The sequence below is a fragment of the Solea solea genome, chromosome 1 (genome assembly GCF_958295425.1).
Source record: "Solea solea chromosome 1, fSolSol10.1, whole genome shotgun sequence".
Lineage (NCBI taxonomy): Eukaryota > Metazoa > Chordata > Actinopteri > Pleuronectiformes > Soleidae > Solea > Solea solea.
In genome coordinates this window covers 5,338,426-5,482,604 of record NC_081134.1, presented here as the reverse complement: position 1 = coordinate 5,482,604, position 144,179 = coordinate 5,338,426, and the positions used below count along the sequence as shown (strand labels likewise).

Below are 144,179 nucleotides of genomic sequence, written 5' to 3'. Positions count from 1 at the left end.
TGACTGTGATTTAAAACTTGACAAAACAGATCAGCTCTCTTTTTTTTTCAATTGAGGGAAACGACTGAGAATAGGTCTGTTTTGAGAAACTTGTTCATGCTGTCATTACAACTTGTCTGGACTATTGTAATGCCCTTTATGTGGGGGTTAGCCATGCCTCCCTTTCTTGCCTTCAGCTTGTCCAGAATGTGCCGCTCGCCCTTTAACAAATACGCACAGACATGAGCACATCGGCCTCCTTCCATTGGCTCCCAGTGTGCTACAGAATAGAAAATAAAAATCCTTTTATTTAAGTATAAATGTCTAAATGGTCTCACTCCGCCCTACCTCTTTGACTTCATGCAGCCATCAGCTGATCATCTGCTCTCTGCGTTGTTCCTAAATTGCAGCTGAAGCTCAGGGGGATCAGGTTTTCTGCCTAATCTCTTTTTAAGACTCACCTGTTTTCTTTTCCATTTGAGACCGTGTGATTGTGCTGTTCTGCACTTTCTGTGTTAGATGACGTTGTCTACATGCACGCTTCATGTCTTTAATGTTTCTATATATTTGTTTGTTTATGTAATTACTACCATATGAATGACACATGTCCATCTTATTAAGTGATATAGAGGAAATGTGATACACTGTTGAGCATTGAAGTTCAATACCCAGCCCAAATTACAAGTTTGAAAAAAAACAACAAGAAACTGCATCACAAAAGCCCTAAAAAAATAACATAATGAAAGCCAGCCTTGTGGGGCCCAATATAAGCACAGTTGCTATTGCTTTTTTGTTGTTGTTGTTTTGCGATTACACTGTGCAATCACTTGTAACACCAGAATGACAATTTTAAGAGTAACAGTTTACTATTTCATCTTTAGCTATGAAAAGAAAGTAATTTAATTGTCAGTGCTGAATTTGAGTCATTTGTGCTGTTAATGGGCAAAAATCTCAGCCATGTTCCCAGCAGACACCAAATGAAAGCGCTAACAAGCAAATAATCAATTTGATTTTTGTAGGATTTTACAGGAGATAATCCCCCCGAAAAAGCAGCAATTAACAGAAGCCAAATCAGGTAAATGCTGAGATTGTAGATGCAAAACAGTTTTGTTTTTTAAAAAAAAAAAAAAAACAGCTTGTTGAGGGAAAGAGTCACTGGTGTTTCATGTTGATCAAGAAGGAATTTGTTCTAATCTCTTCAAATCCATCTCAGCCGTTCTGTTTTTGGAGTCGTCCTTGCAATTATAACCATAGCAATAACATGCCTCTCTCATTAGTCGATAACTTGAAAAACGACTGTTATTTCTGCCAATGGCGGGGCATTACAGTTCCTTTTTCTGTTCGGCTTTGAACACCATCAAATAGCTTATCTCCCAAATGGAGGTCTTCATTATGATGCCTTCAGCAGTGATGCTCTGCCCCTGCAGAAAGGTGTTAATGGTCTGATGTCAATAACTGGACTCAATAAGTGAGGATTGTTGAGTTTTTGGAAAACATGACCTGTGCTACATTAACCACTCACATTAGCCATTCATCCACTTTCACTGAATAAGCCGGGATGAATAGTTCAGTGTTGATATAGACAATGTTGCATACAACATGCATGGTTTCTTTCATCCATGGCAGTAATCAGTCACTGACCACACATTAGTAGCATAATGGTGGCAACTACTCTACGTCTGAGAAAACTGGTGTCAGAGGTGTTTGCATCCTTGCTTCATCCTTCTTCCTCGTGTTTGTAGACTATAAAAGAAGGATTATAAGCTCTAGGATATTGCTCATAGAACACCTCCTTTAGTACAGTTCATGTGGAAAATGTTAATTCAGAGGTGATCATCAGTGTCATGACTGTGTATGGGGAAAGGGCCGTATTTGGAACTGCTATCAAGGACATTGTTGCTTTTGTTGTTGCTTTTGCTTCGGGACACTTTAGAAATCCGTAGTCAATAAACATGGTCTGTAACTGCACCTACAAAGGCAAGTTAAGTTGCTGCTTTGCAAAGCCCAAAACCGTATCAACAACGTCCAGGAACGCCGCCAACTCCTCTGGGCCTGAGCTCATCCGAGATCAACTGACTCAAAGTGGAAAAGTGCTGTGACCTGACAAGTCCACATTTCAAGTTGTTTTTGTTCAAACGTCTCTTTATTGAGTGTCAACGGTGAATAAATCAGTAATTCTACAGGGAAAACACACTCTTCCCCCTCCCACCACCGCACTCTTACCCTGACATGTCAGGGACAAACACACACACACACACACACACATGTCTCTGGACAATATGGGTTAAAGAGGTTCAAAAGTTGAGCATTTTGTGGTGTATATTTGTTTCAATTTAAACATACTGCATTGCGTTAGGATATTAATTGTCCTAATAGCAACTAAACATTAATAGATTTGGAACCTTTAGGACAAAAATCCTAACTGAAGAACTAGTGGAAATGACTGATTGACACCTGGTTGAGGTGAGCAGACCTATTTGAGAAGAAAACCACTGTGCGATTGTAAAACTGGCCTTCAAGTCAGGTTTGACATCAGACATAAAAAGACAGCAATCGCACATCTTGAATGACAACTTTAGTTTCTGAAATTGCTATTGATGTGTGAACTGTAATAACTGATCCACAGAGTGAAATAACCTCACATCGCGTCTCGCTGTGATGTTGTCAGAATTACAGAATTCATCTGACTGCTTGTTGGCCCAGATAAGGTCTGGTTGAAGTGCTGGCTATCTTTTATTCTGTCAGCCCAGTGTGTTTGCACGATGTTGTTCTCGCTCACATGTACAGGTCTATCTGATTCCCGTAGCTTTAGTGGAGCAGATAACAGCGCTGTTTGAATGAGCCTGTCTGTTTGTGTGCGCAAGCCAAATAGTGATATCTTACCTTTTCCCTCACTCAATTTCTATCTTTCCTCCCTACTTAGTGTTGTCAGCCGAGCCGACTGGCTGCTGTGTGTGTTTGAGTGTGCTGGGAGGTAATAAAGTAGTCGGTGGATATTTGTGTGTGCTTGTGTTTTTATGCAGTTTCATCAGACGGTTTATGTTATGTCCAGATATTGAGGGAAACCTGGGCACGTCATGAAGAAGGGGACTCCCCATCACCAGCAACCTCAAAACAAACCATTTTGAAGGTTTACTTGAAACAAGCAAGATGTCTGCTGGCAGATAGAGCTCTGGACATCACGTGACTTAATTGTACATTGTCATAATGGCAGGGAAAGTTTTCTCCTCTGGGCTTGGCACCAGCCTCACGTGGAGGATAAAGCAGTGACTGTGAATTATTTGCTTCTTTAATAAATGCTATTTCCTTGTCTCACACAGGTATGTGGTCCTTCTCGGTTTCCGAGCTGGCCATCCCGGGTGCCGAGATAGGGCGTATTTCAGCTACTGACGCCGACCTCGGCGAGAACGCCAAGCTGGAATATACCATCCTAGAAGGGGAGACAGGGGACACGTTTAACATCACAGGAGTGAACCAAGAGGCTGTCATCATTCTTAATAAGGTAAGGGAAAGATGACAGTGGTGGAGGAATGGGTGGGTATTGATGGCGAGGGCTGGATGGGGAGGAGGAAGATGAGAAAGGGGTCATTTCGATGTCACATGCGGAAATGGCAGGAGAAGAGAAGGGGGTAGATGGAGGGGGGGGGAGTGGGAGAACATAAACAGAAATGTGTTGGTTTGGAAGGGTAAAAGGGAAAAGGGCAGGACAGCAAATGATGGAGAGAGAGAACAGATGATGAGTGGGAGGAGAGATGACACAAGTAACGTGGGCTGTTTTTTAAGAGGACTTTTATTTTGTCTGTGAGTCAGCGCGTAGCTAACAAAATGTTGTCTAAGCCCCATTAACCTGGAATTACCCGGAAATACACACCAATGCAAGCCCATGAGGAGCCGGTAAGGTTTGACGCGTCTCATCACTCAGCAGCCTTTTCAGCGAGGATCCGTATTCATCTCAGCTCGTCTCCTTATCTGACTCCCAATCAGATGAGTGCTTTTATCGGTTTCTGACAACTGAATTTCCTGCTTGATTCACCAGCCTCTTTATTTCTATCAACATTTCCATCTGTTTACAGCCAACAGAATGAAACGTTCACAAGTCAGTCAAAGCGCGACACATCCAAATGCAAATGTTTGCAGTGGCTGATGAGTCTAATTTGCAGCAAAAAGAAAAAGGGAAAAAAACAAAGTGGCCACTGATGAGCTGTTTTGACTGCTGCCTCTCAGTAAAGATTTTCTGTGCAGAGCTGTTGCATGTAAAGATCAATGAGGCTCTGCCTTTCCCTTCTGAGTTCAGCTGGTTAATAGCCCTCTTTTGTGTAATACTAGATGATTTCAATTTCAAACAGTGATCTCCTAAGTGGCCTGTCACCCTGAATAACTGCTCTCTTTGAAGATGTGTGTTGCAGTGTGGGGTTAATGAGGACTGACACCCGCTCATTACCAGGTGACTTGTTAATGTTCGTACACCTCTGTCTCAGGAATCACAAATAATGTGGGCATAATGAGAAAGCGGGCCTTGTGCGCGGGCCATGGAAATGGGCTGAAAATGCTAAATGGATAATGTGGGGTGACGTGTTTATTTAGTTTGAGCCAAATGTCAACATCACCCATAAGAATCTGAACTTGCGTTTTTGATGTTTGACCACGTTGAGGTTCTGCAACCAGAATTCACCTGCAGCCAGGCTCCCATTGGACGACACCAGCTGTCAATCACACTCGCGTTCACTCATAAACAAAGTCCAAATCTGCGTATGGTAAATGTAAAAATGATCTCGATGACCTTTTAAAGCTGCCTTTACACTACAGTTTTTCTGTTCACCCATCATGTACCCAGCGGATCTCTGTCGCACCTTTTCTGAAACACATCTATCTTACTCATTCATATGCTGCCAGCACAGCTGTCAGGAATAACATGGGGTTAAGTGTCTTACCCAGGGACACCTCCGACACGTCGAGTAGCTTGTCTTTTGTTCCGTCTCTGACAGCAACACAGACCACATGTGAAGGCACTCTCTGTGTCTTGGAGCCACACCAAAGGTTATGCACGAGTTCTGTCCCTGTGAGTCCAGGAGATGAAGGATAAAAAAAAAAAAACACGATAACAATAACAACGTTTTAAGAATTGAGTTACATTATCCAAATCAACTAAATAAACTATAAACATTACACAAGTGGTCACCGTGCTGTCAGTTCAATCACTCGCTTGACCCACGGGCAACTGTTTTCAGAGCTCTTCCTGCTGAAGAAGCTCTTGGTTGATTATCTCTGCTGCCATGCACCTGAGCTCGTGCTGCACCTCGAGGGCTGGAGAGGGGAGGGGGGGTGAAAGAGGGGGAGAGGAGGGGAGAGTACACATATATACTCACATTCTTGTTCAACATGCTTACTGGGGACACTCATAGACATACTGCATTCCCTAGTCCCCTACCCTAACCCTGACCTTTATCCAAACCCCAACCTAAACCTAAAATTGTTATGCCCAGGTATAGGGGGGGAATCTGGGCACGATATGAAGAAGGGGACTCCCTTTTCACGAGTCCCAAGAAACCACAAGAAAGGCAAATTATATTCTATTAATGAGAAGATGGACTCAGTCAACCTGGTTGGTTTCTTAACATGGTGGACATCTACTACATCTACTATGTAGTATAATTGAAAAATATTCCCAAACTCCCCCGTCTCTTCCTGATTTAAATGTCTACTTCTCCGCCTCTGCCGTTACTGCCAAATAAAAACCTAGAAAACTCCTCAAAGGTGTGCCGGAAGTTTCTGACATGTTGCCATTTTGGAGACGTTTTCAGAGCATCCTAAAATGTTTACAAAAACAAAATCATATTAGTTTTTCCAAGAGTATTAAGTCTGTTTATCCTGGAGTGGCTGTGTGTTCTCGCAGTCATGACATGCTGGTGTATGTGCATGCAGGGAGGCAGCGTGTGTAAATTTATGACTATGTCAGTTCTCATCCTTGGGTTTGTCAGATTCGTTAAAAGCAATCTGCACCCGGAGGTGATGTTTGCAGCAGGTTTTCCAAGCCTGGTGGTGTGAGCTTCTTTGAAGAGAACCAGAGAAGCAGGAGGAGGAGGAATGGGTACAGTAAGAGATGCAAGGCGAAAGAAATCGAAGGTGAGAATAACAGGAAAGAGTGGGGAGGAATAAAGAGAGAGAAGATGGGAAAGGTGGAGGGTGGAGTGTTAAAATAAGGTCCTGGGAGGCAGTGACAGCAGAGAGTGCAGCATAACGACGGCGTGACAGTGTGGAGGAACCAGAGAGAGACATGAAAACTGTGGAAAGGGGATGCAGAACCAGCAAATACTGCAAAATCAGTGACAGCCAAAGAGAAAAATTAGCACAGCTCGAGACTGAGAGGCACAGGGAGGTAGCAATAGTCACCCAGAAAGACATCCAGGTAAAACAGAATAAATAAATAATAATAGAAAACAAAAAAAAGAGATAGGGAGTGAAAACAACTGGAGTGAAAAAGAGAGAACGGGTAGATATTGGAAAAAAGAGCCACCTGCTGCGTGAAAATGGATAATCGATCAGTTCAACATGTGCTGCACTAATTGCACTGGAAAACTACATGTTAGCACATCTCGCCTGCAGCATCCCTCTGGACCAAGTCACACAAAACGCACAATTAGCACTAAAGCACGTGTCCCCCCCCTGTACTGTATGTTGTTCCAGGTTCCTTTAATCCCTCTACACAGGCACCAAGAGAGACAGAGAAACAGATTATAAACCCCAACTGCTGCTGTGGGTGAAATGTTGAATAAAAGTCTGGAGTCACAGGTTACATGTGAAGACATTCTGAATGCTATCAAGCAAAGTGGAGCTGATACTGAATGTCGCAACGATGCTCCGGTTAAACTACAGCCCATAGATGTCGTGTCCTTTAAGGTCATGAAATGGTTTATGAAGCGGATTCTGTAACTTCCTCATTGCGCCATTTCAAGCTCTTGTAAAAGACTCTCTTGCTAAGATTGACGATGCTCACAAAACTCGCGATGCCGACGAGTCGTTTTACTGTCTTAATCTTTTACTCCTGAATTACTTAAAGTACTTAAAGAGAAATTAGAAGATGCATGTTCTATATTTAGATATAATGGGCATACGTGTGGCAGACATTTAGGTACAGAAGATTCTTCTAAAATCATTTGTGTTCTTGACTGCGATTCTTTTTGTCATACAACTTTTAAATATCTATTTGAATATTTGGTGCCTGTTTTATTTTACTATTTAATTTCAGTTTGCACTTAAAAAAGAGGCACTTTTTATTTATTTTATGAATTGAGAATTTGGTTTGAGAGTTTTCTTTTACTTGCAATGGAGGCCTGAATTAGATTTTGCCAGGACTAATTTAATGTAAAGTACAGACAACGATTTCTTTCCCATATTAAACGTATCCTACTCTGATAATTGAAAATACATTGAAAGGATAAGGAAAAGTGTGCTGTTGATTAATGTAGACATTATGAGGTTCAGACCTTTACTGCGAGGAAATGTAAGTTACTGGACCTCTATGGATTTAAATTGAATACCCCTGTTCCACATTAAACTAAGAACTTTATTGTATTGTACGGCAAACTCTTCATGTTGTATCGTATCATTCCATAAATTCGACTTTAGCCCATGTTCAAACATATCTACACATCCAATCGTCCTCTCAGGGAGACGTGTTTGCATCTGCCCATGTCACGGCCATATTGACTCACATGCCCCAGCATCCACTTTCCATCGTCTGACTAACTGTGAAGAATTTAAAAAGGGGGAACAGGCTGATGTGTGCGCCCCCAGAGAAGGAAGGATTTCCGAGCGGAACAATTTGTGTTGCCCCAGATTTGGCCTTGACCTTGCTGGTCATCGTGTTACTGTGGGCTGAATCTCTTTAACCGTTGATCTCTCTCTCTTTCTCTCTCTCGCGCTCCCACACACAGATGATGCACACCTACACAAGCAGGGCAACAATAAACCACAGAGAGATATATGGACAGTACAGAGGGACACATCAATATAACACACTTGACCTTGCAGCTCCCTGTGTTTAAACTGTGTCGGAATGAAGTAAAACAGCTGCAGCTGCTCTTGTCTCCACCACAGAACGATGTGTCAGATGAAAGGTGGGTGGGAAATTGAGCTGGGGGTTGTGTCTGTGTGTGTGTGTGTGTGTGTGTGTGTGTGGGTTAATAGCAGATTAGGGATACATAGAGTAGAGAGAAGGAGTTAGAGGAAGGAGTTGGAAGATGACTTGAAGAGCGAGAGAGAGAGAGAGAGCGAGAATATGTGATGATAAAACAGAGCTTGGAGGCGAACGAGAGGAAGGCAGACAGAGAGAATTAGACAGATGAAGATGAGGAGGACTGTGATGATGATGTGCTGATGAGCAGAGGAAGGGAGAGGGAACCTGGTGAAGCCATATTGAGGCGAGGGTTAGGCAGGGACATGCGGGAGAAGGGAGAAGCTGGGTCATTAAAAGCCTGCAAGACTGTGTGCCTGACTGAAGCTGCCTGCTGCTTATCATTGCTTATTTACTGTCAGTCCCACAGAGACCCCCAGCAATAAAATGATTTCCCTCCTTCTCCCATTCTCCCATCATCCACTATCAACCCCCATTACCTCACCCCCACCCCCAACTGCCTCTTTTCGTCGTCGCCTGCTGCCGTCTCCCCGCATTCCATTGCTCTGGTTTATTTTTTTCCCTCTCTGATGTCAAAATGTGCAGGGTGAGATGCACAAGTAAACACACACACACACACACACACACACACACACACACGCCCTCTACACCCTATCTCTCATTTGCTCCCTTGCCTCGTCCTCGCTCTGTTCTGCGTCTGGAGGCCATGTCAGACAGTGTGTGTGTGTGTGTGTGTGTCTATGGCTCTGACTCAGTCTAAGTCTGCCTCAAACACACACACACAGACACACACACACACACACACACACGCACACACACACACACACACACACACACACACCATGACATATGGACAGAGACAGGGCCATATCCAGGCAGACATATGCAGACAATGTCAGCACCACACAAATGGATTATTTCATCCAATTCAACTGAAGATGCGTTGTTTCTTCGCTTCTTTGTGGTTTCTCTCCTCATCTTTTTCTTCTTCGTTCCCTGATCCCTACTACTTGCTGTTAATAGTTATAAAATCAACACCTTCAGCTCAGCGGTTTCTTGACATATTACTCTGCAGCAGTGCCCTCTCATGGCCAGAGGGTAACCCTGTGGGAGCTTTCACTGGTGGCTGCTGGTTAAGGTTTCATTGAAATCGATCAACTCATCAAAATCTAATCAACTGCTGCAAAGAGGAGCGTTTAGAAGAGGGATGTCCAGATACTTAGCATGCATATCAGACAGTCGGTGATTCAATAACATGGCTGAGTGTGTTTTGATTGTTCAAGCTTGTGTAGTTAGTTCATTTCTATTTCCCTCGCTCGCCATCTGGCCCATCCCACATAGGATTATAAGACGCCACCTTCTCCAGAAAGGTAATGTATGAGCAGGAAATCAAACAAACACTTATAAAACCACAAATCAAAATGAATAACGGTAACTGCAACAGGTTTTTAGTAGAGGGAATTTTCATAAGCTGAACAAAATGTTTTGTAACGTGTTTACAAAACCATGCATTTTTGATGTTATACACAGCATATTTACATTCACATTTACATATACGCATTTAGCAGACACTTTTATCCAAAGCGACTTACAAAAGAGCAATAAGCTTAGCATAGAAGTAGTCTTGGAAAGAACTCTAGACACTGAACGAGTGGCGTTCTGCTCCACTAGTGCTATTTTTTAGCGTATACCAAAAAAAACAAAAAAACCTGCCTAAACAAAGTAGAAAAATACCCATATGTCACATCACCTCATTGCACACGTATACTGTATTTAATATCATGTATATAGCAAAGTGAGATCACTAGGCATGTCAAAACATCATTAATGTGAATCCAGTAGTATCACATTTCAGAAGGCCCGCCTTTTGAGGGATGTGTTTTGGGGGTACGGTGAGCTGCGTAAGCCTGTGTGCCTTTCATTTCTCTTACCTGCGGGACAGGCCGGGTCGTGCATGTGTCAGTTTGCTGTTAGTATTTCCATATGCTCTCACTTAAAACGGCTGGCTAATCCTCGGTCACACGCCAGCAGCGAGCCCAGGATTATCTGTGTTTGTTTTCTCATGCGAAGGAGAGATTGTGTTAATCTCCTCTGAGGGGGGAAAAAAAGAGAAAGAGGGGGAGATGGAAAGAGGGGGGAAAGAGAGAGAGAGAGAGAGAGAGAGAGACCGTGAGACATGGGACATCTAAGAGTGAAGTAAGAGAGAAGACAAGAGACAAGTGACTGAGGGAAGAGAGGGGAAGAACAAAGTCAAAAGGGAGATTTAGATGAGTCTTTGTTCTGCCGTCTCTGTTGTGCTTGTTGGCAGAAACGTCCAAAGCCGCGTTTGTCACCAGACAAATGTGATGTATGATCTTGATTTAGAATGCACACAATCAAGATAGGACTCAAGCTGCAAGGACAACAGGGTACCAAACGCTCACAAGCACACACACACACACACACACACTATGAACACACATGCACACACACACACACAAACTCCTAGGTAAGCAAGTATGTTAACTTGATTTTACTGAGTATATTCATTTTCGAACTATTGCAGAAAAGTGCTCTGAGGAGCTGCATCTGTGTGATGTCAAGCCTCGCCCTGCAGTGATGTACAGTATATGGACCATAAGGCATGTGGTTGAGCATGGGTTGACCTCTTTAAACAGACCCAGTATTATATATCGCCAGTCTAGCATGCAGGTTAGCCAATTCATTTCTGCTCACCGTGAAGCAAAATTTGAAAGGGAAATTGCGTCGAGTGATTTGAATTTTCCAAAAGGCCTGTGGGTAAAACAGTGTGTGATAAGAGGAGAGCTACATGAATAAGAGATCGGCCACTATGTATGTACAGTATGTACGTACATATGCACATTCAGGGGCTGTATATAATTATAATTTTCAATTATTTTCAATCACAATTAATTAAATGTGCCGTGCCCATATGCATCCACTGGAGAATCGGGATTTGATGCATACAGAACATTTCAGCGTTTGACTGAGAAAGTCAGAGTTGGAAGACATCACAAGAGGAGAGTGTCATTAAAGGTTCAGCTTAACTAAACTAAATCCCTTTTACAAAGAAAGATGGAGGTGCTTCACAATTGCCAGTTGAAGTGACTTTAGTGGTCTTTAGTAAGACCAAATTATAAGTCCATAATAAATATAATACATAACGTGTAGGCCAGGGATGGGCAATTATTTTATACATTATTTATAATAAACCAAATTAAGTAAAATGCAGATTTTCTAACTCTATTGAAAATATCAAATGACTATACTATAAAATGAATACTATTATACTATACTATAGTGTGGTGTAGTGTAGTGAGTCTAATTGTCTGACACCACCATTGTTTATTTTCTAATTTCTAATTGACCTCACGTGGGCCAATCAGGGAGGGTGCATGCGACCCGTATCATGCCTGCTTTAGTGACTTGAATTAAAAGTCTCACTTTGCCCTCATGTGTCATGTGACATAGTCTCAATAATGCTGCCATTTTCACAAATTTGAAAGTACACTGTATTGTATACCTTCCCTGTCAGCTACAGATGCCAACCGCTGAGGCTGACAAGCGTTCATATTCTTACTTTCTGACCATTTTGAGTGCTGCACGGTTGCATGTTGGAGTGTATATTAATGTGAATGCACGGATGATAATAGCAAGTGTGTAAATGGAAGGACACAACTTGTCTGCAGTTAAAATAATACGTTATATTCTTCAGATTACAAGGAGTGTGACAGCTGCTTCCAAACATGCACTGAACTCCGGAGATTGTGTGGAGGAGTTGCGTGTGCGTGTGTAAACGCAAATGTTTGCAGAAGTTGCTCTGACTATTCTCTGAGGATTCTCCTGCCAGCTGTCTAGTGTAATCTCTCTGGTTCTCTGCAGGAGAATGGAAAATGGAAAAGTGCTCAAGCCAGGCTCCGCCCTCTCACCTGGACCCCCCCCCCCCCCAGAGATTCTCCTGTTTCGTCTAATGTTCAAAAACATTTAAAGCCCTAATATTAAGAAGAGTTTGAAGTCTAAAAACGCACAGATAGACCAACAAGTGTCAGTGCGTGTTAGTACTTCCACTAAATTCATGCTTTTTTGCGTTTATAAATTACACATACAGTGACTTAATTTCCCTAACCATTGATCCTGATCCAATTTTGCAGTGTTCATTGCAACGGACTATTATATTTGTTTCCCAGTATTTTTGGTTCTCTACCACATACTTGTGAAACATTAATGACGGACCCTTGGCAAATTCACAGCTTTGCTACCTCTCATATCACTCTTCACTAAGCTAACATGGTGGTGGGTGGGGCTTGGGGGTGGATGGGGTGAATGGGTACTGCTGTCAGTTCGGTCGATAAGAAAGACGCCTGTGAGGACGTTACATATTTTACTACTCTGACAAATTTAGTGTCAGGCATTTTCTTTTTCTTTTGTTTTTTTTTTAAAAATGTGGTGCTCACGCAGCTCTGTGTGGTGTGCGTGCATGTGTGCAACAACACAACAACAAAAGAAGCCCCATCGGGTCGCCTCGTGATGACTGACTTCTGTTAGGGCGCGTGAGGGAGAGGGATGAGTGTATGTGTTGTGGTTTGTCAGCTCGTGCACAACAAAAAGACGGGTGGAAAGCTGGGAAGGGGGAACGGGTGATGGAGTGTGCGAGGTGGAGAAGAAAAGGGAGCGACGTGATGCAGTGGTGGATGGAGGGAGGGGGTGATGAGTGTGTGCTCATAGTGTAAGTGACACCGCTCCTCCTCAGACAGATTGCCTCATTCTCTCTCTCCTTGTAATGGGGACCTCGTCGAGGAAGAGTTGTCCCTGTCTACCTGGATAAACCCCTCCCCCTCCACACACACACACACAGACTCTCTGTCTCTCCATCCACCTCGACAGCTTCCCTTGTTTATTTACTCTCCCCACAGAGATGTTCCCCAAATTGGTTGCACTTTGATGTCTTTCATTCGCCCTTCTCCCTGCATAATTTTCAATCAGCCTTCACCTCCCTCTAAAACTGCTGATTTTCTGTAAAATTGTTCACTCTGGTTAGGGCGGAGAAAAGAGAAGGAGAAGGAGAGAAGCAGAGAAGGACGGAAGAAACAAAGAGAGGCAGCCTGAGAGAGAGGATATCAATATTCCCACTGCTGCTGGGATCCACAGGAAGATATTTTTTATTGTCCGAATCTGACAGTGAATATTCAGCATAGCCACGGAACCTATTTATCCTCCGTCCGACATGGTTTTCGGTGCCGATCACACCGAGACATATCATGCGCTCGCTTAATTTAAGGACTCGTACACATTGACAAAGGATCTGAGGACCCACAGGCTCAACAGCGCCACCACACCAGCCCACACACAAACACACAAACACCACATAAACCTCAAACGAGGGGTTTTGAACCAGACCTGTAAATGTTGTATATCAGGGTGTGTGTGAACTAGTGAATGTGCTGAATTTGATTACCTGTGTGTATGTCTTTGCCCTTGCTAACAATAATTTCGACAAACAGGATGAGAGGCTCTCATCTCATCGCTTCAGAAGTGGCGCCGCTGGTGAGAGTGCGGCATGCAATCATGCGGACACCTCAGACAAATAGGCTTCATAACTTCTCTGTTGCAAACAATCTCTCCGGGCCTGAGCCTCTATCCCAAATGAAATCTCTTCTACCTGTGTAGATGTGTGGATACAAAAGAATTGTTAACGCTCCTTATGGCTAGGTTAGAATCTCTATGGTGACAGTAGAGTTGCCATGGTGATGGAGAGGGTGTAAGACCAGGAGCTTAGTTTTGTTCTCACTTTCGTGGCATTAAAATGTATTGTTTGTGGTTATCATTTGTCAGCTCAGTACACCAGCTGTGCTGCACCTGAAAGCAAACCCGGGACCCATACTGTAAAAAAACTCCCACAACATTCTGTCTGAAATTCAAGATTCAAGTTTTTTGTTGAGCGGCTTGTTCTGGTCCGCTCCAGTGAAACAGAAAGCTACAGAAATAGAGACATAACAAAACACAAATAGCCAATGTTAAGAATAAAAATAAAAATCTATGCACATACACAAATAGGACAGGATTTGAGACCTTGCACATGTTGGTGGGCTGTTTTGAGTGGGTTATGTATTTAACAGTCCCTCAGCACGTTTGTAAACACGCTGCCTTTCCAGAAACTCTTCCAGACCCGGTGCCAACACTGCCGCACCAACGCTGCAGCTCCATAAAGTGGTCAGTGTTCATCTACCTGAAGTACCACCTGCTTACACCCATCTGTGCTGCTTGTACAAAGCAGCCCGAATCTTATACAACTCCCATGAATGTGTCAGCATCCATCACCCTGGCAGCACAGTGCAGCCAAATATCCAACAATCTCAGAACAGCAAGAAAATCACTTGTTTCCTGGGTGTCGGAGCTCTTTCAACTCTTTGAGCATCTGGAATCTCATTGGCAATGCTCCAACATCAACGCCTTCTCCAATCCAGGCGCCTGTGCACAACAACGTTCAAAGTATCACCTCAAAACAACAACAAAAAAAAACATGTGAGGTAACCATGGTAGGATTCACTCGGACTCTCGATGCTGATTGTAGATGTGACTTCACCTGATTCATTATTTGCATTCTCTCTGCATTTGATGTGTAAATTAGCAGTCCATCCATCGTCTGCCACTTTATCCTCCACATGAGGGTCACGGGTCACTGGAGCCGATCCCAGCTGACACACGGGGCGAAAGGCAGAGCACACCCTGGACATTTGGCCAACAATCATGGTCAATTTACAGTGTACAATTTACTCGTGCACACACGCGACAGCATGCACATTCCAGGTCTTTTTGCTGCAAGGCACCAGCACTAACCACTACTCCGCCGTGCGGCTTAATTTAGCAGTCCTCTGTGGAATATTTACTACGAGAATCAGACCCTACACAGGCATAAAACATCGTTAGTATTCATAACGTGACATTTACATAATTTCTTGCTAATAAAATGCATCATCATTACTCATTTCACAGACGGTGTGTAATTCAAACCTTTTTCAACATTGAATGATTATATACTTAATCATTCGTTTGATGAACAATTATCACCCTCTGCAGGCCGTGGACTATGAGAGTCGGAGCTCGTACTCGTTCTCCGTGGAAGTCCTCAACCCCATAGTGGACCCTCGCTTCCTGCGCCGAGGCCCATTCAAGGATCGAGCCTCCATCAGAGTCGCGGTGCTGGACGCGGACGAGCCACCGAGGTTCTCCCGGGCGCGATATCACATGGACGTGTCCGAGAACTGCCCGCCAGCGTGCACTGTGGGCCGGGTCAGTGCTGTTGACCCCGATACTGGTCTGACCAATAATATCAGGTGAAGTGATATGTCTCTGTACTGTATATGACAGTTGCTGCTATGACTATAAGACGATTGGATAATTTTTTGATGAATTTATCGCCGTTGACACATATTTCATCAGAAAACATTTAAAAAATGTGAGGTCAAATATTAAAAGCAAGTATTTTTGTGTCCATCCATCCACACTTCCGTTGGAAGGAAGCCAAACAAACCTCGCACAAGCACATTGAGAACACTGTTATAATCATTTTTGCGTTTTTAAGAATGAATTAGTAACATACAAATGATCCGTTACCTAATGTGAACACTTGAAAAGAACTGAAATCGGATGTATTGTACTAACACGAAATTATTATTTTTCCATCTTGTTTTCTTGGACTCGACAGAATGTTGAATAGCTTTTTTTATCGCTCCGTTTATAGGAGAACTATCAAGAGCCATTACAATCCATTTATTTTTTGACATGTTTTTTCGGTATGAAACGTTTAATAAATCAGGCTGTGAATATGAAAAAGGTTGACTGATAATTTATGTTATTGTTGTATAAGAACAAACCTGTAAGTGCTACTGAAGTGGAGATTTCTGCTCGTATGAGGAAAAACCTATTATGAGGAATATGTCTTTAAAGATGTGTTGTGACTGAAAGATGCAGATGCAAAGTAATATAATGGTTTTAAAATGGCAATTCCAATGTTTATTTTTGACATTTTCTTTTAGCTACTTTGACAGAAGACATACTTTTGATGCAAAATAGCCCGCAATGCTTTTATTTTGGATAAAAGGATCGACAATGTGTTAGTCACAGTAGACGTTCTGGTTATTTAATTCAATTATTAACCATAAGAATGAATGGTCATCAATGTAAATGTAAGGATGTTCTTTCTTGAGCATGATTGTTGACGTTTTTGAGTTGATACTAAAAACCGGCTTTTCAACTTAAGACACAACACACCGGAGATAAATATAAGCTCACAAAATGCCCACACACACACACACACAAGTTTGGAATGTTGTGTCTCACACAGTTCAACAAGAGAGGCTGATAAGTTTACATAATAATCACAGAGAAGGATGCTTCTCTTAGCACCACCACTGGAAAAGTGCTAAAACTGAGCGTGTGGTGAGAATGATAGTTGCTGTTTTCTTTGCGATAATTAGATAATCAGTGTCACTTCAAAAGAGCTCCTATCAGCAATGATAATCTCCCTATATTAATTTTTTTGGGCCGTTCGAATGCTAAACTTCTTATCACTTGCTCGCACATTTGCATTGTGTGCTTCCTTCACGCTGCACCCCACTGCACCCCCCACCTCCCCCCCACCTCACTCTGTACTTCTCAACATCCTTCTCGCACCACATTTATTGCTCTTCTTCCAAATTGTGTCTCTCCTCTAGGTTTTCTATTGATCCTCAGTCGGACCCAGAGGCTCTGTTCCGTATCACGCCGGACACGGGCCTCATCACCACCGCCATGGAGCTGGACCGAGAACGCGAGCACTGGCACAACATTACTGTCATCGCAACACAGAGAGGTCAGAAGTCTCTCTTTGTGCTCACTTTTAATAGCCCGACATTATTACAGCCTGGTCCTTGGAAATGCTCTCTTATTTACAACAGAAAATCTTTAATACACTTACCATCGTTGACACCTATACACCAGCTGATTAGGGAGTTGAAACTATATTTTTACACTGTCTGAGAAGCACACCATCCAGTGTGTGATGACGTTCCACTAAGCAGCTTAGCTCTCGAGTCATCAAGCCATGAGAGGAATGTTCCCTGGCACCACGAATAGTTTGTTCCTGAGAATCCGTTCGATCTATATTGTGTGAGTTATCTGATGCGGCGACGGGTTCCCTCTCGCGAGGATTTGACTGGAAATGAGGAATTAAAGCAACAAATCAAAGGACAAGCACGGCTTTACGGCACAGTAAAACTGCAGAGAGAGAGTGGTAAACACCAGGTGATGATGGCCAGTCTGAGCAAACACTGAAGCACTTTACGGGCTGTGTTGCAGTCAGAAGTGACACCGCGAGTGAACAAAAGTGCAGCCGACAGAACAATCTCAGCTCCATTTAGTGGCTGCTCTGCAGCTTTTAGTCATGATCCATTGAGACTGTTGTTAACTTCTATTTCCAACTTTGGCCTCATCAAATCCCTGCGTGTTTACACTCTCTTTTCCATTACACTGTCTGTAAAGCAGAATCTCAAGCACGACATGGTGGAGAGCGCAGTCTACAATCACAAAATGATGACGCTCCCCACTTCTTAAACATCCTGCCTATATAGTGACACCTTATTTATTGCATTAAATGTCCGACTCTCGTGTAGATTATTTCCTTTATAGGTTTCTTTGTACAAGAGATCTTTCCAACAAAAGGAGTGTCCTGTCGTCTCTCTCTCAACTGCCTCGTGATTTTTCAGTCTCACTTGATGGGCCAGATTTTTAAAGAGCTATAAATGGAGCCTAGAACAGGTTCAGATGTGTTGTTCTTTCTTTTGATTTACATTATGCTGAAAGACTATTATGGAATTATTGTTAAATAATGCAAAAATAACTCCATTAATGTCTCAAAAAACCACCAAAAAAAAACAAAACTGGCTCCTTATAGAATAAAATTGTTATTAATAATAAAGTTATATGGCATACAATTATGTCTTGAATCTATTTTCTTAGCAAACCAGGCGTATTTATCAGAGAAAGGGCTTAATATTCATGTGGTGCTGATGTGAGGGCTCGCGGCGTGCTCTCCTGCGGCCGTGTGACAGGTACACACAGACAGAAGTGCATTCCTCCCTCGTAACAACGTTCACAGCTGCAGCTGAAATTATGATGAGGTCTGGCTGCCTGAGAGGACAGTAAAAAACTTTATGGATGTTTTGACGGCCCACCAACATGGTGAGAGATGGGGGGGGGGGAAGCAGTGGTGCAAAACAGAGACCTTACATGTTATTGCGTGTGGAAAAAGAAAAACACAGTCTAGACAGTGAATGGGAGTTGCATTGCATAAAAAATGACTCAACAACAAAAATACAGATCGCTTCACACGCACTTCACATTCATTTATAGGTCCAGTGTTTAAGAATTAGTGACATCTAACGGTGAGACTGCAAGATGCTCCCTTTCCCAAGCACATCAAGGAAATAATTAAAGTGGCCTGTTGTTCGTCTTTTCTTTATTTGCATATAAGCTTCTAAACGTGGCGTGAACGCTCCGGCTGGTCGGGAGAAACATGGTGGCACAAGATGGCAGGTTTCGTGACTCGAGGGTTTACAAAAGGCTTATTCTAACGCAACTAAAGCGATCGTTCACTGACAGAAACGCAGTATTGGCTATAATATAATCCTAGACAGGCCAGCTGACAGTCTTGCCTGTGCCCGGGACGAGATAATCTTAACCTGTGCCATTCTGAGACTAGTGGGAAATAAATTAATATTTACCACTTAAAAACAGGGCTGATACTGTACTCTCATCTTTTTAGATTTTTATATATATATATATAGATATATACATATATCTATATATATAGATATATACATATATCTATATATATACATATAGGATATTTTCATTCATCCCATCTGTGGAATTTATTGCACTCGTAAAGAAAAGCATGGTGGGCATTTTAGATTCTATATTATGTCCATTAAAAATGCTTGTTTTCGCCAATAAATCAAATTAAATCAAATCAAATGCTGAAATGTTAGTACTATTCACCTACCATAGGTTGAAACACCCCAGATTCCCCTTTAAGCTGCTGGCAGGTGATGTCTCCTGCTTTTGGCAGGTGACAAACTATTTGGGTGTTCTTTTTAACCCCTAAAAATCAATCAAACTGACTGAAGCAGCACTTAAAGTAGAGTTGGAGAATGCTGTCCAGTGGCTGTGTGCAAGGAGGAGAAGCTGTCTTCCCTGCCAAGACTTACTCTGGACAAAGTTAATCTTTACTCAAAGTCTACTCGGGGCTTCGCGTGGCACCAGTGTTTGTAGGACTGTGGAGGCAGCGCAGTGAGTGCCTGTCTTCAATAATGAGCTCCATCTAATAAACAGACTGTTGCAGGCAGTGTTGACATAAAGCTCAGTAGGAGCTCTGCCATGGCCACGGGCAGGCCACATCAACCGGTGGCATTACGGCGAGAGCTCATTTTCAGCTTTTCAGCCATGGGAACCAGCCACTGTCATCCATGACACAGTGTTACTGCTCGAGGTTTGTGAACATGGTGTGGGAGTGTGTGCGCGTCCGTGCGTGTGTGTGTGTGTGTGAGAGATACTGAAGCTGTGCTGAGTACACCTGCTCAGATAAATGAGTAAAGATGAGTTCTGGTAAGCCCGGATTGTGTCTCACACAAGAGCAGCCTAAAATGTGATTGTGAAAGTTCAGCTCAGACTAAGACTCTCATGTGTTTTCGTGCATGTCTGTGAGAACTTCGTTTGAGTGTGTGTGTGTGTGTGTGTGTGTGAGTGTGTGTGTGCCAGTGAATGGGGAGTGGGAGACCATGTGCCAATCCATTTAAACTGCACCCTTGTGTAACTGCATGCAGATTGACTGCTTTCTATATCCCTCCTCGGCTCACTCTCTTAGAAATCGACACACATACACACTTGACTCTTGGGCTAAGAATGGCACAGTTTGATATGGAAAACTCTGATTGCAATAGAAGCCTCAGTTGTGCTCCTGCTGGGAGTCTGTGAGATGCAACGCAGGCCAAATGAAAACCAATGTACGACTGTATTCTCAGCCAAGTATGTGCTCAGTAATATCTGAGAGCTGTTGAAGCTTTTGAACAAAAACTCAAATGCTATAGCTCACCTAAGAGGACTATTTAATGGAAGTAATGGAGTGTAAAGTTGCACCTGTGTGTGTGTAAACACTGATTTTTTTTTCTAGTGATGGAGATTGTAATAATAATTCCCGTGCAGCTTTGTGTGGTGATGTGGAGTCTGCTAATGTCACCTAACGATCGGCTCCCTGCACGGCACAGACTCCCGACAGAGACCCCACGAAACCGCAACAAGCGAACCCCTTCGCGTCGCGCAGGAAAGTGACCGACACCGAGCAAAGACGAGCGCTGCATCTTGTTCCTGAGTAAAAAGCTGCCGCTTCGTCACAGCACAGTCGCGATAGAGAATAGTTTCGGAAGTTTACGTTAAGCCCCTTAAATAAAAGTAAAAGAAGGCGAGGAAGACAGTGCAGATGAGGCAAGGGAGTTTAAAAGGCACAGAGAGTTGGAAGACAGCAAAATTGGATTGTGGACATTGTTCCAACACAGTAGTTTATTTGCTTTTTCTTGGAAGCAAAACGATCCCTTCTCCAGTAAGTCATCCAAAGGATTTTCGAGCTGCCTCGTGTCTGGGTCCTGCATCTCCCTGTCTGGGTTTGTTTTTCACAATGATGACAACGTTCCCTGCACATTATTCGTGACATCTTTTTTATATACAGTGTTGTGCACAGTGTCACGTTCACACAGGGACATGATGGACCAGTGGCTCTCAGGTGTACAAATGAAAGTGATGCTTGTGATTCAATGTTTTGGCCTGACGTGTTTCTCTCTCATTACAGACAATCCCAGCCAAGTGTCCAGAGTTCTGGTTGCAGTAGAGACGTTAGACCTGAATGACAACGCACCTGAGCTGGACAGGCAGTACACAACAGCCATGTGCGACTCGTCTTCCGTGGGTCAGGTCAGTTTGCGTTAAAATAACAATTCATGTCAGTGATTTTTGTGCAAGATGACGTCTGTGGTCCCGTCTTTGCACTGCTCAGAGGTCTCCGGTCTTTGTGTGTGCCGTCACATCTCAACAAACAGTGACAACCATTTTTCCTGTCAGCCAGGATAACCAAGACTTTCCAAAAGAATGGTGGAGAACGCTGAAGGTGACAAACAAACAAGTTCAGGGTGTAATTAATGTGAGGGCAAAGGAGGACGAGCGCGTAAAACGATAAGAGTCACTGATAACAAACAAAAATGGTGCATCAAATCATTTGTCCAGCCTCTGAAAAGAGGAAGGAATCAACACCCAGCGAAACTGGAGAAAAAATAGCAAGAAGCTCAAGCAAAAAAGAGGGAGAAAAATAATAGAATATACAGCTCAGCACACTGAGAAATGATCATGTAGCTTGATGCTTTAGACACCGTTCTGCACGAGTGACCGTCCGACTGAGATGGCCCAACAATAGCGCTTGTTCAGTGTTGTGAAAACAAAATCAATAATATCCACACCACATCTGCGCTCGTTGTCAATCCAGCAGATCTTTACTTCACTCACCAACCAAACAGCACCTTCGATGCTCTTTGACAGAGAATTGTCTTCTTTTTTTTTCTTTTTTTTTCCCGGTTCATCGTGGAAATGCAACAAAAACCACAAAACCAGGGCTTTGGAAAAAGTCTAGATAACTGGAAATATCAGATAAAGTAAAAGCTATAGTGTAACGTTTCAATGTGAACACATCCTTAACATCTAAACCATTTACACAAGTCTTGCTGTTAAATATAAAAGCGTTTATTTTGTACCTTTTACATTACCGTATACCTCCTACTTTACACCAGTCATGACCAGAGATTCTTTTTCTTACGATTCCAAATAATAATAATGAGGTGTTAGAGAAATGGCAGTCAAAAGAGTCAGAAACATTTGTTCTTGTTACAATTTACGCTGTGGGCAGCGATAGTTTGTCATCTTTTGGGACGCCATGTTAAAGCACTGCTTCAAATTCTATGGGTTTATGGACATAAACAAAGCAGAATTAGTAAGAAGTAGTAAACAAATGCCATACGTGTCTTTGTGTCCGCGATCCGTCACATTCTCCTCCTCTTCTGCGTCTGAATGATGATCCACGTATACCAGCCCTCTTGTGTTTACGTGGCATATTTTCTATTCCGATGACTTGTGTCCATGTAAACATAGTTACTGATGACATTAACAATGTGTCCAAGTCAGGGAAGCATGCTGACTGAAACAGGGGAAGCTAAATGGAACTCAGCCATCGGTAATTAGATCATTTACACCTGTGATTTTCCTTCTGTGACCTGTCAAAAATGTTCATTTTAAAAATCTACTTTGAGTGCCCGTTACGAATCAGGCGACTGCAGCAATCTATAAACACGTCATTATTTTTGTCTGACAAGGAATTAGATAAGAGGCTTATGCTCTCCAATAGTCATGTCTCTCATAAAGAAGCTTCAAATCTGTTTCCATTCAACGTACGAAGCCCACTGTTCAAGTATGGGGAGCATACGGAGTACAGAAGGACAATGCTCCGTCTATTCACACATGGCAGCGTGTAGCCACAGCTCCAACATTCAAAACGGAGGCAGGTGAATCCTCAATGGCCTGTTATCACACCGCGGCAGCCATTCACGTTGTAATTAAACTCCAGCCCTCGTCTCAGACGTTCCCCCTCCTCCTCCTCCTCCTCCTCCCGACTGTCCGTTGTGCTTTATGTGTGTTCATCATGGTGTTCTTACTCGATCATATCTCAGTTATAGGAATCATTCTCCTCAATCTCTCCCTGGAAACCGTTCACTGCCTTGGTTTTGTTTTTTCTTCCTCTCTTCTCTCTGTCTCTCCTTTTTCCATCTTCAGCGTCCCATGCTGGCTCCGTCACCATAATTTGGTGTTTTTGTGGGTTGTCTTTGTTATTTTGCCACTGAATCTGTGATTCTGTGGCAATGATGTTGATTTGTTGTTTTTTTTTTCCTTGTGATGTTTTCTGTTTGCGTTTGTGAGCGGGAGAGAGAGAGAGAGAGAGATTATGATGCCTTTCCGTGTGTTAGGGTTGGGAATGCAATGTCTCCCTATGACAAGTCATTAGGCGAAAGGCGTCTGAACGCTCACGTGCGGCGACTGATAACATAATGTGACTGTACATAAATCATCGGAACGACTAACTGAGAGGGAATGCGGCACCCTTCGTCTCCGCACGCTCACAGCTAGCACTCGAAAGCATCTCTGAGAGGAAGGGAACGCTTGCATGATGACAACTAAAGTTTTTCATTAAAAGGAAATTACCCATCAGCTCATGCAGTGGGACATTTTCTTTAGATTCATTTACTTACAATTTCTACCCAAGCCAAGACTTGTGCAGGTGCTATTACTAAATTGAAAGCCACACTGTATTTGTTAAAAGGCAACTCCCTTCAAACTGTTATTCATGTGACGTGTGTGCGTGTGTGTGTGTGTGTGTGTGTGTGTGTGTATCAGACACAGCTCACTTGTGTCTCTATACTAATTGTTTGGCTCACTTTTGTTCCTGCTTGCGTTAGCTAATGGTTTGTTTTAAAAAGCACTCTCAGTGTAAGTGTTTCTCTCATTACCTTCTTTTTCTCTTGTCTGTGTGCTGTTCTCCTTCACACACACACACACACACACACACACACGTCCTCACCCAATCTCGTCTGCTCTCTCTATCTCTGCGTTTCAGGTGGTGCAGGTGTTGCGGGCGATTGATAGAGATGAGGGAGGGAATGACAGCACGGTGTATTTCAGCATCCCTCCAGAGTCCAGCGCTGCTCTCAACTTCAGCGTCAGGGACAGTGGTGGTAAGCACTCAATCTTTCAGTCTCTGTGTATTTCTCTTAATTCCTTCTTTCTTTTTTTTTTGTTCCCTTGGCAGGCAGACACTGCTTTTTTTCCCCTCCTACTTTTTTAAGGCTCTTAATCCCACAATTTCTTTCCGCCTTTCTCTTTCCATTTTCATCTTTTCTACCACGCTGTCTTTCTTACACGCTCTACTCCCTACCTACCACCTCTCTTTTTCTGTCTCGGCCTCTCTCCTCCACCATCCATCTCCCAACTCTGGTGGCCCCATTGTTTTGCTTTGCTATTCTGCTCTTCTATTGTTTGTCCCTCTTGTTTGCCTTCCCATATCCTCGACATCCATCTTCTCCATCCAGCACTCCACCACTTTGCCGTGGAAAAGCTTTTGAGGGAATCAGAGCTGCTCTTTTTAATCCACTTCAACTGAATTGAATTTACCTACTTAGAATTAGTTTCCAGTACATTCTTTCTCTACTTCCTGAAGTAACACACAGGCTGCATACAGAGTGACTACACAACTGTAGTGTTTAATTTAGCAAAAAAAAAAAAATTTTTTTTTCTGAATTATAGTCACTCTCTTTGCACATGAAAACAAAAAATAATTGGTCCAGAAACATATTTACCAATAAATCACCTGTGAAGTTTTCTTGCAAACAAGCAAAGTAATATTTTGCAGTTATTAAAATTCTCTGTGTGTGTGTGTGTGTGTGCTTAAAACCTAACACACACACAAAGTAAAACAAAAACAATTTGCAAACCTCAAACATTGATGTGGAGTTCATTCATTCATTCATTCATTCATTCATTCATTCATTCATTCATTCATTTATTTTATGGCACATTACAACCAACAACTGTGATACTCAAAGAGGTATAAGATCTAACATGTTCTATTTATTTTACATTGATACACAACATATCATTGTCTTTGACTTTTCTCTGCTATAGTTTAATTCTCATTACCTGAAGATGTTTGGAGCATGTCAAAGTGTTTAATTACAGCAATATTCATTGGTTTTATTTGTTTACCTTTTTGGTTTTGTTTTGTTCTACCATTTTGGACATAAACATTTATAGAATGTGAAACAATACATCATTATTACCACTGAAGTTAGCAACTAAACATAAAATGTTATTAGTAATGTGTTTGAGTAATATTATCACACTACCCAGGAATGAATAATGTCAAATATTACCAATACATGTGTTTATATAATCACAGTTTTACCTTTAAAATGACTTTTTTACAGTTATTTGTCATTTTTCTATGATGCTGCAGCAAGTTTTTCATGTGGCCTCTTAACATTTATGGATTCACAGGCTGCAAAAAAAGCCCCTTAAGTTTAAAGCCTTAGCTGCACTGACAGGTGTTGTGCCAAAAACAAATAACCTGTGTGCAGCCTCTTAAAGCTGTACTTTATATACACCAGCACCTGCTTCTTCTAAATCAAACAATCACGTTTAATTTTATGTCCTGGCAATAGGAAAAGTATTTTTATTTTCTTATTTGAATGTTCCTCGTGTGTGTTGAAGTTCACGGCGTCACACCAACATTCCATGATAATTGTTTCTTTACGCCGTTAAACAATATTCATCATTTTTATTTTCGTAAGCTGTAATTTGCATGATTTCAAATAAATGTTAAATTGTTTCTGGCAGATGATCATTTTCAGCTCTGCACACACAAGAGCAGCCACTGACTACCACGTACAGTGCAGTTGATATGATTGACACGTTAGGAACCAGTTTTCTCCATTTTGCTCGTCTTGTAGACACGTAACAACATTAGCATGCCATTAAAAAGTCATCATTCTCACATCAAACATTCTATTTAACTTTATTTCTGTCTCTTTTGACTCCTTGGGGAAATCTCTGGCTATGTAGCTGATGAATTCTCCCTCTTTGTTTTCTGCTGCTTGTTGCCAACTTCTTTGTCTTTGGCATCACGCTGGTGACCTAAACCTGGCAAAATAATGAGTGGTGAACCTGCTCTAGTTGGATCCAGGCTCAAGAGGATAAACACTCCGACAGGAGTGAATCAAAGGCTTCTTTTGTGTGTCATCCAAAACCACAACACAGAATAACAACATGTTCTCATGTGATTTAAATTACAGAGGATTACAATGGGAATCAAGTCACCTGCTTTTTTGTGTTTTAACTACAGAGTTGCCCACTGTCCTATATTGTTTGTTTTAAAAAAGCGAATCATTTCCAAATGAGTGCAGACGGTTGGAGTGCAAACCAATCACGCATAATTTCCAGTTTGTACTTCCCCACTGCCAAAGAAACACCATGCAATTAACAACAGATCAATTATCTTCCCTCCTCTCCATCTTCCTTCAGGCCCTACAGCCAGCCTGGTGCTCCTGTCCCAAATACAGCCACTGTCCCGCTCCCCATCCTCCACCCTGACGCTCTTCGTGCCCCTTGTCCTGAGGGACGGGACATCAGGCCTCACTAGCACCGGGACGGTCACGGTGTCCGTCTGTCCCTGCCTGAGAGGAGGGGCACAGACCGGGGAGAAAGAGAAGAACAAACAGATGGAGGGAGAGTGGGACTCGGACACAGAGGCAGTGTGTCTCCCTCAGCACTCCACACTGCCGTCCCCTGGTCTCAGTACTGCCGCCCTGTTGGCTATCCTGGCCTGTGTTGCTACACTCCTAGGTAAATATTGAAATACAAAGATTTCCTTTTATATACTGTATATAAAAACAGTCCTAGCTGTCAATAAAATACAGTATGTGCCAAGTTTTATTGTCTATTTTGCTCTTGATGGGATGTCAAGCAGCAGAGTAACTGCTTTTTCCATACAATCTATGATTTTTATGAACACAGAGGTGATGATTATAAAGCGTTAACAACAACAGCGTAACAAAAAAAAAATAGAGTTGCCCCTTGAAAGAGTCTTACTTGTAAAAACTTGCGTCGGGTTTTTACGACAGCATTTTGTGTTGTATGTAGTAAACAGTAAAGTAATGCCATTAAGATTTACCACCTATAAAGGAGTTTAATGCTTATCTATAAATAAAAAGATGAGTAAATAGTGTTTAGGGCATTTTATCCTCCGCTACATCCCTGCAGGCGTAATCTGCATATGAAAATAATATTTCTCTTAGTCACAGCTGCTCAGTGGCTGCGTTTTTTTTACTTTTCCTCACCATTTTGGTCCAGTTATCTCTTCTGGCAAGGTCAGCAATAATCACTACTAAAAGAATGATTGTGAGTGATTATCTGGGACCCCTGGTTTTTGATTGCAGCATAATAAAATGTGACTGCCACCTTTGCAGAAACTCTCAAATGCTCAACTGGATAACGTCTAGGTGCTGAGGCGGCTTTGGCTCGTGGCCAGCATCGTTGTCATTTCTATTCAGTCTGTTGGATCACTACTCATGCCTGGTGCTATGGAGGCATTATCATTCTGGAAGAGACCAGATCAATCAAGACAGAGACGCAACATGGCGTGAAGGTGATCACGCCTGGAATTTAGTTCTCTAAGTGAAAAGGGCATAAACTATTTGAGGAAAAGCATAAAACTTCACAGCGCTCGCTTCAAAACGGGGCTGGAGTTTTGCTCCTCGCGTTCTGATCTTTTGAAAGCACATCCTAATCCCACGCAGAATAACTGGGCCCGCTGCAGTATGGTAAATGTTCTTCAGAAGTGCTGGTAATAGCTCCACCACATCCCATCAGCGTATTAGAAAAGAGTTTTGCATACAGAAGTTTGGATATGGAGCCATTTGGTTCCCACATGTGCCATAAAGAGAGAATACATGGGCATGGCATGTAGGTGAGCCCTTGAATTATTATGAAAGATGAATTTAAGATTAGCTGAACCACCTAAAGTAAATCCATATAGAAAAAACAAGTGCATACATGTGTACCGTATATGCACCTACTGTAAATAGATACAGTATGAATCCCAAACACTTTCTATCAGAGTTTGCTTTTCTCTGCATGCACTAATGTGCGCTCATGTGAGTGACACTTGACTGAATCTTTGTGGTTTGAAAGCCTTTTTGTAACTCATTCTGGCTTCATTCACACTAATCCTTTTTCATTTAAAAACTGTAAAATGCCTGTCATCCACATTACACCAAAGTTTTAGACTCTCTTAAACTGAGAAGTTAAGAGACACTGCTGGCTTTGTTTTCCCTTTGAAAGCTCTGTAGTCAAACATGTACAATCATATTTAAGACGGATAAGGGTCGAGATTAACTAATTCAAGGAAAACCACCTTGAATAGAGCATCGTTTTTGCATCTAATCATAGAGTTTAGGAACAACAGGCATCTTGTGTGGAACTGGGTGTGAAATGTGACCCTTTAACATAAAGTTAGCTACAGTACAGTATTTGAATATGTCACTATTTAAGCAGAGAGAGGTGATCTAAGAGTACAGATTTCCCTCACAATTGTGTGGATGTAGATAGATCGACGTATGGATGTAGCCTATGGTTACAGTGTGTCTCATTGAAAAGAAATAGTGAATTAAGTCTGTACACCTATAGCTTCCTATCTTCATTTGTAAACCAGCATTAATTCATAGGTAACAAAAAACTTAAAAGAAACGTGTTTAATTGGTCAATCATCCTTGAAACTTTTTGGTCAATTTTGCTTGACCTCAGGATCAGTCGAATGTGAATCATAAAAGTAATTTATGGACATAATATTTGTTACTCACTGGCCAATTTTTGGATTTTGGACTTCTAAAGATTTTACACAAGTGTAATATTTGCCGTTTCGTTGAGTTGAATGAGATTTCTGCAACCTCTTTTCAGGTGGGTTTTTAACCAAAGAAAGACTTGCCGGTTAAAGCTCGACTCTTTGTCCTAAGCCCTGGGTCAAGTTGTGCTCTCTGCTCTGGGACTATAAGGTCATGAGAATATAAAGTCTATTTGCTTGGCTGGAGCTCAAAGTCAATTACAGACTGGAGGCATGCAGCCTACTGATATGATATATGAGCCCTCTGACCTAAGCCCTCTTCTGTATTTGTGTTGACTCTGTGTCTCACCTCTTTGTCTGCCCAATTCTTTTTTTTTTCTCTCATTCTCCTCCCTTCCCTTTATTTCCCCTGTGACTTGTGCCCTCCCCCATGTTCATCATTCTTTTTCCAATTTCTCTCCCATGCCTCAATATCCTTTATTCCCCGTCACCCCCACCTCTTCTTTCTTTTTTTTTTTCCTGCAGCGGTGAGTGCCCTGTCATTGTCACTGCGCCGTCAGAAGCGCGACTCCCTGTCACCGCTGGAGGAGGACGACGTACGCGAGAACATCATAACGTACGACGACGAGGGCGGGGGAGAGGCTGACACGGCTGCCTTTGACATTGCAGCGCTGCAGAGTGCGCCGCACAGCTCACACTCACGTGGCTACCGCACGCTGGACAGCAGGAATGTGTGAGTGTGTGTGGTGATAGATGCATAGTTTAATTACAACATGGCTGACAGAAGGGAAACAAAGTTAACCCCTCAGAATGTAAAACCTTTCATCTCCATCCAGCTCTTAATTGATCCACTCAAGTGTCCGATCAAGCCGTAACTCCGAGGTCATGATCAGTCACCGCTGAGGACGCTGAGGCAGAAGGCTGTGAAGCTTCGCGGTCCTCGGAGACCACTTTATTGTGCTCTTTTGTATTAGAGCTTGTTTATGCGCAGCCACATTAGAGAGTCATTTGCAGCCACTTTGATGTTTCTCTGAGACGCTGTTATTGCTTTCGGACTAATAAGTTCAGATGAATTCACGCAAGCCGTACGGAGCTGCCGTGCACGAGTACAAAGGCCGTCTTCTTCTTGTTAAAACTTGCTTCTGGCAGTGAACGGAAGTGGACACAGCGACATGATAAACCTTTCCGAATCTAATGCAATCCAATGAAACATTCTGGCAATAATAATAACAAGAGTGTTACCTCTGTGAACCTTTTAATATTTAATTTCTGTTGTTGATGTGTCACAGAGAAGACTCCAGTGTCTACAAAGAGAAGCTGGAGTTGTCGTATCGTATTGTTTTTTATATATAGCTCTGTTTGCCTGTCGGGTGGTGGTGGGTTTGATCTGTGGCTGTGTAGGCAGTCTAAGAAAGTAACCATGATGTTGCTGTCAGGCTTATCTTCCTTGTGCACAACACATTGTTAATGCAACACCAGCATCACAACAGTTTGTAATTTCATCCCCAGAATACAGGCGGAAAGTGTGATAGTCTGGCCTCAGTGTGATATCAGAGAAGTTCACCAGTCACTTGGACTTCAGGATGAACTGATTACATTTTGGTGACCAAATGTCCCTTTAATTTGTCATGGAAACATAAATATACCTATCATAGTTATTGCTTTGCATAAAAACCTATACTGCGTCTCTTCTACGAGGGTCTGCACACGGACACTGATCTAAACTGTGACTTGATTTAAAGAGTCATTTCTACAAGTGTCCCAAAAGGATAATAAAACTCCCAAAGTTCCCCTTTAAATAATGATCATCATAATATATTTTATTTATTTATATATATATATATAATATATTATTAGATATATATTATAATATATATATATTTTTTTTTTCGTAATTATTCAGTAAAACATGTATTAATAAGCGCCTGTCAAGGCACTTACCTAACGTAATGTAATTTATTATTGTACGTTGTATTGTGGATGTAATCATTGCCAAAAACCATTGTGTCATTGGCACACATTGAGATAGTTCATTAATTCATTCATGCTCTACAGCTTTATCCTCCACATGAAGGTCGAGGGGGGGGGCGCCGGTGCCAATCCCAGTAGACAGAGGCGGGGTCACACCCTAGACAGATCACCAGTCCATCACAGGGACACATTTAGGGCCAAAAAACCATTCACTCTCACACCTATGGTCAATTTAGAGTGTCCAATTTGCCTGATCCCCAAATCTACATGTTTTTGGACTGTGGGAAGAAACCAGAAAACCCGGAGAAAACACGGAGAAAACCCAAATCCACTTGGGGAGAACATGCAAACTCCATGCAGGAAGGCCCTTGGTCGGGAACCCGTGCCAGAAATGCATTTATTCACAATGTTGCTCTACACATTGGAGTCTTTTGTGACATAAAGTAAACATGCTAAAGAAATTTACTAATAATTGACTTACATTTTTTGTGTCTTACAGTCGTTACACACAACGTACCCATGAAAAAGCTCGCACCTACAGCTGGGCTCAGAATCCGGGTGTGGATCACAACTACTCAGGACCAGGAGGCGGAGCCCTCTATGGCCGACTCTGTTACAGCAGCCACACTTTACCTGTTCTCCGGCGCACTCCAGGGGGAACATTTGAACCCGGCCTAGCAGAGCTCGGGTACCGCTATCCTGGAGGCCAACCTGACCACTCACTGGTCATCCAGAACCAGGGGGCCATGGTACGGCCCATGGAGTCAGGGGCAGTTTACATAGCCCCCAACGACCTCAGCACGGGAAGCCGAATGGGGAGTTGCGCGGGAAGTCGAGACGGGACTGCAGTGAGCACGTCAGATGGAGGAACGCCGAGGACCAGTGACAGCCAGGAGAGAGGAGGGGGCACAAGAACTGCAAGTAACTGCACAGAGGGGAGCAATGAGGACAACGTGAACCACAGTCAAGATGTTGATTGGGTAAGAACTGCATTGACCCTGCTTTCATAGAAAAGCCTTCAGGCTGCTTTTCACTGTCTGCAGCAATTATGGAAGTCATGTACTGCACCATCCTAACTAAGTTAAACTGAAGTAGGCTGCATCTGTTGTGTTACATTTTCAGATAGAAAAAATCTATCTGCATATCAGAGGTCATCTGTGTCCATATTAACATAATGTAAAAACAGATTGTATATCACTTGACCATTAAGGTATACAGGGAATGCACGTGTCAGTGGTAACAGGAAGCTTATTGCCTCTTCTGCAGTTATTTGCGTAGTTTCAGAAAGTACTAAGTGAAGAGTAAAACGAGGTCACGAGACTGGCTAACTCAAATTAAGTGATCAAATGTGTCCGTTGAATTAATACCTTTATAATTCACAGCTGACGGTAGAGTTGTGGCTGATAATAACGAAGCAGGAAGCACATTCAATTTGAGTTTTCAGTCATTTTTTAAATCGGTTTTCAAAATAAAAAGAAGATAGCATAATATAGATTTTTTTTTTTGGTTTTAGTGCAGAATTTATGTATATTTAATTGAAAAATGAGAATTTTCAATGAGGAATTTTGTCTTAAAGTGCACACGCATCAAATGTAAAACCAACATTTTTTTATGTTGCGTTGCACGCATCATCTGCAGTGGGATTTAATCTGTCAATGACTTACCTGGGGCTAATTCTAGAGCTAACTACTGTACACTCATAGTAATGTGCAACTAGAATGAAGTGCCATTCACAAACATTGTGTCGTGAGAAATTTTCATTTCACTTAAAATATTTCACCCTGAGCAAATTATGGGTTGCAGGACCTGCAGGTTTCACACCGTGCGGATCAACTGCAAGCACTCTCGTGTTAAGTTTGGTGGGAAAGTACCATTCGAGTATGTGGCAGTAACGATGTGATAAATTTCACTGCAGAGAAAAACTTATTTTATGCATTACTTAATTAAAAGACTTTAGTAATTTTATGTTGTAATCAGGTTTTTTAGACGAGCGAGGTTAGAAAATTGGTAAAGTAATTATGTGCATTGCCATGAAGTCGTTAACATTGTATTTAGCTGTTGTGCTGGAGGGTAAAAACTGCTTGGTAATGAGCTTCATCCTTCACTCTCCCCTGTGCAAATAATGCATACTCACTGTGACACTTGCATATGAATGGATCATGTTCTGCAACACAGGTTAATACATGAATGTATGGATGGCAAAATGATTCCAGAAGGAGAAAAAGTGATCGATGTTGCATTGAATGAGGAATTAAAATTGAATAATTGACGTGATTAAAAAGAAATGGCTGCACGGGAAAATCATTAAGACGGATTTCATAAATTAAATAAGGAAATGAGAACGCAAGGCAGTAATTAAGCAAATACAAAAAAATTAAAGCAGTCTGAATTCAACTTGCTCCTGCAGTGAAGCTACACAATCATATCTTACATTTTTGCACCACGGGGGCAGAAGTGTCAGGTTAATGATCGAGGAAGATGATGATTCTGATATACCGTATCAGCACATTTGTGTCCTGCTTTTCATTATCTTTTCTGTGTTTCCTTTTTATCTATTAGGCCATAGCGAGGCTATCTGGCCCTCACCTTATTTAATTTTCAAATATTTTATCTCTCAATCACTTTCCTCTCCATCTCCCTCTCACAGTGCAGTGTTAGCTCGTTCTAGTGTTGAATTAATATCTATGACTCGGCTTTTCTTACACTCCATTCTGTTCATTGTCTGCCTCTCATTTTTATCACTGCCATCTCTCGCTTTGCCTCGATTTGGGCAATATGTCATTACACTCCCCCCATCTTTCTGCCTTTAATATACCTCTCATTAAACGATCCCTCCTGCTTGGGCAAAACATTCTCATTTCATTTTGTGTCGCTGTAACCAATCCCAACTGCACCACACCTCACCCCAGCGCCGAACTGAACCCACTCATGCCCACCTACGTTCCCACCAGGTGCAGTCGGAGACTTTACCCAGGGAGCACACCCATCTCGTCATGACCCGTTCCGGCTCCATGATTGGCCAGGGTCACAGCGCAGGATGCTGGGGGAACGACTCAGCCACGCTCCCCCTGGCAGGACGCAGGGCGTCTTGTACTGGTTCAGCCCCAAAAGGCACAAGCTCTGGCCAGGCTGAGTCTGACTCCAGTGCAGGAGGTGGAGGTGAACGAGGAGGAGGAGGGTGTGGAGGTGGAAATGGAAGTGGGGGTACATCCACAGATGGACAACACCAACCTGGCAATGGACGCAACTACACCACAGGCCTGCAGGGGGACATGTCTGGACAGAGGGACTTTGCTAGCAGCTTGGGGAGACGAGGACTGGAGATAGGGAGCAACTTTGTGGTGGCACGGCCAGACAGGGAGGGTGGAGGGATATCACTGACCGGGACTCCACCTGTCTACACAGATGCACCTGGCTTTATTGGGAACTGGCGTGATGGGATGGGTCTGGGAGGGTATGTCTTGGGTAGGAGAGATATGACCCCGCAGCTTTTGCCCTTTCCTGGGCAACCTAGAGGAGTGTATGGTGGAGTGATGGGTTTTGGTGGTGGTTGGGTTCCAGGGATGGAGGCAGCCAGAGGTTCACCTGGGCCTGGGGGTCCCTCCTTGGCACTGAGGGTGGGTGAGTTCCTACGTCTGCGTCTCGCCCAGGTCACTTTCGATCCCTCACAGCCACCATATGACTCTGTGCAAGTGTACGGCCTTGAGGGAACAGGTTCCAGAGCCGGATCCCTCAGCTCACTGGAGAGCGAAGGCGAGAAAGAGGCAGAGAAAGAGGATTGGGGCGCGGGGATGGACGAGTGGGGTCCACAATTCCAGAAATTAGCCCAACTCTTCATAGAAAGAGAGAAAGAGAAGGAAGACAAGGATCAAGCTGAAGACGGGGCCAAAAAAGAGAATGGAATGAAGGGGGATTCAGAAAGGAGAGAGAGAGGGGAGCAGACTGGAGATGAGGGGAAAGACTGAGGAAAGATGAAAATGAAACAAATAGGGCAAAGGGAGTACGGGAGGAAGGGAGGGAAAAGGAGGATGATGAAAAGGCAACCAGAGCTAGAATAATGTGAAGAGAAGTTAAAGGGGAGAAAGATGAAGAGGCAAAGTAATAAAAAGAGACGGAGAAAAATGAGCTGAGGGAGGATGGAGAATGCAAGGGCAGGGTAGGGAGTGATTGATGTAATTTAAAGCAATAAGTGTTGAAACGCTGATATGGTTGAGCACAGATACTGAGACAATGCAGAGGCTGCTTTTGCTGGAGGGCAGCAACAATTTGTTAAATGCTTTGGACAAAGAAAAACAGCCCAAACATCCAAGACTCGATTTAATTCAACTCTAACGTATTGGAATGAGAAACAGCAGGAAACAAGGAAGGAGGCGTTCCTCGTCTCATGTCAGTGTGTGTGTGTGTGTGTGTGTGTGTGTGTGTGTGTGTGTGATTGAACTCTGTGAAGACAAATACGGTGGCGCAAGCAAAGAGTGCGTTGAGTTGTGTGTTGATTAGTGTTTGAGTGTGAACTTGTGCATATTTTAACAAAGACGTGGGAACAGTGGCAGGAACAGACTCTGGATATAAATCCAGAGACACTTTAATGAACGATGACACCAGAGCCCCAGCATTAGTTTTCAGAGACAATGTGAAAGAGTAAACATTTAACAAGGAACGTTAGGAAACTGAGAAAACAATGAAATCTATATTTGAGTATAAAATTAATGGAATGGGAAATGGGATAAATATACATAGAGAGAGAGAGAGAGAGAGGGCTGCGGAAAGTGAGACAATGTACAGAAACAGTTACTTTTTAAATTCCATCTACAGTGGCGGAAAATTGAATTATTCAGTTCAGTATTTCATTCCAAATGAAAATGATGAATCATTTAAATCCTGCAAAAGATTCTCCCTCCTCTCAGCCCACGAGGAAAACAGACATTGTGCGAAATTTTAATGATTTAAAGTGTGCTCACACACACACACACACACACACACACAACTCCTCTCATACCCTCTGGCATTTTGTAGTTGACTCTTCATCTATTTACCAAGATTTACATACAAACACAGACACAATATAAATGATAAACACAACAACACCATGTGCAAGTATTCAGTTGACCATATGGAGTAATGATGAGTCTATTATTTAAGGGTTTTTTTTCCTATGGAAGGAGTAGCGCCCGCTCGTAGTCTCACTTGACATAATCTTCAGGACAAATCTGCATGATTCTGAAAACACAACCCCAAAAAAAGTTAAAAACGGCAACCTGTTCCCCCATTAAACGCTCATACTGCCCGAATTGAAATATTCTGCTAATTAAAAAAAAAAAAAAATGGGACAGCACCACGCTGACATACCGTGATAAACTTTTTGTTTTGTTCTCGTTAAAGGTCAGAATGCAGATGAGCTGGAGTTTTCAGCTGGAATGCACTTTTATACTGTGTGATGTTCAGTAATAATAACAATGTCAAAGATTACAGTTGTTTTATAAGATGTCAATTAAACAAAAAAAAAAATGTTTAAATGTGTGTAAAAGCATTTCAATTGTAAATACCACTGGATATTATAGCAAAAGAGAGTATATGAAATAAGTTTAAAAAAAAACAAAAAAATAACTCACATGTCCAAACGGAGCACTGTTGGGACTGTCTGTATGTACGGTCGACAAGAAATGGATCACTGGTGCTGGTCTTTGCAGCATCCTGGACTACAAACAAGACCCACATCTCAACATCTGTGTGCTAAGTGAACAGTTTTGGGCTTGTTTTTGTGGTTGCTGACACATGAGATGGACAAGCCAAGGATTCAATTATATATGTGGCCTCTGGCAAAAGTTTGTTGTGAAAAATATTAGGTTGCAGGAAGCCTGGGAGCTCGCCTATCCCAGCAAGGAAACAATTTTGATGAAAATCCACTGGTGTGAGAAGAAATTTCCCTACTGGGCAGATAACAAATACCCGTATTATTCCTTAAGTCTGGATTCTTATTCTGCAGAAGTAGAATGAGAATTTGTAATGAGCTTTGAGCCCATTGCTGCCTTTAGTGCTGCATTGCCTGAAAGATGTGGAACAAAGTTTTACACACTGCTACGTCTCTTGGAAAAAAATGAAATAAAATAAATAAATAAATACAAGGGCCTGTGTATTAGGTCATTTTTGATAGAAACCGTTCAAATGTAACCGTTCAAACATTTCAGGCAGTGCAACTCGTAGGCAATATTAAAACTGCCTTGACCTCTCCACACACAGTATATTTTTTTGCGGAAGAATGATCAGATTGAGTCTGGACAGGAAGTTGACCACAGAGGCTGACGTGAATGTGGACATGTTTTGGTGTGCCATCGCAGAAATGTCACTCCTCATCCCCCTGGTTCACTGTAAAAGCCGCACACATAAGTCGAGCTCCAGTGCCGTTTGTGTCCGCCACCCTCGTCTTGTGGTCCAAGTCTGCTACTCTCAACACTTTGAAAAGCAGGATGTCAGACTCCACGTTTGAAATGAAGTCCATATATACCTCTGTACTCGTTACAGTACCAAGGCAACAGACTCGTCCATGCAGTGCCACTGTGCAGCCTCAGTGGACCAATGTACAAATACTGCACAATCACCATAGAAGAGTAGTGGGTGCAGAACCTCGGGAGAGTGGGACAAGGCTATGAGTTATGATTATTTTTGGCTGATTAACTAACTAACTCAACACCCAGAAGCTTCTTAAATGTTGTCTATAGATGTGTAATATAGATATATCGTTTTTGTTTTTGGTAATTAACTCTATTTGGGAACTTTCTTTTCCTGTTCATCTAGTTCATCGTTCTCCAAAAGTCACTGAATCTGACTTTCTTGAAGACGTCCCCCCCCCCCCCCCCATCTCATCCAAGAGGCTTCTTCAGCTCTGGAAGTTGTTGGTGACGGCCAATTTAGTGTGCAGCCCCAATGAATGTCGTTGGGACACATTGGAGATACTGTGAGCACTGCCCACTAACTTCCAGGGGTGAAATGGTAAAAATCACTGGATTGGATAACAGAAAACGGAAAACGTAGCATCCAGTATGGTCCAAAAAAACATAAATATTTAATTCTATAAATAAATACTGTCCTTATTTCACTAAGGACAGGCTGAAAAGTGTATATTGTAAAAAAAATACTGTATTAGACTGATATCAGTAGCTCCTCAAGGCTGTGCTATCAATACTGGACATGAAATTGGACAGGAAAACGTGGTACTGAGTCATCCCTAGTAATTTACTCCTTGCCAACAAGAAAGAACAGCAATTGCACTTCACTGTTTCTGCCAGTTTTTCTATCAGTTCTAATTATAATGTGCTCGCTGAGATCTGGGCCAACATAACGATAAGGAGTTATTCACCAAAGCAAGAAACACAAGTTTATAGTATTTGAAGGAGCCTTTTGGTTAGCCAGTGTTTTTGGCAACTACAAGTCGATTTTCCAAAAAATATATCACAGTTGACAGAATTAGAACACCAAGACCATTTCAATCAAATTGCAAAATAAAAGTTTGTGATAAAAGAGAAACTTTAAGATACGTCCTTTTTTTTTGCTTTCCCTCCACAAACTGGATTCCAAAATCCACTCTGCCCTTTTGCATTATTTTATAAATGTTGCCATGTTCCGTTTTCTGCAATTAATCAGATGCGTGTACAAAAGTGATAGACACGACGACGCAGCAATTTCATCTGTTTGCTAACTCTTGGCGAACTATCACCATCAAACAGCCGAACCAAGAGAGCGGAGAGCAGATGTGTTTTCCTTCCTTGGTTTACAGCTTCAATTTGGATTTATTAGAACTGATCACGTAAAGCAAATATACACCTGGTTTACCTAAAATGGCTGCTTAAAACTTGGAACTTTGAGAATAAGTAGTAAATGAATGTTTTGCTTTGCCAAATCATCGCGTGGGCAATGTTTTCCTGTGATTTTATGTGAAATGTGCCAACTCTGTGTCTAAAAAGGAAAACTGTGCTCATTTTCATAATGACATTTCCATTTTTGGGCAGCCAGTGAAAAAGCAATTTCCACAGTAAATCAGTAAGTGACCTTCCCCGTCAGTCTAATTATGTGGTTTGTTTCATGGTCTTGATTGGCTCCAGGTGTTTTATCTCTGCTGATTGGTCTAATTCAAATCTCCGCTCTGGCTGATTGGTCAAAATCAAAGCGATGATCCTTGCTGATTTGTCTCATTTCGGAGTTGTGGAGTGCCGCAGCGACTGAAACACTTGATGGGCCTGATTATCCCAATCAAAAGAGTGATGAGTTGAATCATTTGTTTTAAATAGAATGAAATGTTGCAGTCGTCTCTCCACAGCTGTGTTTTGCTCTCCTGGCGGGCGCTCAAATACACCAATTCATGGTGACAGATGCAAGTGGCCCTGTCTGTCACTCTGTCAGAAAAGACCTTTACACCAAGGAACATGAACTCCCACTCAAGAGATGAGTGTTACCGTAATATCTGAATAAATAAACCCTGTTGACATGTAGCTCAACTGTGCTTGATTAAGATCAGAATGAGAGTCCTCTTGGACACCCCCCCCATTGGTTCTGCACCCCACCAGTGAATTCATTGCTCCTGCACGATGTTGATACAATTCCACAATTGCGTGCTGAACAAAGTGTATTTATTTCTGTTGTACTTTTTCTTTTTGTAAATTTGAATAAAAAAGGGGACAATTTCAAAGAGATGAGTCAGTCCTGCTCTTTTCTGCAGTCTCTGGATAATCAGACTTTTGCTGCCTGTGTGCGCCTCATGTTTGGGTGTACGTGGAGAAAAAGAGACAGAGCGTGATTATTAGATGTGCTGTGGATATAACTGTGTGTGTGCACCTTGTGAGTAGGTGGCATTGCCTTGTCAAATTGGCCCCCTGCAATGTGTGTGTGTGTTTATATGCATGCATCACCACCCTCCTCTACAGCTGTGACACTTGGGTAACCTACAATCCCCACAACATCCAAGTCCTTGGAACACTTCCTCATACACAGCCTGGAACGTAGACTATATAGGACATAGACTATATAAAAAAAACTTGTATGTTGTTGTCCGGTTTGAAAAGTGAAGCCCAGAAAGAAAGACGAGGAAAAGCAGTTAGCCGCCAGCGAGTGTCTCTGCTGGCTGAAGATCCATTTGAATGGGTTTATGGGGGAAATGAACCTACTTCTCACTAAACTTAAAATGTCAGTAAGTATTATTATATTCTTTGATAGAATATAATATCAAATGTGTAAATTATGTAAAACTGTGCGTCTCAAGGCGTTAAAACGGGAGTTCAATCTTCGTTTATTTCATTTATTTACATCTGTGGGGATTACCTGGCAGGATGCTCTGACCTAACACAAAAAAAACCATGCAGAACTCGAGACTGTTCACTGTCCTAGCTCCCAAATGGTGGAACGAGCTCCCCATCAACATCCGGACAGCGGAAAGCCTCCACATCTTCCGCCGCCGACTAAAAACACATTTCTTCCGACTCTACCTTGACTAAGACGACGACAAAAAAAAAAAAAAATACTTATACATCGCACTTATGACTAGCACTTCATAGTTTGGCTTACTTGAAGCTCTTTCTTACTTCTAGCTCTTATTTGTACCCAAATGTTTAAATGCACTTATTGTAAGTCGCTTTGGATAAAAGCGTCTGCTAAATGACATGTAATGTAATGTAATGTAAAAACCAAGTGCAGAAGCATTGAAGCCTTAATGGCTTTACCTACTGTGATGGCTGGGGTATGTGATACACAACCACAACACACATTAACGCCACACACAAACGCACAGACACTAAATGAACAAAAGAATTTGGGCTCTCTGCCCCTTATTTCCAATGAAGGCCAATCGTAATGCTTAAGCATACCAATTAATTTTGGACAATGCTCTGCTTCCAAATGTGTGGTAGTATGTGGATTCTGAAGACATGGTTTGATGACTTTGGCGTGGCCCACACGGAACCCTGACCCCAACCCCATCGATCACCTTTGGGCTGAACTGGAACGGAGATTGTGAGCCTTGTCCAACATCAGTGCCGGACCTCATCAACACTCTACAGAATGAATGGGCACAGATTGTCATAGAAACGTCTCAAAATCTTGTGGAATGCCTTCCATGAAGAGTGGAAGCTGTTATAGCTGCTAAGGGAGAACAACGCCATATTAAAGTTGTTCCGTCATTACAGTCCCTATATGTCTGTCCATGTAATGTATCTGCAACAAGGCCTGTGGTTCCAGGATTGGACTGCACAGCCAGCAAAAGATTCACTGTTGAAAACCAGTGTTGGATTTCAACAGTGAATGGACAAGAAACCAAACCGTGTGTGCATGCACGTGTACGTACTCTCATTTGTTTCCTCCTTAGGAACACTGACCTTTACTCATGGAGACCAAAACCTGGTGTTACTAAGGCAGAACCTCAGAAAGGACTGAGATTTGAATTGTGGTTAGGTTAAGGTTAGGGTTAAGCATAAACTGGTCATAGTTAAGGTTATGGAGGTGGTTCAAATGAATGAAAGTCAATGTAGAGGATTTTTCTCTCTCTCTCTCCCTGTGAAGGAACATCTTGTCCTGTGATCCAGCCTGATGGGGTGATCAGGGGTCAGAGTGGAGGATGGACAGAGAGAGTTCTGCCGAGCAATCACACTTTGAGATGAAGAGGCAGAGCTCTCTGTTTGTTTGCCAGCAAAAAAAAAGAAAAGTAAGAAGAGGAGGAAAAAAAGGGTTTTGAACTCCAGAACAGCAGCAAATAGAGCAGACATGACAGCTGTGAATGAGTAATACCAGACAGCTTTACCAAGCTCTCCTGCCTTCGTTTGTTCCAGCTGTGATGAATCGGGGAAATGTGTGCCATTGCTGTGTGACAGAAAAGCAGTTTAAAAAGATTTATTATTATAATCAAATATGAAGGCGGGGATTATTTCTACATGGTTTAGAGAATGATCATGTTAGCTGGTTCTCTGCTTGATTACAATGATAATACCCGCTTCAAGTTAAGAGAGGCAGAGGAAGGGATCGAGAGAAGCATATTAGCAGTTAATATGCGCGTCTGTTGCATTGCATTAAACTGCATTTGTGATCATGTTAGAGCTGATTATGCGGCAAAGGAAGTCGTTCCCATCTCACACAAGATCTGTGTATTCCTGTTATTATGAGCTTCATGGCTTGGCTTGCCCACAGGCTGTATATATAAAAATGGACATAGTCTTCTTTTGAAAAGTGAAGCCCAGGAAGAAGGACAGAAGTTGCAGATACAACCTTGGGGCACCTACTCCATTTGTCAAAAAGAACTCCGTTTGAATGGAAGTATGGGGAAGTGAACCTACTTCTCACTTGATGTCACATGATGTCCATTTTGTAAATGATGTACCGAGTGGAACGGTTCAGTTTGGTATGTATTTTTGTGTTCCCATTTGGAATAGTGCCAAAACAACCGGCCCCAGCCGTTCTGTTGTTTGGTTCCCTTTCCTTGGGGTACCAGAGTAAAATGGTACGGCACTGCTGGAGCTAGACCCACGACAGTCAGCCGATTTGGGCGACAGAACAGCGCCACTCCCTTGCGACCGGTGTTTCTTCAGCACCTGCAGTCTATCTTGACAAAAAAAACTGAGCTGCTGGATGTCCTCCATTGTGTTGCATTCAATGTCGTTGTTGTTCGTTGTCAGCGCACCAGCACAAGGTCGCACCACGTATCTCACTGACGCAGGGCACACCCTGCACACCCTGCCCACCAAGTAAAACTGTTACTGTTAAAACACAAGCCTGACCGAGGGCTTCACCGCTTCAGACCTGTACCAAACTGTACCAAACCGAACTGTATCATAATGGAAAAGCAGCTCATGGCAACAGTCGAATCCCATTCCAGAGGCTTCATGAATAGAGTTTGTTCTGCAACTTTTCCATATTTCTACACAGTTTATTGAAACCACATGGATCTAATGATGACGTGATGTGAGTTTGAGGATAAAACCGAGCTCTACATCACAAGACTTGTAACACTTAAAGCCAGCACGACAACTCTCTTATCAACTTACAACTACTATATGTACATTTATCTTGTCTGCTTTGAGCACCAACCCTGCAATGCAGCATTCTAGGTGAGATGTGCTGTCATGGCACTGTCAATAATTACAGCATGCATAATTGATCGTGGTATAATGGCTGCGCTGGAGATAAAACAGGCTCCGTTACAGCCGTACACCTGGGAGTGGGAATAACCACACATCGCACTTGCTTCACACACACACACATGCAATGTGCTGCATGATGTGTGTGTGTGTGTGTGTGTGTCTGAGCGAGAGAGCGAGAGAGCGTACATGGAGCTTCTTCATTCCGTTTGAACCTTTCTGACACACAGAACCCCTCTGGCTATTCAGTGCAACGTGTTTGTGAGTGTTTTTGGATTCTAACCTACCTTTGTGAGAACATTTTGACTTTGTCACGACATTTTTACTGGTCCCCAGAAATTTAGAGAGATTTTTGAGAATGATGACTTAGACATTTAGCCTCGATGGATAAGGTACACGTAAGGGTGAGGGGGCTGGGAAATGTTTGGGAAGTGTCCTCACTGAGAATGCCGTACAAGAATGTAAGTGTGTGTGTACTTGTGCTTGCACACATTTGCATTTCAAGTACATGTAGGCGTTTAAAGGCAGTTTCTAAACACCAATAAAGTCTTGACGGGAACGAGGGGTACATTTCAACAGATGTGGAACTCAAGGCTGGAGTAACTTTGTGGATGTGACCTCTCTGCTCACTACTTAAAAGTCTAACAATCTCCTTAGTAGTCCTCGTTGTTTCTACACCCGCCCACTACCCCGCCCATCCCTCTTCCTCTCTTCCTGTCTTTCCCTCGCACTCTCTCGCTCATGCGTTGCACTTGGGACGCTCTCACTGGAGTCCACTGGCTCATTGGAAGTGGAAAATTAAATCTTCATTAACAATCTTAATTAAAGTTCGATCTTCCCCATAGAAAGCCGACAGGGAATCCATAGTGTAACGGGGGGGAGACCTGAAGCAGGAGCTAGTTTCGGGGAAGGTGGTGGTGTTGGTGGTGGTGATGGCGGGATTAGAGGGGGGGGTAATTACTGAATGGAAACTTCAGGGTAAATTACACAAGAGGTATTTACACTTCAGAGGCGGGGGGGAACGAATGGAGGAGGTGGATAATTAAAATGGAGGACACTGCAATGATTGTCCAACATGTGTGAAATGCACTTTGTCGAGCGTGCAGCTCTTGGTTCTGCATTGTGGGCAAACAGTTGGAGGGAGGGAGGGAGGGAGGGAGGGAGGGTGGGGGCCGTGATTAGTAAGAAATCATCACTGGAATTCCACTTGTCTCGCTCTCTGGCAACATGGTGTAACTTGTGGTGACATAATCCCTTATCGTGCCTCCATAAGCACAGGGCATTTGCCTAATACCAGACAGTAATCATTCAAAGACACTGCTAAGCATGCAGCCCACTGTGCCAGCCTGTATCCACATTTAAATTCTACAGAACTTTACTGAATGACTGCATGCAGGGAATCGGGTAATAAATAAAACAACTACAGTGTGCTCAATAATCGCACAATTAAAAATACAATATGCTTGTCAAAATGAAAGCTGCAGAAACTGGGACTTCTAGAAGGAGTAGTTGCATGTTGCATCTCATCCCAAGGTTGTTCAAATACTAATATTTTGGAATCAGCATGAATGTCTCCAACTTTAATGTTTGCCCTTGGACACTTTTGAACATTATGGTGTTTTTTTTTAGTTGTGTTTTTCTTATAACCTTTGGATTTGCTCTCCTTCCTATTTTAACTTTCCTAAGTTGTTCTCTGCTTTCTTTGCTCTTGATGTACTTCCTTCCTTTGTCCTCTTTATTTCAAAGTTCAAAGTTTATTATCCCAGAGGGGCAAATTGAAGCACAGCTGCGGCAACCAAAACTAAACAAAAACAGACAGTATCACACAAAGGATTCATTTAAAGCTATAACGGCAGCAACGACGAAAGTCTGTATCTGTGGCTAAAAGCAGTAACCTGAATGCATCTGCCACAGGATGGCTGGGGTCAGCAAGAATTGACCTGTGTGAGAGAGGTTATTCAAGGTTTGCAGCACACCTTTACAATGCCATCTAAACTGGTCCCGTCAAATTCTACAGAATGCTATCGACCGTCTGCATGCAGTAAATAAAACAACCACCATAAGGGGAAAAAAAGCTGATTGTTGAGTCGTATATTAACATTTTAGATTCAAGGCTGTTCCCATTATTTATAGATTGACTCGGTACATCTTTTTTTCATGGCTTGCCACTGGACATGTTTGACCATTTGGGGTTTTCCAATTTGCTAACTTTGCACTTTTATGTACCTTTTCTTCTTAACTTTTGGACAATAGGATATTCGTAATTTCTCTTAGTTATATTCCTTGGACTTTGCTTTTGATGTATTTCCCGTCTTTGTCCTGTTTTTTTGTTTTTTTGTCTCTGTAATTGTCACCTCAGTGTTTTTCACCTGTGTTGCTTCCTGTCTCCTTTGTTGGATCGTTTGTTTCGTTTGGTATTCACCTCGGTTATTTGTTCAGCTCAGTGGATTTTCTCCTGTGCTCCCAGTATCCCAGCCTTTTCTTTTTGGATTTGGCTTTCCTGAGTTCTGCCTTTGCTTTCCTTCATCAAAGATTAACTTTTGTTTTGACCTCTGCATTTTGGGTCCTCACGAACCGAAGTGTGAGTATAAAAAAATCAGAGCAAAACCTTTGGCAAGTTTTGCTTTGATTTTTTTTTTACCCTGTTCTTCAAGATACCCCTTAAGTCTGAATACTTAAAGACAGTCCTTGAGCACACCGCAACCCTTACTTCAAACTTGATTTATCTTATTTTACATACAGTATAGTGATGTCAAATTGAACCTGTCAACACAGAGTAACACAGTGTAGGATTTGCTCTTGAGTCCCCCCCACAATTTTGCAAAAATACATCCAATATTCCGGTAATACAAAGCTAAATGCAAAAGTATTCCTTTAATAATTTAAAATGAAGAAAAACAAAAAGATATTTTTTTTTTTTTTTTTTTTTAAATGCAATTTTTTTGTAATTGCAACCCAAAATTTGAAATTTGAACAGTATCAAACATATGTAATATAAAAAAAAAAAGACTTTTTGTCTCAATGTCCAAAAACAGGCCAGAAAATGGACACTATGTACAGGCGTTTTCCCTGTCTGGCGACAAAGATGCTAATTTGCTTGGTTCCTGCAACAGCGCAAGAGAACTTACAATTATAACCACGCATTGCCTTTGACGTGCAACTTCTCCGCTTTCAGAAACTGTTGGAATGTTTCCGAGAGCACAAACCGTCTCGCAGTTACGTTGATGCAAAGTGCACGTCTGTGATACGCTCAGTGTTAAAGGGGTTAAATAATTTGTATTTAATTATGCTTAAATTCTTTTGTTGTTCTTTGATTTTATGATTCAAAGCTTGTATTCAGATGACAAGATGATTATTCACAGTTTAATCACGGCAAAATGACGCAATCAGTTCACTGATTGTTTTGAATCGATTGACTTACCGACCAATTATTGATGGATAATGGCACCAATTGTATTGCCTTCCCTAACTTGTCAAGCTTGCTTTTTCTTTGGTGCACTTCCTTTCAGTTCCTCCAGTAATTGATGTCTTTTCTTGCTGCAGTTCTATTGTACTTTGCTGTCCCATCAGAAACCATCATAATCCCTCAGTGGTTCTCTTTATGGAAGCCATGAGCTGAGAAGAGATGACATTTTTCTGCCTGAAGGAGAGCAGGCGAGTTGGACCGGCCAAGGACTTAATCCTGTGTCGGGGGGCCTAAGTGACACTAAATATGTCCCGCAGAAGAGATTATTGAACAGATTATTTGTTTAGCTGTCAAACCACTAAGGACATGCAAATACATGTGGCTGCAGAATACTTCCTACACGGTGAGGGCAGGAGATAGCGTCCGAAACCGTTGTTTATTTATTTTCTCTGCACGGTTTGGTGGGAGCTGAGCGGGTTGACCTCTCCAAACAGTGTGATCATATCTGTGCTAATGTTGCTGTGGTGTCTGAAGAGGGGGGAAAAAAAATCCTTGTGTGTGTGTGTGTATGTATTTACAAAGCTGATCATTAGAGACAAAAAGAAAAAGAGAACATGATAGCCAATTATAGCTTCACAAACACAGAGACGGAGCGAGAGAGTTAAGTACGTTCATTAGCCCTTTGAGTCAGATTGGTTAATTGTTCAATGAAGTGAGTGGAATAATAAGTTGAGGGGGATGTTTTGCCTTTGGTGAAACATTCATGGAGATTTATTCTCATCAGCTGTGCCTCTTATTGTTCTCCACACATCATGGAGAAGTGTGAACCGCTGAGGGCTGTGGAAAAAAAGAACAGAGCCAGTGTTTGGTCAACTGCCCGTGTGTGTGTTGGTGTGTCTGAGGTCATTAAGAAATTACCTTATTCTCTCACAGACGTGGTCTATTCCAAATACTGGACGACACTTAAGCTTGATGTTGTGGGGTCTTTCTGACCATTAGAAGCAATTCCCTAATTATTATTATTATTATTATTATATCTGATTATTATTATTATATCCGTGGCTTACGGCCATTTGTGAGGGGGTTCTCGTCCATAAAAACTCCTGAAACTTGGCATGGAGGTCAGGTCTGGCGAAAATGCGATATTTCCCTTGATCATGGAGATTATGGTTTAGGTCACATTTGTGTGTTTGATCGATAGATTTTGATGACATTTTCTGGGAATGACCCCAGAAAGACATTATAGGAATTTAATGGTGATTGGGACCTTTTTTTTAAAAAAATAAAAAATAAAAATATTTAACCTTGAGAGATGGAGGAGGCTATTGACACTGATGGAATTGAGTGGCCTTGGCAGAGTGCTTTATCTAGTTTCTGGAGACTTTCTGCCTATAATCTCTTTTTCCCTTTTATCTTGAGTTATCTAAGTGCTACATGTTTTTGCTTAGTTATCCATTAAAAAGCAATTCCTATTGTAATATTTTATTTCTATATCATTATCTACTGTATAGCTTCACTTTACTTTCTGCGCAGGATTCTTTTTTTCCCTTTTATCTCAATCTCATTTATGTTTGGAGGCTTTGTAGACAAGGAAATAGGGCGGCCTACACTCGGCAGTGCCCTCTCTGGTAGTGATGCAATATGTTGCCCATTACCTTATTCATAACTTGTTGGGGTTAATGTACTTATTTCTGTTTTTGCTGACTTATTGGTTTTCCTTTCTGCGGGGCTTTGTACTCAATGCATCTTTTAAATCACTACCTAATACATACCATTACATATATTACATACATATATGCCATGGCAAAAAAACACCTGTTTCATTCTAGGTATTTAATATATGCCTTGGAGTTTATTATATATCATATAAAGTAATCTGATAAAGTTTTCTTAAATTTAGCTTTAAGGCTAAGATCATCTTGTTATACAATTGTTCAACTTTATTCAACTCTTATAAGAGTTTAAATGTTACTCTTTAGCCTTAATGCTTTTTATGCCTGGAGCATTCATTGGCTAAAAATATTTCAGAGGCGATGTGCATCACTTTCTATGAATTTCACTGAAACCCGTCTTGATTTTTGTGGTTGCTTAACCTCTGGATCTCTAATGGAACTCAAGTTTCTAGCCGTTAGATGCAGAGCATGCGAGCGAAATTGTGTTCAATCAGTTTGACAGAAGGACAGAAGAGGTCAACCAGGCCTACGCAAAAACTCATGACCTGAGGATACGTAAGTCCTACATCAGTGTTTAATAACAATAATTATTGTCAACATTGTTGAACAAAAAGAGAAAGTAAATAATTTTGTCTAAATGGAGTTCATGTTAAAGCGTAATTTGTATCTGAGACACTTTTTTTACTCATTTAGTAGCCAAAGTAAAAGTCTAGGACCAAAAAAATAAGAAAGAAAGAACGTTTTTTCATACAAGTCATTCATATATGATGTTTTCATTATCGGTGAGGCTGTTCTCCCAATGCTTTCTCCTGGAACCAGCTTCTCGTAGTTGTCGGGCATTGCATGTTGGAGCTGCATAGTGCAGTGAAAAGCATCAGCATCATCCAAAATGGAACTGTTGGGCCCGTTATATTACAGGTACCATACTGTACCGAACCGAACTGTTCCACTTGGTGGAAACACGCCGTGAGGGAGCACTTGATTTGCTTTTCATTCGTTTCGGTGGTGCAGAGGCTTAAATTGTGATTGTGATTCAAATAGTGAAGTCCTACTGAAAGTCAAATTCACCTCTCTGTCGTCCAACCGTATGAATCCGCCTTGCTTCGCTCCACTTCTTCTGCCTCCTCTTCCATCACATGAAATGCATCGCTCCGTGATCCAGTGCGGGAATGTTGTTCAGACATGAAAACAAAACGCCGCTTTGAAGAGAAACGGAGAAAGTGGAGCTGATAGTTTTGATCAGCATCGCGTGAACAATGGTTTGAATGTAGTGGACCGTTGTGTGCATCGTCTGAAATCTGTTTACCCTTCTGTCTAAGTCGCACTCCAAATTTTAATTGGTCCTTCATTCAACTTTAAATATTGGTCTTCATCCCAGAATCATTGATTTGTCCAGAAAACGAGATAATTACTCTCAATGGTTTCTCATTCAAATTCAGAAGACATTCTTCATTGTGTCACGCTCAAGACATAACTTCCCTTTCCAGCCAAAGGAGGGAATTACCCTCATTGGCCCATCATTGTTTCATCATCACTGTAAGGTGTGATTATAGGGGCCATTAAATCACACCTGGCACTAGTCCAGTGTTTCCCAATCCTGATCTTCAGGGAAACCTAGATGTTGCCCTGCTCCAACACAGAGCATCAGGGCTGGTGTTACTGCAGTAGTAGCAGTAGTATTGTTTCCCTCCTCCATTTAAGAGCGAGAAAACCATTCTACTGCTACCACTTGTTTGGTCGCCTACTTGCTTCTTGTGGTTGTAAAACTTAAACTACAGTGAATTAATGCCACAAGTGGAGAGTAAAAGAGAGAGATGAAAACCACTGTTTCTCCACCCTTCCCAGCTCTTTCTGGTGGAAACAGTATTTGCCACTTTTATCCTCTTTTGTGCATGCTCTAGTGACTCTGTCTAGTGTTGTTATTGAGCCTTTCTGCAGTTATTCAGTGGTTAAATCCATTCATTTTACTCAATCCGTTTTTTTTTTTAAAGCCCCCACAGTTAGTTCATCCGAGGATCACCACTAAACACTATTCCACCTTGTGATGACTTTGCCAGACCTGCAAGGTATCGCGCTCTTCCTGAGTGAATGGCAGTTACAATAATGAACCGACAGTGATCTGCTTTGCTCCTTTCTTTGCAAGCGAAACCACTTTCTGTCCAGCAACACTGCTGCGAACAGACCCGTCCAGCTGCGTGTGCTTCTGCTGCCACCTGCTGGAATAATAACCTCTGATGATGTCGACTGTCTTTCCCTGTTCGTGTTCATTCAGAGTCTGTCTGCAGCTTCTCCCCCCCCCCCCCCCGCGCTCAGAGGGTGCAACCTTCACAGATCATTTGTTCATTACAGAGTTAACTCACTTGCACAGACTTCCATACAAACTCCTCTGCTATGATTCTATTAGCATTCTCCCATCTACCTGACCTGTATGTCTTTGGGACATGGAGAATAAAAATCCCTCTGGGAAAAGGCTCAGAAATCAAATCTTGTTGTTCGGAGATTAACACACCGGGGGTTTAGGCACCAGAACAACTTTCCTAACTGATGCACAGAATTTAAATGTTGATAAAGAGCTTGTTGTAATGATGTACGTAGTGCAGCAATCAAATAAGATGTGAAGGAAGAGATTATGCCTGCGTGACGCTTCGGAGAATGATCGTGTTAATGAGAGCCGCACTTGATTACAGAGATGTGTTTGTGAGAGTGGCAGCTGATTCTGCACCGTGCTGGAAAACAAATCACTGGTGTTGATGTGTCTGAAATCCCATGTAACGCATACAGTGCAGTACAGTTTCATCGAGCTGAACACCTAAGTTAATAAGGCTCACTGTAAGTAAGGTTTCCAAATCCTAATATTGGAAAAGAAGTCCCAAAGAGCTGTAAGGATGAGAGACGTAAACACTTGTAGGACCTCGAAGTCTGGCTTTGCCCTTTTGTCTGTGACAAATATGATCAAATGTTAACTTTGTGACTGACCTTTTCGTAATTTCTCATGAAGCAGCTTGTGGTTTTTGTATCTGATCACATAAACAAAGCCGCTTTCAAAGGTCCAGGTTTATTTTTACCCAGAGAATCCACATTTGAAAGTTTTTGTGGGTGTTTCTTGGCATCTTTACCCTTCACTTCCACTATTTTACCTGCCTTGCCTCCGTCAGTCATGTTCTAAAATGGATCGCTTCGTGTGGGGAGTGTGGGAATGGCACATGGCGACACAAGGATAAAAAAAAGGATCTTTATTGTCATTATACAACCGAACTTGCGAGGTTAGATGGAAGGTTGATCAGAGCCGCTGTGACAAAGCGCCGCCACGAGGGAACAATCTGACTGAACGTGTCCAAGATCCGCCAAGATCTAAACACTGCGGTACTGAGAAATAGAGAACTATAGAAATGACACTAAGTATGTATTTAAGATTACACAAGTCCGTATTCCTCTTAATCAAACACTGCATAATGTGTATCTTTCAATGCTTAACTCCTTTTGCTTATGTTTTATTCACAGTTCTCTCTTGAGGAAAAGATCCTGATCTCATTGAGGCTCTCTATTTTAAATTAGAATAAATATAAATAAGTAATAATTCATTCATCAATGTTAAATAGCACAGTTGTTAGACAAGGCTTAATTCACAGGACCCCCAAACACATCCTTTAGGGATAAACTGCACTATAAAAGTGAATGAATATATAATAGAAGAGCCTGGCGATTGATATAGGGCATGAATAAAAAACAAATTAGCATTCTGTGCGTCCCTTAGCGAGTAATAATTGAAGTTATAATTTGGGAGTGATAGCAGGTTATAACCCTGAGATATGTCTGGTGCTCAGCTGGAGCATGGACCTTTAAAGTCTGTTTTCTTTACTTGCTGCCTAAACTGAAAATGCCCCACAACTACAAATGTCTGTGTCCATCACAGTAAACCTTCTGAGGGCTCCAGGTTCATGCATTTGCCCTCAGGGAATCAGAATCTTTCATTTCTCTCGCAAAGTTTGGCACAAAGTGCTGAGCCGTGACCCACGCGAGTCTGGTGTAGTGGTTAGTACACTTGCCTTTGCAGCAAGACGACACGGGTTCAAACCCTGGTTGAGACAAGGGCCTTTCTGCATGGAGTTTGCATGTTTTCCTTGTGTGTGTGTGTGTGTGTGTGGGTCTTCTCCGGGTTTCCTTCCACTGTCACCCCACCTATGTCAGCTGAGATTGGCACAGCTCCCCCCACGACCCTCCTAGGGTAAAGGTTAAACTCTTGTTTTATTTTTCGTCTGGTACATCATGATTAAAGTCATTCAACAAAGTACAGATTTTAGTATTTATTGCAAAGTGTCCCAACTTTTCTGGAAATGGAGTTTGCAAAATAGAATTTTGACTTTTCCATTCACCAATGATGCAACTGCAAGTGGCCAAGAAGGCTGTTCATTTCTCCTTGGTATGAACAGCAGTCTTTGTGTCGGCAATCTTTTTTATCTAATTCTATTAGTTGCATGTATTCATATGGATTTTTCCCCAACTCCAAATCCCAATAATTGACTTTTCCATTTTCCGGATAAGGCTCAATTCCCCAATTGAGTACCAGTGATGAGAGGTCGAGAGAAACTCCTGCGGGAGGCTTCAGCACAAAAGGACTAAGATTAAAACTGAAATACAATACGGCAGTCGGTCTCTAGATAACAATTTAATATAGTTTACAGAGCCAAAGACTCGGTAGGTTTTATAACCCAGCTGTCTCAAATCCTTTCTCTCCAAACACTGGCATCGTCCCCCTGTTGATGCAATGGTGGAAAATATAGACCACAGCTGCTTCTTTAATAGCTGCGGTGAAAGATGGGCAAACAGAGCTGTCAATCAAAATTAAAGGAGGGCTGTGAGAAATTTATGGGCGAGTTTAAATAAAGACACGGCACAGATGAAGCGCGTCACAATCACAGTAACAGCTAGAGGTCCTCGGGTCTATTCCAGATGGTCTCAAGAATAAAAGAAGCCGTTCATTTTTTAATTTCTTGGTTAGTGTTTATCATGTTGTGTTCCTTCAAACATTTACAGATCAGTAAACTGAATATACCATAACATTGAAACACGTTAAGGCACAATAACCACTGCAGAGGCTCCTCCTAGTGTATAGTTCTCTAAGAGGTTTATGGTTCTCAGTGGATCGGTCCAAATCATCTGCAGTCCTATTATGATGAGGACTGATATCCATTCATGCGTTCCTGGACGACCACTTTATCCTCCACATGAGGATGAGTCGTGGAGCCACTGGAGCCAGTCCCAGCATGGATCTGGGGGGGGGGGGTACACTCTGGAAACTGAACCTGGAGAAAACCCACTGAACTGGGATACAAAGCAGCATAGTGTGGCATTATGGCTAATACTTTCTGGGAAATGATATAGCCCACCAAAGAACCAAATATAATATATATTATAATAATAATAATGAGTGGTTTGACATGAACACTTTTACTACACCACAAAAACTGCAATTGTAACCCTCATTACTTGCGGCTGTTGTGTTTTTCTTGTAAAATCCTAAAAGAGGATTCGCTGATATCTAATCCATTCTGAATTTAAAGAGAAAAAGAGAGAAAAAAAAAAGAGAGAAAAGTTCTCATTTTGTCTGAAACACTCTTCATTTGCATGGTCGCCAGAGGACGAGACCTTATGCTTCCATTCCCTACTGACCTTTTTGCATTCACATATGCAACTTTTCTTTTTACACACATGAAATAATCCAAGTTTAATGTATTTACCACTAGGTATTCATCCTCTGGGGAGCATGAATCCTTTTCCGTTTTGAATGCTCCATCAACTTTCCTCTACAGTTTTCAGTGCAGAAGTTACATGCTGTACTGTAGCTGCCAGGGAGGTCAACTTTGTAATGTAGATTAAATTCAACATGTTGAGTTGAAGCATTTGATTTCTATGTTGTCATTTATTGTATTAGACTTCCAGCTATTGACCTACATCATAGGGTGATGACATAAACTGTCACATACACTCATGTTGCCACGAATATCGAGGTGATCTGCTGAAGAAATGAGAATCGAAACGGGGAAGAAAAGGGATTTAAGTGACTTTAAACGTGGCGTGGTTGTTGGTGCTGGACAAACTGGTCTGAGTGTTTCCGAAACTACTGATCTGCTGGGATTTTCACACACAACCACATCTAGTGTTTACAGGGAATTGGTCTGATAAAGACACAATATCCAGTGAGTGCAAAACAAAAGCTTTATCGATGCCAGAGCGTGCAACAGTATCTGAGTATAACCACTCATTACAAACAATCTTTGCAGAAAACCACCTCTGAGAGCAGAACCTGAAGCAGATGAACTATACGGCAGTACACTAAGATAAGATAAGATAAGATCAGATCAGTCGTCATGTAATGTACAATACAACAAATAATAGCTTAAAAGCGTACATGTAAACATTTGAACATAAATATCATAAACATGAAACAGTATGCAATTACATTACATATTTTGTGTATTTTCGATTATAATGTTAATTTAATTTCCCCCGTTGTGGATGAATAACATTATCTCCGTCCTTCCATGTAACCTTTCTCTATATTTGAAAGGTACAGAATACAGGATCATGATTTGTTTTTGAATTGAACTGTGAAAAAGGTGCATATTTACCAAACTTTTTTTGCCTTGTTTTGTCATTGTGGAGACGTGATGAATCTTTTTTTTTCACACACATCCTCCTGTTTTTTCATTCCTGTATTCCTTTTGAAGTTGCAAACTTGACATAATATAAAGGAAAGGATGTTTGCCACTTGCACAAAGTATAAGAAGAAGAAGAAGAATTCCTTCCCGTGTTTGTTTTGTTGCCTCCTGGTTATTGGAAAGTAATTTGGTCTGGAGTCGCTGATCGATTAGTCGCTCTAAAGTTCAATCTGTGTGTCTCGGTGCAGCTGTTTTGAAATGCTCTCAGTCACAGTGCATACTGATGTTAATACAGCAAATCCTGCAAATTCATCTGGAAAATAATTTTGTCAAGTTGACTTTACTAGTGTAAGGCTGCATACACATGTTCATGAAGCCCAAACAGCAACAACAACAAATCACCAAAGGTTATGCACCGTGGTTGTCAACACTTTTCTCCAGAAGTTTAAAACAGCCCTGTTTTCAAATCGTATGAAATCCTTTTTTGAAGAGAGTTGACCCATAACTTTAGATTGTTAAGGATTAATAACACATTTTCAAAGCACAGCATACTCAAGGATGTCTTGCTCAATAGACAATCTAATAAAAATTTTAAAAAAGGACCAAAAGCATAACAATACTACTTGAAAGTTTACAATAAAGGGTGAGTCTTTTTTGGTGGGAGAAAGTCCTGTCTCCCTGGTCCTTGGTACTGAATGGAGAGGAAATGGGGTCAGCATTGGATCAGCAGAGACTGGGGGAGGAGGGAGCCTGGTTGTGAAGCGTTTTCATAGTAAAATGAAAAGGATCGCATGCTTTGTGATGCCTCTGAGCTACACTTGAACTTTCTGCCTCATGAGAGTCCAATTTTTTTAAACTCCAGGAAAGATTGTCTGACTGAATAGGAGCTAAAGTGAAATAAAGCACTGAGAAACACTCAAACTTACATTGCATGAGAAACTTTGTGATACTGTAGCCAGTTTTCTGAGTTTAAGAATGCCTTTCAAACCTGACCAACAACATTTGCACTCAGTTCTGTCTAATCTTTGATCGTTTTGCTGCAACAGCGCTTCCACGAGCTCGTATTCTGGAGGGAATTCTAACATATCCAATATTTTCAAACAGCTAAACTCCAGCTCTCTGCGGTCAAATAATGATAATATTTCAGAAATGATGTCAAATGATGCCAAGAAATCATCACAGACTTTTATGCCATCTTTTCCCCGTTAACGTCACGTTTCTAAAAAATAATAATTGTTTAATTAATCCTGTGATCATCAAATTAATTTCAGTTTTATACAACGGGTTCATTGCACAGTAACACAATATACTTGTCGGTCTAATACAGTCTATATTTTCTGTCTTTACAGCTTAATTTGATTAGCCAGAAGGCAATCAATAACTGTCCAATCAGTAGGTTTTACTGTCCAGTGAAGGCGCATTCATCTTTGTGTGATCAGTTCTCAGTGGTCGACAGTTAATGGGATTTTTCCTGGGTGTTAAATGCAGTGGCTCATAGTTTCTGTCAAGCTTTCACTTCTTCACTGTGCCTCAACTTTTTCTCAAATAAATAACAATCATGTGGAGCGAGGATGATGGTAATGTGCTTAAATAATTGTAAACGTAACATAATAATAATTATTATTCTTTATTATATATCCTTTATATCGCACGCTTCACTATGCACAGACTGTAAAAAAAATGCATATAAATATCAGCAAAAGCATTTTAGCTGAGTCATGTTTGAGCTGTCTATGTCTTCTTTTTGGGAGAACAACACTTGTTACACCGTTGGAGAATTATGTCTTTGAAATCACTCAGCACAAATCTGTTTTTAACAGCTTCATATGTTCATAAATGGTCTAAATCAGGGGTGTCAAACATACGGCCCGGGGCCCAGAACCGGCCCACAGGATGAATTTGTTAAAATTTCACACTACGATTACAATCTAAACGTAATGTCAAATGCATTTTTTTTCACTTCCAGATATATATGACTAAATGTTTGTGCCTTTATAGTTCCAGTGTGATGTGTAAATAGTAAATTTAGGCATGATATTGTTGAAATTGCACTTATATTTCTCAAGAAATTTCATGTTTTGTAAAAAATATCCTTCATTAAATGTAAAACAAAGGAGAAAAAACAAAGGTGTTCTTGTTGGTCATAGGTTATTATGCTATTATTTTACTATTTTTACTGGTCCGGCCCACTTGAGATCAAATTGTGCTGTATGTGGCTTATGTTATAATTAATAACATAGTCTCACTTAGTAATCATTTATGGCCATAATATGACATAATATAAGAAAGGAAGGTACTGTAACATATTTACTCATGTAAAGCACGATAAGTCACAATCCTTTAAAAATCTAAATGCTTTAAATGAAAAGACCTGCAAATGCATTGCAAACATTCAATCTCTGGTGTCAGGAGACTCGCTGTCTGCTCCATAGATTAAACTGTTTGGTTTGGCATTAACACAGCAAATGAAGTTTTCATTGCCGCACTACTTATTGTTTTTAAGCTCACCTACAGAGACTCGAACACCATGACATATGTTTCACTCGGCTATAACTGAACAACGTTATGTTTTGTCTGATTCAATAGCAATTTAAAAAAAAAAAAAACACACACACACATTTGCAGTCTCTCTCTCTCTCTCTTCCATTCGATTTCTTCCAGACACTGAGCATTACTCATTTTTAACACGTTTAATGCGTGCTGGGATAACTGCGGCTCCCCGATCCAGACAGGAAACAGATGGGCTAAGAAAATTAATGAGATAATGAATGAAGACCTGCAGGTGTGCTTGACTTGGTTAATCAGTGACTGACTGATTTCACATGCAATCCATGTTTCATCTCATGTCAACATGTGTATCTTCTCACAACTTTTAAAGATATCATTTCAAAGCTGTCGTGTTTTTGTCCATTCTCAAAGAAAGAGCTTCATGGTGCTTTTCTGGATTTCCTCTTTTCCTTCCGTGAATTACTTGTGTCTTTTGCCCCAGTGTGTGTCCCATCTCTGTGACTCCCTCCTCTGCCCTCGTACGTTTTACACCTGTGTCATAACCGTCCTCACTTCACTGGCTGTCACATCCTCTGCTCAGCGTCTCTGTTTTACCGTCTCTGTTCCTTTGTGTTTGAAGTTTTCTGTGTTGCAGATGCCTGCCAGCTGGAGGCATCTGCAACACAGACACAGTCTATTTATATGAAAATATCTTCACGACACCAATGCTGCCTGTGTTGTGTGTTTACGCTTGGGCGCTGTAATCCTTTTACCGCAACAAGGTCATACACAGGAAACAAAATATTCCTTTAGGAAGACATGTAATCAGAATAATCTGGATAATAATTGAGTCAGTGGTTGGATTATTGGTGTAAATGTAGCCACTGTCAGGTTCTTAGTTCCCATATTTCATATTCATAAAACATTCAGTTGCTCTCATGATAAGTTCACTGTCATTCTGGATTTTCCCTTTAATTAATCACAGATTTAAACGCAGATGTTGTAACGACCTACTATAAGGTGGATGTTGTACTCTCTGTAATGAGCTGTACTGCGCCGGCTGCTGATGACACTGAGGAATTCTGTCTTTAATCGCATAAACATTTGCCCAATGTTCCACTTCAGCTGCTTTAAAACCATATGCTGTTGAACTAAATGGAGTGTGCTTATCTGTGTAATTCTTACACTCTCACCTTCAGCTAAAGCAAGCTGTGCAGATGTGGTGCACGTACCTTCCTTTTTAATTCATCCCAACCACTTCCAATGTTGGATTTTAACATTAAACCGAGCATCGGTGGATTTTGCAGGTAAAACAACCAAAATAAATACTCCTTGAGATAATTACCCTTTTCAGCAACCTGGAAATACAAATATAGAGAAATTCATACAATTATCTGAAAAAGTGGTACCTAAAAAAATGAATGAAGTGCTGGTTTAAATGTATACATTCCAAACGATGAACAATGACATTTATCACAGGTTTTATGAAAAAGGTTGAACATGGCCATAATACCTCTAATGCTGTATTTCCACCGGCTCTACTCGCTTTGGCACGGCACGGTTTAGGTTGCATCTCCACTACAAAAAAAGGACCTACTCAGTGGGGGCGGAGTCTGTGTGAAACACTACACACACACACAAACGAGTGACTAGTGACTCCTGGTAGTTGTTGGAGATTAACCCACGTGTTTAGGATTGTTAAGTAGTTTTAACCGATCTACAGTTCGGCACTGTTCGGCTTGATTTCTGTGTCAGACGTCTCCGGAGCAAAGACTCCTACTCCACAGACTACAGCGACAGGGTAGCTTCCCCCTGAATTCCATAGCATTCATGAGGATCTGAAGAATTCTGACGTGAATAAATAAATTCCACAGGTGAAAATATGAGTCTCTACACAACTGTGACTGAAATGGTTTGTTTTGGCTGTGCTTATGAGCATGATCGTTGATTAAGCGTATGATTTTCCAGTGGTGGCACTGACTTTCACTGCAGAGGAAATACAGGATAAGAGTCACTGAAGTGTTACCTAATGGCAGTGATTCCTGGCGAGAGTGTACACATGTACACAATTCAGTCATTGGCTTTGAAAATGTGTCGATAAAAAAATCAAAAAATACAAATAAAACAAGCACAGATGGAAGAAAAACAATCGTGATGATCAAAATTCACATGCACATGCACGCACAGGCCCGCGTCTGCTGCTGTGCAGCATGTGCAGCATGTACAGCATGTGCTCTACACTCTTTTCTTTCGTGCTGTGCCCGGCATCTGCTTCAGTCTGGCTGCTGTGAGGACAAGAAGCACAGATACAGAGGTGGTATTGATTCTGTTCAAGGGAGAGCTGCAAATGTTTGCCTGGAAATCAATAGATTTGTCACTTTGGTATAGTCGCTCTGAAGGAGGAAGCAGCTAAAAAAAATAATGGCAATATCTTTTCTTAATTGTGGTTTCTTTTCTTGTCTTGTCTTGTCTTTTATTTTCTTCTTTTTTTTTGTAATATTGGTTTTGGCCACCAGATGCTGAAGTGCACCACCGTCTTGAATGTAATGCCAAATGCATTTAAATGTTTCCCCCATATGATTTTTAATTTTGTCAGGCATAAAAAGCCTAAAAAAAACCAAGATTGATTTATAATTGCTTTTTTTTGTTTTTTAATTGATGCAGCTTTCTGTCACAGAGAGTTTGCTGTCTTTAGCTGATGGACATGTTACAGCCTCATGTCCAGTCAATACTGCTGTGGAACAGATCAGTGGATCTATGAAATGAAACTGGAGCTCGTCCTTTTTATCCATATTTCTTCCAATCATCACAGCATTGCTATCCATATTGTCTTGTCCCGGTCAGAGCAGAAACCCTGACAAAACAGAGTGTCGTATATTGTGTTGAAGTGCAAGCTGTGCAGGCAGTCGGGCTTTTATCCATATACCAGCTGTTACACACACTCTCTCTCTTAATCTGTATGCAGCATCATTTAACAAGTGGCCGCTGTGATTTTCTCAGGCAGAGTCGCTGCTGTGAAGGTCAGCAAAAATTAACACTTGCGAGATGCCTTACAAATAAGCACTAGACTCCATCTGTGAGCATGCCAGAGCGAGAGAGCACAGTAGGAGAATACGATTTATTTAAAGTGCTTCAACCTTTCTGTTATTCATTTCCTGTAATTGTTTCCGTGGTTAAATATGGCACCTTTTTTTGTTTCCGGTTGCTTTTAAAGAAATGTGATGTTCTGTTTTGAAGGGGTAGGGCGCACTAAAAACTAAATTATGACAGCATGAAACTCGTTAATGGTGGTGTTAAAATCACATTCATCACAGGTTTTATAAAGAAAAATCTGCATTTGAAGGTTGAATGTGGTCATAATGCCACCTAGTGTTTCAAAGAGTGTTAGACATCGAGCCCTCGAGACGCTGATGTCTCTCCACTTTTTTAATATCATGCAGTCGGTGTTGTATAAGGTCAGAACTGAGGCTAAATTCACACTTTCATGATCAAAATAGTTGTAACGTTGTAGCCTTTGTTAAGTTCAGTTGCACATTCATTTGATTTTTACCAACTTATTGACCTACATCAGTGTCCCAGCTCAACCTCATTTTGCTGTTACTATTAGATAGACAGACAGACAGACAGACAGACAGACAGATATTTCAAACATTCAAAAACACATTCATATATAGAATCTAACGTGATTCAATTATATGGTTAAAAAAAGGTATAAAACTTATAGAAATACAAAATTTACTTGAATGAAATATATTGAATAGTAATGTGACGGGAACCCTTTTTTTCTGCAGGTGAAATAGAATTGCCCTTAAATGAGACAAAGTGATGTTTTATCACTGCGGAGTGGCAACAATAACAAAAACAGAGTCATGTTTATCTTTAGAATATATCCCTAATAAAAAAGAAGATAAAATAAAAAATAAAAAGGGCATGTTCTCTCTGTGTGCGTGCGTTTTCTCCGGATCCCTCCTCACAGTCCAGAAACATACAATATTAGGGGATTAGGTAAATTGGACACTCTAAATTGATTGAAACAGCCCCCCCCCCTCACCGCGACCCTCATGTGGAGAATAAAGCGGTAGAAGATGGATGGAAAAATAAATATTCGTGGGATTGATGTTTACCTTGTTCAGCCAGACGGGGGCAGTGAATAACAGCTTTGTTGCAGGAGCCTGGGAGACTCATGATCATGTATCTCATCCTTGTTCTCAGAGGAGAAACCAGGCTTGGGTGAATATTGCGAACAGAAAGCCTGCTTTGTAGCATCGTCTCGAATTATTACTGACACGAGGAAGAGGAGTGAAAGGACGGTTTCTAACACTCTTCAATCCTCTGGCTGTTACTGAGTGGATGTGGTTGCCAGTATTTTTATCCCTCCTCCTCCTCCTCGTCTTCCTCTTCCTCCTGGCTCCCCCTTACCGCCTTCACTGTTTCTCTTATTGTCTCACTTCTCCCGTGCACAAATGTTTTGTTTGTTACAAATGATTGTCCCATGTGATCAGGAAAAGGGAACACATGTTCACTGTGTTTCCTGTTGTAAGGTTTTTGTTGGTTTTTTTTTTAACACGAGTTTCACCTGCTTTATTTTGCATCCTGAGTAGCAGCAGCCTTGTTAAAAGCTTTTATTGCAGGCGGATTCATGCACGAGCAGTACCTAGACTGATGAATATTAAGGGTGTGTAGAGCATCATGTCTGTGAGATGCTGCACTGATGAATAAATAATGGACCGTCCTTTCAAGTGCGTCTTTGAACAGTGTTGAAGTTTTTAACCCCATGAAAACTGGAGGGACACGCAGTGTATGAACCTCTTTTTTCTTGTCTTTTACCCACGCTGCTTTTCTCCGTCAATGCCCCCATCTGCTCTCTCTCTCTCTGCGTGGAAAAATGCCCCCTGCTGGGTTTTCCTTCATCAGGCTGAAGTATCAGTGAGACACAGACACAAAGGTCTTTCTCACACACAAATATACATAGAGGAATGCGTGCATATAGAAGACTGCGCACTTTTGTTCAAAGCTGTACAACAGGATCGTGCTCTTGTTGTGTATCGCTCCGGGGTCCCTCAAGGGCCAGTTTTTAGAAAGGACACCAGACACAGCTGTGTCCTCCTCAAACCGTCCATTTGTGTCCTCTCGGGCACATTTTTCGTCATGCAAAGAACTGATGGATGAGAACAGAAGTGTGTGAGCCTGAGACTGTAAACCCACTAACACATGATACTAAACCATAATAAATCACATCTACTATGACGTTAGACAGAAGCATTGTCTACTGATTTGTTATCTGCTGCAGTGAATTAACAACCAACCCATTTTTGTTCTTTGCAAATGTTAATAGTGTCAATCTATCGCAGTCTCACTACTCTTTCTGACCCACTGAAGCGTGGCTGGGCTTCATATGTTGTCACTCTGAAATGACAAAGCTTTTGGCCCCTTTTTTTTGGGCACGACAGCCATTTTTGACAGGTTTTAGCAGGAATATCAGCAGGTGTTATGATCACAATGATGGTCTGGGCTCTGCTCACGTCATGTTCGGTAAGTGTCAACAAGTGAACCAGCATTCACCCTGAAACTGGGGGAGCAAAACGGAACTCCATTGTTTATTATAATAATAATAATAATAATAATAATAATAATAATCATTAATTATTATTTTATTTAATCTTTGTAGTGTAGTTCAGAGGGGAATTTCCAGCACGACATGATTAAGTGAGTAAATTGAGAAATAACTTAATGTGCATAGACATAGACATAGTTTGCACTGTGAGTCTAACTAGGAAGTAACGGTTTACTGAATGACCACCAGGGGGTATCAGAGTGGAATCAGAGTGCCATACAGACATGCAGGAGGACCAGGTCTATGAGTGTGGTGGAAAGAGTACAGAAATATTCTACTCAAGTAAAAGAACCACTGTTTTCATAACAAATCAATCACTTAATCTCACATGAATTGTTAGTAATTAAAGGCAAACCTTTAAAAATTAAAGTGCTGACAAAATAAAACATGTAAACACATATTTTTATTTTGTGTTTAATAAAAACACAAAATAATGTCCTCATCATCGTTTTTTAAATACAGTTTTTTTTTTTACTCAGTAACGGATGTGTTTTAAAACGTAGTGAAGTACAGTATACAAAAACCTACTTTATTACAGTAAGGCGAGTAAATGTAATTCATTACTTTCCACCTCTGACTGTATGTCATATTTGAAGCTCTTGTTTGTAAACAGCGTGTGTGCATTTGCTGACCTCAATATGGAAATCTACCGCGTAGCCACCAGAAGTAAAATTAAAAGAATAATAAAAGCTGCAACAGTGCTCAGTACAGTTCTGTGACTGATGTGAAAGCTGCATTGACTCGCTTCACCTCAGGCAAGCACCTGCCATGATGGGGCTTAAAGTGTTCAAAGATCCCTCTGTGTCATTTTGGCTGCATGTATGGAAAACTGTGCCGCATCAGCGGTGACAGTGACAAGTAGCAACCATCCAGATAAGTGGGTGGATCATACATCATAGTTACTAAACAGCTTGAGTTTCAATCTGGCCTCCCAAATCTTATCAGAGCCGTGAGCGGTGAACCTGCAACTCAGGGGGGAAGACACTGAATTAAACCCCTGTGAAATATAGCTCTCTGCTCTTTCAACGTCCTCACGTCATTAAAGAAACACGGCCATGAAAACACATTCATCAAAAGTCCTGAATACATATGAATATGAAACGTGTCCAGTAATGCAATCATGGATATTTTTTTACCAGGTTGATTTTTCTGAAATATTCCTGTTTGATGGAGGGCCGTTGTGTCCAGCTGCAAACGGAATCCAAAAATCTTCTTTCTCTTCATCACTTTTATGGTTTGTGACAACTCAGCTAAATCTGACCGCGGTCATATACAGTATCACTGCATTGTTTGTTCTGTAGGGTTCTATAGGAGGGGCCAAGAGGAGAGGAATTGGGCTTGTACCACTGCTCCTGCACCCGGTTTGTGTGTGTGTGTGTGTGTGTGTGTTCACTACTGGTGTGTCATAAGGATCATTATCCAAAAGAATTCTAATTATATTAGAAATTATATAAGGGAATTCTTTAGTTTCTTACAAATGGAGCATCAAAAGGTTCAATATTATAACTAAATGAGTAATCCCTTTGATTGAAGAATCAAATGAATCCAAAATGTCATCATCCTTACTTTTATATCAGTGCTACTGGAGCTCTTTTTCATATTTAAATGCTCTGCTTGTATCCGACGTTTGGCTCCAACAACCAGAAAGAACTGCATCTGAAATCATTTTCAAACATGGAATGAGCAATGGAGGCGTTTGCAGCTTCTGCTTGTTTTTTTGACAGAGTGATATGTCTTCCTCTGATAATATCACGTGAATCACAGCACTGCAGAGGTGAGCATGAAGACAACAGAGATCCACCACCGCGGCTAATGTCGGCTCTTTGCTTTAACAGGCCTACGGCTACATGACGCGTTGTTGTGCTCAATAAAAGCAGAGGTTGTCGGTTACTGCGCTGTGGTGTTAAACGTGTGCATACATCAGCGGCTTGTCGTGCTGCTGTTGTCATCACATTTGAAGAAGTCATTAGGAAAAACACAATAATGCCACGTGAAAGTTGATCAACACAAAATCAATCTGTCTTCACTCTGAGTGTGAGTGGGGAAAAAAAAAGAAGAAAAGAAACTCCGGCTGTAAATTCAGAGTCTCTGGGGTTTTGCTTTCTATATTTGGGCAAAACAAGGCATTCACTTTGTCATGTTTAGACTTTGGGGAACAGTGATGGACATTTTTCACCATCTTCTGACATTTCCCAGATTAAAATATAACCAGAGATGGAAAATAATCTCTTTATATATATATATATATAAATAAATAAAGCATATTATATTTCGTTTTCATTCTGAGGGAAGTGAATAATCATAAATCCTGCAGGGCCCCAGATGTATTTTGGACTCTCATCCATTCACATTTAGCCCGGTGTCATCTTAATACAACCTCTTTCTATTGGGCCCACTGAATGTAAAAGTGACACCACATGTTCGACCTCCTGCGCCCTATAGTCGCCCTTTATCTGTTGAAAAATGCACATTTCTTTGTATGTATTTTGTACAATGAGCAATTCAAAGTTTGCAATTTTTTATTTATTTATGTTTATTTTAGGTCATGTCAGTTAGATCACTCATCATCACACATCATCTTAGTGTAGTTTGCACAATACACATAACCGAAAGGGAAAGCGGGAGAAGCAAAAGCTTATCTAGTCCCGCCCCCATTACCCACACAATACATATATTCATCGTACAATACATAATTTTATCATACCTTTTCTATTTTTTCTATTTTTCTTATGACATTTTGACAAAACATGTTTCAGCATCAGGTAGCACTCGGAGATGCAATAATTTGACTCTTCTATCTGGTATTTCAGGGATTTATCTCAGAAAGATGTTGTTATTTTCTCCTCCTTATAATCAACATATCTAATATGTCTAATCCACACACTCTATCCTTAGGATAAAATGGCCTGGATGAATGAGAGAGTTCACAGATTGTGGTGTTGTGATCATTCGTGGGAATAGTATTGCATTGTTAACATTATTATTGATTACATGGCAATAAAGAATCTTATGTTATCTCATTAAAGTAGAGAGAAACTGTGCAGTACAAATGTCTAATAGTCATAGATGTTGTGAACACAGCCTAAGTCAGTTCTGGACAGAATTGATGGAAAATGTAGTTTTTATCATATCTCAAAATTGAATTATTTATTTTTTTTAGGTTAAAAAGTGCGAACGTGGGACTTATACGGTAAAATAACACAATTTATTTTTATCTCAAGCTGTGTTTGCACGCTTCCGTTTATGTTGCTAATGAAGGGAATGATATAGTCTCTCTCTCCCCCTCTCTCTCCCCCTCTCCCTCGCTCTCTCTCTCTCTCATGTGTCTAAGTGAAGTCGGAGGCGTCCTCTCAGCCTTTGCCAGTGCGCACCACCACAGCAAAGCATCGCATCAGTCTGCACCGGCTGTTGCTGCGGCCGGACGGACGGACGGACGGACCACCTGCAGCCACACAGGGAGGCTGAGAGCAGGCGAGGAGGACAAGGAGAAGGAGGAGAAGGAGGAGAACAAGGAGAACAAGAAGGAGTAGAAGGAGAGGGGCCGGACCATGGCATCAAAGGAGACCCCAACACCTGCGGGCATCGTCGGCGTCAGCAGGGAAATCACAGGTGAGCACAAACACGACTTTATTCAGAGGAAAGTGTTGTTTTAATCCATTTTTAATCGGCGAAGCCTCGTGAGAAAACGTGCGCGGTTACTTTACTCGGCTGCTCTTTTTTTGTTTTTTTTTTTAATCTCCAGTTATTCATTGCGTTTGATTTGCAGGAAATGTGTCCCGCGGGCAGGAGCGGAGTGGAGTTAATGGCTGTCATTACGAGGCTTGTGGAGATTTTAATCTGTTCGACCTGAGTGTTTCACTTTCTGGAAACTGTGTCTGGCTGCTGCTGCTGCTGCTGCTGTTGTTGCTGTTGCTGCTGCTGCTTGGAAATGTGTGGAACACATGGGTCCTGTGCTGCTGTCAGAGTTCCTGAGTGAAGCAGGTGCACTGAGTTTACACTGTGTGTGATTCTGTTAACTCTTGAGGAGCTTCTCTGGTAGAAACACTGACTTTGTGAGGAACCAGAACCTGTTCCTCAAGAGGCAGAACCTCATTTCTGAGGGAGCACTGGTTGGAGGCCTGTGTAATGAGATGGGAGTTGAGGTTTGGCATTAACTGGTTATGGTTAAAGGGATAGTTTGGTGTTTTGAATTGCTGTCCAACGGTGAGATAAAGCGATGGGCATATCCATATGCACGTGTAGTCCTTAGGTGAGATTTTTTCTTTGTCAAGCTGCTTAAACCAGTTCTGGCAGACATGTTTTCCTCCATGAGAGACATGAGGGGACTCGGGGGGCCAATCCCAGCTGGCATAGGGCGCCAGTCAATCCCACGACCACATAAAGACAAACAACCATCCACCCTCACACTTATGGCCAATTTAGAGTATCCATCCATCTTCTATGGCTTTATCCTCCACATGAGGGTAGTGGAGGGTGCTGTGCCAATCTCAGCTGACATAGGGCAATAGGCAGGGACCACAGTGGACAGGTCGCCAGTCCACCGCAGGGCCACATAGAGACAAACGACCATCTTTGGACTGTGGGAGGAAACCGGAGAAACCCGGAGAAAGACATGTTTTCAAGCATCCATATGTGACCAAGGATCAAATGTTATGGGAAATAGCCACTGGGCTTCTTCTTCCACAGGAATGATCCACCTGTAGATTCACACAGCCAGTGGCAATGGTTAAGTGACGTAAAGCCTGCCCCACACAAGAGGTTTTTCAAATCTCACTTGATTTTAAAAAAACGTGGGAGACCACAGACATAATGAACTTTGCAACCGATTTTCAATGTTTCAATCCAGAGAAAGTACAGACTAGACGATCCAGTGAAGACGCAGGGCCACAACCACAACCACCACTTGGCGTTTAATCTCAGGATTTCAAGGAGGACATTCCAGGGATTTGGGATCTCTCAGAAACTCACAGTGACTTCAGTATGTAAACAAACATGGAGGCTGACTGTCTTTGTTTGGTTGTGATACATCTTACAAGCGATCAAAACTTTGTCCTCTTTCTCTACCATCTACTGGGCTCGGAAGACGGTCTTCACATTCGTCCTTGTCGCACTGTGGGCAGCCCGGCTCTCATTGGTTACTGCGGGGTTTGTTTAATACTTTCGATTTGATTTTAAAACTGGGAAGACTCTGATGTGTCCGATGACGTTAAAACCGTGTCTGTTGAGGATAATTTGGCCAGATAATCTGTTCAAATTAGCCTAAAATTGGAAGGCACCCACGATCCGAAGGGCCAGATCGGGACCAAAATCTTGCCAATTATCCTCTAGTGTTGGGGAAGACTTAAGCCAGCAACATCGTGTCTGTGCAACTGATAAAACTCATCACTTGTGTTTCTTATGCCCTGAAGAAGAAGCTGAAAAGGTCCCTACAGAGTTTGTAGAACTAAGACTTTTCACAGTTCCTATGGGGTGCTGATGAGTGCTGTCACTTTTGCCAAAAATCTGGTTCAAATGAATATTGTATATCATGCATTTCCTTTTTGAAGATATTTTTCTGATGGATGAAGAGGGAATTCAAAATGGATACAAGGCCAAGCTGTGCTCAAAGTTCATCTTTCATCTTTGCTTGCCCCCCCCAAATTTGATTTGAATCAAATGAGCTGAATTTCAGGCGAAAAGTGACAGCCCAAGTGCAAACAAGCCATAAAGGTTGTGTTCTCTAAACAATTCTTTAGAAGTATGTGAAACTAAGTAAAGGATGCTGCCAGCTCTCTTTGTCTCTCTGTTGTATTCTGTTCAATCTCCTAATCAGATTGAGGTTCAGTGTGTGTGCACCTGGAACCCTACTGGAAATGAGCTGGTGCCCCGTAGTTGCGCAATAACTCTACCTTACACACATACACACACACACACACACACACACACTCACATTCAGATGGCAACGTGTTAAGGAAGTTGTGCCTCGCTGCTAATTACCCTGATTTGGTGAGTTAAATCCCACTGTTTACCAGCTCAACCTGGTCAAACCCCTTCTGTCTGGCCTGCTGATCAGTGAGATGCCATTAGGCCATCAACACGCCTAACCTGTAAGGGAAACAGGAAGTGGTGGGACGTGTTGTGGGTGAGTGAGCAGATCCATCAGTGTCAAGAGGCCATGGGGACATGGAAGTGAACCAAGGAGAAACGAAAATGCATTTATCTATTGTGATTCTTCCTTTTCTCCCCCCCCCCCCCCACTACTCCTGACTCTTTTGAACCCCATGGGAACAGATGCCGAGGTCACACTACCAGGCATTATTGGGGGGGGGGGACGTGTTAAAAGGTTTAAGCGATTGGGTTTTACCCAGCTTAACGTCAGTAACTCTGTGTCTGGGGCTGATCCTTCCGTCGATCTGCCGGTGTGATTGCCGCCCCGTGTCCTGCCGTCCCCTCCTCATCCTCGCCGCGTTTGTTGCTGCTCGCTCAAGTGTGAGATCCCAACGTCAAGGTTGTTGCAGAAGGAATGTGGAAAGTGAGAATAATGAGTGTGCAGCAGTGCGAGAGAGAGCCGGGAGACTGACATAACAGCGGAGCGTCGTGACACAGCATGATGCGTTGTATCTCCATCTGGTGGAGCTCCACCAGTGCATATTTAGCATGGGTGGCCCTGCTAGAAACTGTGGACTGTGAATATTGCGCGGCTTGCAGGCATATGTATGTGTTTGCAGTAAGGAGAGAAAGGTTAACATTGTTTTTGTGAGTAGCAGGTTGTGTTGTTATGGAGGGGATGTAAATGCAGGAGGCCTCTGGTACGGTTCAGTGAGCTTCAGCCGAGTTGCCTGGCATGACGGAGCAGAGGCCCACCAAAGACGGCATCTCTGGATATTGTGCTTTGCTTCTTTAAGATGAGCTTGGCTGCTTTTTATCTTTCACTGAGGCTAAAAATAGCCCCGTTACGAGTCCCTCTTCAGTTAAAGGTTGTGTATATATGTGTGTGTGTGCCTGTCTTTGGGAATGTTCACCCTTGTGTGGGTGACGTGGAGGAGTAATCTACCAGTCTACCTCCCAAAACACGATGATGGCATCATCAGCATTAACACTGGGATGTTGCTGGGTTGCCCTCTTTGGATGCTCACACTTCAATCACAGCTCCACTGAAAAGGCTTACACAAATGCTCTAAGACACCAGAGTGATGTTTCTCTGGGAGCACTTAGAAAAGTGTCACCTGCCAGTGTCCTAAATCCAAGCGTTAATGCTCTGATGTCGAGCTTTACTTTATTACCTCTGCCAAGGAGGTTATCTTTTTGACCGCCTGTGTCTGTTTGTTTGCGAGCAGCATAACTCAAAAAGCAAAGGACAGATTTGGATGAAATTCTCTGAGGATGTAGATTATGGTTTTTAGAAATTATACAGAGCCAGACTTGCAAGGTAGGGAGTGTATTGTTACTGTGGGAAAGTGAGCAACCTTGGCGGAGGTTTGCTTTCTCTATTTATGGAAAGTGGCTGTAATGGTACAATGTGGGGGGCAAATGGAAAGAATACCCAACATAAAGTGTGTTAGTGATGCTTTTGTCCGCCACTCAACACATAGACCCAGTGCTGTTTGGCACTGATTTATTTCAGTCTCAGAATTTCTCTGGAAGGTTCAAAAATCTAAACTCAAGATCCACTTACTCAATTTTGACTGTGTCTCTGGCCTCTGTTAGTGTTCCTATTACCACCAAGTGAACAGATTTAGCAATTTGTACTTAATTCAAAGTCTCTTTACAGTACTGAATTTGAAGTTGCCCCTCATTTTTAATTCACTTTGGATACAGTTGTATCTTAAATGATTAAGTGTAAAGGTATTCATTAGTCTTTTGATTGTTTGCCTTATTATATTTTAAGTTTAATTATTATTTCTCCTAAATAAAATCTCAAAAGAAGGCTGATGAATCTAATCATTAGAAAAACAGCAACACACGCTATCACTTCGGGGACAGTATACTGTATATACTATTACCAAATTACCATTTGAAAGTCACTGTTCTTCACCACCCTAAGCTCAGGATCTGTCAGCCATTGGTCCTGCTGTCAGTTTCTTCTCCAGCCAGTTAACCTCTGTTCACTTCATACTCATTTGTGAGTCAAATTCACATTCACAGTCTGCATGAGCCTGCCTTATTTTTTTTAATTAAAATATTTATGTGGCACCAGTGTATCCGTAATTGCATCTCATTAGTGAGGATGATGATATCAGGGAGTGGTGTAGTCGTGTCTTCATGGCGTCTTCCAAAGAGAGGTGTGTATCCATACAGTGAGGACCGACAAGGAAGAAAAATAATTGGTATAAGTCGAGAAACCTGCTCCACTCCTGATATTTTCCCACTCGTTTACTTTGAAATGAAAGTTTTTTCCTGTCATTATTCAACAAGCTTCAGTTTTGTAGCTTCTGAGTGGGCAGCATTTGTCATTTCGTTATGTGTTAACATTATGTAATTTGATCTCTTATTTCTTTCTCTCTCCAGAGAGCATCAGGAAGATACTGGACAAGCAGCCCGTTAATTTTGTGCGAGCAATCAAGCAAGACACCAGGAGCGGCAAATCAGAGGACCGGATACTGGTGAGAGACGCAGACACCTTCACTCCAGTCCACACCTCGTAGACCCTGGTCAGACATAGTACTGCAGTACGTCCTGAGTGATCTTATCACAGGCAGATTGCACGCAATACAGGTCCCAATGCCTATATCCCAATATCACAACGCATCCTGACTGTGTCCTTAGATCAGATAACAAAAAGAAAACACATCCAGAGGTGGTTTGAGGACACATGTGGCCACATTCCCGAGGTGCATGAATGCAATCCGTCCTGAGGATACAGAGAAACTGCCTCATCACCTCACGTTCTCTTTTTTTTTACACTAAATGAATGCTCATGTGGTCATTTATTTGCAATCACTGCCACAACACGGATAGGGAAGCCATGTCTGATCTAGGACACATTCTAATGTCAGGTGTGAACAGTACTTAAGACCGTCCACATGCGATTGGATCACAGAGCATGGATGTTAATACCTGCTCTAAAGGGGGCAATAGTTGGAAGGGAGTATCAAATGTGTGAGGTGTTGAATAAGAAACAGGAACGGCTCCGGCTCATCACTGACAAAATGGAAATCAATGGACGTTAATTGGGACAGATTGAGAAAGGCAGAAGTGGCAGATTACACATCCCGAGGCACACAACAGACGCGACTGAAATCTGGTTTAAGACACGTCCTGCCTAAGCAGAGTGAAGTGGACACCATGCCATGGCCTAGTGCGTCCATCCTCAGAGTTTATTAGATGTGGCAGGGTGGCCTTAATGCCACAGGCGAGAGAGAGACAGTGTGTGTGTGTGTGTGTGTGTGTACATGTGTGTAGTAGGCTTTAAGGACAGATTTTGAATCAAACTTATCTTTGTGAGGACATTTTGACCTTGTGAGGTCAATTTGGCTGTCATACTTAAGGTTTAGGTAAGGGGCCAGGTGATTGCATCATGTCTAAGAGTGTCCTCTTGCTGTACAATAATGTGTTTATTACTCTTTGTACATTGTACATACAGAGGCATCGGTTATTTATTTATATCTGTGTGTGAGTGTGTGCCAGAGGCTGTGTGGGCAGCCTGCGATGTGTTCAAGGAGTCCATGCAATCCAAGGCCACCGCTGTTAATGCGACTCTGTCAGCCAGCCGCATTAGTGACTGATCAGGTGCTCATATGTAGTAGCTACGTGGGAGAGCCAGCTCATTTCCTGTGAAGAGACAAAAAGACGCGATACAATAAAAGCATCGCAGCTATTTATTTGCACGTCCCTCAGTTCTCCATCTCTGCTTTTCCTTCCTCCTCCCATCCATCTTCCATCATGACCCATACCCCCACAACTATTTTTGTCATCTCTCTTTGTTTCCTCCCTCCCTCCCTCCTTATCTGTCCATCTCAATTATTCTCCTCCCTATCACCATCCTCCTCCTCCTCCTCCTTCTCCTCTGCCTACCCCCCCACCCAACACCACTACCACCAGTCACCTCTCGCTTTTCCTTCATCCCTTCCCTTTGTGCCCTTCCCTTTTCCCTCCATCTTTACTCAAACCAAAGTGTATTGAGCTCCTCTTTCCATCACAAGCAATTGAATTAGGTCTCTGCCTTATGAGAGTTTTTTTTACTATCCAAATGGGCCTTGGCTGCTGCTGCTGCTGCTTCAAATTCTTTTTAAGTAAGGAAGGCTGGGGAGGAGAGAGAACGTGAGGGAGCTGGATATAGGCATTCATTGTAGCTCATTCTCAAGGTCTTCCCCTCTAAATGGCAATCTTTTCAGTGTAATGGACAAATGTGTTTGTATGTATGGAGGGAGGGTGAACAAAAAAGAGAGTTGATAAACTGCTTGCTTTAGTCTCTCTGGGTTCTGTGCACAAAATACACTCGACAATGTCATACGTGGTGGTTGGACAATGCAGTTTTAGATTGCCTGAACAGAGGTTAGCGATTACATTACAATAACTGGCCTTCGCTTAGTGATGCGGATCTCCACTTCGCTGCTGAAGTAGATTTAGCAGATCAAATCTGGACAGGATTATAGCTTTTACTTCAAATCCGCCTGTTGATTCAGTTTCTCGAAGGAAGCGTTTTTCAAATGTTGTACGTGAAGTTTATGTTTACTGCTGCACGTATGATGTCTTTGTTCTTCATCTTTCTCTTTGTTTGCACCCATGTTTCCCCCGAGACTCTGCTGTCTATGCGTGTTGAATGCACCAGCCGTCAGGCTATGATGCGCGCGCGCGCACGCACACACACACACACACACACACACACACACACACACACACACCAATACACAGTTGGTCTCCCTCCACCCATCTCAGACAGGCACACCATGACATTCAGTTGACACCCAAGGCAGTGTGTTGGAATAGTTTCAACATACATGTTTCCTTTACTGGGTGTGTACAGACACACACCCTCGTGCGAACACACACACACACGTGTCTCTTTTTATTTGTGAGAACATGCACAGATGTAATGCAAAGGTCCTTAAAGTTGTGAGGACCTGCAAAACATCACAATGTCTCCACAATGACGGGTTTCAAACAAAATCTGTGCTCACAGCCTTATAAAGACACACACACACACACACACACATTTGTGCAGACAGTTTGACATGTGCAGAGGGCATCTTCATAGAGTCACATGGTTCATAATATCACCACATACACAGCCATTATTAGATCACCCTATTTGAATATTGGAGACAACCCAGAAAACAAAGCATCTTCAAAGGCAAAGCAGGGAGAGAGGGTGTTTGGTGGGGGGGGTGGGGGTGATAGCGGAGGAGGGGAGGGTTTCTCACCAGAGGAAAGGGAATGGAGGAATGTTATTGTGTGATGCCCCAGTTGCCGATTTGGCTTTTCCGCCACTTATTTATCTTGATCGGTCACTGTTTTCTCTATGTTGACTCCCCTCGCTTCGACCTAATAATGGGCCCATTACCGGCCGAGATTGCCGCTGTTTGACAGTCCCGAGCACACTCGGGTGCTTCCTTATTTCCACTTAGTTCCTGCAGTTATGTGGAGGTTCCGCTCGTAAGACTCCAGTGGGACTGAGGGTGGAGGTCAAGTTAGTGCTACTGTATTTAAAGAAGTGGCCGTGGTTGTGTGTGTGTGTGTGTTGTGGGGGATTTACAGCAGAGTAAGAACGTCGGCGGAGGTAATGGTTAATGACGATGTACAGTCAGCCAGCACTTTTAATTACTTTGTCCTACTTAAAATGATTAATTATGCTCCCTATCTAAGTTTCTGTGCATTGTTATGATTTTTATTTTGAACCAAGGGTTCAAAGAGATTTGATGTAAAGCCTCTTTGAGCAAATTGTGAAGTTTTTCTTTTGAGATTCCTTCCTTCCTTCCTTCTACCCATTTTCCCTTGTACACTTGAGCCCTATTCGGACAGGATTAGTTTTACATGGGGAGGTGGGGTAAAGTAATTATTACCAGAGCTTATCATTGATTTTAGTCCCATCCGAATGTGCCACGTCAGTAATTGTTACCGGTCGATGTCGGTAAAGATTACGGCGACTTTTACCTGGAGTAAAATGGTGTGCAAAAATGACCCCTGGCAATACGGAGACAGGAGTGCGGGAACCACCCCTTGGAATCATCCAGATGTGCCTTGTATAGGGGTCACCTGCTGCGGGGATAGCCCAATCGAGGTAGTTTTACTAAGATCTCTTTGGCCATTAATATTACAGATGTCCTGAGGTAAAATTACATTACTCCCCCTCCCCATGTAAAACTAATCCTGTCCGAATAGGGCTTTAGTTTCCCTTAAAGTTAAGTAATGAAAGTAAAGTAAAGTATGAACATGGTTATGTGCTAAAATCCCCCTCCGGTCCTGACCAATAAATAATGTACTTTAAAAAAAGAAAGAAAAAAGCTCTAGTTAGTCAAAGAGACCTATACTGTATATTGTTTATGAACATAACATTGCTATTTTTTCTTAGATTTAAAAAAAAAAGAAGAAAAGTTTAAGTTTAGTTTAGTTCAAGACTATTTTGGGGTGGAAAAAAGTATGACCTTGCATATTCTATCCCAAATATATTGCACTATGTCTTGGCTGACATGTATATCATACATCACTGGTTTGGTTTATTGGTTTATTTAGTTTTGGCAATTGGAAATTTGTTTGAGCTTCACCCAGACTAAGTTAGAACGTCTCACTCGGTAAACTGAGTTGAAATCAGGTCACTCCATTAAGTTTTAGCCTAATATCTAAGAGTTGGGGCACATATATCCAATGTCTTAGAATAAACATTCTCAGAATATTAGATTATTCAATTGAATCAATCTGACATGGAGAATAGTGCAGCTTGCACATTAGGTGTTGCTTTCTCTTCTACTTGTAGAATAGGAGAAAATGGTCTTTGGCTAAACTGCACAGTATAACTGAACTACACAGAAAATCAAGCTGGTTTTGGGGAAAACACTTAAAACACTGTGGATGAGCAATCTGTGTGTGGTAGACGACTCTTTCCAACGGCTGCATTTTGCAGTTTGTGTTGTGTGATTGACTTGGGTAAGGTGGCAACATGGTAATCAATCTCTTAGGTGCAGTCTGAAGCAACTGCACTGAGAACTTTGAGACGAGGCGTCCGTGGTCTGGTCCCCAAGCAAACTTTAGAGTGGTTTGTTTGTGGTGCGAATGTGATGTGACCTCAGTCTGACCCAATAACCAGGTGCATTCTGTAAGTTTATCCAGATGCTTTGCCTTCTGGGAGGCGGCAGAGCATGTTAACTACAGCAGCTTGTTGAGCAGTAGCAAAGATGGACGAGGTACATTCTCCCGTTATTTACACGGCTCCTGCCGCAGACACGTCTGTGGGAAAATAAACCAATCTAAGGGAACATTCAATATTTCAGTTAGAAGTAGAGTAATCGGTTTGCTGATTATTTTTGCTGGTTTTTTTTTTGTCATGGACTTGATAAATGCTGGTAAGTGCATTAAAAAGTGCAAAAAAAAACTCTTAGTAGTCTGGAGGTCAAGTTACTGTATTTAAAGAACTGGCTGTGTGTAAATATGGAAGTGCATTGCAGGGCAGACTACAGCTGAATGATGTGGGTGAAATATTGCAAACTGTGAGTTGACTTTTGATTTATTTTTTTCTCCCCCAGTAAGCTTTAGTTCAATATTCTCTGCACAATCTGATTTGAAATGCGATGGAGGCATGACCACACAATTTACCATCAAAACCTTTTAAGTTGTGGATTTCAATTTGAAAATGATAAATTGTTCACCACCACAATTTTATATATACTGTTTTATTAAACTGTTATATTTAATCAGGTGGAGGAAAAAAAGGCATCATATTGGCTTGGATGCCCAGTATTCTTAATGATCAGGATTAGGATCAGATATATAGAAAAACCCATTAATCCCTTTGGTATTGTTAGAATATTAATCTTCATCAATTTGTGATCATTGAAACAGTGTCAATTGTAATTTTACGTTCTCACAGACGTCACATAGCCCTGATCTAATTCCATTACTGATTGGCTTGAACACTATTTGACAGCCCCCACAGAAAGTGACGGAGCATCTTGGGCTTGTCGGTGCAGAGAGCAGTGCAGCTCTGCCAAGCAGCAAATTCTGTCCAAAATAGAGGGGAAGATTTCCAGAGGCTCATTTTATTGGCATCTATGACTTCATCAGCACAGTCCCCATAAAGCCAGGCAGACAAAGATTATGCAGGTAGAAGTGTTAACTCCATTACCAATGTCCCAGTCTAAATTCAGATCTTGGATTTTTGCACACTTGGGTCAAAATTGAGCCCAGTTTTGAATTATAAGCCAGAAATATTCTGCATCGCGGTGACAAAAAAGCTATTCACTGAGTCACATAACCAACTTAAACATTATAAGTGGTGAAACATGGCCTTGCACCGGGGTTCTGAAGACACTTTTGTTGCAGAGAGAATCTAACTGTGCACTGGTCTTCGGGGAAAACAAAGAGTCAACTACAAAGCAGCAAAGCAGAGGCAACCCGTGCTAGCGGCTGAATCTTTATTCAGTCTCTGGACGCCTCCATTTTTTTGTGTGTAATGGGAGCATTATCGCTGCATCATCCACAATTGTCTTTTCACCAGTTTTCCCTCAGAGATTCTCAGTGTGGAGTCATTTTCTTTGCTGGTATCCAGGATTTATTATTTGATGGTGTGCGGTAAGAACCGTGTGCAGCTGTAATTGGAACTCGATGATCATAACGCATGTTTAAAGCAGAGAGAGAGGGTCTACAGTACACTGACCGTCTCTTTTCTCCCATGAGATGAGAGTAGGTGTGAATGAGTGGTTTAAAAGGCCACTTTTCTATTATTTTTCATAATATTCTATTTATATTACTATACATCTTCTTTCTTTTCTTGCTGTTCTGTCAAACTCCCCCTTTCTCTGCAACTACTGCATTTCTTCCATCGACACACAACCACATATCCATATCCTCGCTACTTGGTCTCCCTCTTGTTCCGATTTCTCTCTTTTTAAGAGGTCCTTTGGGCTTCAGATTGCTTGTTTGCCAACTCTTTGATTTGGAAGCATTGGGCTGGTTGGAATTTTTTATGAGAAAATCTGGAACAAGTGTATTTCTCTCCTTTTTTTTTTTTTTGGAAAGGTTTTGGAAGCATTTCTTTCCTCTTATTCAGTGCCATTCCTTCTCGACTCTCTTTGAGCCACTCTGAAGTCTGTTATGAAGCAGAACCTGGAGCATCTGTGCTTTCAAACCCCCTGTCTGCTCTCACACACACACACACACACACACTGACACCCACACATGCATGTAAGCTGACAGGTTGACCGGCAGGGTTCTGATGATGCTGAGTTCACTTGGTTCTACGACAGTGGCTGTGTGTGTGTGTGTGTGTGTGTGTGTGAGGACAGATAGAAAGACAGACAAGTATAGTCCAAAGCCAACTTACCAAGATGCCTGACTTATGCAAATGTCTGTATCACAGTGTTTCTGATATTGCCGTGTGTGTGTGTGTGTGTGTGTGTGTGTGTGTGTGTGTGTTTAAATGCCCTTGTGGGCAAGCCACGAATACCATGGGCGGCCAAATCTGGCACTGATCCTCTGCTTGTTCTTTTGGAGGCAATGTTGCGACACACAGTCACACACACACACACACACACACACACACACACACACAGGACCAAGGGACACAATTTGATTTGCACCATCTCTTTTGAAGTGCAAGACCCAGAGCCTGACAGCTTATGATTAATATAAGCCCCCCCCCCCCCGCCCACCTCTGTCCCTCTTGAGTGCATGCATGCAAACATACACATGCAGATCCAGAAAGTGACACATTTGTTGTTTTGGTGCGTGTGCTCACACACACACTCTCTCTCTGTATGACACACACACTCCCACCCTGCCATTGCAGTCTGCTTCAGGGGCCGTCTGGCCATCTGGCTCTTTGAACTTGTGCTTCTGACACTGTGTCGTCACAGCACCTCTGTCGACCCCCTCCCACTGCACCACCCACCCCCCACCGCTCCCCCTTCCTCTACCACGTCCTCATCACTCTCTGAGATTGTCACCTGCCGTGTCCGTGGCTCACCGGGGCAGTAGGGTTGACCGTCTCATCTCGCAGGATTTCCTCGGTGGAAAACAATTCTTCATGAGGCTTTCAGGATTTTCGATTGATCCGTGGAGAAATGGGTCACCAGACTGCCACATTATGTGAGATAAAGTTGTGGTGCTGGCCAGTGGGGCTTGACTGCAGCTCTGATGAATGCCGTATCCATTGTGCTATTCAGTTCGTCCTTATGCCTTAATTCGTCAAGTGAGAAACAATTTCTTGTTTATTTGTTTATGTGCACAGGTTAAAACGCAGCTGTCTGAAACTTTTCTAGGGAGTCACAGCTCAGTCTAAGATTGGCAATAAAATAGATAAAGATAATATTCTATCAATATAAAAAATACCCCTTTAGCACTTGGTACATATCTACATTCCTCCAGATGAAATAAAAATTAACCATAGACTGTATGAAATTAACACGGCAAACAGTCGACCATCAGAATTTGAGTCGAGCCAGAACGCATCGACTCATAAATCGACCAGTCGACTGGGACTTTACAGCCCTAATATTGCAAAAGACCTTTTATATATCGCAAAAACTGAAAATAGATATGTAAGAGTTACATTAATATGGTTTTTTTTTTCTCAATGAAACCATATTGTTGTAGTGACATTAATGAATTTACCTGGTAACACTTTACATCACAGGAAATTAACAGGATGGTTATAATATGATAAAAGTACAGTCATAACTGGGGAAGTCATATAATTATAATTATAATAATATTTATAAAGCACTTCTCGAGACACAATATTAAAAGAATAATAATTATTGTAATATCTTATTTCTTTTGTAATTAAATATTAATTTTACCATATTTCCCCCAATGGTTCATTATGGTAATTCTCATTTTTCCAAACTATTACCTGAATATTAACATGGCATTTCTGTAATATTTCATTACATTACCACATCATTTCCTTGTCTTCTTAGCTCTACCTATCTTATGGACCCTAGCTTTAAAATACTTCAGCCCAGTTTTTTGTTTGTCCAGTCGTGCAATGACTTGCCTCTGCCTAAAGATTGTAATGCACCAACGTTGCCTCATATTTTACTCCGGCATACCCAAGGTCAGTGCCAGGGAAAATAACAACTCCATTAAGCCTCAAACTGGCACAGACACTTTGTGCCAGACTGGTCCTCTGAAGTTTTAAAGGTGGCACTGTCACGATGGCTCTGACTGGATCCATTACATCTCAGATCCCGCAGATTCTCTCTCTAATGCGGCACATACCCTTCAGACTACACACAATATGAAACGTGGAGTATCGATTGTCTGTAATGATACCTCAGTGAGCTGAAAGTGATCTATCAAGAGCAGAAACTCTACGCAAGAAGCCCTGTTCAGCATCAGAGGATCAAATCGGCAGCCGTCATAGAGTCTGCATTATTGATGCCTCTGTTTACATGATGATAGCCTCCGTCAGCTGCAGGGCCTTCAAAGGGAGAATATTCTTTTGTCTTATATTTTCTCACCGTATAGAACTCTCTCGCATCCTTTCCAGTGTGCCTCAATGTCCCATCACGGCCCTCCCCACGTTTTTTCTGGACTTGTCAAACTTTCGAGTTGTGATTGGACTAACAATCTTTCGTCGAGGCCCCCCCCGCCACCATCTTCTTCTTTCTTCTCCTTCTATCTGCTCCTTTTAGTCGCATGTCTTCAATCCTCTCATGTCTCTCCTTCTTGGGAGTCTATTATGGATATCTGTGTAGTTAAGAAACGAGGCTGATGTGTGAGAGCGAATTTTGCTGCGAGTTGGGGAAGTATAGTGGAGGAAGATCTGAAGACTTCATTATGAGAAGGGAAATCTAGTGTCTCTATTGCCTCATCTATATGTCTCCCTCCTCCTCTCCCTTTGTATGTTTCTTTTGCTTTATTCCTCTCACAACCACTCAGCAGGGCGCCATTAGCCATTCAGCACAGAGAGGCCTTGAGGTATTGAAAGCGACAGAGCAGAAAAAGAATAGAAAGAAACTGTTACAGGAAAGAAGACCAGGGAATTGTGAGATGGTAGGGGTGTGTGTCTGTGTGTGTGTGTGTGTGTGTCTGTGTGTGTGTGTGAGGTTTTCAGGCAGGCGCAAACCAGACAGGGTGCTGTGGCTCACGGGGAGATGGAGGGATTAGGGATTAAGGAAGTATATGGGGGGAAAATGAACTGATTTCCATGGAGATGGAGAGAGGAATCAGAGGAATGACGAGATGCAAGGGAGCGAATCATGGACATGCCAGAAATTTGAGTTTGAAAGCCAGCTGAGAGAAAGTGTGGGCCAGAAACAGAAGGAGATGGGGGGGGGGGGGGGGGATAGAGATGCACATGGGCTATGCTAATTATGGATTTTTGAATTATGAATGAGATAAATTACATAGGCAATTGTGAATATGCTCCAATTTTTCCTTCTCTTACTGCACCAGAGACACTTTTACATGGTAATATTTCTTTTTTGCAAAAGCACACTTTGCTTTTTACTCCTTCCGTCCTCTTTCTCCACCTTAACTCGGCATTAGTTTCCATCCTGATGCAATAAGGCAAAAAAAGTGCTACTTTTTTTATTTTTTTTACATCAACGCAACACGGCTCTATAAATCGGACTGTCATGTCACTCGCAATCTACCCATAATCTTCCTTTCACACAAGTGCTTACGTGCACTATCATCATTAGCTCTCCAATGTGTGGAGTGCTTAACGTGACTTACGAGCCTTTCAGATGAACTGCAGACATGATTTGCTCTCTTTATGGGATGTTTGTGCTGTGCTATTTTTGCTGCAATTTGCATTTTGCATTTCCTGCTCTGTGACAGAAAAATGAATGTGTTCTCCCCCCAGGTCCTGGCAACATGGAGACTGTATCTCTTTCCTGTCAAAGTGCCTACAAAGGTAAATGTTCACCCACTCTGTGTTTAATTTAATTTTTTTATTTATTTATTTTTGTTTGGCTTTTTCTTTTTTTTATCTCACTGTATTTTACAAGAGTTATGTGAAAGTAGCCAAAGGTTTGGAGCAGGGGAAACATGAAGATTCCTGTGTGGCTGATGATTTCATAGGTTCATATATAGATATGATCGACGTCACAGTGAAATCATCATTAACTGGCAGGTGACATAAAAGTGCATCTTTGTTGATTATAGCTGCTCTTTTGTTGCCTCATATTTCACTCTTTCTGTGACGCTCGGCTCCAGCTGTGGCATCAGTCCTCTCATTTAACTCTCAACCACAAAGTGAATCAAAACAGCTGTATTTCTGAATTGCCTTATCTTGAGTCTTCACCTGTGCACACCAGAGCTGTTGCTCCATTGCAGGAGAGATCTGGGATCTCTGGCAACATCACTATAACAAACCCCAGTGGTCAAATGGGCAGGAAAATAAAAAAAGCAGTGATGTTGTGCTAAGTCACTCTCAGAAAAAGCTAGTTCAATTCAGTTCATACTTGTAAAAGTTAAATTTAATTAAATCGGCTGCTATTCTGATGTTCTGTTTGGAGTTTGCATGTTCTCCTTATGTGCACGTGGGTTTTCTCCAGGTTCTCTGGTTTCCTCCCACATGTCCAAAGACATGCAGAGGTTAAGTGGACACTCTGAATTGCCCGTAGGTGTGAGGCTGTGGGCGAATGGTTGTTCATATCTTTCTGTTCTGCGATGAACTGGCGATCTGTCCAGGGTATAGCGCTGCCTTTCACCCTATTTCAGCTGGGCACCAGCAGTCCCCCAAAACCCTCATGTGGAGGATAAGCAGTAGACAAAGGATGAATGGGGCTGCTATTCTTCGAGATAACTTATTTTCTGTCTGAGTCTTTCATTAAACTGCTTCAAATCATCAAACAAACGGGCTTCCACAATAGTAAAAAATGTCGATGTAGACGTCATGGGGACGGCTTTTCATCTTTATAAACGTATTTGTTTAGTAGGGTGTTTCCCAAAAATAACTTGGCTCTTGCCATCTTAGAATTTGACGAGAATAGACGTAACGCCTTGCTTTGCGGAGGCCGCCGATTTCCAACAGCAATCCACAAACCAATCGACTGGATTCAAACCCACAGCTCAATCAATCCGCTCATTTTGATGCCGAAGCTCACTACACAAAGAAGAAATAATGACATCCTCCAGTTTAAGGGAGGGGTAAGCAGTGGAGTTGTCCTTTTGTTAGAAAGAGTCTGGCCATTAGATGTCAATAATTCTTACACATACTAGACCTTTTAAGTTAAGCTAAATCCAATCCTGCTCCTGTTTCTTGCCCACCTAACTTCTTTTAAACAAACTTGTTACATTGCTGTATCGCAGCAATTACCTCGGTGTCTACAACGCTGTCGAAATCAAAAACAACACCTGACTTCTAAGAAGGTTTAATTAGCTTTCATAGATGATGTGTCATTGTTGGACCACAGTGATGTGTGTTGTTTTTTTTTTTTGCTGATTTCAGGCAGAGGTCACCTTCAACTTCTTGGAAATCCGAGCAATGAACACCTACCCAGAACACCAGGTGAGATGGTGTTTTCATGACGTTTGATCTTTCTACTGCGGCGTAAAAAAGGCTTAACACAGGGAAGCTCATGCATAATTCTGCATTGCAGGTCATCATCGATACAGACAAGACCACATACTCCTTGAGGCTGCAGACCCAGGACCAGCTGGATCACATGGTCAGCCACATAAACTACGCCCTCTCACGAGTCTTCAACAACTCTATTTATGCGTAAGTGTCGTGTCTTTTTGGCTTTTGTGTCACCTGGCAGGGCATTCGCAGGTTGGCAGCTTCACTTTGGGGCAGCGTTACATGTGTTTATGTGCTGCTGTACTTTCTCCAGCCAACCATTTCTGTGTCACAGTTGAGTTTACTACCCCGCAGTCACTGGGATTAAATCAGCCAGCTGACACTGTGAGTGGGCTGTTACCTGAAGGCTTTGTGTTGGCACTTTTTTTTTTTCCAGTTAATGTAGTGAAGGCAGCGAGTAGCAGTAACACACTTGTGGAGGAGTCGATTCGCGCCTCCAGTCAAAAAGCCATTTGTGCAGTTAAATTCCAGACCTGTACATTTTTGTTCCATTCTCCTGTGGATATATGGATGAGCAGGCAAAGCACAGACTGTATTCCCTCATTTACAATTTCTAAGAGCAATAGAATTGACTCCGCTCTGGCTGCTGACCCGCACAAGGCTATCTCTGCACTCTATCATCTTTCAGAATGGTTCTTTTCCATTAGAGCCGTGATGGGGAATTGGTTCTGCTGAGAACATATTACGAGAATAAAGACATAAGGAGAGACTTTAGGACAGAAATTTGTGTTGCCCTGTAACTGATTGGAGAACATAATGCAGAGAGTATCAAGATAACGCGCACATACGCTCGTGCTCCAGGGGCGGATAATGAGTGTCGAGATGAGGTGGGGGATTAAGGTCATGGATGTGGTTAGGTGTTGTGTGTGATTTGTTGACAAATGGGATTAAGGATGGTGAGTGTGGAATGCGACTGTGTGGCGGTGTAATCCTATCAAAAAGCCAAAGCAGGTACAGCACAGTATAATGTGCAAACACGGTATTTACTTTGTGATCTCAGAATGTTCAGCATCAGTTTCTGCCTTGTTTCAACGTGCATCTTTGTCTGTAATTACGGCCCAGAGTGTGGTCTTGGAGATTCGGTTCCTCAGTTATTATTGTTTTTATCCACTTTGAACAGATTCAACATTGCACACATTCAATTTCCATCTCGCCTATAATGAAAGAATACGTCGGCTCCAAATTAGCACCTTACCCAGGAAAGTAAGACGTGATTATCATTTGGAGAATATCATGCAGCTGTATTTCGTTCGGCAGGCATAGATTATCTGTAACTGTGATACTTTGTAAGGCATATTGGTTTTATCTCTGGAAATGTATTGTGACCAGTGTTGTTTAAGTGTTTCACTGAAGCAGCAAGGACTTCACTGGCTTTGCTCAAGGGCTCTACAGCAGTAAGAGCTTAGGGAAGACAAAGCATAATATTTACCATTCACTTTTTCCCTAACCTATAATTGAGTCCAAAGTATTCTAATCACTGCACATCTTTGGCAAGCAGGGATGACTGTGACTTTCCCAAAACGTTAAAGGCGATGAAAAATGAGCCATACAACAGGAAAGGTTCTTCGGAGGGCAATTTGACTTAAATATCTGAATAACTGTGAGATGGACTGCTTTAAAACTTTGCAGAGACATTCATGGTGCCCTAAGGAGACATTCTAATGACTGGTGATCCTCGTCTGACATAGTGGAAAATCTAAATAGATGTGCCTTCCTTTGCTACCTTGTCACCAAATCTTTGTTTCCTTCAGGTTGACATTGCCAAACTCCTCCTCCGTCTTCCACAAACCGCTCCAGTCTCCCTCGTGGAGCAGGCTGCGTGCTATCATTAGTGAGCACGTCGTTACTGTGTCCCTTGTGCTTATTCTAATCAGCTCGTGGTCCTGTGTCTTACACTTCTTGTATTTTGGTTTGGCTCATGTAGATTCAGGCTACAGGATTCTTGGTATCAAGAATAACTTGACTTCAAGTATCTTAATTAACCTCCATGAGCAGTGTCTCGCAGCCACTGCTGCGACCGCTCAACGAGCTGATAATTGGGCCAAATCTGCGGGCCAAGTTAATATAGTATTTGGTTATTGTCAATCCACCACAGCATGGGTCTGTTTCTACACACAACACCACACAGCTCTCTTGATGACCCCCTGCAACCCTTCCACTCACAGGCAGACACCTCCCAGTTTGCCTGAATCCAAATGTCCGCAGTCTACCACACTGTCCCTGAAAGTTTGAGCACTAACGGTTCATCAAGTTCAAGTGGACTTCATAGAGTCGGCTAACTCTGCTTCACTACTTTTTCTCCATTTGTGTTTATTTTGATGTTTTATTGATGTAGCTTCATGTTTAAAATTGTACGTGCAGAGTATGACCATCATAAATCATTTATGTTTGTTGTTGAGCAATAGCTGATTTTTTTATTCGTCTATGGTACCCAGTTGAGTATACAGATACGATTTTACACATTCGGATCATATCTAACATATCTGATTTAAGCTTGTCAATATTGTTAATGTTAAAAAATGGGTTGCAGTCTTGAAGTTCACCCAGCATCCTCAAAGATCTGACATGGGAGATGAGCCTGCAAAAGTGTGGATGTCTGCATAGCGCCACCATGGGGTTGATTAGGGCAAGAATCTGGCAATATGATATGAAGCTAATAGATGATACAGTATATGAGTGGACACTTGTGTGATTGACAGCTAATACCAATCAATCGGAGTCCAGTTGCTGGTGACGCCTCTGCTAACTCTGGTCTTCTGACCCCTTTGTCTTTCAGCCCTCCTATTTGTCGAGCCGAGGGCGACCTGACCGATGAAAGCCACAAGTTTTCGCCAATGTCGGAATCCTCGCTCGAGGCCCAGAAAACCTGTGGTCAGTGTGCGACGTCTCACTGTACACACAGGGACCACACTGCACACAGACATGCTCACACGCTTCAGATACCATCCAACCGCCGGTTCACTGACTCACACCAAATCATTTTGGATCTTTAAGTGGGTCAGAGGACCGGTGCTGGATGGTACCCCAACTTTTGCTAGTAATCCTATTAATCTACAGGAAGACCTTTTCACGTGGCAAGTCTTCTAACCTCAGTGTTTATGGTTAATCGCTCTCACCGTCAATGCTGACCATTTTTGTCTTGTTCTCCCTGACTTTCATCTTTGACCTGCAAAGCTTCTCTTCACTCCTTCGTACATCCTCTGTCGCCCATTTTCATATGTAATGGTTTTCTTGTTTGTCTCCATTTTTTAGGAGGTTTCTCTGAGACTTATGAAGCCCTTTGTGACTACAATGGGATTGGCTGCAAAGAAGAAGTACAATGGGTGAGATGGTAGTTCTGTTTGTTGTGCTTTTTTTAGAATCTTAAGCTTTTCCTCTCTTCCGTCTATAACTAGGATCCTTGTATCTGTTTGTGCTCCTTCTCCTGATTTCTGTTCCCGTTTGTTTCTTTTCCTCTCACCTTTCTTTCTTCTTTGTTTTTCTCGCCCTCCATTTCTGCTCTAGGATGTTGACACCATCTACCACTCTCAGGACAACAGAGAGTTCAACTTACTGGACTTCAGCCACCTTGACAGCAGGTGACACAGTTTACTGACATCTTAACCACATGCAGGCTTATTTGAGCACCCCAGCATGCACCTGATTACAGAGATACAATTAACTTAACACCAGACCTCACAGACTTCAGCAACGTACAGTGCAGTGTGTGTTTGTGTGAAGAATCGCTCTCCAGTACATTGGATTTGCAATGAAGCAGTGGCAACAGGGTTTAAATGCTGAATTTCAGCATTAATTTGAGGTTGTTTACTTCAGCTCCGGGGGGCGTTTAGGGAACACCAAGTAATTGGGCACAAGCTCATTAAATTAGATACTTGTCAGTTCTGTCGCTGTCAATGTCTGGCTGTTTTTATCCCGTAGACATCCGCGGACATTTGGCATGCTCTTTTTTTTTAATGCTCTGCCAGAACTGCATTGCAGCCCTCCTCGTTTTTATTTGTGTTTGGGGCGTTTTGCCCTGAAACACCTGCTCATTTGCAATGACTTTACCATTTACACACACACGTTCATGTACGACACTCACAGACGTAATGCATTCCCTAGCCCCTTACCCTACCTTAACCATCACATCTAAATGCCTATCATTTAACGTAAGTCGAACCCAAACCTAATTCTAACCCCAAAACTAAATCTCAACCCTCAAAAAGCCATTTAAAATGACGCGGACAAAATGTCATTGTGGAGATCAAAATGTATTCTCACAGCCTACGATGGTCATGTACATACACACACACACAGCTGGTGCGTACCACTCCTCGGATAATTGCTCCCCACTTCAGCCAATTTGCCCCTTCACTCCAATGAAATTGGTCAGTGTGTGCTCCAAAATGAAAGCAATCTGCATTTTATTTTCAGTTTAGCTTATACTGTAGCCTGGCATCAAAATAACCGAGCAGCAAAAAGGCAAATGTGCGTGATTAGGTGTTATTTGTGCGGACCCAGACTGGGTCCGTGTGTGAGCAAAATCGGCGCACAATATAAGGTGATGGTCGAGTCTTTCTTTTCCACTCACCTGCACTGTGTACTGTCATTTTTCACATTCAACACATTTTAGTTCTGTATCAAAACACGACATGAATTCTCTGGCTGGGGGACTTTTCTATATCCTTCTTATAAAGCATTATATAGACCCTTTCGAGAGCTACGTGACAGAAATGTGCACGCGCGGTTTGGGGACAGAGAACACACTCGTACCATTAACTTGTACAACAATCCAACACATAAAATGCCTACTTGTAGCGTAGTTGGCTGTGAAAACAGAACCAGCACGTTCTTTAGAACCCCTACAGGATATAGACATTGTCTGTGGCTCCGCCTTAAAAAGAGAAGAATTTATTTAGGTATTGTTCGTAGTCCTTAATTCGGCAATGAAAGAACATATTCAGAATTATTCGGTGGAGGACAGTGGACATACATGCTATTCACTTACCTGTTGTGACGGTTTCTGACCCCAAACTGCGCGAGCATTCTCTCTAAGCTTGGGATGTTTATATACAATGAAAGGGTCTATAATGCACTACATTCTGGAGGCACTGAGCATGACGTGCTCTCCTATTGCTTTTCTGACTGAGTAGCTGCTTAGTGTCATATTTGCTGCGTCTAGTAGTTGAGACTCATGTCAGTCTGAAACTCTGTTTCCCAGCAGATGTTGTCAGTAAGACCAGGACTGTAATATTATTTCAGTGAGATTTTAACCAAGGTTGAAAGAAATCAGTCGACAGTTGTTGTCCACTGTGCTGAAGTACAGAGCCAAAACAAATAGACATACATCACTGTGTGAATATGTCAGATGTTCCTTGCTCTTCATTCTGCACCATGCTTGTTTGCAAATGTGTTTCCCAGATGGTGTAGTGCATCTCCTCAGCTGTCAGTCATAACTGTTTTTCTAGAGTGGCTTTTTGTCTATGAAGGCCTGCCCTGGGTAAACTTTGTGTATTGGCCTTTCGTCCGTGTCCTGTGTCTGTGTTCAAGTCTGTTAGAAGTTGGAGGAGATCATAGAACGAGGGAATGATATGCATGTCAATGGCAGAAAAGCTCTGAAACAGCTGTAAGATGCCACATGTCTTCTCCTCTTTCTCCTTGCTGGCGTCTTTTTAAGTCCCCTGTCTCCTTTCCCCAGATATTGTGGAAGAGTGTAAGCGTCGCTTGAATGCTGCCGATCATAAAACGAGTTGACATTTGACATGCAAATAGAGGATTCAGCCTAGCTCCCTTGGTTTGTTTAGAGTACTGTTGTTTCCTTAGAAAACCCTGAGGCCTGTGGAACCGTCCTTCTTTCTTGTGCAGCAGCAACAATCCTAGATGGAGAGGATACAGTGACACTTGAAAATGAATATCTCATGTAGGGGTGACGCTTTGCTGTGCTGGTAAATCAAAAAGCCATTCATGGGGAGTATGATTGCAGCAGCAACTCATGAATACATTAATGTAATTCATATTGAGAGCTAAAATCACTGCATCACTGTTGTTTTTCCCGCAATATTTTATATAGCGTGTGATAAAGTGAAAGGCTTCGCACTGGAAGCTGTCTGCCTATGCTGTTATTTAAAGTGGTAGTTTTTCTGAAGTACGATTTTTACGAGTGCCCGACACATTGTAAGCACTGACTTTGTGGAGCATGCTGTGACTGCACTGACCTCGTGGAGAACCAGCCTGATGAGACAAGGACATTACCTCTCATTGGAAACCTGACGACATGAGGGAAAACACGTTTTAGCCACTTAACTAAAGGCTCACTGAAAAATAATTCTGCCTGCTTAAACCTACACGGTGTAAAGAAAGTATTTGCCACTTTACTCCACTGGTTGACCGTCTTGTTTGACTGGGAACTGAAGTTTCTGAACAAAGGAGATGTTGATCCAACAAGCTTGCAAGATGTCCCTGCAAGCTAAAAAGGCAGATTTTTCTGGATGGACCTGGTGCAGAAAATTAAGTTATTTATAAACATCCCGGTTCATAAAGTTTCAATATATTCTCAAGATATTGTGTTCTTAAGCAGGCATGGATTTAATCAGGTGTGGCAAATCTCTGTTTTTCTTTGCTTCCGTCCTGGACGGGTTCTCTGTACCTCATACAGCCACACTTCCTCTTCACACTCTCCCTTTGTCATATTGTTTCCTTGTTTCCTTGAACCTGAGACCCAACAGGGAAGACTCCTACTGCTTTTCCAGAGAGGCTGAAATGATATATAGAGGAAGTGACATTTGTGTGCAGATGACTAAAGAAGCAATCTAAGAATGGAATTTTCTATGATCATGTGCCAGGTCCTGTTTGTGGCACGTCACTCTTTCCTCCCCTCTTTGTCTCGCTATATTTCCACTCCCTCCCGACTCCCCTGATTGAGCCCATCTAGCATTACCACAGCATGACAGGATGATGTTTTTTCTGCTGACTCGTGTACGTCCAAACACTGTTTCCTATCTTTTCCTCTTAACTGAAAGTGGATACCTCTTGTCATCCACTTCCTGTTTTTTCTCTTCCTTTAGCATCTTCAGTTCTCTCCTTCTTTCTCTTTCTGAATAATACTCCAACATTAAAATGCATGTGTGTGTTTTCAGGTTGGGGTTAGGATTGGCTTCATCCAGTCCAGTTTATTTATAAAGCGCATTTAAAAAACAACATTGTTGACTAAAGTCAAGTCTAAAGGCACTAGAATGACAACATTACCAGAGTCAGTGGCCAAAGAATATTATACGAGACCTTACTGTGCAGTGTTTTAAACTTCAAAAAGACTATTTCTGCCCAGGCTACCAACTGAGTGTGAACAATTTTCTCCAGGATTTTTGAATGGAACGGAAGCTTAGAAATCGACCTATAATTTGACCAAACAGATTGGTCAAGTCTGGACTTTTTGACAAACGGCTGCACGACAACTACAGGAGAGACTGCTGTTATCAGAGGGACCTATAGTGGCGGTTATCAAAGGCAGTAGAGCAGGGGGCAGCGATTGAAGGGTCACATGAGCGAGGGGAGGCAACTTTGTCAACAGAAAAGCAGAGAAAATCCTACTTACAATCACACTTCAGCGGCGGCTTCTAGACCAGTAGACTGGGAAAGAGTGGCATTGATTGTTCCAGCTTAAACAGTGTATTGATAATGTCGCTCACTGTCTCCAAGCACAAAAGACACTTTTGCAGCTTGTCCTCCTTCCACTTGCGCTCTGCTCTCTCATCTCACAGCCTCAGTGACGTCATTAAACCCGGGGCTGAGGTGTAGGTTTGGTGGCACCTGGTTTTCAGTGGAGCTGTCGAATCGAGGGTTGATTCATAAAAGACAGTCCCTCAGTATTTAAAGCAGAGGAACTCGTGATGAAGGCGCGAGGAGAACACCGTTGCAGTGGGAGGGGGGTTTAACCTGACGAGTAACTGAACGCTCAAACACAACAGACACAGGATCAGAGGACACGGCATCATAAACTTCCAAATTAGAAAAGGATAAACCACTTGAGGCCACACGGTTGGTGTAGTGGACAGCACTCTTGCCTTTGCAGGAAGAACACCAGGGTTCACGACCAGCATGTTCTCCCCGTGTGTGCGTGGGTTTTCTCTGGGCTCTCCGTTTTATTCCCACCGTCTAAAAACATGCAGATTTGGGGATTAGGCAAATTGGACACTTTAAATTGACCGTAGGTGAGAGTGGATGGTTGTTTGACTCTATGCGGCCCTGTGATGGACTGGTGACCTGTCCAGGGTGTACCTTGTCTAAGTCAGCTGAGATTGGAGCCCTGATGTGGAGGATAAAACTGTAGAAGATGAGTGAGTGAGTGAATGAGTGAGTGAACCACATGATAACACCAGGTGTATGCTCACACTGCTCAAGATTAAAGCAGTGGATAAGATCCAAAAAATCAGCAACAAAAAGACATGAATGTTAAAACCCCTGACAATTAGGACCCGGTCAGACAAGAGGATAGAAAAGTCATCCAAGAAGTCCCTTAGTTAAGGTTAGGAGGTTGTTCAGCAAGAGTTCACATAAAGGTTAAGGAATGCATTATGTCAGCAGTGTCTTCACAACTATAGGAAAAACACTGTGTGTGCTGGGAGTATATTTCCTTTTGTATGTGTGAGAAATTGTTATTCCTTGCTGTTCGGAGACAGTTTTTGGGACACCTCTTGGCCTGACTGTCACACACACACACACACACATAAATAAATATAAGGCTGGATGTGGTAACTTTTCTTTGACTTTGTGTCTGTTTTTTTTCCCCCCGCGTTACTGGAGCAGGACAGCAGTTTCACTGCGTCCATCTGCCTCACCTGTCACCGTTTCAGCACTCGGGTCATGTTCTGTAAAGAGACGGAGCGCAGCATTGACTCATTACGACGCAGCGCCATCTCAATCTCATGCTTCACAATTTTTACACTGCAAATGCGTGGTTCATTCAAACATAAGAGAGATTGCTATGGAATTAGATATTAATATTTATCCTCCTCAGAGAACGATTTCCAATTAAATTTAATGACCTTTATTCTGACCCCCAACAGCCAGGCCACAATATCCTCTTTTTATGGCTCAGGTATTTTTCTCTAAATATTCATTGTCTCCACGTGGTAAGAAAAACATATTTTCGGTGACCCCTGCTAACCTTTTGTCTGTCTTTTTAAGGAGAAATTCTGTTTGTTATGAGCTGAATCGATATGAAATTTCCCGAACATGTTCATTGGCCTTAGTGGATGCACCTTATTTATTGAGGACAGGTCATGACCTTCCTCCAGCTTTGCCTTCAAGCCATTTCATATTCTAACACGCTTGTTGGGATAGACGGCTCGCAGCACACTCATGCTCAGGGAGACTTTGATTTAATGACCCCATGACCTGGTCTCCAGCACCAGCTGGTCTGTAATAAATGTTGGAGCACTTGTGGGTTTTCTACAAGTTAGGTTTTCACTTTGTACGATCGATTTCCCGATCTGTGCATTTGACAGCAGGAGTCTGTCTGTGAGTTGACACATTTACCCCCCATAAGGTATTAAAACGTGCACGTGGGGCTCTGTATTGAACTGCAGTACTTGTGTTGCATCAACTGCGTATACGAATGTGTTTTCATGTGTAATTGATTAATGAAGGGATGTCAAGAGCTGAAGTGCAAGGAAAAGTGATATGGGAGCTGAGGGTTTCTCCGGTTTTGACTGCAAGTAGATGAGCTAAAGCTAAATAATTTGACTATAATTGTAATTGTTTTTTGTTGTTGTTATACTTTAACAGTGACGGCGTTGATAATTGTTCCATGGCTCTGTAGAAGGGCAGTTCATTTTTACTAATTTGATGGTATCTCATGTAGTCATGCATCATGTTTTAAATCAAATATAATATCAAATATTATTCTCAAATTTTCATTTTATTTACTAGTTTATTTGTCAGGGATAATGTAAAAAACACTGTAACAACATTGCATATAATATTCTGGTTTGGCTTTCACAATTATCAAAAATCATTTACATACTATATATACTGTACAGCATAAACCTATCAAAGAACATGCGCATGTATGAGTCCAAAATCCACAGTCGGTGATCACACATTTGGTTTTGTTTCAGACAGTTTTTCCACCTTTCCATTAAACATTTTCAGGTCAGTGAGTGTTTTCGTTTCTGTTGGTAGGGTATTCCAAAAATAAATCCCCTCAACTGAAAAAGAGGACTGACCAAAGGTAGTTTTTGTTTGTGTGACGTGTGGAAAGACTACGGCTGAAAACTTGAAGTCATTCTGCCCTAACACCCAGTAGAACGTGTTAATACTTAAAAAAAAACCATGCGCATCATAGTGTTCTCTCCAAAATTGCATTTCACCCTAACCCACCAATGCTTTTTAGCAGCTTTCACCCTGACACATGTCCAGCTTTCACATTAACTCCTGACCCCTGACTTGATCCGCGTGAAGACGTAAACATGGACAGATTGGCCCGCTGTGCCGACATGTCGTTACGCAGGAGTACGAGGTGACGCACCAACACCAACACGCTGCATGACTGAGTGAGGCATCATAGAGGTCAATTACATGTCCTGCTGTCCACTCAGGAGTCAACAAGCAGGGCTGATGATGAATCTTGACATGTGGGCACCCACACACACACACACAGTCAGAATTGACTGGTCTGATGGCTGGCATGGTAATGAAAAAGGAACACAGCTTGTAGCCACTTTACCCCCCTGAGATCTACTGTAATGGCCTGGCTACTGCAGTTACTGGCAATAGGAGCCTCCCTCTCTGTTTCATTCATGATGTATGTTCCCTCTGTCTCTTTCTTTTTGTTCCTCTCTCTTGGCTTATTTCCCTCTCTCCGTGCTGCTGCTGCTGCTGCTTGTTTGTCTGGTGATGTATTGCAGGAGTAGCAGCAGCGTGGCTGTAGTTGGACCTTGGCGGATTCTTAAAGACTCTCTGTGCCTCACAAACACACACCGTTGCTGTCGGTGTGGCTGTTTTTTTTGTGTGGCGGTATGTGAGATCTGTAGCTGGGATCAGACTGTGGCTTTACTGAATAATCCACTGACCCAGTCATCGATCTTTACATCACTCTCTCTCTCGCTCTCTCTCCCTTTCTTTCTCCCTGCATATCCACCTACTCCTCGGCACGGCTGCAGTATCAGTCATCTCATAGAGAGCAGTCGTGCCCACAGTGTTCTTTGTCACCATGATAAACTGCCTTTGACCAAACAGGAAGCAAGGAAGAAGTTTGGCCCCCGATAATGTGGATTTATGGATCAGTGACATGAAATGTTTAGGGAACAGATGGAGTTTGCTAATTTAAAGATTTTTGGTTTTATGTCTAATATGTGTGTGTGTGTTTGTGTCTCCATTCCAGGGACTTGGCAGTCATTGTGGCATCAATTGCATACAACACCTGGTTCACCAAGCTGTACTGCAAAGACATGCGCATAGTAACTATCTTTTTAATCTTCCTCACTCTGTGTCCTCTGCCTGCTCAGGCGTAACCTGAGTTCATTTTTGATTTGTTTGAATCAACACGTTGTGAACAAGTGATCGTTCTGCAGGTGTTTTTGAAGAAAATCACAATTGTACATTAGTTGTAGGTTGGTTTTGCTTTTCTTTTTACTATAAGTGTGTAAAGTATGGTGAGAAGTGGACACTCGAGTCTAATTTACTCATTTAATGTAACTTTTTAAGATGATGTGAATAATTTATTAAGTGTGGAAATGGTCATAAAAGAGGCTGAGTACTTGAGAGGCATGAGACAAGAAAATAAATTGATCATTAAAGTTATTTTAACACTCTATGGTAATAAAAGCAAACAGGATAATGTCACGTTTCCTCTTCTTAAGGTTAGGTTGGTCAGTTTTTTCTTATTTATTTTTTTTACCAGAGGAAAAAAAAGGCTTCAGTGTTAAACCTAGACTTCATTTAGAAACAGAACAAACCTATAAGGCTATAAATGCCTTCATGAAACCGCTTGCTTGAAGTTGACCATATCTATCTTTTCAGATTATTCCAGAAACCTGCAGTCAGAAGTTTGGGTTATTTGTCTTTTTCTGTCAGGGGTCAGAGGTGGTGGATCAGGTCCTTCACACGGTCAGCAAGTCCAACAGTCTGGAGGAGCTCACGCTGGAAAACGCAGGACTCAAATCGTAGGTCTCCCCCTCTCATGACTCATCATTATCGACCCCCCTGTCTTTAATCTAATGACCTCCTTCTTTCCTCTTCTCCTCACACGTCCACCTGTCAAACACTTTTCCCTCCTCTCCTTTTTTTTTACCCTTTCCACTCTCCTCCTTCACACTCGTGTCTCTCTTATCTCACCTCTCCTCTTTTCCTCACCCTCCTCCGCTGTCTTGACCTTTCCAATGCCGTCTCTCCTCCTTGTTCTCCTCACCTTTGCTCTTTTGTCCGGCAAAGCTCCAATAAAGCCTCACAGTCCGTCTCTCCTCGGGCGGACGCATCATTTCTCCATCGAAACATTAGTGAAATTTTAGGCTTTACCTGGCAACACATCTTACAGTCTACGCATGATTAGCGTCATTTAGCAGAGCGGTTTTGCCTATTTAGTAATAATTGAGATGAATTGACTCTGTTTCGAAGTGCATGATTTACTGCAGGGCAAAGTTTTTAATACTTTCCCCTGAATTAAATCACTCTCAATATAGAGGACAATTTTTATTAGAGGCTGTCCACACGCACTGCAGCAAAAGCAGAAATGCCGCTAATTGAAGTGAGATAATGAAACAGTGTTTGACATAAAATGCTCACCTTGAAATGTACTTTCTTTTAAATGCACAGTATTAAAGCATTAAAAGTGAAAGAAATATGCAAAAGTATGGCTTAGTGAAAATAAATGAATTATCGTCTTTAGAAAATGTTTATCCTCCACCAACAGGTGAATAAAGATAGACGAGTAGTTTCATGTACTTTGTCTGATGTGAAATGTGACCACTAAGGGTTAAAGGCTGGTATTGAAGTTCGCAGTTATATTGAAAATGAATTATTTTTCTTTTTCTTTTTCTTTTTATATTGCTTGTGTTTCCAGGGACTTTCCACAGAAGATGGCGTCAGCGCTTTCAGAGAACCCAGCCTCTGTGATTCACTCCCTCAACCTGGCTCACAACACACTAGACAACCAAGGTACTGAACCTCTGATTGTTGTTGCTGCAGCTTTGTGTTTGTTCTCAAAGAATTCAAACCGGGGTCGTTGACAACAACGACCCCGGTTTAAATTCTTCGCATTTAATTATTTTCCCCTCACTTTGTGAACGACGACATCATCTCTAGAAAAAGGCTTTCATTTTCCAGTCGCTCCCACAGATTGTCACACGTATCACGGAATGAGTCGATACGCACACGCGTAGTTGTATGAAAACCACCGCACGCATTTCTTCTTTGTGATCGTGATAGAAAGACGTGTACTTGGGTCAGGCTTTGCGTAATAACCGATTCACTAATGTCTGACACTTGCCACTTCCATTCACTTCACTGAATTCTTTATGCTCGCACTTACTACCGTGTGTGTGTGTGTGTCTTTATTGTAACTACCATTGAAGAAGCTGCTGCAGTCTTAACTTTTATCAGAATTATATGGAGTAATAGTTTTTGTGTATCCTCCTCCTTTCACGGCTCTCCCCATGCCCGAGTCGACCTTTTCTCCCTCACTCACTCGTACTCCGGCTACAAATAAACGGCCTCAATAATAAGGAGAATATACGGAGCCTGGGGCAGGGAGCCCGCAGAGCTGCGGGGAGTTCTCGCAGGGAGCAAGTGCTGCCGAGTATTATTATATTATTATTATGAGGGAATGCAGAATTTATTGTGAGGGAACACCACAAAGTATTAAGTAAAGCGAGGGAACAAAATGTTTGGTCTAATATTATTTCCCACCATGAACCAAGGGCTCGGGTTCCAGCTCTTTCTGCATGGAGTTTGCATGTTCTGTGTGTGTGTGTGTGTGTGTGGGGGGGGGGGGGTTATCTCTGGGTTCTCCGGCTTTCTCCCACAGTCCAAAAATATACAATAAGGATTAGGTGAATTGAATGGTTGTTTGTCTTGAAATGTGGCCCTGTGATGTACTGGCAACTGTCCAGGGTGTACCCCGCCTGTCGCCCTATGTCAGCTGAGATTGGCACAGCACCACCCCCCCCCGCGAACCTCATTGAGGATAAAGCGGTAGAAAGACCCTACCCAGGCACCGTAGAATTAAGGTCTCTGCACACCGAACGTGCAGCTCAGAGTGAATGTCAGTGAAAACTATTTTGAAGTTTCCTTGTTTACTTTTCTTGTTTATCATAAAGAACGGGTGTTGGGAAACAAAAATGTCTGAGGTACGTCATCAACAGAACTCGCTCTGATTGGTTAGCTGGGAATTCCTCGGAAAAGGAGGCTCGGGAAAATTGACCACGATCAGAAAAAATAACCGTCCCAATTGTGCGTAGATTGGAAACGTTTGTTCAAGCGTGCAAATAATTTGCATGGAGAGAAAAACCCGTCCTTTACATCGATAACGGCAAAGAATGACCTTCAGTGCTGCACCTGTTTGCTGGAGTCACAATGTGTTATTTTTCTTTGCCCTTTACAGTTAGTTTAGTACATGCACTTTAATGAAAACTGAAAGAAAAATATACATATATACACATATATATGTGTGTGTGTGTGTGTATATATGTATATATGTGTGTATATATCTATATGTATATATGTGTGTATATATATATATATATATATATGTATATGTAAATAGAGAGAGAGAGTGTGTTTGTGTATGTTTTGGAGGAGGTTTATTGAGATAGGCTGCATTTTTAATGTCATGCGGCAAAATCTGTGTGTGGGCTCACTTACTGTCCTGGTCATAAATCTACAGGAGTGGATGTGGGTGTAGGACTGTATCTAATATTTTCATTACACATTAATCTTTCAGTAAATTTCTGAGAAAGAAAGAAAGAAAGAAAGAAAGAAAGAAAGAAACCATGGGGAAAGTCAAGTTTCCACATTAGGACATAGTATGAAGTAGACGGCAATAGATAAAATAAACCTACTGATGATTATAAAGTGCAGGTTTAAAAACAGTTAAAACAAACAAAATGTGATTATAGAACATAAATTAAAAGTAATACATATTGCTATTAAATGTGCACAGTGTAATAAAAACCATTGCAATTAAATAAACCAATTCATGATTATTTAAGGACTCATTTGCTGTGTAAAATAAAAAAGAAAACAGTCAAATAAATGAAAACATATTAGAATTGTGGAGATATTGGCTTCACAAAACTAGTAGCTAGTCCCTGACATTATTCAATCATTGATTCTCAAAATAGATTTTATAGTATTTGATAATCCATGAAAGATGTTTTCACGTGTCTTATTTAAATGAGCGTCTCATCCTCTCATCTGCCAGGAGTCTCCAACCTGATCCAACAAGTGTGTCGCCTCAACAAAGGACTCCGCCTCCTCAACCTCTCCAAGACGTCTCTGTCCTCCAAAGGTAGGATTGCTCATTTGAGACACAGCGGGCCCCCTTGTGGCCGAAAACCGCATACACATTTTTTTAAATAACATTTTGGGGAAAAATGGCACAAAACTTTGCGTGCTAAGATGACGCTTCAGCAGAAAGGGAACTTTTTTTTGGTTTTTGTCCCACTGTTGACACACCACCACGCTTTTATGTGGGCTGACATTTACCCGCGCAGATAAAAAAAGATGTACAGTTTGATCCATCCACCCAAAAATAATCAGGCCAGAAGCGTTAGCATTTGATCCGTTTTTTCCTCTGAAATCCAACGAAAGGCATTAGTGCAGTGTCCCAGTTTTTTTTTTGCTTTTTGCTTTTATCCCACACATGACAGCCCTTCTCTAGTATTACAGCAGATTCCAAAAGATTACATAAATAGCCTGGTTTGGAGTGTATTTATTGACATAGAAGTATATCCCTGTGCATTTTTTTTTTAGGATTAAAGGGTAATTATTGCTGAATAGTTATTAATAAATGTTTATCTGATATAGCTGAATGTTATTTATTCAGTTGAATACTATGCTGACCTACAAAGAATCTTACCACACATTTTGCCCCGACAGGTGTTTTCAAAGTGGGTTTTTTTATGTTATATAATAAAAAAAAGATGTGCTTTGTCAGATTAAATTGGTGGCACAGAATGTTGCAGTGGCAGTATATGGTCAATCTGCTGAACTGGTCAATGTCTTTCTTATAGCACACAGTTTAAGTTCCAGAATCCGGTAATTGTGAAGGAAAACAATGTGAACTTATGATGTCAAAACTGATCCCTCAGAGAAATGGTAACCATCTGTGTTTGTACTGGTACCTTATGATAATAATGATGCACACAAACAGTTGAAAAAAGTGACAAACAGATGCACAGAAGAACAAAATGTATTCTCAGATATCAGCAAACGTGTTAAGATCCGCCGATATGACTAATGACTAAAATAGCAGGCTGAAAATACTGCCTTACCTCCTTGACTTCCATGCTGGCGCCCCCTACAGCTATTATTTATGAATAAAAATATGTTATATCCACATCTGCTGCGGCATATGTATGAAAAATATTATATTCATTTCATTATAGACGAGACTGAATGACCTCTGCAGTTTCCTGCAAGGAAAGACGTGTATATATCAGTATCGGATATCGGCAAAAAGTCTAATATCGTGCATCCCCGACATGCAATATGCCTTTGATATGAGCACACCAATCACAGCAGGCGCCTGACGTTACACCACCCCATCCAAAGAAATGTGTAATCACTGAAGAAACTGAACTGTTAAAACATTCAGTTTGCAAAAAAATGGATCAACGTAGTGTGTCGAACTACTCCACTTATAATACCGCACCACGGTATGTTTTACTGGGAAAAGTCTGACTTTTAAGGCAGGCACTTTGCAGTGGACCCGCTTTTCTTCTTCTATGTTAAATATGAATAAATACCACCAACACATATGCAAACAAAAACACACACACCTAATAGGCAGATCTTTAGAATTGACAAATTACAAATTATGAATGAGGACTTTAGCCTGCAACTGCTGTGAGTATAAATGTATGTGCACTGATGCTTGAAGACTTATTGCTTATTGCTCCTATGTTGCTGTGGTTGTGTCTGTATTTAATTCCTAAACTTTCCAAGGCGTGCTGTGCTGTGCTGTGCCGTGCCGTGCCGTGCTTCGCGATTGCAGGTTGTGGGATTTAATGAGGGGGTTTCAGGCCTGTGGGTGTAATTGTGTTGTGATGTGATTTGAGAGAATGCTTTTCTCCTCTGTTGGTTGTCAGGTTGCACTTATTTTGCTTTACTTCACGAGCGTTTGCTTACCCTGGATTTCCACTGGACGCGGAACGGCCGCGGAACGGCCGCGGAACGGTAGCCGTTGCAAATCGCTTCCATTCTAATCAATGTGAGCATTCCCACCGGCCGCGCTGCGGCGCGGATCAGCAGCGGCCCAGAAGCGGCTCGCCGCGCCGCAGCGCTATCGATAGGAATCAGTTCTATTTTTTCCGTTGCCGCTGCTGAACCTCGTAAATTTCAACGAAGCAGATCGCACAAGACAGGAAGTCCGACACAGTATCAAAGTAAAACACTTCCGCCCCCCTTTCAAAATAAAACACAATACGCAGGTCACAACTTCACCTCAACGTTACGTCATAACCGGTGCTCCCAGGTCAACAGTCATTTGATCCGAGGGTCTCGGAGACAATGGACGACGAGAGACTGATTATGGAAGTGGAGAAATGTAAGAAGCTGTGTTGTGTTTGTTTCCTTTATACACACAGTCTATCGCGGGATCTCGCGTCCGTTCGAGATTATCGCGCGATCTTCCGTGAATACCGCTGGCTCCCAAGGCTCCGCGCCGCTGCCGTAACGCGCCCGGTGGGGATTGACGTTTGGGAGAGGACGAAGCAGAACCGCGCCGCGGCCGTTCCGCGGCCGTTCCGCGTCCAGTGGAAATCCAGGGTTACCTTCTTCCATTATGAAGTGTCATTCATTCACGGGTTGCTCCTAAGTCACGTCCACGGCATCAATCGGCTCGCTGGACTAAAAAAACAAAGAAACAAACAAACAAAAAAAAAAAGAAACAGACTCTTTTATAAGTGGATTGAGTGATTCATGGCTGAACACAACTTGATGTCCTCTCCTCTCTTTCCATTCTCCCGTGGTGTAGGTGTTGTTTCTCTCTCTCAGGCATTGTGTTCAAGTGATGACTACTCCAATTCTCTGCTCCATCTGGACCTGAGCAAAAACCCCGGGGTTCTGTCAGGAGACGACGCCACAGTGAGGAACATGCTTTATAGACACATTTATTTATATATATATATATATATATATATATATTTATATTTCCATTCAGTGTACATAAAAAGAAAAATCCAAGTGACCAATAAGGAGACTTGTGAAGAGACGATGCCTCGTAAATAAAATACTGAGTGTGATCTGGACTCAGACACTACTCTAATACCAATGTTCCTGTGCAGCTTTGGCTTCATGCTTGGGCTCAATTCTCTCTGGTAAACAAATCCCTTCCCAAGCGTCAAGCTTGCCATCTTGCAGATGGCAACTTGTTTTTTTTTCATTTATCTACTTAGAATATCTGTGTATATTGTTGCAGTCGTGTGACCCGTACAAGCTCTCCTGGGCTTTCTGCAGAGAAGTATCCCCATAGCACGATGCTGCCACCTACTCATTTAATGCCAGGGACGCTTTGTTTATGATGGCGTTTAAGCTCGGGGCCAAAAAAGCTCAGTCTTGGACTCGTCAGGCTATCAAAGCTTCTTTCAGCTGATTCAGATCCCCCCCCCCATGCGTCAGGGGAAGTGCTTTTTAACTGCAACTTTCTTTTTCCCTCCCCTACTCCATCTCATGTAGCTCTGAAAGGTGGAGTTATCTGGCCAAGTGTAAGTGTATGCCCAATCTTTTCAATCTGAAGCCCTGATGCATGAAGCTCCAGCTTCAGAGGTGTGCGTTACATCTCTTGGCAGCTTCTCTCACTCATATCCTTGTACAGTCATGGCCCCCTGCTCTCAGATTAACAGCTGTGCCGTGCGTTTCCCTTTTCTTAATGACTGATGAATCCTCTGATGTTTACGGCCGATCTCAATTAGTATTTAGTGTTTATTTTTAGTATTTATTTGTTTATTTCGAACATGCAGAAAACAAATGCAGATGCGCATTCCACCTCATTGGCACACAAAATCTATCTCTTTACATGTTTAAAAAGGAGTGGGAGGAAGTATAAACTTATTTATTCCCACCCTAATTTCCACAACTCAACATAATTTACATAATTTTATTTATTTAGCTTCCTGCTTACCAATCCATTCATTCATTTCTTGATATACAATATCCATTTTCTCTAAAAATGTATTATTATTTTTTTATTACGTCATATAATCTGTGATTATGGGCTTCCTTCTTCCACTTTGTACTTTATGACAATCCCTTCTTTATAATCAGGCTTGTACATTGCCTCAACACTACATTCATACTGTTCCACAGTCTTATCCCCCAGATTGAAGTATAAAAACCTTCCAATTCAATCAGTTACGTGACGTTTAAAACGTATTGGCAACACGTGAACCCTTTTTAAATGAAGGTCGATGAATATGTACTCACAAAGAAATAGATTTTAAAGTCAATGAGACTTTTCTTACCTGGTTACATAAAGGATATAGATCACAAATAAATAAAAAAGAATTAGGACAATCGATTGATAACATTCACATTTTAGTTTGTGGTTGATGCTGTGAATGCACAGTCTCAGAATAAAAGAAAAAAGCGCGTTTAAATTCAAAAGCTCAGTTTCTCTCCTGGAACATCACATTAACTGAAAAACAAAACCTTGTATGTTCAAGAACATACAGGGATATAAAAATAAAAGGTTTATTGATTTTAAGCTAAAATGCACCAGGATATGTTTTACTGTCTCCATCCTGATTCAAGCCTATTCCATAGTGGATGGACCACTTTGTAATTAAGTGGAGACTCTAACTTGATATAGATACTGTATATAATATTCATGTTTTTTTGGTCTATCGTCTTACTATGGGTTTATGGACAAAAGCTCTTACTACAGTAATTAAACTAAAGCGTTCACGGCTGCAGCGTGTTTTAACCTTTTAACCTTTAATGGCTAAGAAAAATAGTTGTTTTTTTAATATCAATAAACTAAACACGAAGTGCAGTACAAAAAAAAAATGTCTCTATGATGCCCTAAAGTCTCCTTATAGTGACACTGGATATAATCCAAGAAAATCAATATCTAAGTGCATGATAACTGTAAACCACACGATATAAAGTTGCTCCTGTTTGTTCCCGTGCAGAACCTGTACCTTTTCCTGGCCCAGCCCAACTGCCTGGTCCACTTGGACCTGTCCGGGACGGACTGTACCGTGGACTCGGTACGTACTCCCCGTCCCCGTTATCCACACCTCTCTGTCTCATCTCATCTCTGGCCAAGAGACGGGGGGGGAACGTCCTGAATACGAATCAGTCGTCGTGTAAAAACTGTGTTACCTCAGTTGACCCCGTCTGTCTCTGAGCTGCTGTGTGTGTGTGTTGCCTTGACTGATGGTAAGAGCTATTAGCAGGCACCACAGTGGAATTTGATACCCGCTTATGAATGATAACAGTGATGCAGTGTATGAATAGCACACAGGAGTCCATGTATTGTTTTGTTTGTGTTTAGAAAGAGATGACTTTGTCTGAGTTATTATTCTAAATTTAAACCCCGTCTGCCACGGTGACAAAACGCCGCCTTGACACGTTTTACGAAACCGGAGGAAAGGATGACAGAGCTTCTCCTCTTAACCCTTTACATGGTGCTCATTCAAATACTTGGAATTTTAAAAATTAGAGTGTTATTGGAGGATTTTTTTGTTACGGTTTTCTGAAATTAAGGTCCATAAAGGTAAGAAAAATCCAAAAAGAGTATAGGAATGTACAAGAAAGATGAAGTGAAAGGACCTCTGTCCTGCATGTTTGAGATGTTTGATTGATTTCATCGTCAGCTTTTGAGGTCAGACGACCGTACTTTTTGCCTGCCGGAAACTGCAATGAAGTTTCCAGCGTTGCAGGCCTCCACTGGTTGGTCAAACATCACGATGACGGATCACGGATGACGGTTTAGGTGACGTAGCTGGATCTCTGCTGATTGGCTGTGGTTAATCCAGGTGTTTCTAAGATCTTGTGGTAACACGCGCAGTAACGCGGTGAAGGGTGTCAGCCATTGTGCTTTCAGAGCATCTTTTGAGACTCGGACCAAAGAAGTAGGTCAAACTGGTCAGAGGTGAACTCTGAACCTCCATCATACATACATTTTTCTACATTCTACATTGTTTTTTTTAAGTGTTTGAAGATGTTAATGGCCCTCAGGGAGTTCAGTGACCAGGCTTGAAGGTTCCCGCCTCTGCTGATCACTGCTGAGTTGGCAGCTGTGTCAGGTCGGGTCCAGCGTAAATGTTCTGCACAAGACTAAACGTTGAATAAACCATTTTTCTGGTGAATAAACAGGCTGACAGGTCTCGTTCTAACCGGGTTTTCTTCCTGCGCTTCACCGTGATCTGTTTGTTTTTAATCCTCTGCTGCTGGAGCAGGGAACTTGTCAGGCGTGGGTGTTCCGGCCTGTGAAACCACGTCCTCCTCCTTGTTAACATGGGCCATGAATTTTGTACTGAATTATACACGTGAGTGGAAGTTATCGCGTTGTCTTTAAGTTGCAAGTTTCCAAACTTTGTCCATCCTTCCCTGGAGACTGAAATAGTCTTCTCTGTCAGCTGCTTCATGTCCTGTTTTGTTAATTATCATTTATCCCTCAGAGAGAAACTGTCTGAGGGTGAATTGTTCTTTTTGTGTGTATGTGTGTGTGTGTGTGTGTGTGTTTGCCTGTGAGATTGAATTATTAATACGTCCCCTTTCTTTAATCTGTGCTGATGTACCAGCAACAGTCGATGAATCAATTTAGGTGATGGATCACAGTGTCAGGGAAAAAAAATGGATTTGTCTGATGGTTTAAACTCTCAGAATTGATGAGAAGCTGCTTAAATTTTCACAAGAAAATTGGGTTTTGCTCATATTTGTTTGTAGCGATACGTTTCCTCCCATATTTCAAGAGCTTCTTTGCCGTCTGTGGATCAGACAAGCAGGAAAACTGTAGGTGACTCAGCATTTTGGATATCTTAGGCTTTCGGGCAGCTTTTTCCTCATTTTTATTATAAAACTAGACGTTTTGATAAATAGTCAATATGACAAACTGAGGAACTGTAAGTAATTCCGTTTTTTCCTGTTGTGGTTAAGAGCTTGACTTTGATTTAGTGTAATACAATTACACATCTTATTGCCTGTTCAGTCCCGCTGCTGGGAATGAGTCGACTTCTCCAGCAGATGAGTACTTTCCCACACACACACACACACACACACAAACACAGTCTGCAATATTTCATTCAGCTGCTGGAGCTAAGAGCTATTAACCTTTAAATGGATGAGGACATTGAAATAATTACAGAAAATAAGTATCTGGTTTTTAGGGTTTATTTGGTTTTAAACAGCTGTTTGAATTTCCCTTAGAATATAGATCCAAAAAGTGATTTTTAAGTAGTTTCTAACGGCTTTAAAAATGCTCTGAGCATAAAACAATGACAATATGGAGATTTACTACTCAATGTTCTATTGCTTTTCTATTGCTTTTGCATTTGCAATGTTCATAAACGTATCTGGCCATGGTTTCCAGGGAGAACATTTCAAGTCCCAATGCCCTTTTTGCACCACTTCAAAGTAGTGTATATGCCTTGAAAAGAAATTATTTTACAGTGCAAATAGTTTCCTATTACGTGCACATGTGCTGTACTGTAGCTGAACTGTACTTTGTGGTTCTCTGATGAAAAGAAATAACATTTAAGTGACTTGGCAAACACAGCGAACACTCCCGAGTGTGAAGGGAAACTCTCTGGAGAACCGTCGGTTCGTACCTGGAACTGTTTTTTATCCCTTGACGACGTCCGGAGCACCAACCGCTCGTCTCTTTGTTTCTCTTCCAGTTGTTTGGGGCCTTGCTGCGAGGCTGCTGCGCTGACCTCTCCTACCTGAACCTGTCCAAGAACACCTTTTCGCACAGGTGGGAGTTCACCTTTTCTTTTCTTTTTTTCATTTTTTTTTAAAGCACAAAAACACATTTGTTTCCTTCCCCTGACTCAGCCAAACAGCTCCAGAGGATTTCCAGTCAGGAGGTGCCGAGCAGAGCAAACATCATTTATTTATTTTCTGCCGTAGATGAGTGTTTAGCCCTGGACCTCAATGACAAAATGAGTGTGCACATTGTTATTTGTTCCGCATTGCTTTATATCTGTGTGTGTGTGTGTGTGTGTGTGTGTGTGTGTGTGTGTGTGTGTGTGTGTGTGTGTGTGTGTGTGTGTGTGTGTGTGTGTGTGTGTGTGTGTGTGTGTGTGTGTGTGTGTGTGTGTGTGTGTGTGTGTGTGTGTGTGTGTGTGTGTGTGTGTGTGTGTGTGTGTGTGTGTGTGTGTGTGTGTGTGTTTCCATCCTTCAGTGTTTGCTAACAGGTTTTCTGTCTGTCACACACATGTGAACATGACAGCAAGTGTCCGTCTCAGTGTGTGTGTGTGTGTGTGTGTGTGTGTGTGTGTGTGTGTGTGTTTGTTTACATAGCTCGCGGGCAGAGGCCGCGCTGGCTCTCATCGTGCCGAGTCCCCAAGGAGCCCAGGAGCTTCGCTGCTCAGCATATTGCATTACAGCGTAATAGAGAAAAATGAGACTAATTGTTCCATTCTTCACGCCCCCCCCCCCCCCCCTCCATGCCTGCACTCTTTCTCTTTGTCTTTTTCTTTGATCGAGGATCCAGTCGATGCAATCTTTGTCGATGTCTGCCCGAATCTCTTTTCTCTTTCTCAACCTTTGCTTTTATGCCTCCCTCGTTCTCTTTACCACCTCCCCCAGGGAGGTTATGTTTTTTCTTATGTTGTTTGGCTGTTCTGTTATGGAGCGAAAGGAATAAGCAGTACAAGGAAACACTGCTAAACTGAAACTTGGGGGAGGGGGTTGGTTGGGTATGTGCCAAAGAAGAACCCAAGACTTGCTTTAACAATCCAAGTCATTGTCAAACATTTCTGACCTGAACTGACCGTGGGTGTGAGTGTTAGTGTGGATGATTGTTTGTCTGTGTGTGGCCCTGTGATGGACCGGCGAACATAGAAAAGAGATTTAAGTCTCTGTTTACACCAGAGGAAAATGCTCATCTGGATGCAGATTTCTTTAAATTAAAAGGTAGTTGTATGGATGTAGCCATCAACCTCTCCTCTCCTCTCCTCTCCTCATATTCCCTCCACCACTTCCTCTTCTCTCATCTCACCTCATCATTTTCCTCCCTCTCCCCGCTTCCTCCCTCCCTCTGGTCACGGCTCCTCTGGTATTAAATGCACGCTGGCTCAGTGCTGCCATTTAGACGTGTTGCTGCGAGGACGCAGAGCCACAAAGCTGAACCGAGCTGATAAGAACGGCCCGGCTGCCCCTCATGAATATGGAACGGAACGTCTCAGACCCCTCCCCCTGGCCATCACACACACACTTGCAAGAAACAATGAGCAGCCCCTGCAGATATAGTTGCATGAGTAGATGTAAGAAGCTGCTGATACAGCTCTCTGGAGAGGGTTCTGTGGGAGAGACGCCGATACTGTGTCGACTCACGCAACAGAAGCCATTTGACAGGCTGCATGCTAATTATTATGAATGGGTCAACTGGTGTTCCAGAGATATCAACAGCTATGAAAGGTGCTTGTACTGCAGCTGTGTGGCTCTCCCTCTTCTTCCTCAGGGAACCAAAACCCACTAATCCTCAGTTAAAAGTTCAGTGATGGGATGTTTTGTGGAAGATGTGACACACATTTGTCTCTGTGTGTGTGTGTGTGTGCGCATGCAGGCAAAAAGTGGTAGATTGAAGATTGTCGTGCTCAAATTCTAAAATTGCAGTCATTACAGTTGGTGCAAAGCACGGGGTCATGTGCACAAGGAGAATAAGGGCTTACACTCACGACGCGGAGCAGAAATTATGGGGTGTAGTGATTAGTCATGATGTTCCCAGACAGTCACATTACGAGTCTCATACCTATTAAACAGCTGTGCCAAACACACGAGCACATGACAGAACTTACTTGGCAATCGGAGAGGAGATTTCTCAGTCACGATGTCGTGGAGGGTTAGGTCGTGTTAGAGATGACGTCGCTGTTTTTTAGTTTGGATTTATCTCGGTGGAAATAGTAAAAGTTTATTAAAGCGGGTTTTTCCTTCTTCAAAGGCTGGTAATCATCAACAAAGACAATGACAGACATTAGAGAGCCGAGCGACACAAAAGTAAAAGCAGTGACAGGCCAGTGATTCTAAATCCTTCAGGATGAACTTAGAATGATCCAGAGAAACTGGAGTTTGAGGGTGTTTTATAGATTGTTGATATCTTTAAAATGTCTTTGAGGTCTGAAACCAGAGTTCACACAATGTTCATCATCTCCGCATGATTGTGTTTCTCAGTATAGTGTTTTACATCTTGTGTCACCCCTATACAGAGGAAGTTGTTTATTTTAAGTCAAGACAGAGAGAGGCAACAGCAACATTGCAGTAGTAAAGCGAGACGGATACAAACGGGTCAGACTATGACCGAAGTGAGTTCTACAGCTCCAAAAACCCAGTTGTTGGTCAGTTTGACTGTAGAAATCCTTCTTCCCCTTGTGCTACTGCGCTTTACACACACACTTCCTCAGTCAGGGCTGATAGTTTTGCTTGACACAGCCTGTTTTCAGATGACGCAGCACACAAATAATGTTCCGTTGTTTCTGTTCACTAAGACCAAACCGTCAATAATAAGACAAAGGTACGAGGCACGTCAATATTCGACTACGTTGCCCTCAATTTATGCCCCGTAATGGTTAAGTATCTGCAGTATTAACGTTGTGGAGTTCACTGTGGGAAATGTAAAGAAATAACCTACAAACAGCACTGTGGTCCAGACGGAATGGAGTTGATTTTTGTCCGGCATGAGTTATATTTACTTCCCAGGACATTTAATTAAGCGCCATTGTCTTTGCAAACGTTCAGTTTGTCCACTACTCTGAGTAAAGACCAGCGTTCGCCCATCTCTCACATTCGCAGCTGAAATGAACGCGATAAACGTCCTCCCTGTCGAACAGCAGCATGTTGATGCAGCCTCACAGCCCCTTGCGTGGCCGCAGGAATCTCATTATTCCCTCTTATTCATCACGCGTGTGGTTTTATTTTGAAAGTAAACGATTTATACGGCCATGGCTGGAGTCCATGCGTCTCGTAATAAAGCAAAACATAGTGCAATTAGAGTCGAAGTGACATTTTGACATGTCATAGCTGTATAGCCAGCAAAAATAAATGACTAAATAAATAACATTTTATTCATGGATCTAAGTCAAGTCTTTCACAACATGAGTTGCACCTGTGTTTTCCCTCTGAGGGCGAGTCAAAATATCTGCCCCGAGAAAGATTAACCATGACTCAGATATGATGTGGTTTATACGAGTGTCGTCTGAACCGTGCAGCGTCTTTCATCTTCACTGACGTGATGAGATTAAAGAACACGTCCAAAAGCATTTCGCCGAGTGATCGGTGGAGTCCATTTCAAGCTTCTGTGTGTACTGGTGTTCATATCTTTGTGAGGTCCATAAAACGTACACAACTTTAAAGGGTGTTTGTTTAGGGTTAAGACCTGATGTTAGGGTCAGGGGTTAGGGGATGCATTATGTCTGTGAGGTATCAAGGTATAAAACAAGTTTTTGTGTGTGCACTGACCCTGTTAGTCCTCATTGCCTCGTAATAACGAGGCTCTGGTGAATGAGAAGATATGAATTGTCGTTGGGCTCTTCATGGTGATCAGGCCGTCTGGATTTATTTAGGTTTAATTACTGTAGAATTGTCAAAAAAAAAAATTTCACTTTTGATATCTGGCAGTTATTCAACCGTTTAGGAATTACGAGTACTGAGAAGCTGACGTCACAAACGACGGTCGTTCCACGGAAGTCCTGAGGGCTACCGTAATGACAAGTATAGAGGCGCAAAGCTCTTTCTCTGCTTTCTGGTATCTATCTATCTATCCATCCATCCATCTTCTACCGCTTTATCCTCCACATGAGGGTTGTGCTGACATATGGCGAAAGGCGGAGTCACACCCTGGACAGGTCGACAGTCCATAGTTGTTGTTTTTTTTGAATTTTCTAGATATCATAAGCGGCCTAGGAGTTATGGTAACAGGGTTAAAGTCAGGGTTAGGGATGAATTAGTTGTGGTTGAATTATAAAACTGTCCAGATGAATGGAAGTCAGTGCTATGTATTAACCTGAATAACCACACAAACCTGATTATTTTGTGTGTGTGTGTGTGTTCTTGCTCTTTAGCTTTTTGAGGACCAGTAATGAACCCATACAGAGTGAGTACATTTTGGGACAGGGAGGACATTGTCTGTGTGTGTGTCTTTGTGAGGACCAGCATTAGACTGCACAGAGTGAGGGTATTTTGAGAAAGTCAAAAAGGTGGAGAAAAAAAACAAAAACAAAACTGCAGCTGTCTGAAAGCGGAGGCATCTCGTAATCAATTCCAGGGAAACAAACATCATCCCTCTGAAAGATGAAACACTTCCACCACCGCCTCCACGTCTCATCACTTCCTTCTACCTGCCCCAGAACGCCTTCACGTCTCCCACTACACCGCGGTGAACTATTTATGCGCTTGTGGACCGGCTGAGTTCTAAGCCCTGATATGAACCCGTGTACTCCATCCATGCTGCCGATGCCAAGGACTGTCTACCAGGATATTGTACATGCGCACGTCTCAGACATATTCCCTTGCGCTCGTCTGATGTTCCGTATATGCCGGGCAGATGGTTGGATAATTGATCAATGCAACGTTTTAACTTGGTAGCAGTAATTAACGCCAACCTTTCCATGGTGTCTTGTTTAATATAATACTGACCTAAATGTCACAGCCAACGTCTGTCTGATTTCACCTTCTTTCTTCTCCTCCGCCTGTCTTTTTTATTTCTGCTGTGCTATTCCTTCTCTGTCACTTCTGGGCTTGTCAGCCGGAAACTCCCCGTCACTTTCGATCAGCGTAACGCCTCCTTCTGTCTTCCGTGTCTTGTCTTGATCAGTGTCTTATCTGTTGTCATCGTTCTCTCACAACCTCTCATTACTCGATCTGGATCCTGCTTTGATGCCTATACCTTCTGTTCTGATATTTGATGTCTTTCCACTCTGCTCTTCACTGTCCTTTTTTCCCCAGAAAAGCGAGAGACTCGCTGCCGACTTTCCGCCAGTTCTTCAGCTCAGCGTTCAGCCTGACCCATGTCAGCCTGGCGTCCACGAAAGTCCCTCCAGATTCACTGAGGTGAGTCACTGTCACATGCGATCATTTAAAGTCGTCTTTGAAGCAAACCACATTTACATTTTCACCCTTAGTGCTCACACGACACAGATCTGCAATAATACAGGTGGTAATAATAGGTGGAATAATACACAACTCCTTATATGGTCATCCTGGGGGGAGGGGGGCGTGTCTTCTTACATGCTGTTGAATTGATGTTATACCAACTGAACTTTGAACTGTGGCGTATTTCCACATTTCACAAATTCAATCCGATTTTTAACATTTTGAGTTCTTTTTGCTCAGATGTGTTTATATAGTTGTTTTTTTTTCATCAGTTTGCCTGGGTTGTGCAGAAAAATGGATATAGGACACTCCATGTTGTTATATATTCTTATAGCCTCTGTAAATATCGTATGTTTAAACCTAGTAATGAAAAAAGCAGCTAAAATGCTCCGTGTTCTAAGGGTTAAACAACAAAAACCTATGAAAGAAAGAGAGTCGCTGTACTCTGTGCTCTCTTAATCAAGAGATAGGTCCGTTTGACCATACCTATGTTAAGGAGAATCATGTTTCCACATGTCTGTCTGTTTCTGAAAGATTGGAAGTTGACAAAAACATGTCCTTGGAATGTAGGTTACAGCCCAAAAAAAGAAATCTTTCTATTTTGGTACAAGTGTTGACCTTACAAGATAGAGGTGTGTGTCACGACTGCACTCTCTCCTTTTGTAGATTCTCATCTGTAGAGCAGAAATACAGTGTGTCATAGGAAAAACACACACAATATTATTAGTATTTATCAAAAACAATCAAAGACGCACTGATGTTTTTTTAAGGGCTACCCTTAATGGAGAAAAAAGTGACCTGCAAAAATAGAGAGAGCCTGAGACGCGTAAAATGAACAATCTTCAAGTGTCTGTTGGGAGATGAACATATAAAACTGTGTGATCAGTGGATAATAGTCACAGTCATAGCCATTATCCATCCTTTTCTTTTACCTGATCAACTTCAAATTCACCCTCATTCCTCTGATATCCGCCGCCACAAGTGACTCATCACTGTGCAGTGGTGTTTATAGTCATGTAGTATTGCTTGCTGATTTCGGAGGTACAGCTGTTCATTCTCCCGGTCACAAAAATGTTAAATCAATTCACTTTTAAGTTATTATATTTGTCTGACGGCGCATATTGACTTGATGAAGGAGAACATTAGTATATTGACGATGCAACGCATCACGGAATCAAACGGAGTCGCCGACGTGATAATTGTAATCAAATCGAAAGAGTGAAGATATATACAGCAGGAGTTTATGATGTCAATTAAAATATCAATATTTGGCACCGGTGTGTTTATAAACGTACTTCACGGGTCACGGCGACGATGTAATGCCACACATTTGTGTGTGTGTGTGTGTGTGTGTGTGTGTCCCACATTAAAGACACTTAATCATACCACATCATTGTACTCGAGGAGTATTACTTTGTGCTCAATTTGGAATTATAAATATAAAGTAAACACGCATTCATATAAATAACCTTTTGAAGTGTGACCGTGCGTCAGCCAGCGTTTCTGTAATGAACAGCTCGCACAAGGACTAACTGAAAACTGAAAAATAACCCTGGCCGTCAAGTGATTAAAACACTTAAGTGCACGCGTTGTGATTAATTCATCTCAAATGATCGCATAGCCTGAGTCAATATTTACTGACTAGTAGAGCAGCAAGAAATACACTTACAAAATATGTCTCTCTGCAGAATGTGTGCGTCGTGCTGTGATTAATGTTGTTTGTTACTTTCCAGTGTCTCAGCCAAGAGTCAGTCTTTGTGTATGATCTTTGTATACTTTTTACTTAAAATGCTAATATTTCTGTAATTATTTGATTTAGAATGAATGCGTTTTTTAAAAAAAACCCTAGAAATGATTTTAGAAATAAGAACTAAATGGTGCAAATGAACTTATCTTAAGGTTAAAGCTGAGGTGTGGAGAGTATAGTCCTGCTTCGCTGCGTCGTCAGCATCCTTCGCGTTACTGTAATGTGATCTAGTTTAGAGCAGTGGATGAAGTCTCTTTAAAGACCTGCAATCTGCAATCTAACCTTAAATCCTTGTTTTTACTATGCACGAGGCACTGCATCGATGTGCTCCAAATGAACAAGATCTGCCAAATCATTTAAAATAGATACAATGAATCACCTTTTTTTCTTTCTCCCCCCCCCAAACATTGTATTCTTTTATATATCAGACATTTGAGTTGTGTTTTTCACACCTCACATTAAAAGGCGACTTTAAAGCAGTGATAGATGTGGGAAGTGTCCGTGTCTCAAACTATATTTGATACGGCTTACGTTTAACTTCTCTTTTAATTGCTGCACAAAAACTTGTGGACGAGAAAAGCTGCAGAGGAGGCAGATTTATTCCCAATAAGATCATTCGCTCTCTCATCTTCATCCTCCTCTTCCTCGCGTAGACTTCAGTGACATTAGATTAAGATGGAGCGAGCAATAAGGTGACACTAATTGTTTTTATTTCATTTATTATGCTAGTTTTGTTATTTGTTTCATTTTCTACACACTCTGATCACATACCCTGATATATACAGTGGAGCAAGGAAGCTTGTGTACCACTGTACCACAGTTTGAGAACCATGGCTTTAGGGCAGGGGGCTCTAAACTTTTTTCTTCAGAGAGCTACTTGTGTTTTTTTTTTTTTTTCAACATTTATCCTCATCGCTTATTTCAACCCAAACAAACTGAAAAAGCTTGTTTTGCCTGAAATTGTTTATAAAATGTTGATGTCCACAATGTCCACAAAATACTATTTGACAAAAATAGTATCTAACTCTGCATTTCTTTCCAGTATATCTCCCACACTATTGAATTAAAATGTGAATTCTGTCAAAATGCATTCAAAAATACACTAGCATTTAGTTTTAATCACTTATCGTTTTGTTATTGTCTGCCCACATGTCGCTGTGTCACTTCACGAGAGTATCCATATCTACAGCTGTATGTATGATGAATACTGGGTGTTTCCATTTAGTGAGATGACCATTCAAATGTCCATGTGACCGTCTGAACTGTGATTTGAAACACATGAGTTTCATTGGATAAAAATGCAAGTGGGGTATGTTTCATTATAGGACTGGGAGAGCCCTGCTCTAGGGCATGTGCAGTGTGTGCCAATGATATAGTAGAAACTGTGCTTATCTTATTATAGTGAGAGAGGAGTGGTACAATCCCATCAGAACATGCTGCATAGGCAGATTGTTATTCACCTGGTTTCCATTCAAACGTGCATTTGTGTGCGGTGTTTTCCCCCCATTCGTCTTCACAAATCTCTCCTTCATTCAACCAGTTGCATGCAGAAGTTTGGGTGCTGGGTCAGGTTTTGGTGCACAAATCAAAAACTGCCGGATGTACTCAAATAACCTCCACCTCATGGAGAGTAGCTTCTATCAAAGCTCTCCCTGAGTTTCAGTCGGACAGACTGAAGACTCCGTGTCTGTGTGCAGGACTGCGCATCCTAACCAGCTGCACGAGTAACTAAAAACATATCGGTGAGCTGCCAAGCAAAAAGCCACCTTCTCTGCAGGGATGAGATTACAGTTTGTGTGTTGGGTATATAACCTGCTGTTTGCTTCTCCTCAGCCAACGAGCACAATCGATAGAGCAAACACAGCAGACTGCAGACGACTGAGATGATTGTGTATCGCGTGATGGATCTCAGCCAACGTGGACAGAGCAGACTCCCCACTTAGCACTTCTCCTCATTACCTCCGTGCACGGTGCTTAAATCTAAAATGTGAACGACCTCCAGCAGAGCCTTGATGTGTAAATGGGAACTTATCTCCGCGTCCCGTCTTCATCTGCGTGTGCACACAACAGTTGGCCGTACCTCCTGAATAAATTGATCATTGTTTTGTTTGTTTGTTTTTAGGGAATTTCAGGTGGATGTTTAGTTTGAGCAATGGATCCTCTTCTTTCTTAAACCCTTCAAGATAGCTGTAAAACTTTTCTGTATGCAGAGGAGAACGGGAGGCAGGATAGGTGAGGTGAGGTGAGGTGGTTGGTTGGATGATCCCCTTAGATTGTAAGAGGGAGGAAAAGCAGCAGTTGAATTTATGTTTTCTCATGCTCACCTTCTCTTCGTCCATGAAGACACTTTACTCTTTCCTTTCCTCCCTTATCTGCTCTGCTCTGGTGAGGTTTTTACAGTTAGATTATCCTTCACCTCATGTTGGAATAATAAGATTCGGAAGGTTTAAATAATATCGATAATAAATGGGAACGTTACCGGAAGAGTGACAATCGATACTAGCGAGTCAAAAACAGGATCCAGCCCGAGTGGCGGATAAAGTTTGGACAGTCACTACAAGGACTAAGTTATACTTTCCACACTCTGTGTACACGGTGAGCTTCTTCACATCTCTGTATGCACATACATGCCCAGGGTTGTGTTCATAAAATGAGGGTCCGCTTCAGTTTACTGTTCCCACTGGATTTCATATTCAAATCCAGTGGGCGTTTTATCTCACAAGGACTTTCTCCTTCTTTTGATTGTCCTTGTATTCCTTGAGTGTGGACACCAACGGACCTTCTCACATATAGGTTTCACACTTTTTGAGCATGCCACCAACTGATTTAGAGAGGTTTACTTGGACGTGTGTACGTTCGGTGCGGACAAAACATTTGACAAAAAGTGGACGTCTGCAGTCTTTGACCCAGGCTTGACCTACCCCACTGTGCCTGTGTTTCCCTTCAGGGCTCTGTTCCTCGGCCTGTCCAATAACCCTCATATCGCTGATTTACACCTGGACATCAGCAGCTGTGAGGTATGTGCTGTCAGTATGTTCACTCTTGGCAGGGTGATTGCTCCTGGCTATCTCATCATCTTCCTCTCCTCTTGTCCTCCCACAGTTGAGGTCGGCCGGTGCCGGGGTGATTCAGGAGCTGTTTCCTCGAGTTTCATGCGTGGGGACTTTAGACATCTCGGATAATGGTAAGAGACACTCGCGTGTTGACGCGCAGCAGGGGACAGATCTAAACGGTCTGTCGATGTACAGGCACATTGAAATCTCATTGTCTGGGCACCGGCATGGACGCTGGTTCTCATTTCAAATTCACCCTTCTGAGGCAAAACTAATGAATGTATAGTTAAGGTAACCCAGGTGATGTTATGGCGATGTCATTTCATTCCGAACTGCATGGGTGGAGTTAGAAATGGGCATGCATTTGGGAAACAGCAGAGGGCTAATGAAAGACCTGAAAGAGGCAGAATATCACTGTTGCACACATTCTGACCCAATTACTCAATGTGCTTAACTGTTGGAGTAACACTCTAAAACAGTGGTCTCAAAGTTGCGGCCCGGGGGCCTCATGTGGCCCTCCAAACAATATCAAGTTGTAACGAGTCATTTCTATATGTTTTTATTTTTGAATTAATAGATTAATTTTGCATCATACATGTGTTTTTTTATTATTATTGTTGCATATTAAAACAACCACTTATATTTTGAAATTATCCAATCCAACTTTATTTGTAAAGCACTTTAAAACAAACACAGTGGACCAATGTGCTGTACAGAATAATGGATAAAAGACAGAAAAGCTCACACGAGGCAATATAAAAGTACATATAAAAAAAGGAATTAATACGGCATATTGATTTGTTATTTTGAGCTCATAACGTCCACCGCAACTGTTGCTTTTCCCCAAAAAGTTGGGCTTCATTTTTTACTTGACTGTCCCCCGACTGACCAGACGAGACCGTCACGTGTTCCAACTTCGCCCACTTTTACAGCAAACCCTTGTAGAGCTGAAACTATTAATCGATGAATCGATTATTAATCGATTACTAAATTAATCATCAACTTTTAATCAGTTTGAGCTTTTTTTCATGATTAAAACAAGATTTCCGATTTGTTTAAGCTTCTTAAATGTGAATATTTTCTTCATTTCTTTGCTCTGGATAACAAAGAAGTCATTAAAAGTGAATCATTTTGGTTTGTGGACAAAACAAGACATTTCAGAGCATCATCATTTCCAGGTTTGACGAACACAGATCAACATTTTTTAAGGTTTTCTGATATTTAATGGAACAAATGATTTAATCGAGAAAATAATCGATTATGGAAATAATCGTTAGTTGCAGCTCCAAACCCTTGTATGATGAGATTTGTTGCTGCTCGTTATTGAAGCAGTCACGTGGAATTTTCCACTTGGAGAAGGAATCCCTCTTAATAAACATGCACTTGACATTAAACTCTAATTAAATCAACAACATCAACAGGTAATTACATGAAGAGGAGGTTGGGTGGGGGACGGAGGCAGCTGCACCATCAAATCACTTTGGTATGAGTTAACTGTGACACGTTGTAATCGATGTGCTGTACGCGTGCAGTCGGCCTGACACATGAACGAAGCAGCCGACGCCTGTCAACCGAGCAAAATGTGACTTCAGGGCTTTTGTGAGAACTCATTTGTGAATTGTGAAAAGCTGAAGTACATCTGTGAACATGAATCTGAGTCTACATTAAAACTTGAAAGTCAAAGACAACTGGAAGAGAGATATTCTACAAGGAGAACAAATTCAGAATCACTAAGGGGAAGATCACACTGTAGCTAGAAATGAGTCACCAGCAAATCCATTGTTTAATTCTGTTCGTTTAACTAATCATCATCAGAACCCGTGCAATTTTGTCGATTTTGTCTACCCAGTGTGTGAAATAAAACTTCATAAAGACACTTGAGTTGTTGTAACCCTTTCCAGAGGGTTTATCAAGCTGAAAGGATCAGTTTGGTAACAATCTGGACACCATCTACCACCAAAATAAAACAATTGCCTCTCTCTTTTCCAGTTTCCAGTCACAGACACAAAAGAAATCTCATTTTTATTGAGACTCCTCTAGTTAAAAAGTACAGTGAGCTTATCGAGTCAACAATATGGATTTTTTTTTTTCCCCCCCTGTTTTTAAATAAGCCATTTTCGGTGTTTGTGGCTGAAATATCTTGCCATGGTAACTGCTTTCCTCTCTGCAGCATCCTCCGTCCTTGAGCTCTGAAACATGCGAGTGGGTGAGAGTAAGGGGGAGGTTAATTGAGCACATTTTGGAACTTCAGTGGGCAGTGAGAGTTTGTTCCAAAAAAGACCGTGACACGAAAGATGAGCTTTAATAGCCAGGAATGTTAGAACGTGGCAAATTCAACAATGTGGCACTGACGGCGCAGAAATGGTCACATTTTTATAAAATAAAATGAAAAGTCTTTTTGTATTCAAGGTTTTTTAAAGATTTCCACCCCTTCTTCTCGGTCTGTACTTACAAGGATGTAATTAAACATCTACTTGGAAGTTGGTTTTCACAAAGGCTCCATAGAGCAGAGTGTTGTTGGCACTGCAGTTTTACTCTCGTCATATGTGTGTGTGTGTGTGTGTGTGCAGGTTTGGATGCTGACTTGCTGGCTGTCATCCCAGCGTTCTCCAGGCACCCCTCCCTCAAACATCTGATGCTGGGAAAAAACTTCAACATCAAGGGCAGGTACAGACCACGTGGTGGTGTGTGTGTGTGTGTGCGTGTGGACCAGCAGTACAGATGGCTGAGATAAAGATCGTGATGCTGAATGTTTTTCATCTTCTCTCTCCCTCCTCAGGGTGCTGGATGATATTCTGCAGAAAGTGGTTCATTTGGTGCAAGAGGAAGAGTGTGTGAGTTAGATTATGTAACATATTGTGCACACACACACGCACGCACACACACCCACACAAGAATCCTCGGTGGCGTTCTGCACAGTTGCACGCCTACACATGCGTCACAGATTTGTTCACTGCGCTCGCAAACACTATTAAAATTCTTGTCTCCTTCTTCTTGTGCGTTCGCTGCCACTTAAATCTCCCACCTGCCCGACAGAGAAGGTGCAAACACAAACAAGGGTCTGTGCTCTCCTGTGATGTCATGGCGTCTGTGGGCTGTGGCGAATCATTCAGTCTGACTCGTTTTATTCGCGTGACTCCAAAGGCCCCCCCCCCCCCCCCCCCCACACACACACACACACTTGCAAACTTGCAAAATCCAGCATGGCAAGTAGCTCACTCAATTATTTACCTCTGTTGATGGTGATATTTCGCATATTGCGAGTCATGTGTGAGGTGAGCACGTTCACGACAGCTCCAGTAAGTGCAGGTGGGTGCGCGGGCGCGAAAACCATCCCACCTCCTGCAGAGAGCCCCGACGCAGCGCCGACACTCACTCTGACACGACTGTGTACGAGAATAAAAGTGAGAGAATGAGAACTGCCGGCAGCTGAAATGACACGCAGCAGATTTAAAGTGCACAGACGGTCACTTCATTTTGTGTTATATTAAGACTTTATTCTCATAGAAATACTCACGTTTGGCCCCTAATAGAATAGGAATGGAAGGAATAGAATAAGCAATAAAATAAGAAAAATATTAAAACACGTACAAATTGATATATAACAGGAATATGAACGTACGTAAGGATTAAAACTATAAAAAACCAAAGAGAATTAACATAGAAGATTCATTCATTCAGTGTGAAGCAGAGCCTCAATTTGAAAGAAAGAAGATTTACCAAATTCTAAGTCTCTTCCTGAACTCTGAGTGGATTTACCCACAGATGAGAAACTCCAGAGCTTCCAGTTTCACAGCAGCAGATTTAGCATGAGTTCCATCAACTCTTGAGTAGGTTCACTCCGAGTTAAGTGCACCAACACTAAAAGAAAGACGGCATGAGATGAGCCCCCAATACTACGAATCGCCATGGCAACAGCAACATCAAATAAATGAATTGTTTCTCATACTTTATGCCTCTCGAGTTAGAAACGCTCAAGCAAACATGAGAGTTTGAACATCGAGTTATGAATGAATAAATGTGAAGTTGTCACACCGGCTTCACCAGTAATGTTATGATTTATGTATCTCTATATTTATATGATTGTATATAGCATTAAGATTAAGATTATATATAATATTACACGTATTTTATGTGTATTTTTCAGGTGAAAACTTTCTGTAAAAACAACAAACAATATCCGATGACCTATTCTGTTTCATTTCAATGAAATAGTTCTGTGGTCATTTGGCAGTTTTCATATTTGTAGGAAATAAAATGTGAATTTTCTCGCTTTATGTGAGCGCTGATGGTGAATTAAAGCGTAAAAAAGTGAAAACATTAAAAACAGCACCACTCAAATTGGTATAAATGAGAAATAATATAAATATATCTCAAAATCATTTTGTGACATCTGTGTAACTCCCTGTGAAGTCAAACATCTACGGGACTGTCCTCAAAAGAACACGCCGTGTCCCAAAAAGTGTGAACTTTGTGAACCTGCTTTCTGGAACTGCACCCAGGAGAAAGAAGAGAATAGGGAAATCCAGTTCTCTGCCCTCTGTTCAGACCTCCATACCATAATATTTTGAACATTTTAATAACATTTCATGCCTGAAAATCTTTTGTTTTTTGTTCGCTCTGTGCTCTCTCCTTGCTTCCTAAAGGCCCTTCAGTCTCTCTCGCTGGCTGACTCGAGGCTTCGCCAGCGAGGCACAGTGCTGGTCAATGCTCTCGGCTCCAACGCCTGCCTGCGCAAGGTGGACCTGAGCGGGAACCTCCTGGAAGACTCCGGAGCCAAGATGCTCAGCAAAGCCCTGCAGATCAACACAACCCTCAGGTGTGTGTGTGTGTGTGTGTGAGGACCTAAAAAAACTTATAAAACACAGGGAGGGAGGACATTGGGTTAAGTTTCGGGTAAGTCATTTAGTTGTGATGGTTAACTTTAGGATAAAAGGTTTGTGGAATGTATTATGTGTGATTGTTTTTAAAAAATCCTTCTACTAATAAGAACAAAGAGAGGTTTTCTTGCAGAGTATAAAGGAGAAGACGAGGATACAGATAAAAGAATGGGAGAAAAAAAACAATGTTATAATTGGGTTTGAGGAGAGGACACACTAAGGCTGTTGAAAAGGCATAACAGTGAGTTAAAGAAACTTCAAATACAGTCGCTGGAAATGAACCCACGAAGAAGATAAGAACGTTCCACTGAGGAGTTTGAAGGAAAGTGAGGCGAATTGTGGGGATGGAGAGAAAGAGGGGGTGGGAGGATGTGAAGGAATGGCCTTTAGGCATTCACTTTATACTTGTACTCACTTAGTACTTCTGTACAATGATTAAGTAATACCTCCACTGGTCAAAAAACCTGTTTAATGCCAGGTTTAAATGACATTTTCAGTGGCTTTGGTTCGGATCGGCATTAGTTCAAACCTGGACGAACACACTTTCTTATATTTAGTGATTCTTAATTTTTAAAAGTTGGGATAGTGCTAAATTCCATTTATTTCAATCAACTGGATCGTCTTAATCATCGATTCACAGAGAGTAACAAAATAAAAGACACAAAATAGTAACCGCCATACCATTATTACACATACACAGCTAAAACAGAGATAAAAAAATCCTGGACGTACCTGCTAATTTTAGTGTGAAAGCATCTTAAGAGACCAGATTAAAACGTGTTGGAGGATGATACTGTAGAAGCTCTGAGATGAGAAAACAAGTGTTGGGGAGATGGTTGGATTTGTTTTAATTTTAGTAAATGACACAGAGGGATGTGAGAAGGAGACCACCTAAGGAGTGAGACTGTGGATTTGCTGATAGAATTTCTCGGGGAAGAGTGAGTGAGATGAGGAAACAAGATGGACAATGAATGAATGAATGAATGAATGAACGGGCTGGAAACAACAACTGTGTTAAAAACGGGGAACCAGACGTTGTGGAGTGTAGGTGGACAATCTGCACTGTGAAACAGAGGCTCATCTGCTGCACGCCACTTGTTCATGCACTGCGTGTGTGTTTGTGTGTGTCTACCTGTGTGTGTGTGTGTGTGTGTGTGTGTCTTCCATCGGTCACACTCTTCTCCGTCTCCGTCTATTTCCTTTTTGGCTCGGCCGCTGTCAGGAGTGTGACGTGGGATCGCAACAACACGACGGCGACAGGTTTCCAGGATGTGGCGAGAGCGTTGGAGCAGTAAGATGAACACACACACACACACACACACACTATTACAAATATATATGAAAATGATCACTTTCACACCCAAAAGGTTTTTTTATTACCCAGTGTTTCATCAGCGTGCCAGCCAATCGTGGGTGTGAAGTGTTTGTGTGTACAAGGCTGGGTGTGTGTGTGTGTGTGTGTGTGGTGGCATTTGCATGTTAGGGAGCTGTAGACAGCCTCGGGTGTTTCATACATAATCCTTTTAGTTTCGCGTTGGCACGTTAATATCGTCACTCTTTTCCTCCCTTCCGTCTCTTCTGCCATTGTGTAGCAACTTCACCCTGCAGTACATGCCGCTTCCCCTCAGCGATATCGCCCAGGCGTACCGCGGCGCCCCAGAGAAGATGGACCACGCCTTGACTAAGGTGAGCGCAGCTTCACTTTGTGATGTCTAAAATGTGCTGCATCAAGACGCAGGTGTAGACTTCGGAGCATCACCCCGCAGCTGGGGTCAGGACACGAGGCATCACTTTGATGAATGGCTTTCATTTGCTCGTGCATCATAATTAATGATTAAGGGTGCAGGTATTTATAGATTATTTTTGCACTTAGGGAAACTGGTGTGACCCACATAACAAGTTTGCATGAAAAGTTTTTTTTGTATTATTATTCATCAGAGACTCGTGTCCATCGGGTGGCAACATCTAACCGCTTCTATGCAGAATCACAAATAAAAGCTTCTGTCTTATGGCAGGAAAGTGCAGCAGCGACTTTCATGTAAAAGGATGAGAAACGGCATCTTAAAAAACTCCATCCATACTGCTTATACTGTGAGGGTTGCAGGGGGAGCTGGAGGAAGTCTCTGCTGACAGTGAACAATGGAATATTTATATCCACTTTATTGTAACACTGTGTGATAAGTGTATTCTAGCAGCTCTATTTAATACTACAAATAATAAGTGTGGCAACAGAAGCTGTGAGGGGATTACTCAAAAATTGAATCAGTGACCTTTACACCGTTTAATAATATCCAGTATAAATATGCCAGAAATCGCACAGAATGAAATGTCATGAGGGAATCCGTTGAAGTTTGGCACAGATATTCACTTGACTCAATTCTACTGTCACATTTACATGGCCGAAGGTCAAGGTGGCCATGTTAGACTCTTAAACATTTCTCTGGCTCTTTATTTTACTCTCAATCTGAAATGCACATGTTATAGAATTCTGTGAAAATTAAAGTGTAGACTGAAACCAGTGTTGCCAGATATACATGGCCAATGATGAATGAAAACCACCCCAAAATATTTCCTCTGTGTTAAGTTCAATACCTCTATGATCACATTCTGTGCCATAATTAAAAGCAATCCACACTGGCAGACCAAGGACATTGGAAGTTGCCATCTTGGACTTTAGGGCATTGTGAAAGATGGGCGTAAAGGCCCATTTATACTCTACACTAAAGATGGAGACGGATGGAGCATTCATTTCATCCGTCATTGTGCACCAAGCAGGGGAGCTTACAATGACGGAGACGGAGCAATACCACGGCACGGTTCAGTTGCGTTTCCACTAGCGTAGTTCCTGGTATCAGGTACTTTTTTTTTAATACCTGCTCTGGCGAGGTGCCACGTGCGCTGAGTAGGTACTATACGTGCCGGCCACTGATTGGCCAGAATGCCGTCACAGGAAGAGACGTCCGAGACCCTCCACCTGTCAACAAAACGAATTCACGTGAATCCGGCATAAGGGTCCCTCAAATTACTTGTCTGTTTACATCTGTCAGTGTGTACATTTCTATCTGCACTGTATTATACACGAGAGTATGGCTCCAACTAACAATTATAGTTGTAACTGTTTGGTCCATAAGATAACAGAAGATGTTGATCAGTGGTTACCAAACCTGAAAATGATGTTCCCAGGTATCTTGTTTTGTCCACAAACCAAGATGATTGAGTTTTAATGATTTATTTGTTATATGGAGCAAAGAAACCAGAAAATATTCAAATTTAAGAAGCTGAAAAATCATAAAGCATGTTTCAAATATTGAAAAAGCACTCAAAAAGTTTGTTCGTAACCGATGACTTATCAAATAACCGTTGCTGCGTTGCTGTGTGTGTACCTGTTATATAAACAGAGATGGGCAGTTCCTGTCATGCAGACACGGCTTCTTTACAGAGGTTAAAGTGTCCTTGCTAACACAAGTAGACACAACAAAGCTGCTCGATAAGCCACCAGTTGTTCAGCAGCTTCACAAACTCGCCTGCAAATCTAAAGAGCTGTCATTGTAGAAACTGACTCATGTGGTCAGTTTCTCCTGCACTATGATCACTAAATAAATCCTGTCCATCACTCAGTTTGTAAGCTGCATTTAATGGAGCGTGTCTGTTTACGCAGCGTGTCCGACTCCATCTCCCTGCCAGCTCAGCTGTCAGTCAGTGACACATGTCTCTCATCTCCTGAGGATCTGAGCCTAAAGGAGCATTTATGATAAGACTTAATAAAGTCTTTTTTTTTAAGTGTGAGCAGGGTTTAATCCTTGAGAAATACTTGATTCACATGAGATGAGTAAGAAGTGAACACGTCCACCTGCTGAGTCAAGAGAATAAATCAAAGGTTTCCAGTTTATTTCTGGGGATCAAAATTGGCTCTCTCTAGTTTCCTTATTAACATGCAAATGGACCCGTCTCCTCCACACTGGGCTTTGTAAACACCTGTCATCTCCGTGTGTGTGTGTGTGTGTGTGTGTGAGACAGATCCAGCGCGCCCTGCTTAGAAACAACCAGACTCAGCGCTTCTCTCAGAAACAGGCTCTCAGGCTGCACCAAGGCCTCGTCACCAGCACTGCTGAACAGGTCTGAGTCAGTATTTGTGCACATGATGCTGGACAAGTCTGGAGTGTTTGTAACTTCTTCGTTTTTTTGCGTGCGAGTAGGTGATGGAGCGTCTGTGTGTGCGGGTGCAGCAACAGGTGAGTGTCCTCAAAGGCTGTGAGGAAGGAGAGGAAGTGCAGACGGCCAGACAGATCCTCAAAGAAGCCAGGAACTCCAGAGCTGTGAGTGAAACAGTCAATAATCAGTGCATCACGGCACTGTGTACGTTTACATGCACAGTTTAATCGATCTAAGACAGGCAATCGGACAGAAGATTGATTTAGGCACCGTGTCTCTCTATCAGCGAGCTTGTGTTGAATCAGTTTCCTGTTGACCTTTTCATCACAGAAAAACAAATGGTGAACGGCTCCTAAAGCATCATTCGTTTCTTATTACCCGGCAACAGTAATGCAGTTTATACATCGTGGTGGACATTTTGGTGCATGTACAGAACACCAAGTCCGACTCCAGTCTGACTAAGCGCATGCAGGAGTAACCGGACTATGAATCACATTATACACACGTGTTAATCCGACTAAGACTGGCTCGATTTTAGTCGGACTAACATATTTACATTAAGAAAACCGCATTATTGTCTTAGTCCGACTTTTAACATGCATGTAAACACACTGTGAAGCAAGATTCATACCACTATACACAATGTAAACTGGCAAATGAAAGAGCGGCCTGGGGGTGTGAGTTAATTCATTCTTACCCAAGTATAAATGAATAAACTTTGCAATAATTCATAAACATGTGCTAATGTTTATGCACTGTGGAAAAACACACGACACATAGTTGCTATGAAATGCTTCGTTTGTTGCTTTCTGTCGCTCAAGGATGTTAAAACTGGTCTCAACACTCCCTCAGGAGCGAGACACTGCCGCGTGCTATCTCTGTGACGCACTGTACGTTAATACCTTTCAGCTCTACCCCTCCCTGTGCGAGCTGGCCCATGTGCTGTCAGTGGACGGCCCCGTCAAACAGCGTCTGGACACTCTGGCCGGAGAACTGGCCAAAGCCGCAGACAAGGAGCTGCAGGTTCGTACGTGGTCGCGCCACCACTGCAGTCACAGACACCGCTCTAACCCTCGCGAATCCATATTCTACACAGGAGAGCGATGGACTAGTTCCGTTTAAATTGCCCATTAGTCGTGTGTGACCGTGTGGGTGGTGGAGTTATGCTGACTTCAGAAGAAAAGTAGCATTAATATTCAGGTGGGGGGGGGAATAAAAAAGCTTTAAAATGTTTTCATGCAATGCATTCTGGTTCTTTTGGGAATAGGATTTGTGTTGAATGATTAAAAAGCAGATGGATGTAAAGGAAAAGGTGAAGCGAGCAGATCATGCTACGACTTAACAATTGAACATAAACGTGCCTTTTCCTTTTGAGCGTGCACATAAGCGCAGGTGTGTGCATCTTTGTGTCCAGGTGGTTGTGGACTCCATGGTGTCTCTGTGCCGCGAGCTGTGTCCCATGTCTTGCTCGGCGGCAGAGAGACTCAGCCCGCCTCTCTCGTCCATTTCCGAGCAAGTCTCCATCCCTCGCTCCGCCATCCGCAATGCTATGATGGAGAGAGCAGCCGAGGATATCAACCGAGCGATGGAGTAAGACGGAGAGCCGGTGAAACGGCGTCAAAGCGTCGCGCAAACAACCCGCAGCTCTGCAGACAATAACTGTATGTGTTTCTCTCCTCGGTCTCAGGGAGGTCAAGTTGTCTGTGGTTTCCTACCTGACAAACTCCATAGTGGATCAGATTCTGCAAGAGCTCTACACCACTCATAAAACGCTGGTACTGGTAATATCCCTTTACTGCATGACTTCTTTTGTAGATTGTAGAAAACGAGACGTTAGAGCTGAAACCTGTACAGAGTAACATACAGTTACTGTGCAAAAGGCTACATTTGTTGCTTTAATGACGCTATAGTGACCATAATATCATTGTTTCACAGTCTCACTGTTGGATTACAACCAGAAAATACAAAAATAAGAATCCTCTTGTTCTTTCGGGATATGCGGTATGAAAAAAAGTCTCAACTATAAATTGTCACGTATTTTTGAGTGATCTCGGCTTACACTTGAACATAGCAGGAACCCGGCTCTTTTAAACTGGAGAGTGTAACTCTACATAATGGCCTCTCTTCACCAGATTGTGTTCGTCTATGATAAGAAGTTAGAAGCTTATGAAAGAGTGCAGAAAAGACATGGTAGCCAGTGTAATAAACACGGTGCACAGTATATGAAAGTACTTGACCGACATAAAATCCTACTTTTTCTGCAGCAAGTTACTCTGGATATGGACACGTTATATTTGAACTGTTATAAAGACATTTCTGCTGCTAATGCACTGAAAACAGAACTGTGAGTGAAGGAAAAAATAACAAGACATAAATATTATATACAGTTGGGAGATCACTAAGACTAAAGCTTGACTCTAAAGAACAACACTGGGAAATGCTGAAAGAATCCTGGTACAACAAACCAGAAAAAAGTTAAAACATCAAAACAGTGTGTGTACATACATGTATTTTGTAGTTGTATTTTAATAAAGAGACAAAAATAAGTATGGCCGGTCATTAAGACTTTTGCACAGTACGTATATCCGTGTGTATGATGTTGGAGAGTATTTATTTGTGTTATCACCCGATAAGTTAATGTTACTCGAGATGAGCAGACGTCACTGCTCATGACTAAGCCTCGAACACATGTCATCACAGATTTTGGCTTCAAATACATTCTGGAGTCTCGTCTGGTTGCCAGGCAACCTGGCTGGCAATAACAAAACTGCGGGGAGTCTCGTCTCTCCAAGAAAAAGACCTAAGCTTTTTTTTTTTAATTTTCAAGTCTTGTTGATAAACTAAGGTATTGTACACAAGGTGTGGCTTAGTGGAAGATGATAGATGATACAAAGAAGAGGAAACTGCTGAAAGTCGCACACATGATTTCTTCTCTTGGACAGACAACAAGGTGACACTGTAAACCGAACTGTAAGTGTTAGCAATTATATCATTTCGACCAAAGATGAGGTGAAAATGTTTGTATTCTGAAACGACCTGTTGTTGTTTTTATGTAAATAATCTGTGGGTCACTTACTGCTGTGTCCATACAGTGACTTGTTGCTGGAAGCTCATCGCAGGCCCACATATTTCTACATAAATTCTTCCATACATTCTGCAAACGAACACACTAGAACAAGGAGACGCGATAATTATGTAAAACTGAAATGTCATCATAGTGTTTTTATTTACAGTGTACAAAATGGCCTATATTTAACACACAAACACCAGCTGTTTGTCTACAGACTTTCCCTCGCCAAATCCACACAAAGACTCCGCCGTCAATCAAACACTAGTTCCGCCTTTCATCCTCGTGACACATTAATATTGAAATGTAAAAACAACACGGTGCATATTTGACGACATTTGAGAGGAAGCTGAGCTTCTCTCGCTGTCTGATTGAAATGAACACTCGGTAAAGGAATTAATCACCTATTGTCTCCCGGTCTTACTGTAGCTGTAGACAGGTCAGTGTACACAGCGGGTCTCACACACTCACACACACACACACACACACATTATTGATTAAATGTTGGCAAACAAGTCTAACTGTGTCTCCTGCCACATCAGCATCGAGCAGTGATTTTCAGTCAGAAAAAGCAGCGCGTTTACTCTCCAATGTCAAATATTGTAAGTCAACACAAAATGACAAAATTTTACATTCAAATGTTTTTTTTTTTAATTGTGGTTATAAAAATGGCACAAAGGAATACAGATTTTACCCACTTGACAAAAGGATAAAATCCAGAACATCTGCAGTGTCACCTGCATGTTTCTCCTCGCCATTAAATGGAAATAGTTTAAAAACAGAAACCGGGCAGTAAAGATGCCCGTCCTTCTGTTTTTATATTCCACTCACTACCTCAGCCGCGATGTCTCCTTCTCCTGTGTTTTGCTGCAGTGCCAGTTTGCACTTTATGATACCTCCAATCACTTTGATCGTCGATTTCCCTCAGACTTCACAAACATCAGTGGCTCTGTCTTTGAACCTCTTTGGCTAAAAAAACCCTGTCTGTTTTTGATGTTTGTGTTGCATCAGCTGCGGCAGGTGTCTCAGGCGAAGCGCTGGGACGACATTGGCACAGGGAGACGCACGATAAGACAGTCCAGAATAGTGGAGTCTCTGGAGTTTCCTGATGAGGACCTCGGCGTCGGCCTGGGAATAGTAAGTGTGTGATGCCTGTCCTTGTGCTCCTTGTGACCCACCAAACTAAATAATTGACCAGATTTGGCATTGGAATCTGAGAATTTGGCTTGAAGCAAATCCCACAAATTGAAAGATAATCACTGTGGTTTACAGTTTAATTTGGTGACTTTTCCTCAAAAACTATCATTTTTGGACTAACCCTGACCCTACAATCATTAAAAAAAAAAAAAAAACAGTGCTAATTTATTACAGAAGGAAAAGCCACACAGATTTGCTTCCTGATGAAGTGAGCACTCTGTCCTGAAGTAATCCCTCACAGGTGCTCTGTGTGCCAAACCGAGTAACGGTGGTAAAACAAGTCTTAGGTGAAAGGATCTCTGTAGGCAGTTCACATTCTGACTCAGCACGTAGAGTATTAGCCGACTGACTGATCTGCTGTAGCGAGTCGATGCTTCTCTCTCACAATTTAAGAGTTCTTCCATCCCACTGAGAGTGCTCCTTCCCCTGCAGCGGGTGCTGGCAGCCCCAAACAAACAAGAGCAAAAGGCTTTTTAGATGTCTTGCATTGTTGTCTGTTATTAAAGAAAAGAAAGTCAGTACAGTAGAGAACTTGTTTTGTTTTTCATTGAGCTGCATTGAAGTTGCAGAATGTTGATAAAAACTCTGCAGTATAATGAAGCAGTCGCGGCTTTGTCCATTTTTTTCCATCCAGCAGAAAACATTGAGAATTTTCACCCAGTTTCCATATAACTGTAACTACGCAGGTCCAAGGAAATGTCTTTTAACCTTTCTTTTTATCTTTCTCTCTCAACTCCATTGACATTGTTGACAAACTTCGTTTTTTTGCAAGAATTATTTCCCTGTTTGTTTTTTTTCAATCCTCTCCATTCGGAGTCATAACAGAAAATAGTTTATTGTCAACATTGTTGGGGGGTTTTTTTTGGACTGCGTATCCTTTCAAAATAAAAGCTCTGCTCGTTTCATGCTTTTCTTCACTGATGAAAGGACACCATGGCTATAAAGAAGAGGAGCTCCAGAACGAGAAGGATCCGTCCCGTCTCCACCAAACAGAGTGAGTCGTCCCCCTCGTGGTCCGCTAGCATGATGTATTTAATATAAAGAAAAAAATAAAATCCTAAATTACTTCTTATGCTCATAGTAACTGTACATTAAAATAAGCGGAAGTCATTCAATTAAAATATTTATTAACGACTCCAAAACCCTTGAAAATGAAGATTTGAGTTTACTAAAGTGATTCCAAAAATACTCTATTATTGATTTGTCTGCAGTGAAGCTCATTAAAATACAATATATAATAAATCTTTACCTTTTTTTGTCTCTTTCTAGGTTTAGGTGACGAACCCAGTTCCTCTCCTACTCCTTCTGCCCCGCCCCACTCCGCCCCTCTCAGCCACTCTGCATCATGGGAGTGCCTATCCACCCTCCCCACCAACGGCTCGCCCTTGCGTCATGTGACCCATATCAGGCCACGCCCACCCCGCAGACACAGAGCAGGACACCTCCCGACTGACGACGTAAGTCGACGGTAGCTTTGACCTCGTGCTGACCTTCACTGGGACATTTTCACGTCCCGGTCAAAATAACGCTCAAATTGTGATGTGTCGTCATTTTTTGATTCATTTATTTTACGTCCCCTCAGAATCATGATATTCCTACGAGTCAGTTTACTTCAAAAACTGCTGGAAGATCTGTTTGTTTGCGTTGTGTTATCTTTGTTAACGCACCACACAAAGAGTAAACACACCTCATCACAGACAGTAGCTGTTAGATAGATCATAGACTCATTTTTGATCAAATCTCTTATTTCCTGTTGCCATTATATTGAGCTCACTGACTGTACAGTTTTCTGCATGTTGTCTTTAATCTTTCTTCACTGCTTTGTGCTTCTGTGTGTTATTCATCTTATTTTGCTCTGCCCGTGGCAGAACTTTCCAAAAATAAGTTCCTTTTAAAGTAGGAGGCTGTTGTTATCTCTGTGAACTCATCTCCCTGGAGCCAAGGGGCAGCTTCTAACTTTGCAGCTTGTTTGTTTGGGACTTTATTTAAGCTTTTCCTTCCACTATAGGTGTAGTCAGGGCAGCAGCATAATGAGTTTTATGACACAGACTTCTGCTGCTTTTTGTCGACATGGTGACAGTGATCTCTTTCCTGCTCTGTGTGTGTGTGTGTGTGTGTAGCATTGCTCAGAGAATGGAGGAGTCAGTATGCTGGAAGATGGACTCCCTGATTTCTACAGCAAGAGAGTTCTACCTGACAGGTAACTGACTAAATGAGTTATGTCTTTGAGTATTTTTTATGTTAAAAAACCCGGAGGAAAACACACAAAACACAGAGAGACAGACAGAGAGCAAAAAGCATTACAACTATGATTCCTGATGTTTGTTGTTCAACATCAAATGGGAAGGAATTATATATATATATATATATATATATATATAGTGAAGTTAAAAGCAGTCGATAGCAGGCTACACAGCGACCAGTACACCCCTCCCCTCCTGCCTGTGCTCTTGTCAAAGCTCCACCCACAAATCTCACAGCATACACACTACATACATTTCGCTAAATTGAATTTCTCAAAACAAAACACACCCGGCAACCGGAAGTCAAATTACTATTGCAAGTTTACGTTCGGTCGGAACCACAAGCTGGCCTCTGTGCTCTGCACCTTCTCCAAATCTTCCAGATCCTGAATGAAGAGAAGGAGCCAGTGCACAGTGCCTGTCAATCAGGGACTGAGCTGAGATCAGCTGAAACAATCCCAGTCGTTCTCCCAGTCACCCCCAAATGGTGACTCAGCTTTTTTTTCAGCATAGTAGCATAGTTCTCTCGTAAGTGTCATGTAAGGATTTCATAATAACGAGATGCTGAGTTTTAATTATGAGACACTGTCATAATTATGAGGGACTATATAATTATGGGAAATTGCTCCAGTGAATTATTTTCCTTTTTGAAAGCATTTTCAGTGAAATTCTAATTGCATTTCTTGATTCCAGATTGAGCTGAAATGAATAAATCCAGTAGCTGTGCCTAATGCATCAACTTAATTATAATCAAATGGGGTTTTAGTGGGTGAGATGCACAGTTTATTAGAGTGTATTGTCTTCTCTGGACACTATACAAGCTGCCGCACTAAAATAGCAGTGTTTACTGTATCAGCAAGGACTGCTCCTGTATGTTGTTTATAGGTAGTATTACATGCAGTAGAAGCCCTCATGTGCACATTGTGCTCGTCTATAGTGATGTTGTGTTCCTGTGCCATTTACAGTAATGAACTAACAGCACTTGGGCACAGATATATGAGATGGCTTCCATTTGCACTCAGTAGACGCCTCATGTCTTGCTCTGCTCTTTTAATAGCTAGAACATATTCCAGTATACAAAGTAAATAATCTGGTTTACTGTACCTGTGCAGAAAAATAATCTACTTTAGCCCTTAGTGCTCACGTGGCACAGACATGTTTTCTAATTTCAACAGATTGCCTAGGTTGTGCTGAAAAAAAGTATATAAGTATATACTCTATATTGCACATTTTATAGCCTCTGTATATATGTTTTAACATAATAATGGGGTTAAAGGGCTCAAAATGAAAACTTGATTAAAGAAAATCCCCCAAAATCACAGCCATTTGTGCCATGATTTGACCAATCATCAGTTCATCCACCTCTGCCGTGACCACTGAATTTTAATCTGGATTAATCTGATAATCATCCAGTTTACATCAAGGATTTCTTTTGCATTTTTTTTTAAATGTATAACTATAGTGAGTGTAGAATGGAAACACTGTAATTTCCTCATTAGCCTACATGCGTTATAATGAGGTTTGGTTTACTCAGTGTCATAAACACTGGATTAAGCTTTGAGCCTCCCATCATCGCATGGACAGGACAAACCTCCTAAACGATGTCGTGTCTCTTCTCACTCTTGCAGTCAGTTGTCATCAATCCATCAGGGCCAGTCACTGCGGAGGAAGAAACGACGCAGCGTCTTGTCCATTTTCTCTGGCTTCCGCAAGAACCGCAACTCCACCATCTCCAATCAGGACTCGGAGTAAGAACGCGGCAGAGGTGGGGGGGGCGGGCAGGTGGGGGGGATGGACATGCACAGACTGAGAGACGGAGACGTCTGTCAGTGCCGGGCATTAACGTTGCTTTACGGCTCCATGAATATTTTAATGGGAGAAAGTTTTACTTTAGTTCAGAATGATGGCTCTTCATGCCGTTAATCTGCATTTATTGGCTCTCTAGTTTAAAAAAAGAACAAAGCAGTGCTTCAAAGAGTTCCCGAAAGTACAATTTATTTAAAAAAAGAATTAATACAGTGGACTGATTAATAACCAAGAGGAAAGTCCTGCAAACCTCACGGTTAGAAGTGGTTTCTCAGTCTGACGAGAACCCTAACCCCCACACTAACCCCAACAGGTTAAACAAACAACAGCCTACAGCAGCGAGAGGAGGAGGAGGAGGAAAGAACGGATGACTCATCGCTTTTTAAAAACACTTTATCATGATTTTTATGTGTTTTACCTGCAGATTGCTACTAAGCAGTCAGAATGTTGTTGCTGCATTCACTTGGCTGCCCTCTAACTCCATTTTTGTGTCTTATTAATCTGAGCCAAAAGTCAGTTTTTCAAATTCATGGAAAAGAAAGTGCATGCTTAAGTTGATATATATATATATATATATATATATATATATATATACATATATATATATATATATATATATATATATATATATATATATATATATATATATATACATATATATATATATGTGTTAAATAATTCTATAAAGAAGGGTTACTCATTTATAGCATATTGAAAATACATGGTTTTGAGTCAGTTGTCCACCACTTCTGTCCTTCCAGGCCGCCAAGGTCAAGACTCACCTCAGATATATATATAATGCTTGTTTCACTTGTTGTTTCCAGCAGCGCCTCAGAGAACGTCTACTCAATGATTCAGCATCCCAAAGATGCCATGAGGTCAGAGTGCGCCGTTCCCGGAGCAAACGGGAACTTGCCTTCACCTCGGCCGATGCAGGGTGTAGCTGTGCACGGCGTGAGAGCTGCCAGTCCCCCCTACCTCACCCAAAGACAGGTACAGTGTTGGGGGGAGTATGATGTAAGGAAATCATGCGTGTGACTTATGACTTCTGTATTTAACGTGCACTAGAACGCGTGATTATAGCTGTGATTCTCATATTCCCGTAGCAGCCACCGCATATATGTGGCAAAACTTCCACAGAAGCTCAGCTTCTCTCTGCGTCACTGGAGCAGTGGGCAGACGCTGGACTCCTGCATGAGGATTGGAGGAACTGTCCTTGGTTGACAGCAGTTGAGATTCTTGTGTAGCTGGTTCTTGTGTGTTATTTGCTCGGCGATGTAGACCATTTTCATTTGTACGTGTACACATGTAAATAAAAACGCTATTATAGCGTTTCAGTTTTATGTAATTATCGCGTTTGTTTTCAGAATTTATGTAAGAATTTTTGTATAAACACGGCAATCGGAAAGTGCGGAAACACAAACAGACAGACAGACACACAGAGCCACTAAAAAACAATACTTCACTCCCATTCCGTGGAGTGAAGTAATAACTGGGCCTGAAATGAGCTCCCCCTGTTTCTAAGACCAACAACCTAGTGATATATTTTGCAGTCCAGTTTTCTACCAGTCATTTTGAGCTTTTATGACTGCACGGGATTCTGACACTCAAAGTTTAGTGTCTTCAGTGTTGGTGCACTAACAGCAGACACGCTTTTATTTCCATAGAGACTTTTTGTCACTCATTTGCCTAATTCCAATGTGAATTGCTGTGCATGCCTTTTCTGTCTTAACCTTCATGTGAGCGTGAGGTGTCAAGGTCCCATATTTTACTATGTACCAGCATTTTATTTGAAGTTATGAAAATCATTAAAAATCAGCCATTTTAATGCAGTGTTTTAAATGAAATGAAGACAACAAAGCAGTTTGTCTGGTGTGTACTTGTACGCACACTGTTAAGGATTGTCACAGTGTGTAAACATAGACTTTGTACATGAGCAACTTGATGTGTTAGCACCTGGACTTGCTGTATAATCAATTTAACATGACAAGCGTTCTACCACCAGACTCCCCTGCAGATGAATGATTCAGTGGGACCTCAGGAAAAGGGATTCCTAGAGTGGTGTGATATCTGAGGGGTTTTCTAAGGTTTGACACTAGATTTGACGCGTCTACCGTCCTCTGTGTCTTGTGTCTAGTCCACAGACCTGGTCAGCATGGTGTACAGCTGCATTGGGGCAGAAATCGAGGACTCGGACGGCAGCAGCAGCACGTGTGACATCAAAGCGATGAACCAAGACGCCGACAGATCGACCGCCATCTCGGACGCCCCGGTGGATACCTGGACCAACGGTCACGTGGCGTCCTTCAAACCACAAACGGACAGACAGATGGAGACGGGCCGGCAGGAGAGTATCGCGCCGCTGACAGACTCACGGAGCGAGATGGACGACGGCGACGACGAGCAGAGCGGCGGTGAAAGTGGGGCTCCCTGTGGGCCAAGGCCAGATCCACCACCACAGAGCACCAAGCCCAGTCTGGCCGTCATGAGGCAGAGACACCTGCAGGAGAGTTTAGGTACTACATTTTAAACAACAGATCTCACTGAAATCTTACCTTTTAAATACAATGGCTTGGTTTTAAATGTACACATCATATTTTCAATACATATAACAAGAATAGTGAATAGTCCTTTTATATATTGTACTTTTGTTTACATATCACTCTGCTTATTCTAGTGTTTTTAATATTTTATAACTTATTTAAAGCTGCCGCTGGAAATATTTACAGTAAGTGAAATTACATGTTTAATGTCCCCGTATTGTGAAAGCTAGATTTAGAGTCTTTTCCAAGACCTTGCCAAACATGGGGTGCAGGGAGCGGGACGGGGACGACCGAAGGGAAGTGACCAAAACGTTTGCTAAAACAGGACGTAGCAGGTTTGAGGAACAAAGCTAAAACTTTGAAAAGTCAAAAATTAGTTTAATGAGAACTAAAGTGTAATCTGGGCTCACTTCCAAATGTGTGCATTGACAGAGAGATGGTCTTTGTTTTTACACTATTGTTAGTGTTGTAAGCTCATCTATTGCCATCTGGCTCTCACTGCAATAAAATCAGCCAGATGCCAGAACTGGTCTTGACATAAAAATCAATGCAAAGGATCCGCAACTTGAGACAGAATATCCGTGTCCGTGACAACAACCTGTCAGCAAATACACAACGACAAATGTGCTCGTGCATACTGGATTAGATCTACGTTAAATGATGGCCAGCCATTTAAAGGTCCAATGTGTAAGAATGAGGTGCTTTGTATATTCAGGCTGCTGTAAGCATGAGGCAGGGTGCTCTCAAACTGGTGACCATCATAAATATGTTTTCTTTTATTTGGAAATTCTGTGAAATATTAGCACTAATATTGTTATTTGGATATAATTTTAGGCTATGAAAACAAAAATACAGTTGTTTATTATAATGTGTGCTAATAAACCCTGCTAAATGTTACATACTGGACCTTTAATGCTCTTAAAGTAAAGCATTAGCATTTTCCTGCTCCTCGTCAGTCAGTGTAATTTTATTTTCCTTGTAAAAATTCAAATGCAGCTTTGGTTGTGTCGCTGTTGTTTTTGTTGTGCCAGAGGAGGCTGGAAGACTGAAAGGAGAAGAGGACCAGAGTGAACGAAAGTGTGAGGAGAAGCCGAGAGTGAGAGGGCCGGAGGGACAACATCCTCTTCTCCCCACTCAGGTATGAACGAAAAGAAAAGAAAAAAAGAGAAAAAAAAGCAATTCTTATGCTGCAGACTGTGATGCATCAGAGAAACAACACTTAAGTTGTGTTTGCTCCACTTTCAGACCAGTCTTGACTTCTCCAGAGACAAGAACTCTCCAGAAAACCCCAAGACCTTCGCTAAAACCTCACCTGTAAGTCCTGGAGGAGAACCTACCACTGACCAGAGGAGTCTTCTTCAACCGATCAGTCAAGACGAGGGGATCATTGAGGGGAGAGGCCCAGTGACGTCTGGAAAACCTGGGACGGAGGCAACAGAACCTGCAGTCAGTCATGGTACAGTAGCAGCATATTTTTGATGTGGTAGAAGTCAGAAAAAAAGTATTGTTCTGTTAGCGTTTAAGTCTATTATCCAAGTTGTCTGGCAGTTTTTCCAATACACAGTTACAGCGTGGCTTGACACAACACTTTTTTTTTTTTTGCTTTTTCTACCTGGTATTTTTTTTAGCAATTGCTCTGACGAGGTTTCAAGCGAGCCGAGCCGATACTATATGTGACGTCAGACTGCCGATTCTGATTTCCGGGTTATTCAAGGAGTTTGACCTGCCGATTCCGATTTCATATATTTAAACCACCTTACAGCACACAGTCTTTTCTTTAAAGACTGTGAGACTAACAGAGAAATACAACCAACTTTTCAGTCATGTAATGTCTGTTATAAGAAATGGAACAGGTGAAACAGGTCATTTCCTCAAGACTAACATAAGGTGCACACATTTTCAAAGTACAGTGTTATGGAATAACCATTCTTTTCAAAGAGCCGCTCACGTTACAACACGTGCTGCTGTTGCTGCGCGTTGTCGATCATGCGGCGTGCAAGTGCATTTGACCGGCATAGAATCGGCATATCTCTGTCTAACCAGCCGATCATGGGTAAATCAGCCATTTCCAGTCACCGGCCGATCAATCGGTGCATCCCGAGGAAGTACTGAACGTTTTGTGAACAACAGAACTCGATACCAAACTGAGTAGAGCCGTGTTGTGCCGTGCCAGGACTGCCTAGTGGAAAAGCACCAGTAGTTTATTGAACTAACTGCCCAACATAAATGAGCTAAGGTACATTTGACTGTGTTTTGTACCAATCAGGTCAGGAGGAAGGCCGCAACGGATTTCCGGCCACATCACATCACACCAGGAAGTCCAACTCATTTGACATAGGTAATAAAGTCTGACACCCATTCTGTTGTGTACATATCATGTTTTTTTATATCCAGCACGCATGCTGTTTAGACGTACACAGATGTACTGTACGTGTTGCCGTATTTGTTTATAATTCATAACAATGGCAATAACAACGAGGCCTTTGTTGTTTTCTTATGAGACGAAAAGCAGCATGAGTCTCTTATTTGATGTGCTCCCTAAGTCTGTAGAGCTTGTTGGCCGCTTGCATCACGTTGAAGCTTAACCCTGCAAACCTCGCTTTTTTTGAGTTCCCGCACTCCACTGTGTGTGTGTGTCTGTGTGTGTGTGTGTGTGTGTGTGTGTTTGTGTGCCGTTTTTCCCCTCAGGCATGGAGCGGGACAGTCCCTACGATCTGGAGAGGTCTTCAGATCGCAGATTCCCTGTGAAAAAGCCCTGTTTCCCCCAGCACAGAAACAGATCTCTGGACTATCCTGCCGAGACCAGGTGTATGTATCTGTTTCACTTCCCCCCGCAGACGTGTGTGGTGTGACAGCCTGACAGCCTGACAGCCTGACAGCCACGGCGCAGGAGCAGTTTGCACAGTCACGGCACAAGAATCCTTGTGCAGTATTTAGCCTCCAAATCAAATTCCAGCAAAATACGACTGACTGTGCAAACTTCTCCCAGCACTGTGTCGTGCATGGATGACTCACTCCCTGTGTGTTGAATGCAAGCTTGTTCTAGTATTTGATAAATGGCTGACCAAAGAAAAGAGACCGTGAAGCATAATTAGAAGATGTGATTTGGCTGACTTTCAGACGCTCGTCTTTGCAGCTGGCAGCCGGATCTGACACCGCTCGTCGAGATGAGAACTTCATCATTTCTGAAATTAGGACCTCTTATCACCTCCCCCCCCCCGTCTAATTGGAGATGATTCCTTTTTGATGCCGCGTGTTGTTATTGAGGTAGTTGGCAGCCATCTTTAGCAAACTCGACAGCACTTTTCGAGACGGAGCTGTTTGGCACTGAAGATGAAAACCTGAGGCAGTGGAATTCGTAGGCATTAATGACATGATAAACCTGTAATACACATAATAATGCACCACTGTGTATCACAGACACATGAGGATGATATAAAGGTTCCACAGGTCACTGATGGTGCCACAGAAGCAGATCTGTACAGTGTGTCATGTCTGGCTCATTATAAGTTTGGCTGAAACATCAAGCAGATCCTTCCTCTTCAGGACCAAACACCTTGTCACAGATGACATTCCCCACAGACTAAAATCTATAACATTTGAAGTGAAAGTCTGTGTTTTTTATTCTGTGGCAAACCTCTATTTACATCCTGTCTCCACTTGGGGGCAGTGGAGCGAGCGTAAACACAACATCTGGCGTCTTATCACCTCATAATAACTATACGGCGATTGGCAAATGTGTTGGCAAACTGTTTCCACGCCCTGAAGACGCTGAGGAGCGTTTGTGTTCGTTTAAATACGTGTGGGTAACCCATGGGCTGGCTGGTAGCCATGTGTTTGGTTTTAAGGTTTTTTTTTTTGATTGATGTGGCGTAAGAAAATGGGAAAGGGACCAAGAGCTGCAGGAAAGTGCATAATTCCCACTCTTAATATTAAATGTTGAATATTTTTGCCTTTAAAATCTGCACTGTGCGTTTTCATTCTAAGGCTGCAACAAACTATTATTTCCATAATCTGTTGATGATCGTCTTGATTATTTGTGAATTGTTTGGGTCATAAAATGACGACCAGTGTCTTATTGACAGTTGATAAACAGTCATTCTGATTACTTACATAGTAATTCATCGTCCAATTGTTCTTTCACATCTGTTTTGGTTGATTAAAATGATGATGATGATGATTTGACTGATGGTAAAGCATCTTCATTAATAGTGGAGCTTTGTGTTCTATCTTCTCTTCCAGGTCATGACAGTCCACAGCTGAGTAACAGAAATGTTTTATGACATTACCAGCGGACCCGGAGAGGCAGAGAAGACTGGGACAACGAGGACTGGAGGGAGACGAGCTTTTAAAACTGTGCGGATTCGACTGACACAGCTTTTCTTTTTACATTTTAATCCGCGTGAACATGTGTTGCTGAAAATGCATGTACTGTATGCTTTCTGTTTTTAACTGGTTTTGCACTTGCTCTGGTTTTTCTCAGGCATAAGGGAAGCTTTAACCTGCACCACATCAAGTCATGTTCATACGAACACAGTGTTTCTCAAGTATTTCTCATGAAAGCGTTACTTTATGCATTTGTGCAAAAACTAATTTAATCTTAATACTTTTCTGTAGTTCTCTCACTTGCTCTCCCGTCTCTCACTGACAATCTGTGACGACCGAAAGTGGGATTGTAGTTTATTCAACTTTAACCTGAGGTGTAAATACGGATTCAAAGTCTGCACTAGCCATCGTGGTAACTCTGCCGGTTAATAACAATAATAACAATAATGTTTTTATTTGTGAAAATATATCATTTTCATAAACGTGTGTGTTAGTATGCTTTTGTCGTATGCTGATGTTGATGACTGAGGAACGTGTTACCATGCACTTAGCTCCCATTTATTCGCGAGTATTTAAGTCAGTGGTTCACTTAGAGGTTTAATCTGATTTTGCAGGCCTGAAAATGAGTATATTTTCTAAAAAAAAAAATGCTTCTATGAATCAGAATAAATAAAATTGACTTTACACAATTAATTTGTGTGTGCGAGTGATGCTTGCTGTGTCCAATACCAGTTTCAGGTACAACAAACTATAGACATAGGATAATGCATCAGTTATTTAAGAAAGTGAACTGTTTGTAATGCCTAAAAAAACTAAACTGACGTTAAACATGATTTAAATGCATTGAGATAATTACAAACTAGTGCTTTGTGTCCACATTAAACACACTAGGAGAGGACACAGCTCTGGTCAAGAGCAACATCTTATGTCTGTTTCTTTAAAACTCACAAATGAATAAATCATGCATAAATAATTTGTTTCTTGACCAAGATGTAGCCTATATTTAAAAGACAAGTGTAGGAGAGCTGTGTTTTCGAGTGTCCAATTATCCTGCGCATGTGTTTGGCCTTGTGGGAGGAACTAAAGCCAAACAAGGCAGGATATTTAATTCTAATGGTGACACACGTGCTGTGTTAATTTTTATTTACACAAAGTATTTGTGTACAAATACTTTGTGTACTGTACTTAATTACACAATGCACTGTAACTGTACCTTACTTTGTTATTTATATTTCTAGCAACTTCTACTTTTACTCCGCTACATTTCCTTTAACTATATTTGTTACTCGTTACTACCAAAAAAAATCAGAAGAAGAGTTGGTAATGGTCAGTATTTACAGTATATTTAGTCACATTATGAAAGTATTATATCATAAAAGAATTCAACTTCTACCTAAGTAATTTTCTGTGAAGATACTTTACCTTTGAGGTATTTTAGACATTTTAGACCTACTGATCCTTGATAACCCCAGCTCCACATGCTGTAAAGTTCTAGTGTTACTGCTTCACAGCAGCAGATGGCAGCAGAGACTCAGAGCTCCTCTCGCCTAAAACCATCTGCTTGCAGTTCCAGTGACATGTTGCTGCCAAGTCATGATGCACTTTTATTACCACAATCCAGTAGTCACTGTCACTGTCACTGTTAATGAAGGCAGAATATACACCATCAGCTCTTAATTGGCAGTGTAAACATACTCATACTTATTCATTAGTTTCTCTGGCATGTGTCTCGCTGTCATGCGTCCGTCTCTGACACAAAAGTGAGGTCAGACATCAGGGGTGTGGTTCATCAGCTTCTCCAAACAATGACTTGTTTGTCTTGTGACATTTAGAGGCTTTTAATTCCCTGCATCCAGTCACCTGATCGCCCTCCCTGCCAGGGCAGATCACTGGAGTGTTGCATTCATATTCACTGGGTCACTGGATAAGCGCGGTTAATTTTCACTCAGTCTTTTCCATCCACCCGCGGCCCCCCCACACGCCATATGCTCAGCTCACTTTTCCAACACAGTATATGCAAATGCACAACGTTTGCACATGCACATGTGCACACACACACACACACACACAGAATGTTCCACTAACAACACTCTGCATGTGTGTTTGCACATTATTATCCGAGGGTTTTCCACCTCATTCATCTTCACTTATCTACATGTTTGCAAGATTGATCACCGTGTGTGTGTGTGTGTGTGTCATTCTATCGTTGTGAGGACATATTGCATTCCTCACACCTAAGCCTCAGAATGTCTTGTCTGTTTTTTGCTCATTTTAATCGTAAAAAAAAGTGCTATTGCCCATTTTTCCCAGAATAACCTTCAATACATGGCAGCTATTTACAATTTACTGCATGTTAAAATAGTGTACTAACTATTTAAAATGAAGAAAGACTCAACGTTTTAGTTTAGAAATAACATTTGAACGGTATAAAACATGTTTAGTTGTTTAAGTCTTTGACTCAATGTCCAAAAACAGGCCAATAAATGGAAACGACTGTATGTACAGGCTTTTCTTTTGTCCAACTCCCTCCTCTGGTGACAAAATTACAGTAACGCAAAGTGTGCTTGCACAAACACTTTGTGTTAAAGGGTTAATATCTTAAACCTTACCCTGACCCTGCATTAAAGATTTTGCCAATACCTGATATGCCGATATAGCGGGAGTGCTTGGGCCAATAACCGATACGATACACTGTATATTTGATATGTTTTTCATAGTGAAATTAACATCATATTTTACCTACTCATGTCGCAGCAGACGTAGATATACATTTTCTTCATTGAGAAAAAAAGGTAACACTTTCGATTAGGGAACACATATTCACCATTAACTAGGTGCTTACGAACATGCATATAAGTAGCATACCAGACCTTTATTAGTAATTATTAAGCATGTATTAAAACCTTAATTTATGTCATAATAGAGGTAGAATAAGGTTATGTATAATAAGGTGTTAATACATGCTTAATAATTACTAATAAAGGGCTAGTGTGCTATTTATGCATGTTAGTGAGCACCTAGTTAATAGTTAATATGTGTTCCTTTATCTAAAGTGTTACCAAAATAAATAATAGGCACTGAGGGGGCCAGCATAGAAGTGAAGGAGGTTGCAGCCTATTTAGCCTACTGTTGTTATCATTAGTCATATCGGCAGATATCGTGCATCCCTACTAAAGATAATTGTTCACCTTAACTTAGAACAGCTCTCTGAAGGCGAGGAGACCAGTTACAATCCCCTCACTATGTCAAACCATGGTTTTCAGCCAAAATATGTCCAAAAAAGATGTGTGTGACCATGTGACCATGTATTACTCATGTTGTGGGATGCAAAATCAGTATGTGTGCACAAAAAGTAAGTATTATAATAATAATAATTATTATAATGTAAATGATTAAATTTAAGCTCAAAGTTAAGGTTAAGGTGCAGGGGTAAGGGCAGTTGTAGTTATGGTTAAGGTTAGATTAAGTAAATAAATTCAGTGTACTGTTGAAGTCATGGA

The 144,179-nt window shown here is 41.9% G+C and overlaps 2 protein-coding genes across 9 annotated transcripts in view; both read left to right on the top strand.

Annotated features, from left to right (window-relative positions):
- Positions 1 to 35,729, top strand: part of LOC131461274 (uncharacterized) — a 141,445-nt gene extending 105,716 nt beyond the window's left edge. Inside the window, exons 6-14 of one of the 3 annotated variants that reach the window (XM_058632416.1) lie at positions 3,300 to 3,481; positions 15,191 to 15,447; positions 16,828 to 16,964; positions 20,994 to 21,115; positions 23,856 to 23,973; positions 26,315 to 26,635; positions 29,157 to 29,364; positions 31,102 to 31,582; positions 33,554 to 35,729. In XM_058632416.1, the coding sequence (XP_058488399.1) occupies positions 3,300 to 3,481; positions 15,191 to 15,447; positions 16,828 to 16,964; positions 20,994 to 21,115; positions 23,856 to 23,973; positions 26,315 to 26,635; positions 29,157 to 29,364; positions 31,102 to 31,582; positions 33,554 to 34,567 (2,840 nt within the window). In that variant the 3' untranslated portion in view covers positions 34,568 to 35,729. The other 2 variants (XM_058632405.1, XM_058632425.1) reach the window with 2 other exon arrangements.
- Positions 35,730 to 65,900: 30,171 nt separating this feature from the next.
- On the top strand, positions 65,901 to 141,372 carry carmil3 (capping protein regulator and myosin 1 linker 3). 6 transcript variants are annotated; one of them, XM_058643339.1, is made up of 40 exons: positions 65,901 to 66,160; positions 71,039 to 71,133; positions 81,495 to 81,545; positions 83,085 to 83,144; positions 83,236 to 83,357; positions 85,993 to 86,087; positions 86,469 to 86,539; positions 86,721 to 86,794; positions 94,576 to 94,651; positions 95,268 to 95,356; positions 96,253 to 96,347; positions 98,611 to 98,697; positions 101,386 to 101,495; positions 103,541 to 103,618; positions 106,253 to 106,329; positions 111,519 to 111,623; positions 116,360 to 116,429; positions 116,515 to 116,596; positions 119,036 to 119,132; positions 119,245 to 119,299; positions 121,112 to 121,284; positions 122,568 to 122,636; positions 122,938 to 123,031; positions 125,363 to 125,461; positions 125,542 to 125,661; positions 126,407 to 126,520; positions 126,912 to 127,087; positions 127,185 to 127,278; positions 129,576 to 129,701; positions 130,689 to 130,755; positions 131,031 to 131,218; positions 131,882 to 131,961; positions 133,633 to 133,752; positions 134,635 to 134,803; positions 135,948 to 136,326; positions 137,385 to 137,491; positions 137,599 to 137,809; positions 138,620 to 138,691; positions 139,042 to 139,161; positions 140,596 to 141,372. In XM_058643339.1, the coding sequence occupies exons 1-40, from the start codon at positions 66,100 to 66,102 to the stop codon at positions 140,634 to 140,636; spliced, it is 4,269 nt and encodes a 1,422-aa protein (XP_058499322.1). In that variant the 5' UTR covers positions 65,901 to 66,099; the 3' UTR covers positions 140,637 to 141,372. The 6 variants fall into 6 exon arrangements, with proteins under 6 accessions (XP_058499322.1, XP_058499355.1, XP_058499347.1 ...); XM_058643372.1 differs by lacking the exon at positions 139,042 to 139,161; XM_058643364.1 differs by lacking the exon at positions 140,596 to 141,372 and having other exon boundaries at positions 127,185 to 127,272; positions 134,638 to 134,803; positions 139,042 to 139,556.
- Positions 141,373 to 144,179: the final 2,807 nt, after the last annotated feature.

Bases quoted from the DNA above. Each gene is read 5' to 3' on its own strand.
- carmil3 (XM_058643331.1), top strand. From the start codon at position 66,100: ATGGCATCAAAGGAGACCCCAACACCTGCGGGCATCGTCGGCGTCAGC. The intron at 86,088-86,468 runs GTCAGTGTGCGA...TCCATTTTTTAG, and splicing joins CGAGGCCCAGAAAACCTGTG to GAGGTTTCTCTGAGACTTAT. The intron at 131,219-131,881 runs GTAAGTCGACGG...GTGTGTGTGTAG, and splicing joins GACACCTCCCGACTGACGAC to CATTGCTCAGAGAATGGAGG.